The sequence below is a fragment of the Nerophis ophidion genome, unplaced genomic scaffold (genome assembly GCF_033978795.1).
Source record: "Nerophis ophidion isolate RoL-2023_Sa unplaced genomic scaffold, RoL_Noph_v1.0 HiC_scaffold_218, whole genome shotgun sequence".
NCBI classification, from domain to species: domain Eukaryota; kingdom Metazoa; phylum Chordata; class Actinopteri; order Syngnathiformes; family Syngnathidae; genus Nerophis; species Nerophis ophidion.
Genome location: NW_026907140.1, coordinates 1 through 121495, shown reverse-complemented (window position 1 = coordinate 121495; position 121495 = coordinate 1). Strand labels below are relative to the sequence as shown.

The window sequence follows — 121495 nt, the reverse complement described above, 5'->3', positions numbered from 1 at the left end:
ATGGGTAACTACACATGTGTGATGGTATGGGGGTGTATTAGTGGCCAAGACATGGGTAACTTACACATGTGTGATGGTATGGGGGTGTATTAGTACCCAAGGCATGGGTAACTTACGCATGTGTGATGGTATGGGGGTGTATTAGTGGCCAAAACATGGGTACCTTACACATGTGTGATGGTATGGGGGTGTATTAGTGCCCAAGGCATGGGTAACTTACACATGTGTGATGGTATGGGGGTGTATTAGTGGCCAAAACATGGGTACCTTACACATGTGTGATGGTATGGGGGTGTATTAGTGAACAAGGCATGGGTAACTTACACATGTGTGATGGTATGGGGGTGTATTAGTGCCCAAGACATGGGTAACTTACACATGTGTGATGGTATGGGGGTGTATTAGTGCCCAAGGCATCGGTAACTTACACATGTGTGATGGTATGGGGGTGTATTAGTGGCCAAACATGGGTACCTTACACATGTGTGATGGTATGGGGGTGTATTAGTGCCCAAGGCATGGGTAACTTACACATGTGTGATGGTATGGGGGTGTATTAGTGCCCAAGGCATGGGTAACTTACACATGTGTGATGGTATGGGGGTGTATTAGTGCCCAAGGCATGGGTAACTTACACATGTGTGATGGTATGGGGGTGTATTAGTGGCCAAAACATGGGTACCTTACACATGTGTGATGGTATGGGGGTGTATTAGTGCCCAAGGCATGGGTAACTTACACATGTGTGATGGTATGGGGGTGTATTAGTGCCAAGACATGGGTAACTTACACATGTGTGATGGTATGGGGGTGTATTAGTGGCCAAAACATGGGTACCTTACACATGTGTGATGGTATGGGGGTGTATTAGTGCCCAAGGCATGGGTAACTTACACATGTGTGATGTTATGGGGGTGTATTAGTGCCCAAGACATGGGTAACTTACACATGTGTGATGGTATGGGGGTGTATTAGTGGCCAAAACATGGGTACCTTACACATGTGTGATGGTATGGGGGTGTATTAGTGCCCAAGACATGGGTAACTTACACATGTGTGATGGTATGGGGGTGTATTAGTGAACAAGGCATGGGTAACTTACACATGTGTGATGGTATGGGGGTGTATTAGTGCCCAAGACATGGGTAACTTACACATGTGTGATGGTATGGGGGTGTATTAGTGCCCAAGGCATGGGTAACTTACACATGTGTGATGGTATGGGGGTGTATTAGTGGCCAAAACATGGGTACCTTACACATGTGTGATGGTATGGGGGTGTATTAGTGCCCAAGGCATGGGTAACTTACACATGTGTGATGGTTTGGGGGTGTATTAGTGCCCAAGGCATGGGTAACTTACACATGTGTGATGGTATGGGGGTGTATTAGTGGCCAAGACATGGGTAACTTACACATGTGTGATGGTATGGGGGTGTATTAGTACCCAAGGCATGGGTAACTTACACATGTGTGATGGTATGGGGGTGTATTAGTGCCAAAACATGGGTACCTTACACATGTGTGATGGTATGGGGGTGTATTAGTGCCCAAGGCATGGGTAACTTACACATGTGTGATGGTATGGGGGGTGTATTAGTGCCCAAGCATGGGTAACTTACACATGTGTGATGGTATGGGGGTGTATTAGTGGCCAAAACATGGGTAACTTACACATGTGTGATGGTATGGGGGTGTATTAGTGGCCAAAACATGGGTACCTTACACATGTGTGATGGTATGGGGGTGTATTAGTGCCCAAGGCATGGGTAACTTACACATGTGTGATGGTATGGGGTGTATTAGTGCCCAAGGCATGGGTAACTTACACATGTGTGATGGTATGGGGGTGAATTAGTGCCCAAGGCATGGGTAACTTACACATGTGTGATGGTATGGGGGTGTATTAGTGGCCAAAACATGGGTACCTTACACATGTGTGATGGTATGGGGGTGTATTAGTGCCCAAGGCATGGGTAACTTACACATGTGTGATGGTATGGGGGTGTATTAGTGGCCAAAACATGGGTACCTTACACATGTGTGATGGTATGGGGGTGTATTAGTGCCCAAGGCATGGGTAACTTACACATGTGTGATGGTATGGGGGTGTATTAGTGCCCAAGGCATGGGTAACTTACACATGTGTGATGGTATGGGGGTGTATTAGTGGCCAAGACATGGGTAACTTACACATGTGTGATGGTATGGGGGTGTATTAGTACCCAAGGCATGGGTAACGTACACATGTGTGATGGTATGGGGGTGTATTAGTGGCCAAAACATGGGTACCTTACACATGTGTGATGGTATGGGGGTGTATTAGTGCCCAAGGCATGGGTAACTTACACATGTGTGATGGTATGGGGGTGTATTAGTGCCCAAGGCATGGGTAACTTACACATGTGTGATGGTATGGGGGTGTATTAGTGGCCAAAACATGGGTAACTTACACATGTGTGATGGTATGGGGGTGTATTAGTGGCCAACACATGGGTACCTTACACATGTGTGATGGTATGGGGGTGTATTAGTGCCCAAGGCATGGGTAACTTACACATGTGTGATGGTATGGGGGTGTATTAGTGCCCAAGGCATGGGTAACTTACACATGTGTGATGGTATGGGGGTGTATTAGTGCCCAAGGCATGGGTAACTTACACATGTGTGATGGTATGGGGGTGTATTAGTGGCCAAAACATGGGTACCTTACACATGTGTGATGGTATGGGGGTGTATTAGTGCCCAAGGCATGGGTAACTTACACATGTGTGATGGTATGGGGGTGTATTAGTGCCCAAGGCATGGGTAACTTACATATGTGTGATGGTATGGGGGTGTATTAGTGCCCAAGGCATGGGTAACTTACACATGTGTGATGGTATGGGGGTGTATTAGTGAACAAGACATGGGTAACTTACACATGTGTGATGGTATGGGGGTGTATTAGTGCCCAAGACATGGGTAACTTACACATCTCTGATGGTATGGGGGTGTATTAGTGCCCAAGACATGGGTAACTTACACATGTGTGATGGTATGGGGGTGTATTAGTGCCCAAGGCATGGGTAATTTACACATGTGTGATGGTATGGGGGTGTATTAGTGCCCAAGACATGGGTAACTTACACATGTGTGATGGTATGGGGTGTATTAGTGCCCAAGGCATGGGTAACTTACACATGTGTGATGGTATGGGGGTGTATTAGTGCCCAAGACATGGGTAACTTACATATGTGTGATGGTATGGGGGTGTATTAGTGCCCAAGGCATGGGTAACTTACACATGTGTGATGGTATGGGGGTGTATTAGTGGCCAAAACATGGGTACCTTACACATGTGTGATGGTATGGGGGTGTATTAGTGCCCAAGGCATGGGTAACTTACACATGTGTGATGGTATGGGGGTGTATTAGTGCCCAAGGCATGGGTAACTTACACATGTGTGATGGTATGGGGTGTATTAGTGCCCAAGGCATGGGTAACTTACACATCTCTGATGGTATGGGGGTGTATTAGTGCCCAAGACATGGGTAACTTACACATGTGTGATGGTATGGGGGTGTATTAGTGCCCAAGGCATGGGTAATTTACACATGTGTGATGGTATGGGGGTGTATTAGTGCCCAAGACATGGGTAACTTACACATGTGTGATGGTATGGGGGTGTATTAGTGCCCAAGGCATGGGTAACTTACACATGTGTGATGGTATGGGGGTGTATTAGTGGCCAAAACATGGGTACCTTACACATGTGTGATGGTATGGGGGTGTATTAGTGCCCAAGGCATGGGTAACTTACACATGTGTGATGGTATGGGGGTGTATTAGTGCCCAAGGCATGGGTAACTTACACATGTGTGATGGTATGGGGGTGTATTAGTGCCCAAGGCATGGGTAACTTACACATGTGTGATGGTATGGGGGTGTATTAGTGCCCAAGGCATGGGTAACTTACACATGTGTGATGGTATGGGGGTGTATTAGTGCCCAAGGCATGGGTAACTTACACATGTGTGATGGTATGGGGGTGTATTAGTGCCCAAAACATGGGTAACTTACACATGTGTGATGGTATGGGGGTGTATTAGTGCCCAAGGCATGGGTAACTTACACATGTGTGATGGTATGGGGGTGTATTAGTGGCCAAAACATGGATACCTTACACATGTGTGATGGTATGGGGGTGTATTAGTGCCCAAGGCATGGGTAACTTACACATGTGTGATGGTATGGGGGTGTATTAGTGCCCAAGGCATGGGTAACTTACACATGTGTGATGGTATGGGGGTGTATTAGTGCCCAAGGCATGGGTAACTTACACATGTGTGATGGTATGGGGGTGTATTAGTGCCCAAGGCATGGGTAACTTACACATGTGTGATGGTATGGGGGTGTATTAGTGGCCAAAACATGGGTACCTTACACATGTGTGATGGTATGGGGGTGTATTAGTGCCCAAGGCATGGGTAACTTACACATGTGTGATGGTATGGGGGTGTATTAGTGGCCAAAACATGGGTACCTTACACATGTGTGATGGTATGGGGGTGTATTAGTGGCCAAAACATGGGTACCTTACACATGTGTGATGGTATGGGGGTGTATTAGTGCCCAAGACATGGGTAACTTACACATGTGTGATGGTATGGGGGTGTATTAGTGAACAAGGCATGGGTAACTTACACATGTGTGATGGTATGGGGGTGTATTAGTGCCCAAGACATGGGTAACTTACACATGTGTGATGGTATGGGGGTGTATTAGTGCCCAAGGCATGGGTAACTTACACATGTGTGATGGTATGGGGGTGTATTAGTGCCCAAGGCATGGTAACTTACACATGTGTGATGGTATGGGGGTGTATTAGTGCCCAAGGCATGGGTAACTTACACATGTGTGATGGTATGGGGGTGTATTAGTGGCCAAAACATGGGTACCTTACACATGTGTGATGGTATGGGGGTGTATTAGTGCCCAAGGCATGGGTAACTTACACATGTGTGATGGTATGGGGGTGTATTAGTGCCCAAGGCATGGGTAACTTACACATGTGTGATGGTATGGGGGTGTATTAGTGCCCAAGGCATGGGTAACTTACACATGTGTGATGGTATGGGGGGTGTATTAGTACCCAAGGCATGGGTAACTTACACATGTGTGATGGTATGGGGGTGTATTAGTGGCCAAAACATGGGTACCTTACACATGTGTGATGGTATGGGGGTGTATTAGTGCCCAAGGCATGGGTAACTTACACATGTGTGATGGTATGGGGGTGTATTAGTGCCCAAGGCATGGGTAACTTACACATGTGTGATGGTATGGGGGTGTATTAGTGGCCAAAACATGGGTACCTTACACATGTGTGATGGTATGGGGGTGTATTAGTGGCCAAAACATGGGTACCTTACACATGTGTGATGGTATGGGGGTGTATTAGTGCCCAAGACATGGGTAACTTACACATGTGTGATGGTATGGGGGTGTATTAGTGAACAAGGCATGGGTAACTTACACATGTGTGATGGTATGGGGGTGTATTAGTGCCCAAGACATGGGTAACTTACACATGTGTGATGGTATGGGGGTGTATTAGTGCCCAAGGCATGGGTAACTTACACATGTGTGATGGTATGGGGGTGTATTAGTGCCCAAGGCATGGGTAACTTACACATGTGTGATGGTATGGGGGTGTATTAGTGCCCAAGGCATGGGTAACTTACACATGTGTGATGGTATGGGGGTGTATTAGTGGCCAAAACATGGGTACCTTACACATGTGTGATGGTATGGGGGTGTATTAGTGCCCAAGGCATGGGTAACTTACACATGTGTGATGGTATGGGGGTGTATTAGTGCCCAAGGCATGGGTAACTTACACATGTGTGATGGTATGGGGGTGTATTAGTGCCCAAGGCATGGGTAACTTACACATGTGTGATGGTATGGGGGTGTATTAGTACCCAAGGCATGGGTAACTTACACATGTGTGATGGTATGGGGGTGTATTAGTGGCCAAAACATGGGTACCTTACACATGTGTGATGGTATGGGGGTGTATTAGTGCCCAAGGCATGGGTAACTTACACATGTGTGATGGTATGGGGGTGTATTAGTGCCCAAGGCATGGGTAACTTACACATGTGTGATGGTATGGGGGTGTATTAGTGGCCAAGACATGGGTAACTTACACATGTGTGATGGTATGGGGGTGTATTAGTACCAAGGCATGGGTAACTTACGCATGTGTGATGGTATGGGGGTGTATTAGTGGCCAAAACATGGGTACCTTACACATGTGTGATGGTATGGGGGTGTATTAGTGCCCAAGACATGGGTAACTTACACATGTGTGATGGTATGGGGGTGTATTAGTGAACAAGGCATGGGTAACTTACACATGTGTGATGGTATGGGGGTGTATTAGTGCCCAAGACATGGGTAACTTACACATGTGTGATGGTATGGGGGTGTATTAGTGCCCAAGGCATGGGTAACTTACACATGTGTGATGGTATGGGGGTGTATTAGTGCCCAAGGCATGGGTAACTTACACATGTGTGATGGTATGGGGGTGTATTAGTGCCCAAGGCATGGGTAACTTACACATGTGTGATGGTATGGGGGTGTATTAGTGGCCAAAACATGGGTACCTTACACATGTGTGATGGTATGGGGGTGTATTAGTGCCAAGGCATGGGTAACTTACACATGTGTGATGGTATGGGGTGTATTAGTGCCCAAGGCATGGGTAACTTACACATGTGTGATGGTATGGGGGTGTATTAGTGCCCAAGGCATGGGTAACTTACACATGTGTGATGGTATGGGGGTGTATTAGTACCCAAGGCATGGGTAACTTACACATGTGTGATGGTATGGGGGTGTATTAGTGGCCAAAACATGGGTACCTTACACATGTGTGATGGTATGGGGGTGTATTAGTGCCCAAGGCATGGGTAACTTACACATGTGTGATGGTATGGGGGTGTATTAGTGCCCAAGGCATGGGTAACTTACACATGTGTGATGGTATGGGGGTGTATTAGTGGCCAAGACATGGGTAACTTACACATGTGTGATGGTATGGGGGTGTATTAGTACCCAAGGCATGGGTAACTTACGCATGTGTGATGGTATGGGGGTGTATTAGTGGCCAAAACATGGGTACCTTACACATGTGTGATGGTATGGGGGTGTATTAGTGCCCAAGGCATGGGTAACTTACACATGTGTGATGGTATGGGGGTGTATTAGTGGCCAAAACATGGGTACCTTACACATGTGTGATGGTATGGGGGTGTATTAGTGAACAAGGCATGGGTAACTTACACATGTGTGATGGTATGGGGGTGTATTAGTGCCCAAGACATGGGTAACTTACACATGTGTGATGGTATGGGGGTGTATTAGTGGCCAAAACATGGGTACCTTACACATGTGTGATGGTATGGGGGTGTATTAGTGAACAAGGCATGGGTAACTTACACATGTGTGATGGTATGGGGGTGTATTAGTGCCCAAGACATGGGTAACTTACACATGTGTGATGGTATGGGGGTGTATTAGTGCCCAAGGCATGGGTAACTTACACATGTGTGATGGTATGGGGGTGTATTAGTGGCCAAAACATGGGTACCTTACACATGTGTGATGGTATGGGGGTGTATTAGTGCCCAAGGCATGGGTAACTTACACATGTGTGATGGTATGGGGGTGTATTAGTGCCCAAGGGCATGGGTAACTTACACATGTGTGATGGTATGGGGGTGTATTAGTGGCCAAGACATGGGTAACTTACACATGTGTGATGGTATGGGGGTGTATTAGTGGCCAAAACATGGGTACCTTACACATGTGTGATGGTATGGGGGTGTATTAGTGCCCAAGGCATGGGTAACTTACACATGTGTGATGTTATGGGGGGTGTATTAGTGCCCAAGACATGGGTAACTTACACATGTGTGATGGTATGGGGGTGTATTAGTGCCCAAGACATGGGTAACTTACACATGTGTGATGGTATGGGGGTGTATTAAGTGGCCAAGACATGGGTAACTTACACATGTGTGATGGTATGGGGGTGTATTAGTGGCCAAAACATGGGTACCTTACACATGTGTGATGGTATGGGGGTGTATTAGTGCCCAAGGCATGGGTAACTTACACATGTGTGATGTTATGGGGGTGTATTAGTGCCCAAGACATGGGTAACTTACACATGTGTGATGGTATGGGGGTGTATTAGTGCCCAAGGCATGGGTAACTTACACATGTGTGATGGTATGGGGGTGTATTAGTGGCCAAAACATGGGTACCTTACACATGTGTGATGGTATGGGGGTGTATTAGTGCCCAAGGCATGGGTAACTTACACATGTGTGATGGTATGGGGGTGTATTAGTGCCCAAGGCATGGGTAACTTACACATGTGTGATGGTATGGGGGTGTATTAGTGCCCAAGGCATGGGTAACTTACACATGTGTGATGGTATGGGGGTGTATTAGTGCCCAAGGCATGGGTAACTTACACATGTGTGATGGTATGGGGGTGTATTAGTGGCCAAAACATGGGTACCTTACACATGTGTGATGGTATGGGGGTGTATTAGTGCCCAAGGCATGGGTAACTTACACATGTGTGATGGTATGGGGGTGTATTAGTGCCCAAGGCATGGGTAACTTACACATGTGTGATGGTATGGGGGTGTATTAGTGCCCAAGGCATGGGTAACTTACACATGTGTGATGGTATGGGGGTGTATTAGTGGCCAAAACATGGGTACCTTACACATGTGTGATGGTATGGGGGTGTATTAGTGCCAAGGCATGGGTAACTTACACATGTGTGATGGTATGGGGGTGTATTAGTGCCCAAGGCATGGGTAACTTACACATGTGTGATGGTATGGGGGTGTATTAGTGGCCAAGACATGGGTAACTTACACATGTGTGATGGTATGGGGGTGTATTAGTACCCAAGGCATGGGTAACTTACGCATGTGTGATGGTATGGGGGTGTATTAGTGGCCAAAACATGGGTACCTTACACATGTGTGATGGTATGGGGGTGTATTAGTGCCCAAGGCATGGGTAACTTACACATGTGTGATGGTATGGGGGTGTATTAGTGGCCAAAACATGGGTACCTTACACATGTGTGATGGTATGGGGGTGTATTAGTGAACAAGGCATGGGTAACTTACACATGTGTGATGGTATGGGGGTGTATTAGTGCCCAAGACATGGGTAACTTACACATGTGTGATGGTATGGGGGTGTATTAGTGCCCAAGGCATGGGTAACTTACACATGTGTGATGGTATGGGGGTGTATTAGTGGCCAAAACATGGGTACCTTACACATGTGTGATGGTATGGGGGTGTATTAGTGCCCAAGGCATGGGTAACTTACACATGTGTGATGGTATGGGGGTGTATTAGTGCCCAAGGCATGGGTAACTTACACATGTGTGATGGTATGGGGGTGTATTAGTGCCCAAGGCATGGGTAACTTACACATGTGTGATGGTATGGGGGTGTATTAGTGGCCAAAACATGGGTACCTTACACATGTGTGATGGTATGGGGGTGTATTAGTGCCCAAGGCATGGGTAACTTACACATGTGTGATGGTATGGGGGTGTATTAGTGGCCAAGACATGGGTAACTTACACATGTGTGATGGTATGGGGGTGTATTAGTGCCAAAACATGGGTACCTTACACATGTGTGATGGTATGGGGGTGTATTAGTGCCCAGGCATGGGTAACTTACACATGTGTGATGTTATGGGGGTGTATTAGTGCCCAAGACATGGGTAACTTACACATGTGTGATGGTATGGGGGTGTATTAGTGGCCAAAACATGGGTACCTTACACATGTGTGATGGTATGGGGGTGTATTAGTGCCCAAGACATGGGTAACTTACACATGTGTGATGGTATGGGGGTGTATTAGTGAACAAGGCATGGGTAACTTACACATGTGTGATGGTATGGGGGTGTATTAGTGCCAAGACATGGGTAACTTACACATGTGTGATGGTATGGGGGTGTATTAGTGCCCAAGGCATGGGTAACTTACACATGTGTGATGGTATGGGGGTGTATTAGTGGCCAAAACATGGGTACCTTACACATGTGTGATGGTATGGGGGTGTATTAGTGCCCAAGGCATGGGTAACTTACACATGTGTGATGGTTTGGGGGTGTATTAGTGCCCAAGGCATGGGTAACTTACACATGTGTGATGGTATGGGGGTGTATTAGTGGCCAAGACATGGGTAACTTACACATGTGTGATGGTATGGGGGTGTATTAGTACCCAAGGCATGGTAACTTACACATGTGTGATGGTATGGGGGTGTATTAGTGGCCAAAACATGGGTACCTTACACATGTGTGATGGTATGGGGGTGTATTAGTGCCCAAGGCATGGGTAACTTACACATGTGTGATGGTATGGGGGTGTATTAGTGCCCAAGGCATGGGTAACTTACACATGTGTGATGGTATGGGGGTGTATTAGTGGCCAAACATGGGTAACTTACACATGTGTGATGGTATGGGGGTGTATTAGTGGCCAAAACATGGGTACCTTACACATGTGTGATGGTATGGGGGTGTATTAGTGCCCAAGGCATGGGTAACTTACACATGTGTGATGGTATGGGGGTGTATTAGTGCCCAAGGCATGGGTAACTTACACATGTGTGATGGTATGGGGGTGTATTAGTGCCCAAGGCATGGGTAACTTACACATGTGTGATGGTATGGGGGTGTATTAGTGGCCAAAACATGGGTACCTTACACATGTGTGATGGTATGGGGGTGTATTAGTGCCCAAGGCATGGGTAACTTACACATGTGTGATGGTATGGGGGTGTATTAGTGGCCAAAACATGGGTACCTTACACATGTGTGATGGTATGGGGGTGTATTAGTGCCCAAGGCATGGGTAACTTACACATGTGTGATGGTATGGGGGTGTATTAGTGCCCAAGGCATGGGTAACTTACACATGTGTGATGGTATGGGGGTGTATTAGTGGCCAAGACATGGGTAACTTACACATGTGTGATGGTATGGGGGTGTATTAGTACCCAAGGCATGGGTAACGTACACATGTGTGATGGTATGGGGGTGTATTAGTGGCCAAAACATGGGTACCTTACACATGTGTGATGGTATGGGGGTGTATTAGTGCCCAAGGCATGGGTAACTTACACATGTGTGATGGTATGGGGGTGTATTAGTGCCAAGGCATGGGTAACTTACACATGTGTGATGGTATGGGGGTGTATTAGTGGCCAAAACATGGGTAACTTACACATGTGTGATGGTATGGGGGTGTATTAGTGGCCAACACATGGGTACCTTACACATGTGTGATGGTATGGGGGTGTATTAGTGCCCAAGGCATGGGTAACTTACACATGTGTGATGGTATGGGGGTGTATTAGTGCCCAAGGCATGGGGTAACTTACACATGTGTGATGGTATGGGGGTGTATTAGTGCCCAAGGCATGGGTAACTTACACATGTGTGATGGTATGGGGGTGTATTAGTGGCCAAAACATGGGTACCTTACACATGTGTGATGGTATGGGGGTGTATTAGTGCCCAAGGCATGGGTAACTTACACATGTGTGATGGTATGGGGGTGTATTAGTGCCCAAGGCATGGGTAACTTACACATGTGTGATGGTATGGGGGTGTATTAGTGGCCAAGACATGGGTAACTTACACATGTGTGATGGTATGGGGGTGTATTAGTACCCAAGGCATGGGTAACTTACACATGTGTGATGGTATGGGGGTGTATTAGTGGCCAAAACATGGGTACCTTACACATGTGTGATGGTATGGGGGTGTATTAGTGCCCAAGGCATGGGTAACTTACACATGTGTGATGGTATGGGGGTGTATTAGTGCCCAAGGCATGGGTAACTTACACATGTGTGATGGTATGGGGGTGTATTAGTGGCCAAAACATGGGTACCTTACACATGTGTGATGGTATGGGGGTGTATTAGTGCCCAAGGCATGGGTAACTTACACATGTGTGATGGTATGGGGGTGTATTAGTGCCCAAGGCATGGGTAACTTACACATGTGTGATGGTATGGGGGTGTATTAGTGGCCAAAACATGGGTAACTTACACATGTGTGATGGTATGGGGGTGTATTAGTGGCCAAAACATGGGTACCTTACACATGTGTGATGGTATGGGGTGTATTAGTGCCCAAGGCATGGGTAACTTACACATGTGTGATGGTATGGGGGTGTATTAGTGCCCAAGACATGGGTAACTTACACATGTGTGATGGTATGGGGGTGTATTAGTGGCCAGAACATGGGTACCTTACACATGTGTGATGGTATGGGGGTGTATTAGTGCCCAAGGCATGGGTAACTTACACATGTGGGATGGTATGGGGGTGTATTAGTGCCCGAGGCATGGGTAACTTACACATGTGTGATGGTATGGGGGTGTATTAGTGGCCAGAACATGGGTACCTTACACATGTGTGATGGTATGGGGGTGTATTAGTGCCCAAGGCATGGGTAACTTACACATGTGTGATGGTATGGGGGTGTATTAGTGCCCAAGGCATGGGTAACTTACACATGTGTGATGGTATGGGGGTGTATTAGTGCCCGAGGCATGGGTAACTTACACATGTGTGATGGTATGGGGGTGTATTAGTGGCCAAAACATGGGTACCTTACACATGTGTGATGGTATGGGGGTGTATTAGTGCCCAAGACATGGGTAACTTACACATGTGTGATGGTATGGGGGTGTATTAGTGCCCAAGACATGGGTAACTTACACATGTGTGATGGTATGGGGGTGTATTAGTGCCCAAGACATGGGTAACTTACACATCTGTGAAGGCACCATTAATGCTTAAAGGTACATACAGGTTTTGGAACAACATATGTTGCCAACCAAGCAACATTTTCTTTCATGGATGCCCCTGCTTATTTCAGCAAGACAATGCCAAGCAACATTCTGCACGGTAACAGCGTGGCTTCTTAGTAAAAGAGTGCTGGTATCAATGATGTGCAGCAGGGAAGTGCACACTGAAAATGTGTGACGCATTATGAAGCCTAAACGCCCACAACAGAGACCCCGGACTGTTGAACAACTTAAGTTGTACATCAAGCAAGAAAGGGAAATAATTCCACCTGAAAAGCTTCCAAAATTGGTTTCCTCAGCTCCCAAACATTTACTGAGTGTTGTTAAAAGGAAAGGCCATGTAACACACTGGTAAAAATGCCCCTGTGCCAACTTTTTTGCAATGTGTTGCTCCCATTAAATTGTAATTTAATGATTATTCGGCAAAAAAAAAAAAAAAAAACGTTCCTCTTTCCAAACGTGAAATATCTTGTCTTTGCAGTCTATTCAATTAAATATAAGTTGAAAAGGATTTTCAAATCATTGTATTCTGTTTTTATTTACCATTTACACAAGGTGCCAACTTCACTGGTTTTGGATTTTATCGAAGATATCTTCTATAAAAGATGTATCAATATACCTTATCTATTAAAAAACTAGCACCATCATAAAAAAAAGCTAGCAAAGCTGCAATTCTGTTCAATTAGTTTTAATCAGCCCCTTAAGTCATCAAGCAGTTACAAAAGTATAACATGACATTGCTAATAATTGTATTTCTAAATATGTTGACACACAGACTGTTGTTGCAGCACCCCCCCCCGCCCCCCCCACACACCTTTCTCGCAGCCATTTGTGTGCAACTGTCCGAGTTTGCACATATTTTCTGTACGTGCAATATAAGGACGCAAAACAGTCTTAATAAATCCCACTGAAAAGCAGTACATGGTTTCTTTGCATGTCTTCCCTAGTACTGTAGACATTGTAGTCTTCATCATTCATACATTCTGCATAAACATGAACACGCTAAATGGATTGCACTCAGTATTTTGCACATCCAAAAAATGCAATCATCTGCACACAAGCTTAGTGGATCAGCTTTGGGGGAACTATCATGTTTGCAGGTGTTTAACCACATGCGAGACTTTAGTAGATAAGTCCCACAATGGTTTAAACACACTATGGCACTATAATCCATTTAAATGTAGACTTTATATCGGGGGTGTCCACTCTGTTCTCATTTTATAAACCCATAAAGTATGTACTTTAAAAAATTACTTTTTGATTTCAGATGATATTTTTGGGCTTGGGTGTTTCGGCCTTTTTTCCAGGTCCTGGTGATTTGACCCACCTGCCCTTGGTTGGGAATAAGGAAGCTTTATAATCAGGGACAGGATTTATTTAGTTTTACTTTGCTTTTTGTGCTTTATGCTCTCCTAGCCCCGCCTGCCCCGTGTGCACTTCCCTGCTGCACATCATTGATTTAGTTTTTTCCTGCCCTTTGCCTGCCGTCTCTAAATCCTGGGATCCAGTCAAACACCAGCCCCTTAAGATACATTCCACATGTTTTTTTTAAAATTATACTTTTAATGTTTTGTTTTAATAACAGTACCGTATTTTCTGAACCATAGGGCGCACCGAACTATAAGGTGCAGTGCCGAGGAGTGGGTTTAGTCAGGTCTATTTTCATACAAAAGGAGCATCAGATTATAGGGCGCATTTAAGGGGTCATATTTTATTTCATTTTTCTAAATGTAAAACATTTCCTTGTGGTCTACATAACGTGTAAAAGATGCGTCTTAAAGTCAAAAAATGCCGTAGTGAAGTGAATTATATTTATATAGCACTCTTCTCTAGCGACTCAACGCACTTTACATCTTGAAACCCAATGTCCAAGTTACATTTTTAAAGCAGTGTGGGTGGCACTGGGAGCAGGTGGGTAAAGTGTCTTGCCCAAGGACACAACTGCAGTCACTAGGATGGCAGAAGCGGGGATTGAACCTGGAACCCTCAAGTTGCTGGCATGGCCACTCTACCAAATAAGCTATACCCTAAACAAATGATTAGGGCCCACAAATGGCCTCCTAACTCGACTTTATACAACCCTGGTTAATATTTTCCACAACTAGCGACATTTTGTCGCTTTGGAGGGTTTCATTTGATGATTCAAGCCCTAATTGTTGGAGAGAAAATGTAGTGTAGGGTCACACAGAGCCCCCGGTATCACACAGTACAGGATCCTTCATTGAAGATCTCAAACTGGTAGCTGGGCCACACAGAGTCCTCGGTATCACACAGTACAGGATCCTTCATTGAAGATCTCAAACTGGTAGCTGGGCCACACAGAGTCCTCGGTATCACACAGTACAGGATCCTTTAGCTGGGCCACACAGAGTCGCCGGTATCACACAGTACAGGATCCTTCATTGAAGATCTCAAACTGGTAGCTGGGCCACACAGAGTCCTCGGTATCACACAGTACAGGATCCTTTAGCTGGGCCACACAGAGTCGCCGGTATCACACAGTACAGGATCCTTCATTGAGGATCTCAAACTGGTAGTTGGCACACCTGAGGGCGACCATGGAGCAAAGATTCATGCTGCGAGTCATCTGGCCTCGAGTCAGCTTGAGGCAGAACATGTGCTCCGTGGCTGGAGGACAATCCCGAGCTGCTCTGCATTCACATTTTGTGGAGGCTGAGGACACGGCACACAGGGCAGACATCTTTGTTTCAGTGCTTTCAGTAAAAAGAAGAGATGTTTCCCCACTTACACGAGCAGCTCTCCCATTCGTAACAAACATTGAGGTCGCACGGCTCCCGAACAGAACTCTTCAAGGCCCACGCGGCTCGGAACCTGGCCCACTCCAGTTCAGCCGGACCTACAGCGTCGCAAGCGCCGTCGCTCAGGAAGAGGAGGGGGTCGCCGTGGCAACGGGCAGCGTGGAAGGAGCAGAGGGACATCGGCACGGTGACGTTGACGTCGGTGTTCAGGACGCACAGACTCTCCGGTTCGGTTCTGGTTGTAGAAACACAGGCACAGTACGTTTAGTGTTCTCTTGAGACCAGTAGAAACGTCGACTCACACCGGAGTCAATGAAGAGAACGTCGTTGTAAGCTTGGCCATTTACTTTTGACATTTCTTCATAGACAAGATGGTGAAAAACTGAAAAGATCAAAGAGACACAAACACACTTAATACCTCTCTACATATTTGTCTACAATGACATATAAAATGTAACTGTAATGTCCCAAAATGTCCAGCAGAGGGAGACTCCCATCTGCCCGAATGACTTGAACACAGTGTATCTAATTCGACAATTTTACAATAAAACTAATAAAAATGTCAATCAATCAATCAATATTCAACTTATCAGCTTTTTTTTAAGGTGTCTGACATGTTGTGAACTTGCTAAAGACAACTTACGGCATTGCTTCTTCGCCGCTTTGTGTAGAATGGCAACAGAAATGACTACAGAAGACCGCAACATGTATGACTTGCTTTCGAACGAATACCGGAAGTCAACCGACATGAAGTCATTTAGCGGAAGTGACATCATCTAACTGCTGTTTACCGATTATTGCATACAATAAATATAAACAACTTTATCTCCAAATTAAAGCATTGCAGTCACTAATACAAAGTTTTATGTAAAGAATATTAACAATTGACTTCAGGACAACTCAGTAGGTACAAGTCAGTTGAATCTAATCCAGTTATTACGGTCACTTGTTGCAAATGTTTATCTTCAAATCAGAGGAAATTAATTGATTACCATGAATTGATTAACGTGGACCCCGACTTAAACAAGTTGAAAAACTTATTGGGGTGTTAGTAACACCCCAATGTTACCACTAAATGGTAACACTGTTACCATTTATGGAATATGTATTGAACTGTGCAATCTACAAGTAAAAGTTTCAATCAATCAATCAATCAATCAATCAATCAAAACACCAACGCGAGGAAAGGCTTTTGGAGGGGGAGGAGTCAGCGATGCATAAGGTGACGCCTTCACACTGCAGCCCAATTTAGGCTTAATTAATGTCAAAGTGTGTGCAGCAAGCTGTTGTAGATCTTTGATCAGTCTGTAGTGGTCAGTGCCCTGTACTTTGCAGTTCTTTGTTGGGCCAGCAGCACCAGCAACAAGGGACTCAAAGCAGATTGATAAAGTGATCTGAAAAGAAACACTGGCCATCACAGACAATCCTGCCCACCGACTCCAGCAGACAATTGAGGGACGGCGGAGCTCATACTCCAACAACCTCCTTCAGCTTTGTTCCCACACTGTTTGATTCGAGACCTTCTTCATTCTGGACTCCATCCAGCTGTATAATCACTCGCCATACAGCAATGTATATTCTGAGTTTTACAAGAAACATGTGCTTTTGTAAGGTTTGAAACACATTTTTTTTTACTCAATATGATAGTAATGTCTGCGATGAGGTGACGACTTGTCCAGGGTGTACGCTGCCTTCTGCCCGATTGTAGCTGATATAGGTACCAGAGCCCTCCGCTGTCCCAAAAGGGAATAAGCGGTAGAAAATGGATGATAGTAATGTTTTTAGAATCCTGAGAAAATGTGTTTGAAGCAATAAATGACAAATAAATAAATGGATGATACTTCTGTAGCACTTTTCTACCTTCACTCTACTCAAAGCACTTTGACACTATTTCCACATTCACCCATTCACACACACATTCACACACTGATGGCAGGAGTTACCATGCAAGGCCCTAACCATGACTCATCAGGGATTGAACCAGGAACCCTGAGGTTGCTGGCACAGTCACTCTCCCAACCACGCCATGCCGTTTGTTTCAAGCATAACTTCTAAATGAAACATTCAATATGTCTAATAATGTCTGAATTGATGTATCTTTGCGAGTTTTACTAGAAACCTGCTTTTGTAAGGTTTGCAAAGAAAAACTTTTTTTACAACTCAATATGACAATAAGTTCTTAGAATCCGGAGAAAATGCCTAACATGCAGTAAAAAATGGTTTAAGCATAACTCCCTAAATCAAACATGCAATATGTCTAATAATGTCTGTAATAATGTATCTTTGTGAGGTTTACTAGACACACGTGCTTTTGGAAGGTTTGCAAACACAAACATAATTTTTTGCTGAATATAAGAGTATGTTTTTGGAATACTGAGAAAATGCAGATGAAGCAATAAAAAATGGTTTCAAGCATAACTCCTAAACCAAACATGCAATATGTCTATTCATGACTTGATTAATGTATATTTGTGAGGTCTACTAGAAACATGTGTTTTTGTAAGGTTTGGTAAGACAAACTACTGATGAATAAAACCTTACAAGCAGATCTCCCGTGGAATGCAAGCACATTGAGAGCCTTGACGTTCTTCACCAGGACCACACTGACTGTCAGCTTCATACGCTTCCTCTGCAGCAGACAGGAAGAAACAAGACTTTACATTCAAAAACATCACAAGTACAATATCCTCAGCAAGCCAGACTGGGACTAGGGCCTACTTTACAACTGTGCAGTATAGTATGTACCATCAGTGCAGTGTAGTACCAGGCTGGGACTAGTGCCTACTTTACAGTACAACTGTGCAGTATAGTATGTACCATCAGTGCAGTGTAGTACCAGACTGGGACTAGTGCCTACTTTACAGTACAACTGTGCAGTATAGTATGTACCATCAGTGCAGTGTAGTACCAGACTGGGACTAGTGCCTACTTTACAGTACAACTGTGCAGTATAGTATGTACCATCAGTGCAGTGTAGTACCAGACTGGGACTAGTGCCTACTTTACAGTACAACTGTGCAGTATAGTATGTACCATCAGTGCAGTGTAGTACCAGACTGGGACTAGTACCTACTTTACAACTGTGCAGTATAGTATGTACCATCAGTGCAGTGTAGTACCAGAGTGGGACTAGTGCCTACTTTACAGTACAACTGTGCAGTATAGTATGTACCATCAGTGCAGTGTAGTACCAGACTGGGACTAGTACCTACTTTACAACTGTGCAGTATAGTATGTACCATCAGTGCAGTGTAGTACCAGAGTGGGACTAGTGCCTACTTTACAGTACAACTGTGCAGTATAGTATGTACCATCAGTGCAGTGTAGTGCCAGAGTGGGACTAGTGCCTACTTTACAGTACAACTGTGCAGTATAGTATGTACCATCAGTGCAGTGTAGTACCAGACTGGGACTAGTGCCTACTTTACAGTACAACTGTGCAGTATAGTATGTACCATCAGTGCAGTGTAGTACCAGACTGGGACTAGTGCCTACTTTACAGTACAACTGTGCAGTATAGTATGTACCATCAGTGCAGTGTAGTACCAGAGTGGGACTAGTACCTACTTTACAGTACAACTGTGCAGTATAGTATATACCATCAGTGCAGTGTAATACCAGACTGGGACTAGTGCCTACTTTACAGTACAACTGTGCAGTATAGTATGTACCATCAGTGCAGTGTAGTACCAGAGTGGGACTAGTGCCTACTTTACAGTACAACTGTGCAGTATAGTATGTACCATCAGGGCAGTGTAGTGCCAGAGTGGGACTAGTGCCTACTTTACAGTACAACTGTGCAGTATAGTATGTACCATCAGTGCAGTGTAGTACCAGAGTGGACTAGTGCCTACTTTACAGTACAACTGTGCAGTATAGTATGTACCATCAGTGCAGTGTAGTGCCAAAGTGGGGACTAGTGCCTACTTTACAACTGTGCAGTATAGTATGTACCATCAGTGCAGTGTAGTACCAGACTGGGACTAGTGCCTACTTTACAACTGTGCAGTATAGTATGTACCATCAGTGCAGTGTAGTACCAGACTGGGACTAGTGCCTACTTTACAGTACAACTGTGCAGTATAGTATGTACCATCAGTGCAGTGTAGTACCAGACTGGGACTAGTACCTACTTTACAACTGTGCAGTATAGTATGTACCACCAGTGCAGTGTAGTACCAGAGTGGGACTAGTGCCTACTTTACAGTACAACTGTGCAGTATAGTATGTACCATCAGTGCAGTGTAGTGCCAGAGTGGGACTAGTGCCTACTTTACAGTACAACTGTGCAGTATAGTATGTACCATCAGTGCAGTGTAGTACCAGACTGGGACTAGTGCCTACTTTACAGTACAACTGTGCAGTATAGTATGTACCATCAGTGCAGTGTAGTACCAGACTGGGACTAGTGCCTACTTTACAGTACAACTGTGCAGTATAGTATGTACCATCAGTGCAGTGTAGTACCAGACTGGGACTAGTGCCTACTTTACAGTACAACTGTGCAGTATAGTATGTACCATCAGTGCAGTGTAGTACCAGACTGGGACTAGTACCTACTTTACAACTGTGCAGTATAGTATGTACCATCAGTGCAGTGTAGTACCAGAGTGGGACTAGTGCCTACTTTACAGTACAACTGTGCAGTATTGTATGTACCATCAGTGCAGTGTAGTACCAGACTGGGACTAGTACCTACTTTACAACTGTGCAGTATAGTATGTACCATCAGTGCAGTGTAGTACCAGAGTGGGACTAGTGCCTACTTTACAGTACAACTGTGCAGTATAGTATGTACCATCAGTGCAGTGTAGTGCCAGAGTGGGACTAGTGCCTACTTTACAGTACAACTGTGCAGTATAGTATGTACCATCAGTGCAGTGTAGTGCCAGAGTGGGACTAGTGCCTACTTTACAACTGTGCAGTATAGTATGTACCATCAGTGCAGTGTAGTACCAGACTGGGACTAGTGCCTACTTTACAGTACAACTGTGCAGTATAGTATGTACCATCAGTGCAGTGTAGTACCAGACTGGGACTAGTGCCTACTTTACAGTACAACTGTGCAGTATAGTATGTACCATCAGTGCAGTGTAGTACCAGAGTGGGACTAGTACCTACTTTACAGTACAACTGTGCAGTATAGTATATACCATCAGTGCAGTGTAATACCAGACTGGGACTAGTGCCTACTTTACAGTACAACTGTGCAGTATAGTATGTACCATCAGTGCAGTGTAGTACCAGAGTGGGACTAGTGCCTACTTTACAGTACAACTGTGCAGTATAGTATGTACCATCAGGGCAGTGTAGTGCCAGAGTGGGACTAGTGCCTACTTTACAGTACAACTGTGCAGTATAGTATGTACCATCAGTGCAGTGTAGTGCCAAAGTGGGGACTAGTGCCTACTTTACAACTGTGCAGTATAGTATGTACCATCAGTGCAGTGTAGTACCAGACTGGGACTAGTGCCTACTTTACAACTGTGCAGTATAGTATGTACCATCAGTGCAGTGTAGTACCAGACTGGGACTAGTGCCTACTTTACAGTACAACTGTGCAGTATAGTATGTACCATCAGTGCAGTGTAGTACCAGACTGGGACTAGTACCTACTTTACAACTGTGCAGTATAGTATGTACCACCAGTGCAGTGTAGTACCAGAGTGGGACTAGTGCCTACTTTACAGTACAACTGTGCAGTATAGTATGTACCATCAGTGCAGTGTAGTGCCAGAATGGGACTAGTGCCTACTTTACAGTACAACTGTGCAGTATAGTATGTACCATCAGTGCAGTGTAGTACCAGACTGGGACTAGTGCCTACTTTACAGTACAACTGTGCAGTATAGTATGTACCATCAGTGCAGTGTAGTACCAGACTGGGACTAGTGCCTACTTTACAGTACAACTGTGCAGTATAGTATGTACCATCAGTGCAGTGTAGTACCAGACTGGGACTAGTGCCTACTTTACAGTACAACTGTGCAGTATAGTATGTACCATCAGTGCAGTGTAGTACCAGACTGGGACTAGTACCTACTTTACAACTGTGCAGTATAGTATGTACCATCAGTGCAGTGTAGTACCAGAGTGGGACTAGTGCCTACTTTACAGTACAACTGTGCAGTATAGTATGTACCATCAGTGCAGTGTAGTACAAGACTGGGACTAGTACCTACTTTACAACTGTGCGGTATAGTATGTACCATCAGTGCAGTGTAGTACCAGAGTGGGACTAGTGCCTACTTTACAGTACAACTGTGCAGTATAGTATGTACCATCAGTGCAGTGTAGTGCCAGAGTGGGACTAGTGCCTACTTTACAGTACAACTGTGCAGTATAGTATGTACCATCAGTGCAGTGTAGTGCCAGAGTGGGACTAGTGCCTACTTTACAACTGTGCAGTATAGTATGTACCATCAGTGCAGTGTAGTACCAGACTGGGACTAGTGCCTACTTTACAGTACAACTGTGCAGTATAGTATGTACCATCAGTGCAGTGTAGTACCAGACTGGGACTAGTGCCTACTTTACAGTACAACTGTGCAGTATAGTATGTACCATCAGTGCAGTGTAGTACCAGAGTGGGACTAGTACCTACTTTACAGTACAACTGTGCAGTATAGTATATACCATCAGTGCAGTGTAGTACCAGACTGGGACTAGTGCCTACTTTACAGTACAACTGTGCAGTATAGTATGTACCATCAGTGCAGTGTAGAACCAGAGTGGGACTAGTGCCTACTTTACAGTACAACTGTGCAGTATAGTATGTACCATCAGTGCAGTGTAGTGCCAGAGTGGGACTAGTGCCTACTTTACAGTACAACTGTGCAGTATAGTATGTACCATCAGTGCAGTGTAGTGCCAAAGTGGGGACTAGTGCCTACTTTACAACTGTGCAGTATAGTATGTACCATCAGTGCAGTGTAGTACCAGACTGGGACTAGTGCCTACTTTACAACTGTGCAGTATAGTATGTACCATCAGTGCAGTGTAGTACCAGACTGGGACTAGTGCCTACTTTACAGTACAACTGTGCAGTATAGTATGTACCATCAGTGCAGTGTAGTACCAGACTGGGACTAGTACCTACTTTACAACTGTGCAGTATAGTATGTACCACCAGTGCAGTGTAGTACCAGAAAGGGACTAGTGCCTACTTTACAGTACAACTGTGCAGTATAGTATGTACCATCAGTGCAGTGTAGTGCCAGAGTGGGACTAGTGCCTACTTTACAGTACAACTGTGCAGTATAGTATGTACCATCAGTGCAGTGTAGTGCCAGAGTGGGACTAGTGCCTACTTTACAACTGTGCAGTATAGTATGTACCATCAGTGCAGTGAAGTACCAGACTGGGACTAGTGCCTACTTTACAGTACAACTGTGCAGTATAGTATGTACCATCAGTGCAGTGTAGTACCAGACTGGGACTAGTACCTACTTTACGGTACAACTGTGCAGTATAGTATGTACCATCAGTGCAGTGTAGTACCAGAGTGGGACTAGTGCCTACTTTACAGTACAACTGTGCAGTATAGTATGTACCATCAGTGCAGTGTAGTACCAGACTGGGACTAGTACATACTTTACAACTGTGCAGTATAGTATGTACCATCAGTGCAGTGTAGTACCAGAGTGGGACTAGTGCCTACTTTACAGTACAACTGTGCAGTATAGTATGTACCATCAGTGCAGTGTAGTACCAGACTGGGACTAGTGCCTACTTTACAGTACAACTGTGCAGTATAGTATGTACCATCAGTGCAGTGTAGTGCCAGAGTGGGACTAGTGCCTACTTTACAACTGTGCAGTATAGTATGTACCATCAGTGCAGTGTAGTACCAGACTGGGACTAGTGCCTACTTTACAGTACAACTGTGCAGTATAGTATGTACCATCAGTACAGTGTAGTACCAGAGTGGGACTAGTGCCTACTTTACAACTGTGCAGTATAGTATGTACCATCAGTGCAGTGTAGTACCAGACTGGGACTAGTGCCTACTTTACAGTACAACTGTGCAGTATAGTATGTACCATCAGTGCAGTGTAGTACCAGACTGGGACTAGTGCCTACTTTACAACTGTGCAGTATAGTATGTACCATCAGTGCAGTGTAGTACCAGACTGGGACTAGTGCCTACTTTACAGTACAACTGTGCAGTATAGTATGTACCATCAGTGCAGTGTAGTACCAGACTGGGACTAGTACCTACTTTACAGTACAACTGTGCAGTATAGTATGTACCATAAGTGCAGTGTAGTACCAGACTGGGACTAGTACATACTTTACAACTGTGCAGTATAGTATGTACCATCAGTGCAGTGTAGTACCAGAGTGGGACTAGTGCCTACTTTACAGTACAACTGTGCAGTATAGTATGTACCATCAGTGCAGTGTAGTACCAGACTGGGACTAGTGCCTACTTTACAGTACAACTGTGCAGTATAGTATGTACCATCAGTGCAGTGTAGTGCCAGAGTGGGACTAGTGCCTACTTTACAACTGTGCAGTATAGTATGTACCATCAGTGCAGTGTAGTACCAGACTGGGACTAGTGCCTACTTTACAGTACAACTGTGCAGTATAGTATGTACCATCAGTACAGTGTAGTACCAGAGTGGGACTAGTGCCTACTTTACAACTGTGCAGTATAGTATGTACCATCAGTGCAGTGTAGTACCAGACTGGGACTAGTGCCTACTTTACAGTACAACTGTGCAGTATAGTATGTACCATCAGTGCAGTGTAGTACCAGACTGGGACTAGTGCCTACTTTACAACTGTGCAGTATAGTATGTACCATCAGTGCAGTGTAGTACCAGACTGGGACTAGTGCCTACTTTACAGTACAACTGTGCAGTATAGTATGTACCATCAGTGCAGTGTAGTACCAGACTGGGACTAGTACCTACTTTACAACTGTGCAGTATAGTATGTACCATCAGTGCAGTGTAGTACCAGAGTGGGACTAGTGCCTACTTTACAGTACAACTGTGCAGTATAGTATGTACCATCAGTGCAGTGTAGTGCCAGAGTGGGACTAGTGCCTACTTTACAGTACAACTGTGCAGTATAGTATGTACCATCAGTGCAGTGTAGTGCCAGAGTGGGACTAGTGCCTACTTTACAACTGTGCAGTATAGTATGTACCATCAGTGCAGTGTAGTACCAGACTGGGACTAGTGCCTACTTTACAGTACAACTGTGCAGTATAGTATGTACCATCAGTGCAGTGTAGTACCAGAGTGGGACTAGTGCCTACTTTACAGTACAACTGTGCAGCATAGTATGTACCATCAGTGCAGTGTAGTACCAGAGTGGGACTAGTGCCTACTTTACAGTACAACTGTGCAGTATAGTATGTACAATCAGTGCAGTGTAGTGCCAGAGTGGGACTAGTGCCTACTTTACAGTACAACTGTGCAGTATAGTATGTACCATCAGTGCAGTGTAGTGCCAGAGTGGGGACTAGTGCCTACTTTACAACTGTGCAGTATAGTATGTACCATCAGTGCAGTGTAGTACCAGACTGGGACTAGTGCCTACTTTACAGTACAACTATGCAGTATAGTATGTACCATCAGTGCAGTGTAGTACCAGACTGGGACTAGTGCCTACTTTACAGTACAACTGTGCAGTATAGTATGTACCATCAGTGCAGTGTAGTACCAGAGTGGGACTAGTGCCTACCTTAGAGTACAACTGTGCAGTATAGTATGTACCATCAGTGCAGTGTAGTGCCAGAGTGGGACTAGTGCCTACTTTACAGTACAACTGTGCAGTATAGTATGTACCATCAGTGCAGTGTAGTGCCAAAGTGGGGACTAGTGCCTACTTTACAACTGTGCAGTATAGTATGTACCATCTGTGCAGTGTAGTACCAGACTGGGACTAGTGCCTACTTTACAACTGTGCAGTATAGTATGTACCATCAGTGCAGTGTAGTACCAGACTGGGACTAGTGCCTACTTTACAGTACAACTGTGCAGTATAGTATGTACCATCAGTGCAGTGTAGTGCCAGAGTGGGACTAGTGCCTACTTTACAGTACAACTGTGCAGTATAGTATGTACCATCAGTGCAGTGTAGTACCAGACTGGGACTAGTACCTACTTTACAACTGTGCAGTATAGTATGTACCATCAGTGCAGTGTAGTACCAGAGTGGGACTAGTGCCTACTTTACAGTACAACTGTGCAGTATAGTATGTACCATCAGTGCAGTGTAGTGCCAGAGTGGGACTAGTGCCTACTTTACAGTACAACTGTGCAGTATAGTATGTACCATCAGTGCAGTGTAGTGCCAGAGTGGGACTAGTGCCTACTTTACAACTGTGCAGTATAGTATGTACCATCAGTGCAGTGTAGTACCAGACTGGGACTAGTGCCTACTTTACAGTACAACTGTGCAGTATAGTATGTACCATCAGTGCAGTGTAGTACCAGACTGGGACTAGTACCTACTTTACGGTACAACTGTGCAGTATAGTATGTACCATCAGTGCAGTGTAGTACCAGAGTGGGACTAGTGCCTACTTTACAGTACAACTGTGCAGTATAGTATGTACCATCAGTGCAGTTTAGTACCAGACTGGGACTAGTACCTACTTTACAACTGTGCAGTATAGTATGTACCATCAGTGCAGTGTAGTACCAGAAAGGGACTAGTGCCTACTTTACAGTACAACTGTGCAGTATAGTATGTACCATCAGTGCAGTGTAGTGCCAGAGTGGGACTAGTGCCTACTTTACAGTACAACTGTGCAGTATAGTATGTACCATCAGTGCAGTGTAGTGCCAGAGTGGGACTAGTGCCTACTTTACAACTGTGCAGTATAGTATGTACCATCAGTGCAGTGTAGTACCAGACTGGGACTAGTGCCTACTTTACAGTACAACTGTGCAGTATAGTATGTACCATCAGTACAGTGTAGTACCAGAGTGGGACTAGTGCCTACTTTACAACTGTGCAGTATAGTATGTACCATCAGTGCAGTGTAGTACCAGAGTGGGACTAGTGCCTACTTTACAGTACAACTGTGCAGTATAGTATGTACCATCAGTGCAGTGTAGTACCAGACTGGGACTAGTGCCTACTTTACAACTGTGCAGTATAGTATGTACCATCAGTGCAGTGTAGTACCAGACTGGGACGAGTACCTACTTTACAACTGTGCAGTATAGTATGTACCATCAGTGCAGTGTAGTACCAGAGTGGGACTAGTGCCTACTTTACAGTACAACTGTGCAGTATAGTATGTACCATCAGTGCAGTGTAGTACCAGACTGGGACTAGTGCCTACTTTACAGTACAACTGTGCAGTATAGTATGTACCATCAGTGCAGTGTAGTACCAGAGTGGGACTAGTGCCTACTTTACAGTACAACTGTGCAGTATAGTATGTACCATCAGTGCAGTGTAGTACCAGAGTGGGACTAGTGCCTACTTTACAGTACAACTGTGCAGTATAGTATGTACCATCAGTGCAGTGTAGTACCAGACTGGGACTAGTGCCTACTTTACAGTACAACTGTGCAGTATAGTATGTAACATCAGTGCAGTGTAGTGCCAGAGTGGGACTAGTGCCTACTTTACAACTGTGCAGTATAGTATGTAACATCAGTGCAGTGTAGTACCAGACTGGGACTAGTGCCTACTTTACAGTACAACTGTGCAGTATAGTATGTACCATCAGTGCAGTGTAGTACCAGAGTGGGACTAGTGCCTACTTTACAGTACAACCGTGCAGTATAGTATGTACCATCAGTGCAGTGTAGTGCCAGAGTGGGACTAGTGCCTACTTTACAGTACAACTGTGCAGTATAGTATGTACCATCAGTGCAGTGTAGTACCAGAGTGGGACTAGTGCCTACTTTACAACTGTGCAGTATAATATGTACCATCAGTGCAGTGTAGTACCAGACTGGGACTAGTACCTACTTTACAGTACAACTGTGCAGTATAGTATGTACCATCAGTGCAGTGTAGTACCAGAGTGGGACTAGTGCCTACTTTACAACTGTGCAGTATAGTATGTACCATCAGTGCAGTGTAGTACCAAACTGGGACTAGTACCTACTTTACATTACAACTGTGCAGTATAGTATGTACCATCAGTGCAGTGTAGTATCAGAGTGGGACTAGTGCCTACTTTACAGTACAACTGTGCAGTATAGTATGTACCATCAGTGCAGTGTAGTACCAGAGTGGGGCTAGTGCCTACTTTACAACTGTGCAGTATAGTATGTACCATCAGTGCAGTGTAGTACCAGAGTGGGACTAGTACCTACTTTACAGTACAACTGTGCAGTATAGTATGTACCATCAGTGCAGTGTAGTGCCAGAGTGGGACTAGTGCCTACTTTACAGTACAACTGTGCAGTATAGTATGTACCATCAGTGCAGTGTAGTGCCAGAGTGGGACTAGTGCCTACTTTACAGTACAACTGTGCAGTATAGTATGTACCATCAGTGCAGTGTAGTGCCAGAGTGGGACTAGTTCCTACTTTACAACTGTGCAGTATAGTATGTACCATCAGTGCAGTGTAGTGCCAGAGTGGGATTAGTGCCTACTTTACAACTGTGCAGTATAGTATGTACCATCAGTGCAGTGTAGTGCCAGACTGGGACTAGTGCCTACTTTACAGTACAACTGTGCAGTATAGTATGTACCATCAGTGCAGTGTAGTGCCAGAGTGGGACTAGTGCCTACTTTACAGTACAACTGTGCAGTATAGTATGTACCATCAGTGCAGTGTAGTGCCAGAGTGGGACTAGTTCCTACTTTACAACTGTGCAGTATAGTATGTACAATCAGTGCAGTGTAGTACCACACTGGGACTAGTACCTATTTTACAGTACAACTGTGCAGTATAGTATGTACCATCAGTGCAGTGTAGTACCAGAGTGGGACTAGTGCCTACTTTACAGTACAACTGTGCAGTATAGTATGTACCATCAGTGCAGTGTAGTACCAGAGTGGGACTAGTGCCTACTTTACAACTGTGCAGTATAGTATGTACCATCAGTGCAGTGTAGTACCAGAGTGGGACTAGTACCTACTTTACAGTCCAACTGTGCAGTATAGTATGTACCATCAGTGCAGTGTAGTGCCAGAGTGGGACTAGTGCCTACTTTACAGTACAACTGTGCAGTATAGTATGTACCATCAGTGCAGTGTAGTGCCAGAGTGGGACTAGTGCCTACTTTACAGTACAACTTTGCAGTATAGTATGTACCATCAGTGCAGTGTAGTGCCAGAGTGGGACTAGTGCCTACTTTACAACTGTGCAGTATAGTATGTACCATCAGTGCAGTGTAGTACCAGACTGGGACTAGTGCCTACTTTACAGTACAACTGTGCAGTATAGTATGTACCATCAGTGCAGTGTAGTACCAGACTGGGACTAGTGCCTACTTTACAACTGTGCGGTATAGTATGTACCATCAGTGCAGTGTAGTACCAGAGTGGGACTAGTGCCTACTTTACAGTACAACTGTGCAGTATAGTATGTACCATCAGTGCAGTGTAGTGCCAGAGTGGGACTAGTGCCTACTTTACAGTACAACTGTGCAGTATAGTATGTACCATCAGTGCAGTGTAGTGCCAGAGTGGGACTAGTGCCTACTTTACAACTGTGCAGTATAGTATGTACCATCAGTGCAGTGTAGTACCAGACTGGGACTAGTGCCTACTTTACAGTACAACTGTGCAGTATAGTATGTACCATCAGTGCAGTGTAGTACCAGACTGGGACTAGTGCCTACTTTACAGTACAACTGTGCAGTATAGTATGTACCATCAGTGCAGTGTAGTACCAGAGTGGGACTAGTACCTACTTTACAGTACAACTGTGCAGTATAGTATATACCATCAGTGCAGTGTAGTACCAGACTGGGACTAGTGTCTACTTTACAGTACAACTGTGCAGTATAGTATGTACCATCAGTGCAGTGTAGTACCAGAGTGGGACTAGTGCCTACTTTACAGTACAACTGTGCAGTATAGTATGTACCATCAGTGCAGTGTAGTGCCAGAGTGGGACTAGTGCCTACTTTACAGTACAACTGTGCAGTATAGTATGTACCATCAGTGCAGTGTAGTGCCAAAGTGGGGACTAGTGCCTACTTTACAACTGTGCAGTATAGTATGTACCATCAGTGCAGTGTAGTACCAGACTGGGACTAGTGCCTACTTTACAACTGTGCAGTATAGTATGTACCATCAGTGCAGTGTAGTACCAGACTGGGACTAGTGCCTACTTTACAGTACAACTGTGCAGTATAGTATGTACCATCAGTGCAGTGTAGTACCAGACTGGGACTAGTACCTACTTTACAACTGTGCAGTATAGTATGTACCACCAGTGCAGTGTAGTACCAGAGTGGGACTAGTGCCTACTTTACAGTACAACTGTGCAGTATAGTATGTACCATCAGTGCAGTGTAGTGCCAGAGTGGGACTAGTGCCTACTTTACAGTACAACTGTGCAGTATAGTATGTACCATCAGTGCAGTGTAGTGCCAGAGTGGGACTAGTGCCTACTTTACAACTGTGCAGTATAGTATGTACCATCAGTGCAGTGTAGTACCAGACTGGGACTAGTGCCTACTTTACAGTACAACTGTGCAGTATAGTATGTACCATCAGTGCAGTGTAGTACCAGACTGGGACTAGTACCTACTTTACGGTACAACTGTGCAGTATAGTATGTACCATCAGTGCAGTGTAGTACCAGAGTGGGACTAGTGCCTACTTTACAGTACAACTGTGCAGTATAGTATGTACCATCAGTGCAGTGTAATACCAGACTGGGATTAGTACATACTTTACAACTGTGCAGTATAGTATGTACCATCAGTGCAGTGTAGTACCAGAGTGGGACTAGTGCCTACTTTACAGTACAACTGTGCAGTATAGTATGTACCATCAGTGCAGTGTAGTACCAGACTGGGACTCGTGCCTACTTTACAGTACAACTGTGCAGTATAGTATGTACCATCAGTGCAGTGTAGTGCCAGAGTGGGACTAGTGCCTACTTTACAACTGTGCAGTATAGTATGTACCATCAGTGCAGTGTAGTACCAGACTGGGACTAGTGCCTACTTTACAGTACAACTGTGCAGTATAGTATGTACCATCAGTACAGTGTAGTACCAGAGTGGGACTAGTGCCTACTTTACAACTGTGCAGTATAGTATGTACCATCAGTGCAGTGTAGTACCAGACTGGGACTAGTGCCTACTTTACAGTACAACTGTGCAGTATAGTATGTACCATCAGTGCAGTGTAGTACCAGACTGGGACTAGTGCCTACTTTACAACTGTGCAGTATAGTATGTACCATCAGTGCAGTGTAGTACCAGACTGGGACTAGTGCCTACTTTACAGTACAACTGTGCAGTATAGTATGTACCATCAGTGCAGTGTAGTACCAGACTGGGACTAGTACCTACTTTACAACTGTGCAGTATAGTATGTACCATCAGTGCAGTGTAGTACCAGAGTGGGACTAGTGCCTACTTTACAGTACAACTGTGCAGTATAGTATGTACCATCAGTGCAGTGTAGTGCCAGAGTGGGACTAGTGCCTACTTTACAGTACAACTGTGCAGTATAGTATGTACCATCAGTGCAGTGTAGTGCCAGAGTGGGACTAGTGCCTACTTTACAACTGTGCAGTATAGTATGTACCATCAGTGCAGTGTAGTACCAGACTGGGACTAGTGCCTACTTTACAGTACAACTGTGCAGTATAGTATGTACCATCAGTGCAGTGTAGTACCAGCGTGGGACTAGTGCCTACTTTACAGTACAACTGTGCAGTATAGTATGTACCATCAGTGCAGTGTAGTACCAGAGTGGGACTAGTGCCTACTTTACAGTACAACTGTGCAGTATAGTATGTACAATCAGTGCAGTGTAGTGCCAGAGTGGGACTAGTGCCTACTTTACAGTACAACTGTGCAGTATAGTATGTACCATCAGTGCAGTGTAGTGCCAGAGTGGGGACTAGTGCCTACTTTACAACTGTGCAGTATAGTATGTACCATCAGTGCAGTGTAGTACCAGACTGGGACTAGTGCCTACTTTACAGTACAACTATGCAGTATAGTATGTACCATCAGTGCAGTGTAGTACCAGACTGGGACTAGTGCCTACTTTACAGTACAACTGTGCAGTATAGTATGTACCATCAGTGCAGTGTAGTACCAGAGTGGGACTAGTGCCTACTTTAGAGTACAACTGTGCAGTATAGTATGTACCATCAGTGCAGTGTAGTGCCAGAGTGGGACTAGTGCCTACTTTACAGTACAACTGTGCAGTATAGTATGTACCATCAGTGCAGTGTAGTGCCAAAGTGGGGACTAGTGCCTACTTTACAACAGTGCAGTATAGTATGTACCATCTGTGCAGTGTAGTACCAGACTGGGACTAGTGCCTACTTTACAACTGTGCAGTATAGTATGTACCATCAGTGCAGTGTAGTACCAGACTGGGACTAGTGCCTACTTTACAGTACAACTGTGCAGTATAGTATGTACCATCAGTGCAGTGTAGTACCAGACTGGGACTAGTACCTACTTTACAACTGTGCAGTATAGTATGTACCATCAGTGCAGTGTAGTACCAGACTGGGACTAGTGCCTACTTTACAGTACAACTGTGCAGTATAGTATGTACCATCAGTGCAGTGTAGTGCCAGAGTGGGACTAGTGCCTACTTTACAGTACAACTGTGCAGTATAGTATGTACCATCAGTGCAGTGTAGTGCCAGAGTGGGACTAGTGCCTACTTTACAACTGTGCAGTATAGTATGTACCATCAGTGCAGTGTAGTACCAGACTGGGACTAGTGCCTACTTTACAGTACAACTGTGCAGTATAGTATGTACCATCAGTGCAGTGTAGTACCAGACTGGGACTAGTACCTACTTTACGGTACAACTGTGCAGTATAGTATGTACCATCAGTGCAGTGTAGTACCAGAGTGGGACTAGTGCCTACTTTACAGTACAACTGTGCAGTATAGTATGTACCATCAGTGCAGTTTAGTACCAGACTGGGACTAGTACCTACTTTACAACTGTGCAGTATAGTATGTACCATCAGTGCAGTGTAGTACCAGAAAGGGACTAGTGCCTACTTTACAGTACAACTGTGCAGTATAGTATGTACCATCAGTGCAGTGTAGTGCCAGAGTGGGACTAGTGCCTACTTTACAGTACAACTGTGCAGTATAGTATGTACCATCAGTGCAGTGTAGTGCCAGAGTGGGACTAGTGCCTACTTTACAACTGCGCAGTATAGTATGTACCATCAGTGCAGTGTAGTACCAGAGTGGGACTAGTGCCTACTTTACAGTACAACTGTGCAGTATAGTATGTACCATCAGTGCAGTGTAGTACCAGACTGGGACTAGTGCCTACTTTACAACTGTGCAGTATAGTATGTACCATCAGTGCAGTGTAGTACCAGACTGGGACGAGTACCTACTTTACAACTGTGCAGTATAGTATGTACCATCAGTGCAGTGTAGTACCAGAGTGGGACTAGTGCCTACTTTACAGTACAACTGTGCAGTATAGTATGTACCATCAGTGCAGTGTAGTACCAGACTGGGACTAGTGCCTACTTTACAGTACAACTGTGCAGTATAGTATGTACCATCAGTGCAGTGTAGTACCAGAGTGGGACTAGTGCCTACTTTACAGTACAACTGTGCAGTATAGTATGTACCATCAGTGCAGTGTAGTACCAGAGTGGGACTAGTGCCTACTTTACAGTACAACTGTGCAGTATAGTATGTACCATCAGTGCAGTGTAGTACCAGACTGGGACTAGTGCCTACTTTACAGTACAACTGTGCAGTATAGTATGTAACATCAGTGCAGTGTAGTGCCAGAGTGGGACTAGTGCCTACTTTACAACTGTGCAGTATAGTATGTACCATCAGTGCAGTGTAGTACCAGACTGGGACTAGTGCCTACTTTACAGTACAACTGTGCAGTATAGTATGTACCATCAGTGCAGTGTAGTACCAGAGTGGGACTAGTGCCTACTTTACAGTACAACTGTGCAGTATAGTATGTACCATCAGTGCAGTGTAGTGCCAGAGTGGGACTAGTGCCTACTTTACAGTACAACTGTGCAGTATAGTATGTACCATCAGTGCAGTGTAGTACCAGAGTGGGACTAGTGCCTACTTTACAACTGTGCAGTATAATATGTACCATCAGTGCAGTGTAGTACCAGACTGGGACTAGTACCTACTTTACAGTACAACTGTGCAGTATAGTATGTACCATCAGTGCAGTGTAGTACCAGAGTGGGACTAGTGCCTACTTTACAACTGTGCAGTATAGTATGTACCATCAGTGCAGTGTAGTACCAGACTGGGACTAGTACCTACTATACATTACAACTGTGCAGTATAGTATGTACCATCAGTGCAGTGTAGTATCAGAGTGGGACTAGTGCCTACTTTACAGTACAACTGTGCAGTATAGTATGTACCATCAGTGCAGTGTAGTACCAGAGTGGGGCTAGTGCCTACTTTACAACTGTGCAGTATAGTATGTACCATCAGTGCAGTGTAGTACCAGAGTGGGACTAGTACCTACTTTACAGTACAACTGTGCAGTATAGTATGTACCATCAGTGCAGTGTAGTGCCAGAGTGGGACTAGTGCCTACTTTACAGTACAACTGTGCAGTATAGTATGTACCATCAGTGCAGTGTAGTGCCAGAGTGGGACTAGTGCCTACTTTACAGTACAACTGTGCAGTATAGTATGTACCATCAGTGCAGTGTAGTGCCAGAGTGGGACTAGTTCCTACTTTACAACTGTGCAGTATAGTATGTACCATCAGTGCAGTGTAGTGCCAGAGTGGGATTAGTGCCTACTTTACAACTGTGCAGTATAGTATGTAACATCAGTGCAGTGTAGTGCCAGACTGGGACTAGTGCCTACTTTACAGTACAACTGTGCAGTATAGTATGTACCATCAGTGCAGTGTAGTGCCAGAGTGGGACTAGTGCCTACTTTACAGTACAACTGTGCAGTATAGTATGTACCATCAGTGCAGTGTAGTGCCAGAGTGGGACTAGTTCCTACTTTACAACTGTGCAGTATAGTATGTACCATCAGTGCAGTGTAGTACCACACTGGGACTAGTACCTACTTTACAGTACAACTGTGCAGTATAGTATGTACCATCAGTGCAGTGTAGTGCCAGAGTGGGACTAGTGCCTACTTTACAGTACAACTTTGCAGTATAGTATGTACCATCAGTGCAGTGTAGTGCCAGAGTGGGACTAGTGCCTACTTTACAGTACAATTGTGCAGTATAGTATGTACCATCAGTGCAGTGTAGTACCAGACTGGGACTCGTGCCTACTTTACAGTACAACTGTGCAGTATAGTATGTACCATCAGTGCAGTGTAGTGCCAGAGTGGGACTAGTGCCTACTTTACAACTGTGCAGTATAGTATGTACCATCAGTGCAGTGTAGTACCAGACTGGGACTAGTGCCTACTTTACAGTACAACTGTGCAGTATAGTATGTACCATCAGTACAGTGTAGTACCAGAGTGGGACTAGTGCCTACTTTACAACTGTGCAGTATAGTATGTACCATCAGTGCAGTGTAGTACCAGACTGGGACTAGTGCCTACTTTACAGTACAACTGTGCAGTATAGTATGTACCATCAGTGCAGTGTAGTACCAGACTGGGACTAGTGCCTACTTTACAACTGTGCAGTATAGTATGTACCATCAGTGCAGTGTAGTACCAGACTGGGACTAGTGCCTACTTTACAGTACAACTGTGCAGTATAGTATGTACCATCAGTGCAGTGTAGTACCAGACTGGGACTAGTACCTACTTTACAACTGTGCAGTATAGTATGTACCATCAGTGCAGTGTAGTACCAGAGTGGGACTAGTGCCTACTTTACAGTACAACTGTGCAGTATAGTATGTACCATCAGTGCAGTGTAGTGCCAGAGTGGGACTAGTGCCTACTTTACAGTACAACTGTGCAGTATAGTATGTACCATCAGTGCAGTGTAGTGCCAGAGTGGGACTAGTGCCTACTTTACAACTGTGCAGTATAGTATGTACCATCAGTGCAGTGTAGTACCAGACTGGGACTAGTGCCTACTTTACAGTACAACTGTGCAGTATAGTATGTACCATCAGTGCAGTGTAGTACCAGCGTGGGACTAGTGCCTACTTTACAGTACAACTGTGCAGTATAGTATGTACCATCAGTGCAGTGTAGTACCAGAGTGGGACTAGTGCCTACTTTACAGTACAACTGTGCAGTATAGTATGTACAATCAGTGCAGTGTAGTGCCAGAGTGGGACTAGTGCCTACTTTACAGTACAACTGTGCAGTATAGTATGTACCATCAGTGCAGTGTAGTGCCAGAGTGGGGACTAGTGCCTACTTTACAACTGTGCAGTATAGTATGTACCATCAGTGCAGTGTAGTACCAGACTGGGACTAGTGCCTACTTTACAGTACAACTATGCAGTATAGTATGTACCATCAGTGCAGTGTAGTACCAGACTGGGACTAGTGCCTACTTTACAGTACAACTGTGCAGTATAGTATGTACCATCAGTGCAGTGTAGTACCAGAGTGGGACTAGTGCCTACTTTAGAGTACAACTGTGCAGTATAGTATGTACCATCAGTGCAGTGTAGTGCCAGAGTGGGACTAGTGCCTACTTTACAGTACAACTGTGCAGTATAGTATGTACCATCAGTGCAGTGTAGTGCCAAAGTGGGGACTAGTGCCTACTTTACAACAGTGCAGTATAGTATGTACCATCTGTGCAGTGTAGTACCAGACTGGGACTAGTGCCTACTTTACAACTGTGCAGTATAGTATGTACCATCAGTGCAGTGTAGTACCAGACTGGGACTAGTGCCTACTTTACAGTACAACTGTGCAGTATAGTATGTACCATCAGTGCAGTGTAGTACCAGACTGGGACTAGTACCTACTTTACAACTGTGCAGTATAGTATGTACCATCAGTGCAGTGTAGTACCAGACTGGGACTAGTGCCTACTTTACAGTACAACTGTGCAGTATAGTATGTACCATCAGTGCAGTGTAGTGCCAGAGTGGGACTAGTGCCTACTTTACAGTACAACTGTGCAGTATAGTATGTACCATCAGTGCAGTGTAGTGCCAGAGTGGGACTAGTGCCTACTTTACAACTGTGCAGTATAGTATGTACCATCAGTGCAGTGTAGTACCAGACTGGGACTAGTGCCTACTTTACAGTACAACTGTGCAGTATAGTATGTACCATCAGTGCAGTGTAGTACCAGACTGGGACTAGTACCTACTTTACGGTACAACTGTGCAGTATAGTATGTACCATCAGTGCAGTGTAGTACCAGAGTGGGACTAGTGCCTACTTTACAGTACAACTGTGCAGTATAGTATGTACCATCAGTGCAGTTTAGTACCAGACTGGGACTAGTACCTACTTTACAACTGTGCAGTATAGTATGTACCATCAGTGCAGTGTAGTACCAGAAAGGGACTAGTGCCTACTTTACAGTACAACTGTGCAGTATAGTATGTACCATCAGTGCAGTGTAGTGCCAGAGTGGGACTAGTGCCTACTTTACAGTACAACTGTGCAGTATAGTATGTACCATCAGTGCAGTGTAGTGCCAGAGTGGGACTAGTGCCTACTTTACAACTGCGCAGTATAGTATGTACCATCAGTGCAGTGTAGTACCAGAGTGGGACTAGTGCCTACTTTACAGTACAACTGTGCAGTATAGTATGTACCATCAGTGCAGTGTAGTACCAGACTGGGACTAGTGCCTACTTTACAACTGTGCAGTATAGTATGTACCATCAGTGCAGTGTAGTACCAGACTGGGACGAGTACCTACTTTACAACTGTGCAGTATAGTATGTACCATCAGTGCAGTGTAGTACCAGAGTGGGACTAGTGCCTACTTTACAGTACAACTGTGCAGTATAGTATGTACCATCAGTGCAGTGTAGTACCAGACTGGGACTAGTGCCTACTTTACAGTACAACTGTGCAGTATAGTATGTACCATCAGTGCAGTGTAGTACCAGAGTGGGACTAGTGCCTACTTTACAGTACAACTGTGCAGTATAGTATGTACCATCAGTGCAGTGTAGTACCAGAGTGGGACTAGTGCCTACTTTACAGTACAACTGTGCAGTATAGTATGTACCATCAGTGCAGTGTAGTACCAGACTGGGACTAGTGCCTACTTTACAGTACAACTGTGCAGTATAGTATGTAACATCAGTGCAGTGTAGTGCCAGAGTGGGACTAGTGCCTACTTTACAACTGTGCAGTATAGTATGTACCATCAGTGCAGTGTAGTACCAGACTGGGACTAGTGCCTACTTTACAGTACAACTGTGCAGTATAGTATGTACCATCAGTGCAGTGTAGTACCAGAGTGGGACTAGTGCCTACTTTACAGTACAACTGTGCAGTATAGTATGTACCATCAGTGCAGTGTAGTGCCAGAGTGGGACTAGTGCCTACTTTACAGTACAACTGTGCAGTATAGTATGTACCATCAGTGCAGTGTAGTACCAGAGTGGGACTAGTGCCTACTTTACAACTGTGCAGTATAATATGTACCATCAGTGCAGTGTAGTACCAGACTGGGACTAGTACCTACTTTACAGTACAACTGTGCAGTATAGTATGTACCATCAGTGCAGTGTAGTACCAGAGTGGGACTAGTGCCTACTTTACAACTGTGCAGTATAGTATGTACCATCAGTGCAGTGTAGTACCAGACTGGGACTAGTACCTACTATACATTACAACTGTGCAGTATAGTATGTACCATCAGTGCAGTGTAGTATCAGAGTGGGACTAGTGCCTACTTTACAGTACAACTGTGCAGTATAGTATGTACCATCAGTGCAGTGTAGTACCAGAGTGGGGCTAGTGCCTACTTTACAACTGTGCAGTATAGTATGTACCATCAGTGCAGTGTAGTACCAGAGTGGGACTAGTACCTACTTTACAGTACAACTGTGCAGTATAGTATGTACCATCAGTGCAGTGTAGTGCCAGAGTGGGACTAGTGCCTACTTTACAGTACAACTGTGCAGTATAGTATGTACCATCAGTGCAGTGTAGTGCCAGAGTGGGACTAGTGCCTACTTTACAGTACAACTGTGCAGTATAGTATGTACCATCAGTGCAGTGTAGTGCCAGAGTGGGACTAGTTCCTACTTTACAACTGTGCAGTATAGTATGTACCATCAGTGCAGTGTAGTGCCAGAGTGGGATTAGTGCCTACTTTACAACTGTGCAGTATAGTATGTAACATCAGTGCAGTGTAGTGCCAGACTGGGACTAGTGCCTACTTTACAGTACAACTGTGCAGTATAGTATGTACCATCAGTGCAGTGTAGTGCCAGAGTGGGACTAGTGCCTACTTTACAGTACAACTGTGCAGTATAGTATGTACCATCAGTGCAGTGTAGTGCCAGAGTGGGACTAGTTCCTACTTTACAACTGTGCAGTATAGTATGTACCATCAGTGCAGTGTAGTACCACACTGGGACTAGTACCTACTTTACAGTACAACTGTGCAGTATAGTATGTACCATCAGTGCAGTGTAGTGCCAGAGTGGGACTAGTGCCTACTTTACAGTACAACTTTGCAGTATAGTATGTACCATCAGTGCAGTGTAGTGCCAGAGTGGGACTAGTGCCTACTTTACAGTACAATTGTGCAGTATAGTATGTACCATCAGTGCAGTGTAGTACCAGACTGGGACTAGTACCTACTTTACAGTACAACTGTGCAGTATAGTATGTACCATCAGTGCAGTGTAGTGCCAGAGTGGGACTAGTGCCTACTTTACAGTACAACTGTGCAATATAGTATGTACCATCAGTGCAGTGTAGTACCAGAGTGGGATTAGTACCTACTTTACAGTACAACTGTGCAGTATAGTATGTACCATCAGTGCAGTGTAGTGCCAGAGTGGGACTAGTGCCTACTTTACAGTACAACTGTGCAATATAGTATGTACCATCAGTGCAGTGTAGTGCCAGAGTGGGACTAGTGCCTACTTTACAGTACAACTGTGCAGTATAGTATGTACCATCAGTGCAGTGTAGTACCAGAGTGGGATTAGTACCTACTTTACAGTACAACTGTGCAGTATAGTATGTACAATCAGTGCAGTGTAGTGCCAGAGTGGGACTAGTGCCTACTTTACAGTACAACTGTGCAGTATAGTATGTACCATCAGTGCAGTGTAGTGCCAGAGTGGGGACTAGTGCCTACTTTACAACTGTGCAGTATAGTATGTACCATCAGTGCAGTGTAGTACCAGACTGGGACTAGTGCCTACTTTACAGTACAACTATGCAGTATAGTATGTACCATCAGTGCAGTGTAGTACCAGACTGGGACTAGTGCCTACTTTACAGTACAACTGTGCAGTATAGTATGTACCATCAGTGCAGTGTAGTACCAGAGTGGGACTAGTGCCTACTTTAGAGTACAACTGTGCAGTATAGTATGTACCATCAGTGCAGTGTAGTGCCAGAGTGGGACTAGTGCCTACTTTACAGTACAACTGTGCAGTATAGTATGTACCATCAGTGCAGTGTAGTGCCAAAGTGGGGACTAGTGCCTACTTTACAACAGTGCAGTATAGTATGTACCATCTGTGCAGTGTAGTACCAGACTGGGACTAGTGCCTACTTTACAACTGTGCAGTATAGTATGTACCATCAGTGCAGTGTAGTACCAGACTGGGACTAGTGCCTACTTTACAGTACAACTGTGCAGTATAGTATGTACCATCAGTGCAGTGTAGTACCAGACTGGGACTAGTACCTACTTTACAACTGTGCAGTATAGTATGTACCATCAGTGCAGTGTAGTACCAGACTGGGACTAGTGCCTACTTTACAGTACAACTGTGCAGTATAGTATGTACCATCAGTGCAGTGTAGTGCCAGAGTGGGACTAGTGCCTACTTTACAGTACAACTGTGCAGTATAGTATGTACCATCAGTGCAGTGTAGTGCCAGAGTGGGACTAGTGCCTACTTTACAACTGTGCAGTATAGTATGTACCATCAGTGCAGTGTAGTACCAGACTGGGACTAGTGCCTACTTTACAGTACAACTGTGCAGTATAGTATGTACCATCAGTGCAGTGTAGTACCAGACTGGGACTAGTACCTACTTTACGGTACAACTGTGCAGTATAGTATGTACCATCAGTGCAGTGTAGTACCAGAGTGGGACTAGTGCCTACTTTACAGTACAACTGTGCAGTATAGTATGTACCATCAGTGCAGTTTAGTACCAGACTGGGACTAGTACCTACTTTACAACTGTGCAGTATAGTATGTACCATCAGTGCAGTGTAGTACCAGAAAGGGACTAGTGCCTACTTTACAGTACAACTGTGCAGTATAGTATGTACCATCAGTGCAGTGTAGTGCCAGAGTGGGACTAGTGCCTACTTTACAGTACAACTGTGCAGTATAGTATGTACCATCAGTGCAGTGTAGTGCCAGAGTGGGACTAGTGCCTACTTTACAACTGCGCAGTATAGTATGTACCATCAGTGCAGTGTAGTACCAGAGTGGGACTAGTGCCTACTTTACAGTACAACTGTGCAGTATAGTATGTACCATCAGTGCAGTGTAGTACCAGACTGGGACTAGTGCCTACTTTACAACTGTGCAGTATAGTATGTACCATCAGTGCAGTGTAGTACCAGACTGGGACGAGTACCTACTTTACAACTGTGCAGTATAGTATGTACCATCAGTGCAGTGTAGTACCAGAGTGGGACTAGTGCCTACTTTACAGTACAACTGTGCAGTATAGTATGTACCATCAGTGCAGTGTAGTACCAGACTGGGACTAGTGCCTACTTTACAGTACAACTGTGCAGTATAGTATGTACCATCAGTGCAGTGTAGTACCAGAGTGGGACTAGTGCCTACTTTACAGTACAACTGTGCAGTATAGTATGTACCATCAGTGCAGTGTAGTACCAGAGTGGGACTAGTGCCTACTTTACAGTACAACTGTGCAGTATAGTATGTACCATCAGTGCAGTGTAGTACCAGACTGGGACTAGTGCCTACTTTACAGTACAACTGTGCAGTATAGTATGTAACATCAGTGCAGTGTAGTGCCAGAGTGGGACTAGTGCCTACTTTACAACTGTGCAGTATAGTATGTACCATCAGTGCAGTGTAGTACCAGACTGGGACTAGTGCCTACTTTACAGTACAACTGTGCAGTATAGTATGTACCATCAGTGCAGTGTAGTACCAGAGTGGGACTAGTGCCTACTTTACAGTACAACTGTGCAGTATAGTATGTACCATCAGTGCAGTGTAGTGCCAGAGTGGGACTAGTGCCTACTTTACAGTACAACTGTGCAGTATAGTATGTACCATCAGTGCAGTGTAGTACCAGAGTGGGACTAGTGCCTACTTTACAACTGTGCAGTATAATATGTACCATCAGTGCAGTGTAGTACCAGACTGGGACTAGTACCTACTTTACAGTACAACTGTGCAGTATAGTATGTACCATCAGTGCAGTGTAGTACCAGAGTGGGACTAGTGCCTACTTTACAACTGTGCAGTATAGTATGTACCATCAGTGCAGTGTAGTACCAGACTGGGACTAGTACCTACTATACATTACAACTGTGCAGTATAGTATGTACCATCAGTGCAGTGTAGTATCAGAGTGGGACTAGTGCCTACTTTACAGTACAACTGTGCAGTATAGTATGTACCATCAGTGCAGTGTAGTACCAGAGTGGGGCTAGTGCCTACTTTACAACTGTGCAGTATAGTATGTACCATCAGTGCAGTGTAGTACCAGAGTGGGACTAGTACCTACTTTACAGTACAACTGTGCAGTATAGTATGTACCATCAGTGCAGTGTAATGCCAGAGTGGGACTAGTGCCTACTTTACAGTACAACTGTGCAGTATAGTATGTACCATCAGTGCAGTGTAGTGCCAGAGTGGGACTAGTGCCTACTTTACAGTACAACTGTGCAGTATAGTATGTACCATCAGTGCAGTGTAGTGCCAGAGTGGGACTAGTTCCTACTTTACAACTGTGCAGTATAGTATGTACCATCAGTGCAGTGTAGTGCCAGAGTGGGATTAGTGCCTACTTTACAACTGTGCAGTATAGTATGTAACATCAGTGCAGTGTAGTGCCAGACTGGGACTAGTGCCTACTTTACAGTACAACTGTGCAGTATAGTATGTACCATCAGTGCAGTGTAGTGCCAGAGTGGGACTAGTGCCTACTTTACAGTACAACTGTGCAGTATAGTATGTACCATCAGTGCAGTGTAGTGCCAGAGTGGGACTAGTTCCTACTTTACAACTGTGCAGTATAGTATGTACCATCAGTGCAGTGTAGTACCACACTGGGACTAGTACCTACTTTACAGTACAACTGTGCAGTATAGTATGTACCATCAGTGCAGTGTAGTGCCAGAGTGGGACTAGTGCCTACTTTACAGTACAACTTTGCAGTATAGTATGTACCATCAGTGCAGTGTAGTGCCAGAGTGGGACTAGTGCCTACTTTACAGTACAATTGTGCAGTATAGTATGTACCATCAGTGCAGTGTAGTACCAGACTGGGACTAGTACCTACTTTACAGTACAACTGTGCAGTATAGTATGTACCATCAGTGCAGTGTAGTGCCAGAGTGGGACTAGTGCCTACTTTACAGTACAACTGTGCAATATAGTATGTACCATCAGTGCAGTGTAGTACCAGAGTGGGATTAGTACCTACTTTACAGTACAACTGTGCAGTATAGTATGTACCATCAGTGCAGTGTAGTGCCAGAGTGGGACTAGTGCCTACTTTACAGTACAACTGTGCAGTATAGTATGTACCATCAGTACAGTGTAGTACCAGAGTGGGACTAGTGCCTACTTTACAGTACAACTGTGCAGTATAGTATGTACCATCAGTGCAGTGTAGTGCCAGAGTGGGACTAGTGCCTACTTTACAGTACAACTGTGCAGTATAGTATGTACCATCAGTGCAGTGTAGTGCCAGAGTGGGACTAGTGCCTACTTTACAGTACAACTGTGCAGTATAGTATGTACCATCAGTGCAGTGTAGTGCCAGAGTGGGACTAGTGCCTACTTTACAGTACAACTGTGCAGTATAGTATGTACCATCAGTGCAGTGTAGTACCAGAGTGGGACTAATGCCTACTTTACAGTACAACTGTGCAGTATAGTATGTACCATCAGTGCAGTGTAGGGCCAGAGTGGGACTAGTGCCTACTTTACAGTACAACTGTGCAGTATAGTATGTACCATCAGTGCAGTGTAGTGCCAGACTGGGACTAGTGCCTACTTTACAGTACAACTGTGCAGTATAGTATGTACCATCAGTGCAGTGTAGTGCCAGAGTGGGACTAGTGCCTACTTTACAGTACAACTGTGCAGTATAGTATGTACCATTAGTGCAGTGTAGTACCAGACTGGGACTAGTGCCTACTTTACAGTACAACTGTGCAGTATAGTATGTACCATCAGTGCAGTGTAGTGCCAGAGTGGGACTAGTGCCTACTTTACAGTACAACTGTGCAGTATAGTATGTACCATCAGTGCAGTGTAGTACCAGACTGGGACTAGTACCTACTTTACAGTACAACTGTGCAGTATAGTATGTACCATCAGTGCAGTGTAGTACCAGAGTGGGACTAGTGCCTACTTTACAACTGTGCAGTATAGTATGTACCATCAGTGCAGTGTAGTACCAGACTTGGACTAGTACCTACTTTACAACTGTGCAGTATAGTATGTACCATCAGTGCAGTGTAGTGCCAGAGTGGGATTAGTGCCTACTTTACAACTGTGCAGTATAGTATGTAACATCAGTGCAGTGTAGTGCCAGACTGGGACTAGTGCCTACTTTACAGTACAACTGTGCAGTATAGTATGTACCATCAGTGCAGTGTAGTGCCAGAGTGGGACTAGTGCCTACTTTACAGTACAACTGTGCAGTATAGTATGTACCATCAGTGCAGTGTAGTGCCAGAGTGGGACTAGTTCCTACTTTACAACTGTGCAGTATAGTATGTACCATCAGTGCAGTGTAGTACCACACTGGGACTAGTACCTACTTTACAGTACAACTGTGCAGTATAGTATGTACCATCAGTGCAGTGTAGTGCCAGAGTGGGACTAGTGCCTACTTTACAGTACAACTTTGCAGTATAGTATGTACCATCAGTGCAGTGTAGTGCCAGAGTGGGACTAGTGCCTACTTTACAGTACAATTGTGCAGTATAGTATGTACCATCAGTGCAGTGTAGTACCAGACTGGGACTAGTACCTACTTTACAGTACAACTGTGCAGTATAGTATGTACCATCAGTGCAGTGTAGTGCCAGAGTGGGACTAGTGCCTACTTTACAGTACAACTGTGCAATATAGTATGTACCATCAGTGCAGTGTAGTACCAGAGTGGGATTAGTACCTACTTTACAGTACAACTGTGCAGTATAGTATGTACCATCAGTGCAGTGTAGTGCCAGAGTGGGACTAGTGCCTACTTTACAGTACAACTGTGCAATATAGTATGTACCATCAGTGCAGTGTAGTGCCAGAGTGGGACTAGTGCCTACTTTACAGTACAACTGTGCAGTATAGTATGTACCATCAGTGCAGTGTAGTACCAGAGTGGGATTAGTACCTACTTTACAGTACAACTGTGCAGTATAGTATGTACAATCAGTGCAGTGTAGTGCCAGAGTGGGACTAGTGCCTACTTTACAGTACAACTGTGCAGTATAGTATGTACCATCAGTGCAGTGTAGTGCCAGAGTGGGGACTAGTGCCTACTTTACAACTGTGCAGTATAGTATGTACCATCAGTGCAGTGTAGTACCAGACTGGGACTAGTGCCTACTTTACAGTACAACTATGCAGTATAGTATGTACCATCAGTGCAGTGTAGTACCAGACTGGGACTAGTGCCTACTTTACAGTACAACTGTGCAGTATAGTATGTACCATCAGTGCAGTGTAGTACCAGAGTGGGACTAGTGCCTACTTTAGAGTACAACTGTGCAGTATAGTATGTACCATCAGTGCAGTGTAGTGCCAGAGTGGGACTAGTGCCTACTTTACAGTACAACTGTGCAGTATAGTATGTACCATCAGTGCAGTGTAGTGCCAAAGTGGGGACTAGTGCCTACTTTACAACAGTGCAGTATAGTATGTACCATCTGTGCAGTGTAGTACCAGACTGGGACTAGTGCCTACTTTACAACTGTGCAGTATAGTATGTACCATCAGTGCAGTGTAGTACCAGACTGGGACTAGTGCCTACTTTACAGTACAACTGTGCAGTATAGTATGTACCATCAGTGCAGTGTAGTACCAGACTGGGACTAGTACCTACTTTACAACTGTGCAGTATAGTATGTACCATCAGTGCAGTGTAGTACCAGACTGGGACTAGTGCCTACTTTACAGTACAACTGTGCAGTATAGTATGTACCATCAGTGCAGTGTAGTGCCAGAGTGGGACTAGTGCCTACTTTACAGTACAACTGTGCAGTATAGTATGTACCATCAGTGCAGTGTAGTGCCAGAGTGGGACTAGTGCCTACTTTACAACTGTGCAGTATAGTATGTACCATCAGTGCAGTGTAGTACCAGACTGGGACTAGTGCCTACTTTACAGTACAACTGTGCAGTATAGTATGTACCATCAGTGCAGTGTAGTACCAGACTGGGACTAGTACCTACTTTACGGTACAACTGTGCAGTATAGTATGTACCATCAGTGCAGTGTAGTACCAGAGTGGGACTAGTGCCTACTTTACAGTACAACTGTGCAGTATAGTATGTACCATCAGTGCAGTTTAGTACCAGACTGGGACTAGTACCTACTTTACAACTGTGCAGTATAGTATGTACCATCAGTGCAGTGTAGTACCAGAAAGGGACTAGTGCCTACTTTACAGTACAACTGTGCAGTATAGTATGTACCATCAGTGCAGTGTAGTGCCAGAGTGGGACTAGTGCCTACTTTACAGTACAACTGTGCAGTATAGTATGTACCATCAGTGCAGTGTAGTGCCAGAGTGGGACTAGTGCCTACTTTACAACTGCGCAGTATAGTATGTACCATCAGTGCAGTGTAGTACCAGAGTGGGACTAGTGCCTACTTTACAGTACAACTGTGCAGTATAGTATGTACCATCAGTGCAGTGTAGTACCAGACTGGGACTAGTGCCTACTTTACAACTGTGCAGTATAGTATGTACCATCAGTGCAGTGTAGTACCAGACTGGGACGAGTACCTACTTTACAACTGTGCAGTATAGTATGTACCATCAGTGCAGTGTAGTACCAGAGTGGGACTAGTGCCTACTTTACAGTACAACTGTGCAGTATAGTATGTACCATCAGTGCAGTGTAGTACCAGACTGGGACTAGTGCCTACTTTACAGTACAACTGTGCAGTATAGTATGTACCATCAGTGCAGTGTAGTACCAGAGTGGGACTAGTGCCTACTTTACAGTACAACTGTGCAGTATAGTATGTACCATCAGTGCAGTGTAGTACCAGAGTGGGACTAGTGCCTACTTTACAGTACAACTGTGCAGTATAGTATGTACCATCAGTGCAGTGTAGTACCAGACTGGGACTAGTGCCTACTTTACAGTACAACTGTGCAGTATAGTATGTAACATCAGTGCAGTGTAGTGCCAGAGTGGGACTAGTGCCTACTTTACAACTGTGCAGTATAGTATGTACCATCAGTGCAGTGTAGTACCAGACTGGGACTAGTGATCACTTTACAGTACAACTGTGCAGTATAGTATGTACCATCAGTGCAGTGTAGTACCAGAGTGGGACTAGTGCCTACTTTACAGTACAACTGTGCAGTATAGTATGTACCATCAGTGCAGTGTAGTGCCAGAGTGGGACTAGTGCCTACTTTACAGTACAACTGTGCAGTATAGTATGTACCATCAGTGCAGTGTAGTACCAGAGTGGGACTAGTGCCTACTTTACAACTGTGCAGTATAATATGTACCATCAGTGCAGTGTAGTACCAGACTGGGACTAGTACCTACTTTACAGTACAACTGTGCAGTATAGTATGTACCATCAGTGCAGTGTAGTACCAGAGTGGGACTAGTGCCTACTTTACAACTGTGCAGTATAGTATGTACCATCAGTGCAGTGTAGTACCAGACTGGGACTAGTACCTACTATACATTACAACTGTGCAGTATAGTATGTACCATCAGTGCAGTGTAGTATCAGAGTGGGACTAGTGCCTACTTTACAGTACAACTGTGCAGTATAGTATGTACCATCAGTGCAGTGTAGTACCAGAGTGGGGCTAGTGCCTACTTTACAACTGTGCAGTATAGTATGTACCATCAGTGCAGTGTAGTACCAGAGTGGGACTAGTACCTACTTTACAGTACAACTGTGCAGTATAGTATGTACCATCAGTGCAGTGTAATGCCAGAGTGGGACTAGTGCCTACTTTACAGTACAACTGTGCAGTATAGTATGTACCATCAGTGCAGTGTAGTGCCAGAGTGGGACTAGTGCCTACTTTACAGTACAACTGTGCAGTATAGTATGTACCATCAGTGCAGTGTAGTGCCAGAGTGGGACTAGTTCCTACTTTACAACTGTGCAGTATAGTATGTACCATCAGTGCAGTGTAGTGCCAGAGTGGGATTAGTGCCTACTTTACAACTGTGCAGTATAGTATGTAACATCAGTGCAGTGTAGTGCCAGACTGGGACTAGTGCCTACTTTACAGTACAACTGTGCAGTATAGTATGTACCATCAGTGCAGTGTAGTGCCAGAGTGGGACTAGTGCCTACTTTACAGTACAACTGTGCAGTATAGTATGTACCATCAGTGCAGTGTAGTGCCAGAGTGGGACTAGTTCCTACTTTACAACTGTGCAGTATAGTATGTACCATCAGTGCAGTGTAGTACCACACTGGGACTAGTACCTACTTTACAGTACAACTGTGCAGTATAGTATGTACCATCAGTGCAGTGTAGTGCCAGAGTGGGACTAGTGCCTACTTTACAGTACAACTTTGCAGTATAGTATGTACCATCAGTGCAGTGTAGTGCCAGAGTGGGACTAGTGCCTACTTTACAGTACAATTGTGCAGTATAGTATGTACCATCAGTGCAGTGTAGTACCAGACTGGGACTAGTACCTACTTTACAGTACAACTGTGCAGTATAGTATGTACCATCAGTGCAGTGTAGTGCCAGAGTGGGACTAGTGCCTACTTTACAGTACAACTGTGCAATATAGTATGTACCATCAGTGCAGTGTAGTACCAGAGTGGGATTAGTACCTACTTTACAGTACAACTGTGCAGTATAGTATGTACCATCAGTGCAGTGTAGTGCCAGAGTGGGACTAGTGCCTACTTTACAGTACAACTGTGCAGTATAGTATGTACCATCAGTACAGTGTAGTACCAGAGTGGGACTAGTGCCTACTTTACAGTACAACTGTGCAGTATAGTATGTACCATCAGTGCAGTGTAGTGCCAGAGTGGGACTAGTGCCTACTTTACAGTACAACTGTGCAGTATAGTATGTACCATCAGTGCAGTGTAGTGCCAGAGTGGGACTAGTGCCTACTTTACAGTACAACTGTGCAGTATAGTATGTACCATCAGTGCAGTGTAGTGCCAGAGTGGGACTAGTGCCTACTTTACAGTACAACTGTGCAGTATAGTATGTACCATCAGTGCAGTGTAGTACCAGAGTGGGACTAATGCCTACTTTACAGTACAACTGTGCAGTATAGTATGTACCATCAGTGCAGTGTAGGGCCAGAGTGGGACTAGTGCCTACTTTACAGTACAACTGTGCAGTATAGTATGTACCATCAGTGCAGTGTAGTGCCAGACTGGGACTAGTGCCTACTTTACAGTACAACTGTGCAGTATAGTATGTACCATCAGTGCAGTGTAGTGCCAGAGTGGGACTAGTGCCTACTTTACAGTACAACTGTGCAGTATAGTATGTACCATTAGTGCAGTGTAGTACCAGACTGGGACTAGTGCCTACTTTACAGTACAACTGTGCAGTATAGTATGTACCATCAGTGCAGTGTAGTGCCAGAGTGGGACTAGTGCCTACTTTACAGTACAACTGTGCAGTATAGTATGTACCATCAGTGCAGTGTAGTACCAGACTGGGACTAGTACCTACTTTACAGTACAACTGTGCAGTATAGTATGTACCATCAGTGCAGTGTAGTACCAGAGTGGGACTAGTGCCTACTTTACAACTGTGCAGTATAGTATGTACCATCAGTGCAGTGTAGTACCAGACTTGGACTAGTACCTACTTTACAACTGTGCAGTATAGTATGTACCATCAGTGCAGTGTAGTGCCAGAGTGGGATTAGTGCCTACTTTACAACTGTGCAGTATAGTATGTAACATCAGTGCAGTGTAGTGCCAGACTGGGACTAGTGCCTACTTTACAGTACAACTGTGCAGTATAGTATGTACCATCAGTGCAGTGTAGTGCCAGAGTGGGACTAGTTCCTACTTTACAACTGTGCAGTATAGTATGTACCATCAGTGCAGTGTAGTACCACACTGGGACTAGTACCTACTTTACAGTACAACTGTGCAGTATAGTATGTACCATCAGTGCAGTGTAGTGCCAGAGTGGGACTAGTGCCTACTTTACAGTACAACTTTGCAGTATAGTATGTACCATCAGTGCAGTGTAGTGCCAGAGTGGGACTAGTGCCTACTTTACAGTACAATTGTGCAGTATAGTATGTACCATCAGTGCAGTGTAGTACCAGACTGGGACTAGTACCTACTTTACAGTACAACTGTGCAGTATAGTATGTACCATCAGTGCAGTGTAGTGCCAGAGTGGGACTAGTGCCTACTTTACAGTACAACTGTGCAATATAGTATGTACCATCAGTGCAGTGTAGTACCAGAGTGGGATTAGTACCTACTTTACAGTACAACTGTGCAGTATAGTATGTACCATCAGTGCAGTGTAGTGCCAGAGTGGGACTAGTGCCTACTTTACAGTACAACTGTGCAATATAGTATGTACCATCAGTGCAGTGTAGTGCCAGAGTGGGACTAGTGCCTACTTTACAGTACAACTGTGCAGTATAGTATGTACCATCAGTGCAGTGTAGTACCAGAGTGGGACTTAGTACCTACTTTACAGTACAACTGTGCAGTATAGTATGTACAATCAGTGCAGTGTAGTGCCAGAGTGGGACTAGTGCCTACTTTACAGTACAACTGTGCAGTATAGTATGTACCATCAGTGCAGTGTAGTGCCAGAGTGGGGACTAGTGCCTACTTTACAACTGTGCAGTATAGTATGTACCATCAGTGCAGTGTAGTACCAGACTGGGACTAGTGCCTACTTTACAGTACAACTATGCAGTATAGTATGTACCATCAGTGCAGTGTAGTACCAGACTGGGACTAGTGCCTACTTTACAGTACAACTGTGCAGTATAGTATGTACCATCAGTGCAGTGTAGTACCAGAGTGGGACTAGTGCCTACTTTAGAGTACAACTGTGCAGTATAGTATGTACCATCAGTGCAGTGTAGTGCCAGAGTGGGACTAGTGCCTACTTTACAGTACAACTGTGCAGTATAGTATGTACCATCAGTGCAGTGTAGTGCCAAAGTGGGGACTAGTGCCTACTTTACAACAGTGCAGTATAGTATGTACCATCTGTGCAGTGTAGTACCAGACTGGGACTAGTGCCTACTTTACAACTGTGCAGTATAGTATGTACCATCAGTGCAGTGTAGTACCAGACTGGGACTAGTGCCTACTTTACAGTACAACTGTGCAGTATAGTATGTACCATCAGTGCAGTGTAGTACCAGACTGGGACTAGTACCTACTTTACAACTGTGCAGTATAGTATGTACCATCAGTGCAGTGTAGTACCAGACTGGGACTAGTGCCTACTTTACAGTACAACTGTGCAGTATAGTATGTACCATCAGTGCAGTGTAGTGCCAGAGTGGGACTAGTGCCTACTTTACAGTACAACTGTGCAGTATAGTATGTACCATCAGTGCAGTGTAGTGCCAGAGTGGGACTAGTGCCTACTTTACAAACTGTGCAGTATAGTATGTACCATCAGTGCAGTGTAGTACCAGACTGGGACTAGTGCCTACTTTACAGTACAACTGTGCAGTATAGTATGTACCATCAGTGCAGTGTAGTACCAGACTGGGACTAGTACCTACTTTACGGTACAACTGTGCAGTATAGTATGTACCATCAGTGCAGTGTAGTACCAGAGTGGGACTAGTGCCTACTTTACAGTACAACTGTGCAGTATAGTATGTACCATCAGTGCAGTTTAGTACCAGACTGGGACTAGTACCTACTTTACAACTGTGCAGTATAGTATGTACCATCAGTGCAGTGTAGTACCAGAAAGGGACTAGTGCCTACTTTACAGTACAACTGTGCAGTATAGTATGTACCATCAGTGCAGTGTAGTGCCAGAGTGGGACTAGTGCCTACTTTACAGTACAACTGTGCAGTATAGTATGTACCATCAGTGCAGTGTAGTGCCAGAGTGGGACTAGTGCCTACTTTACAACTGCGCAGTATAGTATGTACCATCAGTGCAGTGTAGTACCAGAGTGGGACTAGTGCCTACTTTACAGTACAACTGTGCAGTATAGTATGTACCATCAGTGCAGTGTAGTACCAGACTGGGACTAGTGCCTACTTTACAACTGTGCAGTATAGTATGTACCATCAGTGCAGTGTAGTACCAGACTGGGACGAGTACCTACTTTACAACTGTGCAGTATAGTATGTACCATCAGTGCAGTGTAGTACCAGAGTGGGACTAGTGCCTACTTTACAGTACAACTGTGCAGTATAGTATGTACCATCAGTGCAGTGTAGTACCAGACTGGGACTAGTGCCTACTTTACAGTACAACTGTGCAGTATAGTATGTACCATCAGTGCAGTGTAGTACCAGAGTGGGACTAGTGCCTACTTTACAGTACAACTGTGCAGTATAGTATGTACCATCAGTGCAGTGTAGTACCAGAGTGGGACTAGTGCCTACTTTACAGTACAACTGTGCAGTATAGTATGTACCATCAGTGCAGTGTAGTACCAGACTGGGACTAGTGCCTACTTTACAGTACAACTGTGCAGTATAGTATGTAACATCAGTGCAGTGTAGTGCCAGAGTGGGACTAGTGCCTACTTTACAACTGTGCAGTATAGTATGTACCATCAGTGCAGTGTAGTACCAGACTGGGACTAGTGCTCACTTTACAGTACAACTGTGCAGTATAGTATGTACCATCAGTGCAGTGTAGTACCAGAGTGGGACTAGTGCCTACTTTACAGTACAACTGTGCAGTATAGTATGTACCATCAGTGCAGTGTAGTGCCAGAGTGGGACTAGTGCCTACTTTACAGTACAACTGTGCAGTATAGTATGTACCATCAGTGCAGTGTAGTACCAGAGTGGGACTAGTGCCTACTTTACAACTGTGCAGTATAATATGTACCATCAGTGCAGTGTAGTACCAGACTGGGACTAGTACCTACTTTACAGTACAACTGTGCAGTATAGTATGTACCATCAGTGCAGTGTAGTACCAGAGTGGGACTAGTGCCTACTTTACAACTGTGCAGTATAGTATGTACCATCAGTGCAGTGTAGTACCAGACTGGGACTAGTACCTACTATACATTACAACTGTGCAGTATAGTATGTACCATCAGTGCAGTGTAGTATCAGAGTGGGACTAGTGCCTACTTTACAGTACAACTGTGCAGTATAGTATGTACCATCAGTGCAGTGTAGTACCAGAGTGGGGCTAGTGCCTACTTTACAACTGTGCAGTATAGTATGTACCATCAGTGCAGTGTAGTACCAGAGTGGGACTAGTACCTACTTTACAGTACAACTGTGCAGTATAGTATGTACCATCAGTGCAGTGTAGTGCCAGAGTGGGACTAGTGCCTACTTTACAGTACAACTGTGCAGTATAGTATGTACCATCAGTGCAGTGTAGTGCCAGAGTGGGACTAGTGCCTACTTTACAGTACAACTGTGCAGTATAGTATGTACCATCAGTGCAGTGTAGTGCCAGAGTGGGACTAGTTCCTACTTTACAACTGTGCAGTATAGTATGTACCATCAGTGCAGTGTAGTGCCAGAGTGGGATTAGTGCCTACTTTACAACTGTGCAGTATAGTATGTACCATCAGTGCAGTGTAGTGCCAGACTGGGACTAGTGCCTACTTTACAGTACAACTGTGCAGTATAGTATGTACCATCAGTGCAGTGTAGTGCCAGAGTGGGACTAGTGCCTACTTTACAGTACAACTGTGCAGTATAGTATGTACCATCAGTGCAGTGTAGTGCCAGAGTGGGACTAGTTCCTACTTTACAACTGTGCAGTATAGTATGTACCATCAGTGCAGTGTAGTACCACACTGGGACTAGTACCTACTTTACAGTACAACTGTGCAGTATAGTATGTACCATCAGTGCAGTGTAGTGCCAGAGTGGGACTAGTGCCTACTTTACAGTACAACTTTGCAGTATAGTATGTACCATCAGTGCAGTGTAGTGCCAGAGTGGGACTAGTGCCTACTTTACAGTACAATTGTGCAGTATAGTATGTACCATCAGTGCAGTGTAGTACCAGACTGGGACTAGTACCTACTTTACAGTACAACTGTGCAGTATAGTATGTACCATCAGTGCAGTGTAGTGCCAGAGTGGGACTAGTGCCTACTTTACAGTACAACTGTGCAATATAGTATGTACCATCAGTGCAGTGTAGTACCAGAGTGGGATTAGTACCTACTTTACAGTACAACTGTGCAGTATAGTATGTACCATCAGTGCAGTGTAGTGCCAGAGTGGGACTAGTGCCTACTTTACAGTACAACTGTGCAGTATAGTATGTACCATCAGTACAGTGTAGTACCAGAGTGGGACTAGTGCCTACTTTACAGTACAACTGTGCAGTATAGTATGTACCATCAGTGCAGTGTAGTGCCAGAGTGGGACTAGTGCCTACTTTACAGTACAACTGTGCAGTATAGTATGTACCATCAGTGCAGTGTAGTGCCAGAGTGGGACTAGTGCCTACTTTACAGTACAACTGTGCAGTATAGTATGTACCATCAGTGCAGTGTAGTGCCAGAGTGGGACTAGTGCCTACTTTACAGTACAACTGTGCAGTATAGTATGTACCATCAGTGCAGTGTAGTACCAGAGTGGGACTAGTGCCTACTTTACAGTACAACTGTGCAGTATAGTATGTACCATCAGTGCAGTGTAGGGCCAGAGTGGGACTAGTGCCTACTTTACAGTACAACTGTGCAGTATAGTATGTACCATCAGTGCAGTGTAGTGCCAGACTGGGACTAGTGCCTACTTTACAGTACAACTGTGCAGTATAGTATGTACCATCAGTGCAGTGTAGTGCCAGAGTGGGACTAGTGCCTACTTTACAGTACAACTGTGCAGTATAGTATGTACCATCTAGTGCAGTGTAGTACCAGACTGGGACTAGTGCCTACTTTACAGTACAACTGTGCAGTATAGTATGTACCATCAGTGCAGTGTAGTACCAGAGTGGGACTAGTGCCTACTTTACAGTACAACTGTGCAGTATAGTATGTACCATCAGTGCAGTGTAGTACCAGACTGGGTGTGCAGTATAGTATGTACCATCAGTGCAGTGTAGTGCCAGAGTGGGACTAGTTCCTACTTTACAACTGTGCAGTATAGTATGTACCATCAGTGCAGTGTAGTGCCAGAGTGGGATTAGTGCCTACTTTACAACTGTGCAGTATAGTATGTAACATCAGTGCAGTGTAGTGCCAGACTGGGACTAGTGCCTACTTTACAGTACAACTGTGCAGTATAGTATGTAACATCAGTGCAGTGTAGTGCCAGACTGGGACTAGTGCCTACTTTACAGTACAACTGTGCAGTATAGTATGTACCATCAGTGCAGTGTAGTGCCAGAGTGGGACTAGTTCCTACTTTACAACTGTGCAGTATAGTATGTACCATCAGTGCAGTGTAGTACCACACTGGGACTAGTACCTACTTTACAGTACAACTGTGCAGTATAGTATGTACCATCAGTGCAGTGTAGTGCCAGAGTGGGACTAGTGCCTACTTTACAGTACAACTTTGCAGTATAGTATGTACCATCAGTGCAGTGTAGTGCCAGAGTGGGACTAGTGCCTACTTTACAGTACAATTGTGCAGTATAGTATGTACCATCAGTGCAGTGTAGTACCAGACTGGGACTAGTACCTACTTTACAGTACAACTGTGCAGTATAGTATGTACCATCAGTGCAGTGTAGTGCCAGAGTGGGACTAGTGCCTACTTTACAGTACAACTGTGCAATATAGTATGTACCATCAGTGCAGTGTAGTACCAGAGTGGGATTAGTACCTACTTTACAGTACAACTGTGCAGTATAGTATGTACCATCAGTGCAGTGTAGTGCCAGAGTGGGACTAGTGCCTACTTTACAGTACAACTGTGCAGTATAGTATGTACCATCAGTACAGTGTAGTACCAGAGTGGGACTAGTGCCTACTTTACAGTACAACTGTGCAGTATAGTATGTACCATCAGTGCAGTGTAGTGCCAGAGTGGGACTAGTGCCTACTTTACAGTACAACTGTGCAGTATAGTATGTACCATCAGTGCAGTGTAGTGCCAGAGTGGGACTAGTGCCTACTTTACAGTACAACTGTGCAGTATAGTATGTACCATCAGTGCAGTGTAGTGCCAGAGTGGGACTAGTGCCTACTTTACAGTACAACTGTGCAGTATAGTATGTACCATCAGTGCAGTGTAGTACCAGAGTGGGACTAATGCCTACTTTACAGTACAACTGTGCAGTATAGTATGTACCATCAGTGCAGTGTAGGGCCAGAGTGGGACTAGTGCCTACTTTACAGTACAACTGTGCAGTATAGTATGTACCATCAGTGCAGTGTAGTGCCAGACTGGGACTAGTGCCTACTTTACAGTACAACTGTGCAGTATAGTATGTACCATCAGTGCAGTGTAGTGCCAGAGTGGGACTAGTGCCTACTTTACAGTACAACTGTGCAGTATAGTATGTACCATTAGTGCAGTGTAGTACCAGACTGGGACTAGTGCCTACTTTACAGTACAACTGTGCAGTATAGTATGTACCATCAGTGCAGTGTAGTGCCAGAGTGGGACTAGTGCCTACTTTACAGTACAACTGTGCAGTATAGTATGTACCATCAGTGCAGTGTAGTACCAGACTGGGACTAGTACCTACTTTACAGTACAACTGTGCAGTATAGTATGTACCATCAGTGCAGTGTAGTACCAGAGTGGGACTAGTGCCTACTTTACAACTGTGCAGTATAGTATGTACCATCAGTGCAGTGTAGTACCAGACTGGGACTAGTACCTACTTTACAGTACAACTGTGCAGTATAGTATGTACCATCAGTGCAGTGTAGTACCAGAGTGGGACTAGTGCCTACTTTACAGTACAACTGTGCAGTATAGTATGTACCATCAGTGCAGTGTAGTACCAGAGTGGGACTAGTGCCTACTTTACAACTGTGCAGTATAGTATGTACCATCAGTGCAGTGTAGTACCAGAGTGGGACTAGTACCTACTTTACAGTCCAACTGTGCAGTATAGTATATACCATCAGTGCAGTGTAGTGCCAGAGTGGGACTAGTGCCTACTTTACAGTACAACTGTGCAGTATAGTATGTACCATCAGTGCAGTGTAGTGCCAGAGTGGGACTAGTGCCTACTTTACAGTACAACTTTGCAGTATAGTATGTACCATCAGTGCAGTGTAGTGCCAGAGTGGGACTAGTGCCTACTTTACAGTACAACTGTGCAGTATAGTATGTACCATCAGTGCAGTGTAGTACCAGACTGGGACTAGTACCTACTTTACAGTACAACTGTGCAGTATAGTATGTACCATCAGTGCAGTGTAGTGCCAGAGTGGGACTAGTGCCTACTTTACAGTACAACTGTGCAATATAGTATGTACCATCAGTGCAGTGTAGTACCAGAGTGGGACTAGTACCTACTTTACAGTACAACTGTGCAGTATAGTATGTACCATCAGTGCAGTGTAGTGCCAGAGTGGGACTAGTGCCTACTTTACAGTACAACTGTGCAGTATAGTATGTGCCATCAGTGCAGTGTAGTGCCAGAGTGGGACTAGTGCCTACTTTACATTACAACTGTGCAGTATAGTATGTACCATCAGTGCAGTGTAGTACCAGAGTGGGACTAGTGCCTACTTTACAGTACAACTGTGCAGTATAGTATGTACCATCGGTGCAGTGTAGTGCCAGAGTGGGACTAGTGCCTACTTTACAGTACAACTGTGCAGTATAGTATGTACCATCAGTGCAGTGTAGTGCCAGAGTGGGACTAGTGCCTACTTTACAACTGTGCAGTATAGTATGTACCATCAGTGCAGTGTAGTACCAGACTGGGACTAGTACCTACTTTACAGTACAACTGTGCAGTATAGTATGTACCATCAGTGCAGTGTAGTGCCAGAGTGGGACTAGTGCCTACTTTACAGTACAACTGTGCAATATAGTATGTACCATCAGTGCAGTGTAGTACCAGAGTGGGATTAGTACCTACTTTACAGTACAACTGTGCAGTATAGTATGTACCATCAGTGCAGTGTAGTGCCAGAGTGGGACTAGTGCCTACTTTACAGTACAACTGTGCAGTATAGTATGTACCATCAGTACAGTGTAGTACCAGAGTGGGACTAGTGCCTACTTTACAGTACAACTGTGCAGTATAGTATGTACCATCAGTGCAGTGTAGTGCCAGAGTGGGACTAGTGCCTACTTTACAGTACAACTGTGCAGTATAGTATGTACCATCAGTGCAGTGTAGTGCCAGAGTGGGACTAGTGCCTACTTTACAGTACAACTGTGCAGTATAGTATGTACCATCAGTGCAGTGTAGTACCAGAGTGGGACTAGTGCCTACTTTACAGTACAACTGTGCAGTATAGTATGTACCATCAGTGCAGTGTAGTACCAGAGTGGGACTAGTGCCTACTTTACAACTGTGCAGTATAGTATGTACCATCAGTGCAGTGTAGTACCAGAGTGGGACTAGTACCTACTTTACAGTCCAACTCTGCAGTATAGTATGTACCATCAGTGCAGTGTAGTGCCAGAGTGGGACTAGTGCCTACTTTACAGTACAACTGTGCAGTATAGTATGTACCATCAGTGCAGTATAGTGCCAGAGTGGGACTAGTGCCTACTTTACAGTACAACTTTGCAGTATAGTATGTACCATCAGTGCAGTGTAGTGCCAGAGTGGGACTAGTGCCTACTTTACAGTACAATTGTGCAGTATAGTATGTACCATCAGTGCAGTGTAGTGCCAGAGTGTGACTAGTGCCTACTTTACAGTACAACTGTGCAGTATAGTATGTACCATCAGTGAAGTATAGTGCCAGAGTGGGACTAGTGCCTACTTTACAGTACAACTTTGCAGTATAGTATGTACCATCAGTGCAGTGTAGTGCCAGAGTGGGACTAGTGCCTACTTTACAGTACAATTGTGCAGTATAGTATGTACCATCAGTGCAGTGTAGTACCAGACTGGGACTAGTACCTACTTTACAGTACAACTGTGCAGTATAGTATGTACCATCAGTGCAGTGTAGTGCCAAAGTGGGACTAGTGCCTACTTTACAGTACAACTGTGCAATATAGTATGTACCATCAGTGCAGTGTAGTACCAGAGTGGGATTAGTACCTACTTTACAGTACAACTGTGCAGTATAGTATGTACCATCAGTGCAGTGTAGTGCCAGAGTGGGACTAGTGCCTACTTTACAGTACAACTGTGCAGTATAGTATGTACCATCAGTACAGTGTAGTACCAGAGTGGGACTAGTGCCTACTTTATAGTACAACTGTGCAGTATAGTATGTACCATCAGTGCAGTGTAGTGCCAGAGTGGGACTAGTGCCTACTTTACAGTACAACTGTGCAGTATAGTATGTACCATCAGTGCAGTGTAGTGCCAGAGTGGGACTAGTGCCTACTTTACAGTACAACTGTGCAGTATAGTATGTACCATCAGTGCAGTGTAGTACCAGAGTGGGACTAGTGCCTACTTTACAGTACAACTGTGCAGTATAGTATGTACCATCAGTGCAGTGTAGTACCAGAGTGGGACTAGTGCCTACTTTACAACTGTGCAGTATAGTATGTACCATCAGTGCAGTGTAGTACCAGAGTGGGACTAGTACCTACTTTACAGTCCAACTCTGCAGTATAGTATGTACCATCAGTGCAGTGTAGTGCCAGAGTGGGACTAGTGCCTACTTTACAGTACAATTGTGCAGTATAGTATGTACCATCAGTGCAGTATAGTGCCAGAGTGGGACTAGTGCCTACTTTACAGTACAACTTTGCAGTATAGTATGTACCATCAGTGCAGTGTAGTGCCAGAGTGGGACTAGTGCCTACTTTACAGTACAATTGTGCAGTATAGTATGTACCATCAGTGCAGTGTAGTACCAGACTGGGACTAGTACCTACTTTACAGTACAACTGTGCAGTATAGTATGTACCATCAGTGCAGTGTAGTGCCAGAGTGGGACTAGTGCCTACTTTACAGTACAACTGTGCAATATAGTATGTACCATCAGTGCAGTGTAGTGCCAGAGTGGGACTAGTGCCTACTTTACAGTACAACTGTGCTGTATAGTATGTACCATCAGTGCAGTGTAGTACCAGAGTGGGATTAGTACCTACTTTACAGTACAACTGTGCAGTATAGTATGTACCAGCAGTGCAGTGTAGTGCCAGAGTGGGACTAGTGCCTACTTTACAGTACAACTGTGCAGTATAGTATGTACCATCAGTACAGTGTAGTACCAGAGTGGGACTAGTGCCTACTTTACAGTACAACTGTGCAGTATAGTATGTACCATCAGTGCAGTGTAGTGCCAGAGTGGGACTAGTGCCTACTTTACAGTACAACTGTGCAGTATAGTATGTACCATCAGTGCAGTGTAGTGCCAGAGTGGGACTAGTGCCTACTTTACAGTACAACTGTGCAGTATAGTATGTACCATCAGTGCAGTGTAGTACCAGAGTGGGACTAGTGCCTACTTTACAGTACAACTGTGCAGTATAGTATGTACCATCAGTGCAGTGTAGTACCAGAGTGGGACTAATGCCTACTTTACAGTACAACTGTGCAGTATAGTATGTACCATCAGTGCAGTGTAGGGCCAGAGTGGGACTAGTGCCTACTTTACAGTACAACTGTGCAGTATAGTATGTACCATCAGTGCAGTGTAGTGCCAGACTGGGACTAGTGCCTACTTTACAGTACAACTGTGCAGTATAGTATGTACCATCAGTGCAGTGTAGTGCCAGAGTGGGACTAGTGCCTACTTTACAGTACAACTGTGCAGTATAGTATGTACCATTAGTGCAGTGTAGTACCAGACTGGGACTAGTGCCTACTTTACAGTACAACTGTGCAGTATAGTATGTACCATCAGTGCAGTGTAGTGCCAGAGTGGGACTAGTGCCTACTTTACAGTACAACTGTGCAGTATAGTATGTACCATCAGTGCAGTGTAGTACCAGACTGGGACTAGTACCTACTTTACAGTACAACTGTGCAGTATAGTATGTACCATCAGTGCAGTGTAGTACCAGAGTGGGACTAGTGCCTACTTTACAACTGTGCAGTATAGTATGTACCATCAGTGCAGTGTAGTACCAGACTGGGACTAGTACCTACTTTACAGTACAACTGTGCAGTATAGTATGTACCATCAGTGCAGTGTAGTACCAGAGTGGGACTAGTGCCTACTTTACAGTACAACTGTGCAGTATAGTATGTACCATCAGTGCAGTGTAGTACCAGAGTGGGACTAGTGCCTACTTTACAACTGTGCAGTATAGTATGTACCATCAGTGCAGTGTAGTACCAGAGTGGGACTAGTACCTACTTTACAGTCCAACTGTGCAGTATAGTATGTACCATCAGTGCAGTGTAGTGCCAGAGTGGGACTAGTGCCTACTTTACAGTACAACTGTGCAGTATAGTATGTACCATCAGTGCAGTGTAGTGCCAGAGTGGGACTAGTGCCTACTTTACAGTACAACTTTGCAGTATAGTATGTACCATCAGTGCAGTGTAGTGCCAGAGTGGGACTAGTGCCTACTTTACAGTACAACTGTGCAGTATAGTATGTACCATCAGTGCAGTGTAGTACCAGACTGGGACTAGTACCTACTTTACAGTACAACTGTGCAGTATAGTATGTACCATCAGTGCAGTGTAGTGCCAGAGTGGGACTAGTGCCTACTTTACAGTACAACTGTGCAATATAGTATGTACCATCAGTGCAGTGTAGTACCAGAGTGGGACTAGTACCTACTTTACAGTACAACTGTGCAGTATAGTATGTACCATCAGTGCAGTGTAGTGCCAGAGTGGGACTAGTGCCTACTTTACAGTACAACTGTGCAGTATAGTATGTACCATCAGTGCAGTGTAGTGCCAGAGTGGGACTAGTGCCTACTTTACATTACAACTGTGCAGTATAGTATGTACCATCAGTGCAGTGTAGTACCAGAGTGGGACTAGTGCCTACTTTACAGTACAACTGTGCAGTATAGTATGTACCATCGGTGCAGTGTAGTGCCAGAGTGGGACTAGTGCCTACTTTACAGTACAACTGTGCAGTATAGTATGTACCATCAGTGCAGTGTAGTGCCAGAGTGGGACTAGTGCCTACTTAACAACTGTGCAGTATAGTATGTACCATCAGTGCAGTGTAGTACCAGACTGGGACTAGTACCTACTTTACAGTACAACTGTGCAGTATAGTATGTACCATCAGTGCAGTGTAGTGCCAGAGTGGGACTAGTGCCTACTTTACAGTACAACTGTGCAATATAGTATGTACCATCAGTGCAGTGTAGTACCAGAGTGGGATTAGTACCTACTTTACAGTACAACTGTGCAGTATAGTATGTACCATCAGTGCAGTGTAGTGCCAGAGTGGGACTAGTGCCTACTTTACAGTACAACTGTGCAGTATAGTATGTACCATCAGTACAGTGTAGTACCAGAGTGGGACTAGTGCCTACTTTACAGTACAACTGTGCAGTATAGTATGTACCATCAGTGCAGTGTAGTGCCAGAGTGGGACTAGTGCCTACTTTACAGTACAACTGTGCAGTATAGTATGTACCATCAGTGCAGTGTAGTGCCAGAGTGGGACTAGTGCCTACTTTACAGTACAACTGTGCAGTATAGTATGTACCATCAGTGCAGTGTAGTACCAGAGTGGGACTAGTGCCTACTTTACAGTACAACTGTGCAGTATAGTATGTACCATCAGTGCAGTGTAGTACCAGAGTGGGACTAGTGCCTACTTTACAACTGTGCAGTATAGTATGTACCATCAGTGCAGTGTAGTACCAGAGTGGGACTAGTACCTACTTTACAGTCCAACTCTGCAGTATAGTATGTACCATCAGTGCAGTGTAGTGCCAGAGTGGGACTAGTGCCTACTTTACAGTACAACTGTGCAGTATAGTATGTACCATCAGTGCAGTATAGTGCCAGAGTGGGACTAGTGCCTACTTTACAGTACAACTTTGCAGTATAGTATGTACCATCAGTGCAGTGTAGTGCCAGAGTGGGACTAGTGCCTACTTTACAGTACAATTGTGCAGTATAGTATGTACCATCAGTGCAGTGTAGTACCAGACTGGGACTAGTACCTACTTTACAGTACAACTGTGCAGTATAGTATGTACCATCAGTGCAGTGTAGTGCCAGAGTGGGACTAATGCCTACTTTACAGTACAACTGTGCAATATAGTATGTACCATCAGTGCAGTGTAGTACCAGAGTGGGATTAGTACCTACTTTACAGTACAACTGTGCAGTATAGTATGTACCATCAGTGCAGTGTAGTGCCAGAGTGGGACTAGTGCCTACTTTACAGTACAACTGTGCAGTATAGTATGTACCATCAGTACAGTGTAGTAGCAGAGTGGGACTAGTGCCTACTTTACAGTACAACTGTGCAGTATAGTATGTACCATCAGTGCAGTGTAGTGCCAGAGTGGGACTAGTGCCTACTTTACAGTACAACTGTGCAGTATAGTATGTACCATCAGTGCAGTGTAGTGCCAGAGTGGGACTAGTGCCTACTTTACAGTACAACTGTGCAGTATAGTATGTACCATCAGTGCAGTGTAGTACCAGAGTGGGACTAGTGCCTACTTTACAGTACAACTGTGCAGTATAGTATGTACCATCAGTGCAGTGTAGTACCAGAGTGGGACTAGTGCCTACTTTACAGTACAACTGTGCAGTATAGTATGTACCATCAGTGCAGTGTAGTGCCAGAGTGGGACTAGTGCCTACTTTACAGTACAACTGTGCAGTATAGTATGTACCATCAGTGCAGTGTAGTACCAGAGTGGGACTAGTGCCTACTTTACAACTGTGCAGTATAATATGTACCATCAGTGCAGTGTAGTACCAGACTGGGACTAGTACCTACTTTACAGTACAACTGTGCAGTATAGTATGTACCATCAGTGCAGTGTAGTACCAGAGTGGGACTAGTGCCTACTTTACAACTGTGCAGTATAGTATGTACCATCAGTGCAGTGTAGTACCAGACTGGGACTAGTACCTACTATACATTACAACTGTGCAGTATAGTATGTACCATCAGTGCAGTGTAGTATCAGAGTGGGACTAGTGCCTACTTTACAGTACAACTGTGCAGTATAGTATGTACCATCAGTGCAGTGTAGTACCAGAGTGGGGCTAGTGCCTACTTTACAACTGTGCAGTATAGTATGTACCATCAGTGCAGTGTAGTACCAGAGTGGGACTAGTACCTACTTTACAGTACAACTGTGCAGTATAGTATGTACCATCAGTGCAGTGTAGTGCCAGAGTGGGACTAGTGCCTACTTTACAGTACAACTGTGCAGTATAGTATGTACCATCAGTGCAGTGTAGTGCCAGAGAGGGACTAGTGCCTACTTTACAGTACAACTGTGCAGTATAGTATGTACCATCAGTGCAGTGTAGTGCCAGAGTGGGACTAGTTCCTACTTTACAACTGTGCAGTATAGTATGTACCATCAGTGCAGTGTAGTGCCAGAGTGGGATTAGTGCCTACTTTACAACTGTGCAGTATAGTATGTAACATCAGTGCAGTGTAGTGCCAGACTGGGACTAGTGCCTACTTTACAGTACAACTGTGCAGTATAGTATGTACCATCAGTGCAGTGTAGTGCCAGAGTGGGACTAGTGCCTACTTTACAGTACAACTGTGCAGTATAGTATGTACCATCAGTGCAGTGTAGTGCCAGAGTGGGACTAGTTCCTACTTTACAACTGTGCAGTATAGTATGTACCATCAGTGCAGTGTAGTACCACACTGGGACTAGTACCTACTTTACAGTACAACTGTGCAGTATAGTATGTACCATCAGTGCAGTGTAGTACCAGAGTGGGACTAGTGCCTACTTTACAGTACAACTGTGCAGTATAGTATGTACCATCAGTGCAGTGTAGTACCAGAGTGGGACTAGTGCCTACTTTACAACTGTGCAGTATAGTATGTACCATCAGTGCAGTGTAGTACCAGAGTGGGACTAGTACCTACTTTACAGTCCAACTGTGCAGTATAGTATGTACCATCAGTGCAGTGTAGTGCCAGAGTGGGACTAGTGCCTACTTTACAGTACAACTGTGCAGTATAGTATGTACCATCAGTGCAGTGTAGTGCCAGAGTGGGACTAGTGCCTACTTTACAGTACAACTTTGCAGTATAGTATGTACCATCAGTGCAGTGTAGTGCCAGAGTGGGACTAGTGCCTACTTTACAGTACAACTGTGCAGTATAGTATGTACCATCAGTGCAGTGTAGTACCAGACTGGGACTAGTACCTACTTTACAGTACAACTGTGCAGTATAGTATGTACCATCAGTGCAGTGTAGTGCCAGAGTGGGACTAGTGCCTACTTTACAGTACAACTGTGCAATATAGTATGTACCATCAGTGCAGTGTAGTACCAGAGTGGGACTAGTACCTACTTTACAGTACAACTGTGCAGTATAGTATGTACCATCAGTGCAATGTAGTGCCAGAGTGGGACTAGTGCCTACTTTACAGTACAACTGTGCAGTATAGTATGTACCATCAGTGCAGTGTAGTGCCAGAGTGGGACTAGTGCCTACTTCACATTACAACTGTGCAGTATAGTATGTACCATCAGTGCAGTGTAGTACCAGAGTGGGACTAGTGCCTACTTTACAGTACAACTGTGCAGTATAGTATGTACCATCGGTGCAGTGTAGTGCCAGAGTGGGACTAGTGCCTACTTTACAGTACAACTGTGCAGTATAGTATGTACCATCAGTGCAGTGTAGTGCCAGAGTGGGACTAGTGCCTACTTTACAACTGTGCAGTATAGTATGTACCATCAGTGCAGTGTAGTACCAGACTGGGACTAGTACCTACTTTACAGTACAACTGTGCAGTATAGTATGTACCATCAGTGCAGTGTAGTGCCAGAGTGGGACTAGTGCCTACTTTACAGTACAACTGTGCAATATAGTAAGTACCATCAGTGCAGTGTAGTACCAGAGTGGGATTAGTACCTACTTTACAGTACAACTGTGCAGTATAGTATGTACCATCAGTGCAGTGTAGTGCCAGAGTGGGACTAGTGCCTACTTTACAGTACAACTGTGCAGTATAGTATGTACCATCAGTACAGTGTAGTACCAGAGTGGGACTAGTGCCTACTTTACAGTACAACTGTGCAGTATAGTATGTACCATCAGTGCAGTGTAGTGCCAGAGTGGGACTAGTGCCTACTTTACAGTACAACTGTGCAGTATAGTATGTACCATCAGTGCAGTGTAGTGCCAGAGTGGGACTAGAGCCTACTTTACAGTACAACTGTGCAGTATAGTATGTACCATCAGTGCAGTGTAGTACCAGAGTGGGACTAGTGCCTACTTTACAGTACAACTGTGCAGTATAGTATGTACCATCAGTGCAGTGTAGTACCAGAGTGGGACTAGTGCCTACTTTACAACTGTGCAGTATAGTATGTACCATCAGTGCAGTATAGTACCAGAGTGGGACTAGTACCTACTTTACAGTCCAACTCTGCAGTATAGTATGTACCATCAGTGCAGTGTAGTGCCAGAGTGGGACTAGTGCCTACTTTACAGTACAACTGTGCAGTATAGTATGTACCATCAGTGCAGTATAGTGCCAGAGTGGGACTAGTGCCTACTTTACAGTACAACTTTGCAGTATAGTATGTACCATCAGTGCAGTGTAGTGCCAGAGTGGGACTAGTGCCTACTTTACAGTACAATTGTGCAGTATAGTATGTACCATCAGTGCAGTGTAGTACCAGACTGGGACTAGTACCTACTTTACAGTACAACTGTGCAGTATAGTATGTACCATCAGTGCAGTGTAGTGCCAGAGTGGGACTAGTGCCTACTTTACAGTACAACTGTGCAATATAGTATGTACCATCAGTGCAGTGTAGTACCAGAGTGGGATTAGTACCTACTTTACAGTACAACTGTGCAGTATAGTATGTACCATCAGTGCAGTGTAGTGCCAGAGTGGGACTAGTGCCTACTTTACAGTACAACTGTGCAGTATAGTATGTACCATCAGTACAGTGTAGTACCAGAGTGGGACTAGTGCCTACTTTACAGTACAACTGTGCAGTATAGTATGTACCATCAGTGCAGTGTAGTGCCAGAGTGGGACTAGTGCCTACTTTACAGTACAACTGTGCAGTATAGTATGTACCATCAGTGCAGTGTAGTGCCAGAGTGGGACTAGTGCCTACTTTACAGTACAACTGTGCAGTATAGTATGTACCATCAGTGCAGTGTAGTACCAGAGTGGGACTAGTGCCTACTTTACAGTACAACTGTGCAGTATAGTATGTACCATCAGTGCAGTGTAGTACCAGAGTGGGACTAATGCCTACTTTACAGTACAACTGTGCAGTATAGTATGTACCATCAGTGCAGTGTAGGGCCAGAGTGGGACTAGTGCCTACTTTACAGTACAACTGTGCAGTATAGTATGTACCATCAGTGCAGTGTAGTGCCAGACTGGGACTAGTGCCTACTTTACAGTACAACTGTGCAGTATAGTATGTACCATCAGTGCAGTGTAGTGCCAGAGTGGGACTAGTGCCTACTTTACAGTACAACTGTGCAGTATAGTATGTACCATTAGTGCAGTGTAGTACCAGACTGGGACTAGTGCCTACTTTACAGTACAACTGTGCAGTATAGTATGTACCATCAGTGCAGTGTAGTGCCAGAGTGGGACTAGTGCCTACTTTACAGTACAACTGTGCAGTATAGTATGTACCATCAGTGCAGTGTAGTACCAGACTGGGACTAGTACCTACTTTACAGTACAACTGTGCAGTATAGTATGTACCATCAGTGCAGTGTAGTACCAGAGTGGGACTAGTGCCTACTTTACAACTGTGCAGTATAGTATGTACCATCAGTGCAGTGTAGTACCAGACTGGGACTAGTACCTACTTTACAGTACAACTGTGCAGTATAGTATGTACCATCAGTGCAGTGTAGTACCAGAGTGGGACTAGTGCCTACTTTACAGTACAACTGTGCAGTATAGTATGTACCATCAGTGCAGTGTAGTACCAGAGTGGGACTAGTGCCTACTTTACAACTGTGCAGTATAGTATGTACCATCAGTGCAGTGTAGTACCAGAGTGGGACTAGTACCTACTTTACAGTCCAACTGTGCAGTATAGTATGTACCATCAGTGCAGTGTAGTGCCAGAGTGGGACTAGTGCCTACTTTACAGTACAACTGTGCAGTATAGTATGTACCATCAGTGTGGTGTAGTGCCAGAGTGGGACTAGTGCCTACTTTACAGTACAACTTTGCAGTATAGTATGTACCATCAGTGCAGTGTAGTGCCAGAGTGGGACTAGTGCCTACTTTACAGTACAACTGTGCAGTATAGTATGTACCATCAGTGCAGTGTAGTACCAGACTGGGACTAGTACCTACTTTACAGTACAACTGTGCAGTATAGTATGTACCATCAGTGCAGTGTAGTGCCAGAGTGGGACTAGTGCCTACTTTACAGTACAACTGTGCAATATAGTATGTACCATCAGTGCAGTGTAGTACCAGAGTGGGACTAGTACCTACTTTACAGTACAACTGTGCAGTATAGTATGTACCATCAGTGCAGTGTAGTGCCAGAGTGGGACTAGTGCCTACTTTACAGTACAACTGTGCAGTATAGTATGTACCATCAGTGCAGTGTAGTGCCAGAGTGGGACTAGTGCCTACTTTACATTACAACTGTGCAGTATAGTATGTACCATCGGTGCAGTGTAGTACCAGAGTGGGACTAGTGCCTACTTTACAGTACAACTGTGCAGTATAGTATGTACCATCGGTGCAGTGTAGTGCCAGAGTGGGACTAGTGCCTACTTTACAGTACAACTGTGCAGTATAGTATGTACCATCAGTGCAGTGTAGTGCCAGAGTGGGACTAGTGCCTACTTTACAACTGTGCAGTATAGTATGTACCATCAGTGCAGTGTAGTACCAGACTGGGACTAGTACCTACTTTACAGTACAACTGTGCAGTATAGTATGTACCATCAGTGCAGTGTAGTGCCAGAGTGGGACTAGTGCCTACTTTACAGTACAACTGTGCAATATAGTATGTACCATCAGTGCAGTGTAGTACCAGAGTGGGATTAGTACCTACTTTACAGTACAACTGTGCAGTATAGTATGTACCATCAGTGCAGTGTAGTGCCAGAGTGGGACTAGTGCCTACTTTACAGTACAACTGTGCAGTATAGTATGTACCATCAGTACAGTGTAGTACCAGAGTGGGACTAGTGCCTACTTTACAGTACAACTGTGCAGTATAGTATGTACCATCAGTGCAGTGTAGTGCCAGAGTGGGACTAGTGCCTACTTTACAGTACAACTGTGCAGTATAGTATGTACCATCAGTGCAGTGTAGTACCAGAGTGGGACTAGTGCCTACTTTACAGTACAACTGTGCAGTATAGTATGTACCATCAGTGCAGTGTAGTATCAGAGTGGGACTAGTGCCTACTTTACAACTGTGCAGTATAGTATGTACCATCAGTGCAGTGTAGTACCAGAGTGGGACTAGTACCTACTTTACAGTCCAACTCTGCAGTATAGTATGTACCATCAGTGCAGTGTAGTGCCAGAGTGGGACTAGTGCCTACTTTACAGTACAACTGTGCAGTATAGTATGTACCATCAGTGCAGTATAGTGCCAGAGTGGGACTAGTGCCTACTTTACAGTACAACTTTGCAGTATAGTATGTACCATCAGTGCAGTGTAGTGCCAGAGTGGGACTAGTGCCTACTTTACAGTACAATTGTGCAGTATAGTATGTACCATCAGTGCAGTGTAGTGCCAGAGTGTGACTAGTGCCTACTTTACAGTACAACTGTGCAGTATAGTATGTACCATCAGTGAAGTATAGTGCCAGAGTGGGACTAGTGCCTACTTTACAGTACAACTTTGCAGTATAGTATGTACCATCAGTGCAGTGTAGTGCCAGAGTGGGACTAGTGCCTACTTTACAGTACAATTGTGCAGTATAGTATGTCCCATCAGTGCAGTGTAGTACCAGACTGGGACTAGTACCTACTTTACAGTACAACTGTGCAGTATAGTATGTACCATCAGTGCAGTGTAGTGCCAAAGTGGGACTAGTGCCTACTTTACAGTACAACTGTGCAATATAGTATGTACCATCAGTGCAGTGTAGTACCAGAGTGGGATTAGTACCTACTTTACAGTACAACTGTGCAGTATAGTATGTACCATCAGTGCAGTGTAGTGCCAGAGTGGGACTAGTGCCTACTTTACAGTACAACTGTGCAGTATAGTATGTACCATCAGTGCAGTGTAGTGCCAGAGTGGGACTAGTGCCTACTTTACAGTACAACTGTGCAGTATAGTATGTACCATCAGTGCAGTGTAGTGCCAGAGTGGGACTAGTGCCTACTTTACAGTACAACTGTGCAGTATAGTATGTACCATCAGTGCAGTGTAGTACCAGAGTGGGACTAGTGCCTACTTTACAGTACAACTGTGCAGTATAGTATGTACCATCAGTGCAGTGTAGTACCAGAGTGGGACTAGTGCCTACTTTACAACTGTGCAGTATAGTATGTACCATCAGTGCAGTGTAGTACCAGAGTGGGACTAGTACCTACTTTACAGTCCAACTCTGCAGTATAGTATGTACCATCAGTGCAGTGTAGTGCCAGAGTGGGACTAGTGCCTACTTTACAGTACAATTGTGCAGTATAGTATGTACCATCAGTGCAGTATAGTGCCAGAGTGGGACTAGTGCCTACTTTACAGTACAACTTTGCAGTATAGTATGTACCATCAGTGCAGTGTAGTGCCAGAGTGGGACTAGTGCCTACTTTACAGTACAATTGTGCAGTATAGTATGTACCATCAGTGCAGTGTAGTACCAGACTGGGACTAGTACCTACTTTACAGTACAACTGTGCAGTATAGTATGTACCATCAGTGCAGTGTAGTGCCAGAGTGGGACTAGTGCCTACTTTACAGTACAACTGTGCAATATAGTATGTACCATCAGTGCAGTGTAGTACCAGAGTGGGATTAGTACCTACTTTACAGTACAACTGTGCAGTATAGTATGTACCATCAGTGCAGTGTAGTGCCAGAGTGGGACTAGTGCCTACTTTACAGTACAACTTTGCAGTATAGTATGTACCATCAGTGCAGTGTAGTGCCAGAGTGGGACTAGTGCCTACTTTACAGTACAATTGTGCAGTATAGTATGTCCCATCAGTGCAGTGTAGTACCAGACTGGGACTAGTACCTACTTTACAGTACAACTGTGCAGTATAGTATGTACCATCAGTGCAGTGTAGTGCCAAAGTGGGACTAGTGCCTACTTTACAGTACAACTGTGCAATATAGTATGTACCATCAGTGCAGTGTAGTACCAGAGTGGGATTAGTACCTACTTTACAGTACAACTGTGCAGTATAGTATGTACCATCAGTGCAGTGTAGTGCCAGAGTGGGACTAGTGCCTACTTTACAGTACAACTGTGCAGTATAGTATGTACCATCAGTGCAGTGTAGTGCCAGAGTGGGACTAGTGCCTACTTTACAGTACAACTGTGCAGTATAGTATGTACCATCAGTGCAGTGTAGTGCCAGAGTGGGACTAGTGCCTACTTTACAGTACAACTGTGCAGTATAGTATGTACCATCAGTGCAGTGTAGTACCAGAGTGGGACTAGTGCCTACTTTACAGTACAACTGTGCAGTATAGTATGTACCATCAGTGCAGTGTAGTACCAGAGTGGGACTAGTGCCTACTTTACAACTGTGCAGTATAGTATGTACCATCAGTGCAGTGTAGTACCAGAGTGGGACTAGTACCTACTTTACAGTCCAACTCTGCAGTATAGTATGTACCATCAGTGCAGTGTAGTGCCAGAGTGGGACTAGTGCCTACTTTACAGTACAATTGTGCAGTATAGTATGTACCATCAGTGCAGTATAGTGCCAGAGTGGGACTAGTGCCTACTTTACAGTACAACTTTGCAGTATAGTATGTACCATCAGTGCAGTGTAGTGCCAGAGTGGGACTAGTGCCTACTTTACAGTACAATTGTGCAGTATAGTATGTACCATCAGTGCAGTGTAGTACCAGACTGGGACTAGTACCTACTTTACAGTACAACTGTGCAGTATAGTATGTACCATCAGTGCAGTGTAGTGCCAGAGTGGGACTAGTGCCTACTTTACAGTACAACTGTGCAATATAGTATGTACCATCAGTGCAGTGTAGTACCAGAGTGGGATTAGTACCTACTTTACAGTACAACTGTGCAGTATAGTATGTACCATCAGTGCAGTGTAGTGCCAGAGTGGGACTAGTGCCTACTTTACAGTACAACTGTGCAGTATAGTATGTACCATCAGTACAGTGTAGTACCAGAGTGGGACTAGTGCCTACTTTACAGTACAACTGTGCAGTATAGTATGTACCATCAGTGCAGTGTAGTGCCAGAGTGGGACTAGTGCCTACTTTACAGTACAACTGTGCAGTATAGTATGTACCATCAGTGCAGTGTAGTGCCAGAGTGGGACTAGTGCCTACTTTACAGTACAACTGTGCAGTATAGTATGTACCATCAGTGCAGTGTAGTACCAGAGTGGGACTAGTGCCTACTTTACAGTACAACTGTGCAGTATAGTATGTACCATCAGTGCAGTGTAGTACCAGAGTGGGACTAATGCCTACTTTACAGTACAACTGTGCAGTATAGTATGTACCATCAGTGCAGTGTAGGGCCAGAGTGGGACTAGTGCCTACTTTACAGTACAACTGTGCAGTATAGTATGTACCATCAGTGCAGTGTAGTGCCAGACTGGGACTAGTGCCTACTTTACAGTACAACTGTGCAGTATAGTATGTACCATCAGTGCAGTGTAGTGCCAGAGTGGGACTAGTGCCTACTTTACAGTACAACTGTGCAGTATAGTATGTACCATTAGTGCAGTGTAGTACCAGACTGGGACTAGTGCCTACTTTACAGTACAACTGTGCAGTATAGTATGTACCATCAGTGCAGTGTAGTGCCAGAGTGGGACTAGTGCCTACTTTACAGTACAACTGTGCAGTATAGTATGTACCATCAGTGCAGTGTAGTACCAGACTGGGACTAGTACCTACTTTACAGTACAACTGTGCAGTATAGTATGTACCATCAGTGCAGTGTAGTACCAGAGTGGGACTAGTGCCTACTTTACAACTGTGCAGTATAGTATGTACCATCAGTGCAGTGTAGTACCAGACTGGGACTAGTACCTACTTTACAGTACAACTGTGCAGTATAGTATGTACCATCAGTGCAGTGTAGTACCAGGGTGGGACTAGTGCCTACTTTACAGTACAACTGTGCAGTATAGTATGTACCATCAGTGCAGTGTAGTACCAGAGTGGGACTAGTGCCTACTTTACAACTGTGCAGTATAGTATGTACCATCAGTGCAGTGTAGTACCAGAGTGGGACTAGTACCTACTTTACAGTCCAACTGTGCAGTATAGTATGTACCATCAGTGCAGTGTAGTGCCAGAGTGGGACTAGTGCCTACTTTACAGTACAACTGTGCAGTATAGTATGTACCATCAGTGCAGTGTAGTGCCAGAGTGGGACTAGTGCCTACTTTACAGTACAACTTTGCAGTATAGTATGTACCATCAGTGCAGTGTAGTGCCAGAGTGGGACTAGTGCCTACTTTACAGTACAACTGTGCAGTATAGTATGTACCATCAGTGCAGTGTAGTACCAGACTGGGACTAGTACCTACTTTACAGTACAACTGTGCAGTATAGTATGTAGCATCAGTGCAGTGTAGTGCCAGAGTGGGACTAGTGCCTACTTTACAGTACAACTGTGCAATATAGTATGTACCATCAGTGCAGTGTAGTACCAGAGTGGGACTAGTACCTACTTTACAGTACAACTGTGCAGTATAGTATGTACCATCAGTGCAGTGTAGTGCCAGAGTGGGACTAGTGCCTACTTTACAGTACAACTGTGCAGTATAGTATGTACCATCAGTGCAGTGTAGTGCCAGAGTGGGACTAGTGCCTACTTTACATTACAACTGTTCAGTATAGTATGTACCATCAGTGCAGTGTAGTACCAGAGTGGGACTAGTGCCTACTATACAGTACAACTGTGCAGTATAGTATGTACCATCGGTGCAGTGTAGTGCCAGAGTGGGACTAGTGCCTACTTTACAGTACAACTGTGCAGTATAGTATGTACCATCAGTGCAGTGTAGTGCCAGAGTGGGACTAGTGCCTACTTAACAACTGTGCAGTATAGTATGTACCATCAGTGCAGTGTAGTACCAGACTGGGACTAGTACCTACTTTACAGTACAACTGTGCAGTATAGTATGTACCATCAGTGCAGTGTAGTGCCAGAGTGGGACTAGTGCCTACTTTACAGTACAACTGTGCAATATAGTATGTACCATCAGTGCAGTGTAGTACCAGAGTGGGATTAGTACCTACTTTACAGTACAACTGTGCAGTATAGTATGTACCATCAGTGCAGTGTAGTGCCAGAGTGGGACTAGTGCCTACTTTACAGTACAACTGTGCAGTATAGTATGTACCATCAGTACAGTGTAGTACCAGAGTGGGACTAGTGCCTACTTTACAGTACAACTGTGCAGTATAGTATGTACCATCAGTGCAGTGTAGTGCCAGAGTGGGACTAGTGCCTACTTTACAGTACAACTGTGCAGTATAGTATGTACCATCAGTGCAGTGTAGTGCCAGAGTGGGACTAGTGCCTACTTTACAGTACAACTGTGCAGTATAGTATGTACCATCAGTGCAGTGTAGTACCAGAGTGGGACTAGTGCCTACTTTACAGTACAACTGTGCAGTATAGTATGTACCATCAGTGCAGTGTAGTACCAGAGTGGGACTAGTGCCTACTTTACAACTGTGCAGTATAGTATGTACCATCAGTGCAGTGTAGTACCAGAGTGGGACTAGTACCTACTTTACAGTCCAACTCTGCAGTATAGTATGTACCATCAGTGCAGTGTAGTGCCAGAGTGGGACTAGTGCCTACTTTACAGTACAACTGTGCAGTATAGTATGTACCATCAGTGCAGTATAGTGCCAGAGTGGGACTAGTGCCTACTTTACAGTACAACTTTGCAGTATAGTATGTACCATCAGTGCAGTGTAGTGCCAGAGTGGGACTAGTGCCTACTTTACAGTACAATTGTGCAGTATAGTATGTACCATCAGTGCAGTGTAGTACCAGACTGGGACTAGTACCTACTTTACAGTACAACTGTGCAGTATAGTATGTACCATCAGTGCAGTGTAGTGCCAGAGTGGGACTAATGCCTACTTTACAGTACAACTGTGCAATATAGTATGTACCATCAGTGCAGTGTAGTACCAGAGTGGGATTAGTACCTACTTTACAGTACAACTGTGCAGTATAGTATGTACCATCAGTGCAGTGTAGTGCCAGAGTGGGACTAGTGCCTACTTTACAGTACAACTGTGCAGTATAGTATGTACCATCAGTACAGTGTAGTACCAGAGTGGGACTAGTGCCTACTTTACAGTACAACTGTGCAGTATAGTATGTACCATCAGTGCAGTGTAGTGCCAGAGTGGGACTAGTGCCTACTTTACAGTACAACTGTGCAGTATAGTATGTACCATCAGTGCAGTGTAGTGCCAGAGTGGGACTAGTGCCTACTTTACAGTACAACTGTGCAGTATAGTATGTACCATCAGTGCAGTGTAGTACCAGAGTGGGACTAGTGCCTACTTTACAGTACAACTGTGCAGTATAGTATGTACCATCAGTGCAGTGTAGTACCAGAGTGGGACTAATGCCTACTTTACAGTACAACTGTGCAGTATAGTATGTACCATCAGTGCAGTGTAGGGCCAGAGTGGGACTAGTGCCTACTTTACAGTACAACTGTGCAGTATAGTATGTACCATCAGTGCAGTGTAGTGCCAGACTGGGACTAGTGCCTACTTTACAGTACAACTGTGCAGTATAGTATGTACCATCAGTGCAGTGTAGTGCCAGAGTGGGACTAGTGCCTACTTTACAGTACAACTGTGCAGTATAGTATGTACCATTAGTGCAGTGTAGTACCAGACTGGGACTAGTGCCTACTTTACAGTACAACTGTGCAGTATAGTATGTACCATCAGTGCAGTATAGTGCCAGAGTGGGACTAGTGCCTACTTTACAGTACAACTGTGCAGTATAGTATGTACCATCAGTGCAGTGTAGTACCAGACTGGGACTAGTACCTACTTTACAGTACAACTGTGCAGTATAGTATGTACCATCAGTGCAGTGTAGTACCAGAGTGGGACTAGTGCCTACTTTACAACTGTGCAGTATAGTATGTACCATCAGTGCAGTGTAGTACCAGAGTGGGACTAGTACCTACTTTACAGTACAACTGTGCAGTATAGTATGTACCATCAGTGCAGTGTAGTGCCAGAGTGGGACTAGTGCCTACTTTACAGTACAACTGTGCAATATATTATGTACCGTCAGTGCAGTGTAGTGCCAGAGTGGGATTAGTGCCTACTTTACAGTACAACTGTGCAGTATAGTATGTACCATCAGTGCAGTGTAGTGCCAGAGTGGGACTAGTTCCTACTTTACAACTGTGCAGTATAGTATGTACCATCAGTGCAGTGTAGTACCAGACTGGGACTAGTACCTACTTTACAGTACAACTGTGCAGTATAGTATGTACCATCAGTGCAGGGTAGTACCAGAGTGGGACTAGTGCCTACTTTACAGTACAACTGTGCAGTATACTATGTACCATCAGTGCAGTGTAGTACCAGAGTGGGACTAGTGCCTACTTTACAACTGTGCAGTATAGTATGTACCATCAGTGCAGTGTAGTACCAGAGTGGGACTAGTACCTACTTTACAGTCCAACTGTGCAGTATAGAATGTACCATCAGTGCAGTGTAGTGCCAGAGTGGGACTAGTGCCTACTTTACAGTACAACTGTGCAGTATAGTATGTACCATCAGTGCAGTGTAGTGCCAGAGTGGGACTAGTGCCTACTTTACAGTACAACTTTGCAGTATAGTATGTACCATCAGTGCAGTGTAGTGCCAGAGTGGGACTAGTGCCTACTTTACAGTACAACTGTGCAATATAGTATGTACCATCAGTGCAGTGTAGTACCAGAGTGGGACTAGTGCCTACTTTACAGTACAACTGTGCAGTATAGTATGTACCATCAGTGCAGTGTAGTACCAGAGTGGGACTAGTGCCTACTTTACAGTACAACTGTGCAGTATAGTATGTACCATCAGTGCAGTGTAGTGCCAGAGTGGGACTAGTGCCTACTTTACATTACAACTGTGCAGTATAGTATGTACCATCAGTGCAGTGTAGTACCAGAGTGGGACTAGTGCCTACTTTACAGTACAACTGTGCAGTATAGTATGTACCATCAGTGCAGTGTAGTGCCAGAGTGGGACTAGTGCCTACTTTACAGTACAACTGTGCAGTATAGTATGTACCATCAGTGCAGTGTAGTGCCAGAGTGGGACTAGTGCCTACTTTACAACTGTGCAGTATAGTATGTACCATCAGTGCAGTGTAGTACCAGACTGGGACTAGTACCTACTTTACAGTACAACTGTGCAGTATAGTATGTACCATCAGTGCAGTGTAGTACCAGAGTGGGACTAGTGCCTACTTTACAGTACAACTGTGCAGTATAGTATGTACCATCAGTGCAGTGTAGTACCAGAGTGGGACTAGTGCCTACTTTACAACTGTGCAGTATAGTATGTACCATCAGTGCAGTGTAGTACCAGAGTGGGACTAGTACCTACTTTACAGTCCAACTGTGCAGTATAGTATGTACCATCAGTGCAGTGTAGTGCCAGAGTGGGACTAGTGCCTACTTTACAGTACAACTGTGCAGTATAGTATGTACCATCAGTGCAGTGTAGTGCCAGAGTGGGACTTGTGCCTACTTTACAGTACAACTTTGCAGTATAGTATGTACCATCAGTGCAGTGTAGTGCCAGAGTGGGACTAGTGCCTACTTTACAGTACAATTGTGCAGTATAGTATGTACCATCAGTGCAGTGTAGTACCAGACTGGGACTAGTACCTACTTTACAGTACAACTGTGCAGTATAGTATGTACCATCAGTGCAGTGTAGTGCCAGAGTGGGACTAGTGCCTACTTTACAGTACAACTGTGCAATATAGTATGTACCATCAGTGCAGTGTAGTACCAGAGTGGGACTAGTACCTACTTTACGTTACAACTGTGCAGTATAGTATGTACCATCAGTGCAGTGTAGTGCCAGAGTGGGACTAGTGCCTACTTTACAGTACAACTGTGCAGTATAGTATGTACCATCAGTGCAGTGTAGTGCCAGAGTGGGACTAGTTCCTACTTTACAACTGTGCAGTATAGTATGTACCATCAGTGCAGTGTAGTACCAGACTGGGACTAGTACCTACTTTACAGTACAACTGTGCAGTATAGTATGTACCATCAGTGCAGTGTAGTACCAGAGTGGGACTAGTGCCTACTTTACAGTACAACTGTGCAGTATAGTATGTACCATCAGTGCAGTGTAGTACCAGAGTGGGACTAGTGCCTACTTTACAACTGTGCAGTATAGTATGTACCATCAGTGCAGTGTAGTACCAGAGTGGGACTAGTACCTACTTTACAGTCCAACTGTGCAGTATAGTATGTACCATCAGTGCAGTGTAGTGCCAGAGTGGGACTAGTGCCTACTTTACAGTACAACTGTGCAGTATAGTATGTACCATCAGTGCAGTGTAGTGCCAGAGTGGGACTAGTGCCTACTTTACAGTACAACTTTGCAGTATAGTATGTACCATCAGTGCAGTGTAGTGCCAGAGTGGGACTAGTGCCTACTTTACAGTACAACTGTGCAGTATAGTATGTACCATCAGTGCAGTGTAGTACCAGACTGGGACTAGTACCTACCTTACAGTACAACTGTGCAGTATAGTATGTACCATCAGTGCAGTGTAGTGCCAGAGTGGGACTAGTGCCTACTTTACAGTACAACTGTGCAATATAGTATGTACCATCAGTGCAGTGTAGTACCAGAGTGGGACTAGTACCTACTTTACAGTACAACTGTGCAGTATAGTATGTACCATCAGTGCAGTGTAGTGCCAGAGTGGGACTAGTGCCTACTTTACAGTACAACTGTGCAGTATAGTATGTACCATCAGTGCAGTGTAGTGCCAGAGTGGGACTAGTGCCTACTTTACAGTACAACTGTGCAGTATAGTATGTACCATCAGTGCAGTGTAGTGCCAGAGTGGGACTAGTGCCTACTTTACAGTACAACTGTGCAGTATAGTATGTACCATCAGTGCAGTGTAGTGCCAGAGTGGGACTAGTGCTTACTTTACAACTGTGCAGTATAGTATGTACCATCAGTGCAGTGTAGTACCAGACTGGGACTAGTACCTACTTTACAGTACAACTGTGCAGTATAGTATGTACCATCAGTGCAGTGTAGTACCAGAGTGGGACTAGTGCCTACTTTACAGTACAACTGTGCAGTATAGTATGTACCATCAGTGCAGTGTAGTACCAGAGTGGGACTAGTGCCTACTTTACAACTGTGCAGTATAGTATGTACCATCAGTGCAGTGTAGTACCAGAGTGGGACTAGTACCTACTTTACAGTCCAACTGTGCAGTATAGTATGTACCATCAGTGCAGTGTAGTGCCAGAGTGGGACTAGTGCCTACTTTACAGTACAACTGTGCAGTATAGTATGTACCATCAGTGCAGTGTAGTGCCAGAGTGGGACTAGTGCCTACTTTACAGTACAACTTTGCAGTATAGTATGTACCATCAGTGCAGTGTAGTGCCAGAGTGGGACTAGTGCCTACTTTACAGTACAATTGTGCAGTATAGTATGTACCATCAGTGCAGTGTAGTACCAGACTGGGACTAGTACCTACTTTACAGTACAACTGTGCAGTATAGTATGTACCATCAGTGCAGTGTAGTGCCAGAGTGGGACTAGTGCCTACTTTACAGTACAACTGTGCAATATAGTAAGTACCATCAGTGCAGTGTAGTACCAGAGTGGGACTAGTACCTACTTTACGTTACAACTGTGCAGTATAGTATGTACCATCAGTGCAGTGTAGTGCCAGAGTGGGACTAGTGCCTACTTTACAGTACAACTGTGCAGTATAGTATGTACCATCAGTACAGTGTAGTACCAGAGTGGGACTAGTGCCTACTTTACAGTACAACTGTGCAGTATAGTATGTACCATCAGTGCAGTGTAGTGCCAGAGTGGGACTAGTGCCTACTTTACAGTACAACTGTGCAGTATAGTATGTACCATCAGTGCAGTGTAGTGCCAGAGTGGGACTAGTGCCTACTTTACAGTACAACTGTGCAGTATAGTATGTACCATCAGTGCAGTGTAGTACCAGAGTGGGACTAGTGCCTACTTTACAGTACAACTGTGCAGTATAGTATGTACCATCAGTGCAGTGTAGTACCAGAGTGGGACTAATGCCTACTTTACAGTACAACTGTGCAGTATAGTATGTACCATCAGTGCAGTGTAGGGCCAGAGTGGGACTAGTGCCTACTTTACAGTACAACTGTGCAGTATAGTATGTACCATCAGTGCAGTGTAGTGCCAGACTGGGACTAGTGCCTACTTTACAGTACAACTGTGCAGTATAGTATGTACCATCAGTGCAGTGTAGTGCCAGAGTGGGACTAGTGCCTACTTTACAGTACAACTGTGCAGTATAGTATGTACCATTAGTGCAGTGTAGTACCAGACTGGGACTAGTGCCTACTTTACAGTACAACTGTGCAGTATAGTATGTACCATCAGTGCAGTGTAGTGCCAGAGTGGGACTAGTGCCTACTTTACAGTACAACTGTGCAGTATAGTATGTACCATCAGTGCAGTGTAGTACCAGACTGGGACTAGTACCTACTTTACAGTACAACTGTGCAGTATAGTATGTACCATCAGTGCAGTGTAGTACCAGAGTGGGACTAGTGCCTACTTTACAACTGTGCAGTATAGTATGTACCATCAGTGCAGTGTAGTACCAGAGTGGGACTAGTACCTACTTTACAGTACAACTGTGCAGTATAGTATGTACCATCAGTGCAGTGTAGTGCCAGAGTGGGACTAGTGCCTACTTTACAGTACAACTGTGCAATATATTATGTACCGTCAGTGCAGTGTAGTGCCAGGGTGGGATTAGTGCCTACTTTACAGTACAACTGTGCAGTATAGTATGTACCATCAGTGCAGTGTAGTGCCAGAGTGGGACTAGTTCCTACTTTACAACTGTGCAGTATAGTATGTACCATCAGTGCAGTGTAGTACCAGACTGGGACTAGTACCTACTTTACAGTACAACTGTGCAGTATAGTATGTACCATCAGTGCAGGGTAGTACCAGAGTGGGACTAGTGCCTACTTTACAGTACAACTGTGCAGTATACTATGTACCATCAGTGCAGTGTAGTACCAGAGTGGGACTAGTGCCTACTTTACAACTGTGCAGTATAGTATGTACCATCAGTGCAGTGTAGTACCAGAGTGGGACTAGTACCTACTTTACAGTCCAACTGTGCAGTATAGAATGTACCATCAGTGCAGTGTAGTGCCAGAGTGGGACTAGTGCCTACTTTACAGTACAACTGTGCAGTATAGTATGTACCATCAGTGCAGTGTAGTGCCAGAGTGGGACTAGTGCCTACTTTACAGTACAACTTTGCAGTATAGTATGTACCATCAGTGCAGTGTAGTGCCAGAGTGGGACTAGTGCCTACTTTACAGTACAACTGTGCAATATAGTATGTACCATCAGTGCAGTGTAGTACCAGAGTGGGACTAGTGCCTACTTTACAGTACAACTGTGCAGTATAGTATGTACCATCAGTGCAGTGTAGTACCAGAGTGGGACTAGTGCCTACTTTACAGTACAACTGTGCAGTATAGTATGTACCATCAGTGCAGTGTAGTGCCAGAGTGGGACTAGTGCCTACTTTACATTACAACTGTGCAGTATAGTATGTACCATCAGTGCAGTGTAGTACCAGAGTGGGACTAGTGCCTACTTTACAGTACAACTGTGCAGTATAGTATGTACCATCAGTGCAGTGTAGTGCCAGAGTGGGACTAGTGCCTACTTTACAGTACAACTGTGCAGTATAGTATGTACCATCAGTGCAGTGTAGTGCCAGAGTGGGACTAGTGCCTACTTTACAACTGTGCAGTATAGTATGTACCATCAGTGCAGTGTAGTACCAGACTGGGACTAGTACCTACTTTACAGTACAACTGTGCAGTATAGTATGTACCATCAGTGCAGTGTAGTACCAGAGTGGGACTAGTGCCTACTTTACAGTACAACTGTGCAGTATAGTATGTACCATCAGTGCAGTGTAGTACCAGAGTGGGACTAGTGCCTACTTTACAACTGTGCAGTATAGTATGTACCATCAGTGCAGTGTAGTACCAGAGTGGGACTAGTACCTACTTTACAGTCCAACTGTGCAGTATAGTATGTACCATCAGTGCAGTGTAGTGCCAGAGTGGGACTAGTGCCTACTTTACAGTACAACTGTGCAGTATAGTATGTACCATCAGTGCAGTGTAGTGCCAGAGTGGGACTTGTGCCTACTTTACAGTACAACTTTGCAGTATAGTATGTACCATCAGTGCAGTGTAGTGCCAGAGTGGGACTAGTGCCTACTTTACAGTACAATTGTGCAGTATAGTATGTACCATCAGTGCAGTGTAGTACCAGACTGGGACTAGTACCTACTTTACAGTACAACTGTGCAGTATAGTATGTACCATCAGTGCAGTGTAGTGCCAGAGTGGGACTAGTGCCTACTTTACAGTACAACTGTGCAATATAGTATGTACCATCAGTGCAGTGTAGTACCAGAGTGGGACTAGTACCTACTTTACGTTACAACTGTGCAGTATAGTATGTACCATCAGTGCAGTGTAGTGCCAGAGTGGGACTAGTGCCTACTTTACAGTACAACTGTGCAGTATAGTATGTACCATCAGTGCAGTGTAGTGCCAGAGTGGGACTAGTTCCTACTTTACAACTGTGCAGTATAGTATGTACCATCAGTGCAGTGTAGTACCAGACTGGGACTAGTACCTACTTTACAGTACAACTGTGCAGTATAGTATGTACCATCAGTGCAGTGTAGTACCAGAGTGGGACTAGTGCCTACTTTACAGTACAACTGTGCAGTATAGTATGTACCATCAGTGCAGTGTAGTACCAGAGTGGGACTAGTGCCTACTTTACAACTGTGCAGTATAGTATGTACCATCAGTGCAGTGTAGTACCAGAGTGGGACTAGTACCTACTTTACAGTCCAACTGTGCAGTATAGTATGTACCATCAGTGCAGTGTAGTGCCAGAGTGGGACTAGTGCCTACTTTACAGTACAACTGTGCAGTATAGTATGTACCATCAGTGCAGTGTAGTGCCAGAGTGGGACTAGTGCCTACTTTACAGTACAACTTTGCAGTATAGTATGTACCATCAGTGCAGTGTAGTGCCAGAGTGGGACTAGTGCCTACTTTACAGTACAACTGTGCAGTATAGTATGTACCATCAGTGCAGTGTAGTACCAGACTGGGACTAGTACCTACCTTACAGTACAACTGTGCAGTATAGTATGTACCATCAGTGCAGTGTAGTGCCAGAGTGGGACTAGTGCCTACTTTACAGTACAACTGTGCAATATAGTATGTACCATCAGTGCAGTGTAGTACCAGAGTGGGACTAGTACCTACTTTACAGTACAACTGTGCAGTATAGTATGTACCATCAGTGCAGTGTAGTGCCAGAGTGGGACTAGTGCCTACTTTACAGTACAACTGTGCAGTATAGTATGTACCATCAGTGCAGTGTAGTGCCAGAGTGGGACTAGTGCCTACTTTACAGTACAACTGTGCAGTATAGTATGTACCATCAGTGCAGTGTAGTGCCAGAGTGGGACTAGTGCCTACTTTACAGTACAACTGTGCAGTATAGTATGTACCATCAGTGCAGTGTAGTGCCAGAGTGGGACTAGTGCTTACTTTACAACTGTGCAGTATAGTATGTACCATCAGTGCAGTGTAGTACCAGACTGGGACTAGTACCTACTTTACAGTACAACTGTGCAGTATAGTATGTACCATCAGTGCAGTGTAGTACCAGAGTGGGACTAGTGCCTACTTTACAGTACAACTGTGCAGTATAGTATGTACCATCAGTGCAGTGTAGTACCAGAGTGGGACTAGTGCCTACTTTACAACTGTGCAGTATAGTATGTACCATCAGTGCAGTGTAGTACCAGAGTGGGACTAGTACCTACTTTACAGTCCAACTGTGCAGTATAGTATGTACCATCAGTGCAGTGTAGTGCCAGAGTGGGACTAGTGCCTACTTTACAGTACAACTGTGCAGTATAGTATGTACCATCAGTGCAGTGTAGTGCCAGAGTGGGACTAGTGCCTACTTTACAGTACAACTTTGCAGTATAGTATGTACCATCAGTGCAGTGTAGTGCCAGAGTGGGACTAGTGCCTACTTTACAGTACAATTGTGCAGTATAGTATGTACCATCAGTGCAGTGTAGTACCAGACTGGGACTAGTACCTACTTTACAGTACAACTGTGCAGTATAGTATGTACCATCAGTGCAGTGTAGTGCCAGAGTGGGACTAGTGCCTACTTTACAGTACAACTGTGCAATATAGTAAGTACCATCAGTGCAGTGTAGTACCAGAGTGGGACTAGTACCTACTTTACGTTACAACTGTGCAGTATAGTATGTACCATCAGTGCAGTGTAGTGCCAGAGTGGGACTAGTGCCTACTTTACAGTACAACTGTGCAGTATAGTATGTACCATCAGTACAGTGTAGTACCAGAGTGGGACTAGTGCCTACTTTACAGTACAACTGTGCAGTATAGTATGTACCATCAGTGCAGTGTAGTGCCAGAGTGGGACTAGTGCCTACTTTACAGTACAACTGTGCAGTATAGTATGTACCATCAGTGCAGTGTAGTGCCAGAGTGGGACTAGTGCCTACTTTACAGTACAACTGTGCAGTATAGTATGTACCATCAGTGCAGTGTAGTACCAGAGTGGGACTAGTGCCTACTTTACAGTACAACTGTGCAGTATAGTATGTACCATCAGTGCAGTGTAGTACCAGAGTGGGACTAATGCCTACTTTACAGTACAACTGTGCAGTATAGTATGTACCATCAGTGCAGTGTAGGGCCAGAGTGGGACTAGTGCCTACTTTACAGTACAATTGTGCAGTATAGTATGTACCATCAGTGCAGTGTAGTACCAGACTGGGACTAGTACCTACTTTACAGTACAACTGTGCAGTATAGTATGTACCATTAGTGCCAGAGTGGGACTAGTGCCTACTTTACAGTACAACTGTGCAATATAGTATGTACCATCAGTGCAGTGTAGTACCAGAGTGGGACTAGTACCTACTTTACGTTACAACTGTGCAGTATAGTATGTACCATCAGTGCAGTGTAGTGCCAGAGTGGGACTAGTGCCTACTTTACAGTACAACTGTGCAGTATAGTATGTACCCTCAGTGCAGTGTAGTGCCAGAGTGGGACTAGTTCCTACTTTACAACTGTGCAGTATAGTATGTACCATCAGTGCAGTGTAGTACCAGACTGGGACTAGTACCTACTTTACAGTACAACTGTGCAGTATAGTATGTACCATCAGTGCAGTGTAGTGCCAGAGTGGGACTAGTGCCTACTTTACAGTACAACTGTGCAGTATAGTATGTACCATCAGTGCAGTGTAGTACCAGAGTGGGACTAGTGCCTACTTTACAGTACAACTGTGCAGTATAGTATGTACCATCAGTGCAGTGTAGTACCAGAGTGGGACTAATGCCTACTTTACAGTACAACTGTGTAGTATAGTATGTACCATCAGTGCAGTGTAGTGCCAGACTGGGACTAGTGCGTACTTTACAGTACAACTGTGCAGTATAGTATGTACCATCAGTGCAGTGTAGTGCCAGAGTGGGACTAGTGCCTACTTTACAGTACAACTGTGCAGTATAGTATGTACCATTAGTGCAGTGTAGTACCAGACTGGGACTAGTGCCTACTTTACAGTACAACTGTGCAGTATAGTATGTACCATCAGTGCAGTGTAGTGCCAGAGTGGGACTAGTGCCTACTTTACAGTACAACTGTGCAGTATAGTATGTACCATCAGTGCAGTGTAGTACCAGACTGGGACTAGTACCTACTTTACAGTACAACTGTGCAGTATAGTATGTACCATCAGTGCAGTGTAGTACCAGAGTGGGACTAGTGCCTATTTTACAACTGTGCAGTATAGTATGTACCATCAGTGCAGTGTAGTACCAGAGTGGGACTAGTACCTACTTTATAGTACAACTGTGCAGTATAGTATGTACCATCAGTGCAGTGTAGTGCCAGAGTGGGACTAGTGCCTACTTTACAGTACAACTGTGCAGTATATTATGTACCATCAGTGCAGTGTAGTGCCAGAGTGGGATTAGTGCCTACTTTACAGTACAACTGTGCAGTATAGTATGTACCATCAGTGCAGTGTAGTGCCAGAGTGGGACTAGTTCCTACTTTACAACTGTGCAGTATAGAATGTACCATCAGTGCAGTGTAGTACCAGACTGGGACTAGTACCTACTTTACAGTACAACTGTGCAGTATAGTATGTACCATCAGTGCAGTGTAGTACCAGACTGGGACTAGTACCTACTTTACAGTACAACTGTGCAGTATAGTATGTACCATCAGTGCAGTGTAGTACCAGAGTGGGACTAGTGCCTACTTTACAGTACAACTGTGCAGTATAGTATGTACCATCAGTGCAGTGTAGTGCCAGAGTGGGACTAGTGCCTACTTTACAGTACAACTGTGCAGTATAGTATGTACCATCAGTGCAGTGTAGTGCCAGAGTGGGACTAGTGCCTACTTTACATTACAACTGTGCAGTATAGTATGTACCATCAGTGCAGTGTAGTACCAGAGTGGGACTAGTGCCTACTTTACAGTACAACTGTGCAGTATAGTATGTACCATCAGTGCAGTGTAGTGCCAGAGTGGGACTAGTGCCTACTTTGCAGTACAACTGTGCAGTATAGTATGTACCATCAGTGCAGTGTAGTGCCAGAGTGGGACTAGTGCCTACTTTACAACTGTGCAGTATAGTATGTACCATCAGTGCAGTGTAGTACCAGACTGGGACTAGTACCTACTTTACAGTACAACTGTGCAGTATAGTATGTACCATCAGTGCAGTGTAGTACCAGAGTGGGACTAGTGCCTACTTTACAGTACAACTGTGCAGTATAGTATGTACCATCAGTGCAGTGTAGTACCAGAGTGGGACTAGTGCCTACTTTACAACTGTGCAGTATAGTATGTACCATCAGTGCAGTGTAGTACCAGAGTGGGGCTAGTACCTACTTTACAGTCCAACTGTGCAGTATAGTATGTACCATCAGTGCAGTGTAGTGCCAGAGTGGGACTAGTGCCTACTTTACAGTACAACTGTGCAGTATAGTATGTACCATCAGTGCAGTGTAGTGCCAGAGTGGGACTAGTGCCTACTTTACAGTACAACTTTGCAGTATAGTAAGTACCATCAGTGCAGTGTAGTGCCAGAGTGGGACTAGTGCCTACTTTACAGTACAATTGTGCAGTATAGTATGTACCATCAGTGCAGTGTAGTACCAGACTGGGACTAGTACCTACTTTACAGTACAACTGTGCAGTATAGTATGTACCATCAGTGCAGTGTAGTACCAGAGTGGGACTAGTGCCTACTTTACAGTACAACTGTGCAATATAGTATGTACCATCAGTGCAGTGTAGTACCAGAGTGGGACTAGTACCTACTTTACAGTACAACTGTGCAGTATAGTATGTACCATCAGTGCAGTGTAGTGACAGATGGACTAGTGCCTACTTTACAGTACAACTGTGCAGTATAGTATGTACCATCAGTACAGTGTAGTACCAGAGTGGGACTAGTGCCTACTTTACAGTACAACTGTGCAGTATAGTATGTACCATCAGTGCAGTGTAGTGCCAGAGTGGGACTAGTGCCTACTTTACAGTACAACTGTGCAGTATAGTATGTACCATCAGTGCAGTGTAGTGCCAGAGTGGGACTAGTGCCTACTTTACAGTACAACTGTGCAGTATAGTATGTACCATCAGTGCAGTGTAGTACCAGAGTGGGACTAGTGCCTACTTTACAGTACAACTGTGCAGTATAGTATGTACCATCAGTGCAGTGTAGTACCAGAGTGGGACTAATGCCTACTTTACAGTACAACTGTGCAGTATAGTATGTACCATCAGTGCAGTGTAGGGCCAGAGTGGGACTAGTGCCTACTTTACAGTACAACTGTGCAGTATAGTATGTACCATCAGTGCAGTGTAGTACCAGACTGGGACTAGTGCCTACTTTACAGTACAACTGTGCAGTATAGTATGTACCATCAGTGCAGTGTAGTGCCAGAGTGGGACTAGTGCCTACTTTACAGTACAACTGTGCAGTATAGTATGTACCATTAGTGCAGTGTAGTACCAGACTGGGACTAGTGCCTACTTTACAGTACAACTGTGCAGTATAGTATGTACCATCAGTGCAGTGTAGTGCCAGAGTGGGACTAGTGCCTACTTTACAGTACAACTGTGCAGTATAGTATGTACCATCAGTGCAGTGTAGTACCTGACTGGGACTAGTACCTACTTTACAGTACAACTGTGCAGTATATAATGTACCATCAGTGCAGTGTAGTACCAGAGTGGGACTAGTGCCTACTTTACAACTGTGCAGTATAGTATGTACCATCAGTGCAGTGTAGTACCAGAGTGGGACTAGTACCTACTTTACAGTACAACTGTGCAGTATAGTATGTACCATCAGTGCAGTGTAGTGCCAGAGTGGGACTAGTGCCTACTTTACAGTACAACTGTGCAGTATATTATGTACCATCAGTGCAGTGTAGTACCAGATTGGGACTAGTGCCTACTTTACAACTGTGCAGTATAGTATGTACCATCAGTGCAGTGTAGTACCAGAGTGGGACTAGTACCTACTTTACAGTACAACTGTGCAGTATAGTATGTACCATCAGTGCAGTGTAGTGCCAGAGTGGGACTAGTTCCTACTTTACAACTGTGCAGTATAGTATGTACCATCAGTGCAGTGTAGTACCAGACTGGGACTAGTACCTACTTTACAGTACAACTGTGCAGTATAGTATGTACCATCAGTGCAGTGTAGTACCAGGGTGGGACTAGTGCCTACTTTACAGTACAACTGTGCAGTATAGTATGTACCATCAGTGCAGTGTAGTACCAGAGTGGGACTAGTGCCTACTTTACAACTGTGCAGTATAGTATGTACCATCAGTGCAGTGTAGTACCAGAGTGGGACTAGTGCCTACTTTACAGTCCAACTGTGCAGTATAGTATGTACCATCAGTGCAGTGTAGTGCCAGAGTGGGACTAGTGCCTACTTTACAGTACAACTGTGCAGTATAGTATGTACCATCAGTGCAGTGTAGTGCCAGAGTGGGACTAGTGCCTACTTTACAGTACAACTTTGCAGTATAGTATGTACCATCAGTGCACTGTAGTGCCAGAGTGGGACTAGTGCCTACTTTACAGTACAACTGTGCAGTATAGTATGTACCATCAGTGCAGTGTAGTACCAGACTGGGACTAGTACCTACTTTACGGTACAACTGTGCAGTATAGTATGTACCATCAGTGCAGTGTAGTGCCAGAGTGGGACTAGTGCCTACTTTACAGTACAACTGTGCAATATAGTATGTACCATCAGTGCAGTGTAGTACCAGAGTGGGACTAGTACCTACTTTACAGTACAACTGTGCAGTATAGTATGTACCATCAGTGCAGTGTAGTGCCAGAGTGGGACTAGTGCCTACTTTACAGTACAACTGTGCAGTATAGTATGTACCATCAGTGCAGTGTAGTGCCAGAGTGGGACTAGTGCCTACTTTACAACTGTGCAGTATAGTATGTACCATCAGTGCAGTGTAGTACCAGACTGGGACTAGTACCTACTTTACAGTACAACTGTGCAGTATAGTATGTACCATCAGTGCAGTGTAGTACCAGAGTGGGACTAGTGCCTACTTTACAGTACAACTGTGCAGTATAGTATGTACCATCAGTGCAGTGTAGTACCAGAGTGGGACTAGTGCCTACTTTACAACTGTGCAGTATAGTATGTACCATATGTGCAGTGTAGTACCAGAGTGGGACTAGTACCTACTTTACAGTCCAACTGTGCAGTATAGTATGTACCATCAGTGCAGTGTAGTGCCAGAGTGGGACTAGTGCCTACTTTACAGTACAACTGTGCAGTATAGTATGTACCATCAGTGCAGTGTAGTGCCAGAGTGGGACTAGTGCCTACTTTACAGTACAACTTTGCAGTATAGTAAGTACCATCAGTGCAGTGTAGTGCCAGAGTGGGACTAGTGCCTACTTTACAGTACAATTGTGCAGTATAGTATGTACCATCAGTGCAGTGTAGTACCAGACTGGGACTAGTACCTACTTTACAGTACAACTGTGCAGTATAGTATGTACCATCAGTGCAGTGTAGTGCCAGAGTGGGACTAGTACCTACTTTACAGTACAACTGTGCAGTATAGTATGTACCATCAGTGCAGTGTAGTGCCAGAGTGGGACTAGTGCCTACTTTACAGTACAACTGTGCAGTATAGTATGTACCATCAGTACAGTGTAGTACCAGAGTGGGACTAGTGCCTACTTTACAGTACAACTGTGCAGTATAGTATGTACCATCAGTGCAGTGTAGTGCCAGAGTGGGACTAGTGCCTACTTTACAGTACAACTGTGCAGTATAGTATGTACCATCAGTGCAGTGTAGTGCCAGAGTGGGACTAGTGCCTACTTTACAGTACAACTGTGCAGTATAGTATGTACCATCAGTGCAGTGTAGTACCAGAGTGGGACTAGTGCCTACTTTACAGTACAACTGTGCAGTATAGTATGTACCATCAGTGCAGTGTAGTACCAGAGTGGGACTAATGCCTACTTTACAGTACAACTGTGCAGTATAGTATGTACCATCAGTGCAGTGTAGGGCCAGAGTGGGACTAGTGCCTACTTTACAGTACAACTGTGCAGTATAGTATGTACCATCAGTGCAGTGTAGTGCCAGACTGGGACTAGTGCCTACTTTACAGTACAACTGTGCAGTATAGTATGTACCATCAGTGCAGTGTAGTGCCAGAGTGGGACTAGTGCCTACTTTACAGTACAACTGTGCAGTATAGTATGTACCATTAGTGCAGTGTAGTACCAGACTGGGACTAGTGCCTACTTTACAGTACAACTGTGCAGTATAGTATGTACCATCAGTGCAGTGTAGTGCCAGAGTGGGACTAGTGCCTACTTTACAGTACAACTGTGCAGTATAGTATGTACCATCAGTGCAGTGTAGTACCAGACTGGGACTAGTACCTACTTTACAGTACAACTGTGCAGTATAGTATGTACCATCAGTGCAGTGTAGTACCAGAGTGGGACTAGTGCCTACTTTACAACTGTGCAGTATAGTATGTACCATCAGTGCAGTGTAGTACCAGAGTGGGACTAGTACCTACTTTAGAGTACAACTGTGCAGTATAGTATGTACCATCAGTGCAGTGTAGTGCCAGAGTGGGACTAGTGCCTACTTTACAGTACAACTGTGCAGTATATTATGTACCATCAGTGCAGTGTAGTACCAGAGTGGGACTAGTGCCTACTTTACAACTGTGCAGTATAGTATGTACCATCAGTGCAGTGTAGTACCAGAGTGGGACTAGTACCTACTTTACAGTACAACTGTGCAGTATAGTATGTACCATCAGTGCAGTGTAGTGCCAGAGTGGGACTAGTTCCTACTTTACAACTGTGCAGTATAGTATGTACCATCAGTGCAGTGTAGTACCAGACTGGGACTAGTACCTACTTTACAGTACAACTGTGCAGTATAGTATGTACCATCAGTGCAGTGTAGTACCAGAGTGGGACTAGTGCCTACTTTACAGTACAACTGTGCAGTATAGTATGTACCATCAGTGCAGTGTAGTACCAGAGTGGGACTGGTGCCTACTTTACAACTGTGCAGTATAGTATGTACCATCAGTGCAGTGTAGTACCAGAGTGGGACTAGTACCTACTTTACAGTCCAACTGTGCAGTATAGTATGTACCATCAGTGCAGTGTAGTGCCAGAGTGGGACTAGTGCCTACTTTACAGTACAACTGTGCAGTATAGTATGTACCATCAGTGCAGTGTAGTGCCAGAGTGGGACTAGTGCCTACTTTACAGTACAACTTTGCAGTATAGTATGTACCATCAGTGCAGTGTAGTGCCAGAGTGGGACTAGTGCCTACTTTACAGTACAACTGTGCAGTATAGTATGTACCATCAGTGCAGTGTAGTACCAGACTGGGACTAGTACCTACTTTACAGTACAACTGTGCAGTATAGTATGTACCATCCGTGCAGTGTAGTGCCAGAGTGGGACTAGTGCCTACTTTACAGTACAACTGTGCAATATAGTATGTACCATCAGTGCAGTGTAGTACCAGAGTGGGACTAGTACCTACTTTACAGTACAACTGTGCAGTATAGTATGTACCATCAGTGCAGTGTAGTGCCAGAGTGGGACTAGTGCCTACTTTACAGTACAACTGTGCAGTATAGTATGTACCATCAGTGCAGTGTAGTGCCAGAGTGGGACTAGTGCCTACTTTACATTACAACTGTGCAGTATAGTATGTACCATCAGTGCAGTGTAGTACCAGAGTGGGACTAGTGCCTACTTTACAGTACAACTGTGCAGTATAGTATGTACCATCAGTGCAGTGTAGTGCCAGAGTGGGACTAGTGCCTACTTTACAGTACAACTGTGCAGTATAGTATGTACCATCAGTGCAGTGTAGTGCCAGAGTGGGACCAGTGCCTACTTTACATTACAACTGTGCAGTATAGTATGTACCATCAGTGCAGTGTAGTACCAGAGTGGGACTAGTGCCTACTTTACAGTACAACTGTGCAGTATAGTATGTACCATCAGTGCAGTGTAGTGCCAGAGTGGGACTAGTGCCTACTTTACAGTACAACTGTGCAGTATAGTATGTACCATCAGTGCAGTGTAGTGCCAGAGTGGGACTAGTGCCTACTTTACAGTACAACTGTGCAGTATAGTATGTACCATCAGTGCAGTGTAGTGCCAGAGTGGGACTAGTGCCTACTTTACAGTACAACTGTGCAATATAGTATGTACCATCAGTGCAGTGTAGTACCAGAGTGGGACTAGTACCTACTTTACAGTACAACTGTGCAGTATAGTATGTACCATCAGTGCAGTGTAGTGCCAGAGTGGGACTAGTGCCTACTTTACAGTACAACTGTGCAGTATAGTATGTACCATCAGTGCAGTGTAGTACCAGACTGGGACTAGTACCTACTTTACAGTACAACTGTGCAGTATAGTATGTACCATCAGTGCAGTGTAGTGCCAGAGTGGGACTAGTGCCTACTTTACAGTACAACTGTGCAATATAGTATGTACCATCAGTGCAGTGTAGTACCAGAGTGGGACTAGTACCTACTTTACAGTACAACTGTGCAGTATAGTATGTACCATCAGTGCAGTGTAGTGCCAGAGTGGGACTAGTGCCTACTTTACAGTACAACTGTGCAGTATAGTATGTACCATCAGTGCAGTGTAGTGCCAGAGTGGGACTAGTGCCTACTTTACATTACAACTGTGCAGTATAGTATGTACCATCAGTGCAGTGTAGTACCAGAGTGGGACTAGTGCCTACTTTACAGTACAACTGTGCAGTATAGTATGTACCATCAGTGCAGTGTAGTGCCAGAGTGGGACTAGTGCCTACTTTACAGTACAACTGTGCAGTATAGTATGTACCATCAGTGCAGTGTAGTGCCAGGGTGGGACTAGTGCCTACTTTACAGTACAACTGTGCAGTATAGTATGTACCATCAGTGCAGTGTAGTACCAGGGTGGGACTAGTGCCTACTTTACAGTACAACTGTGCAGTATAGTATGTACCATCAGTGCAGTGTAGTACCAGAGTGGGACTAGTGCCTACTTTACAACTGTGCAGTATAGTATGTACCATCAGTGCAGTGTAGTACCAGAGTGGGACTAGTGCCTACTTTACAGTCCAACTGTGCAGTATAGTATGTACCATCAGTGCAGTGTAGTGCCAGAGTGGGACTAGTGCCTACTTTACAGTACAACTGTGCAGTATAGTATGTACCATCAGTGCAGTGTAGTACCAGACTGGGACTAGTACCTACTTTACGGTACAACTGTGCAGTATAGTATGTACCATCAGTGCAGTGTAGTACCAGAGTGGGACTAGTGCCTACTTTACAGTACAACTTTGCAGTATAGTAAGTACCATCAGTGCAGTGTAGTGCCAGAGTGGGACTAGTGCCTACTTTACAGTACAATTGTGCAGTATAGTATGTACCATCAGTGCAGTGTAGTACCAGACTGGGACTAGTACCTACTTTACAGTACAACTGTGCAGTATAGTATGTACCATCAGTGCAGTGTAGTGCCAGAGTGGGACTAGTACCTACTTTACAGTACAACTGTGCAGTATAGTATGTACCATCAGTGCAGTGTAGTGCCAGAGTGGGACTAGTGCCTACTTTACAGTACAACTGTGCAGTATAGTATGTACCATCAGTACAGTGTAGTACCAGAGTGGGACTAGTGCCTACTTTACAGTACAACTGTGCAGTATAGTATGTACCATCAGTGCAGTGTAGTGCCAGAGTGGGACTAGTGCCTACTTTACAGTACAACTGTGCAGTATAGTATGTACCATCAGTGCAGTGTAGTGCCAGAGTGGGACTAGTGCCTACTTTACAGTACAACTGTGCAGTATAGTATGTACCATCAGTGCAGTGTAGTACCAGAGTGGGACTAGTGCCTACTTTACAGTACAACTGTGCAGTATAGTATGTACCATCAGTGCAGTGTAGTGCCAGAGTGGGACTAGTGCCTACTTTACAGTACAACTGTGCAGTATAGTATGTACCATCAGTGCAGTGTAGTGCCAGAGTGGGACTAGTGCCTACTTTACAGTACAACTTTGCAGTATAGTATGTACCATCAGTGCACTGTAGTGCCAGAGTGGGACTAGTGCCTACTTTACAGTACAACTGTGCAGTATAGTATGTACCATCAGTGCAGTGTAGTACCAGACTGGGACTAGTACCTACTTTACGGTACAACTGTGCAGTATAGTATGTACCATCAGTGCAGTGTAGTGCCAGAGTGGGACTAGTGCCTACTTTACAGTACAACTGTGCAGTATAGTATGTACCATCAGTGCAGTGTAGTACCAGACTGGGACTAGTACCTACTTTACAGTACAACTGTGCAGTATAGTATGTACCATCCGTGCAGTGTAGTGCCAGAGTGGGACTAGTGCCTACTTTACAGTACAACTGTGCAGTATAGTATGTACCATCAGTGCAGTGTAGTACCAGAGTGGGACTAGTGCCTACTTTACAGTACAACTGTGCAGTATAGTATGTACCATCAGTGCAGTGTAGTACCAGAGTGGGACTAATGCCTACTTTACAGTACAACTGTGCAGTATAGTATGTACCATCAGTGCAGTGTAGGGCCAGAGTGGGACTAGTGCCTACTTTACAGTACAACTGTGCAGTATAGTATGTACCATCAGTGCAGTGTAGTGCCAGACTGGGACTAGTGCCTACTTTACAGTACAACTGTGCAGTATAGTATGTACCATCAGTGCAGTGTAGTGCCAGAGTGGGACTAGTGCCTACTTTACAGTACAACTGTGCAGTATAGTATGTACCATTAGTGCAGTGTAGTACCAGACTGGGACTAGTGCCTACTTTACAGTACAACTGTGCAGTATAGTATGTACCATCAGTGCAGTGTAGTGCCAGAGTGGGACTAGTGCCTACTTTACAGTACAACTGTGCAGTATAGTATGTACCATCAGTGCAGTGTAGTACCAGACTGGGACTAGTACCTACTTTACAGTACAACTGTGCAGTATAGTATGTACCATCAGTGCAGTGTAGTACCAGAGTGGGACTAGTGCCTACTTTACAACTGTGCAGTATAGTATGTACCATCAGTGCAGTGTAGTACCAGAGTGGGACTAGTACCTACTTTAGAGTACAACTGTGCAGTATAGTATGTACCATCAGTGCAGTGTAGTGCCAGAGTGGGACTAGTGCCTACTTTACAGTACAACTGTGCAGTATATTATGTACCATCAGTGCAGTGTAGTACCAGAGTGGGACTAGTGCCTACTTTACAACTGTGCAGTATAGTATGTACCATCAGTGCAGTGTAGTACCAGAGTGGGACTAGTACCTACTTTACAGTACAACTGTGCAGTATAGTATGTACCATCAGTGCAGTGTAGTGCCAGAGTGGGACTAGTTCCTACTTTACAACTGTGCAGTATAGTATGTACCATCAGTGCAGTGTAGTACCAGACTGGGACTAGTACCTACTTTACAGTACAACTGTGCAGTATAGTATGTACCATCAGTGCAGTGTAGTACCAGAGTGGGACTAGTGCCTACTTTACAGTACAACTGTGCAGTATAGTATGTACCATCAGTGCAGTGTAGTACCAGAGTGGGACTGGTGCCTACTTTACAACTGTGCAGTATAGTATGTACCATCAGTGCAGTGTAGTACCAGAGTGGGACTAGTACCTACTTTACAGTCCAACTGTGCAGTATAGTATGTACCATCAGTGCAGTGTAGTGCCAGAGTGGGACTAGTGCCTACTTTACAGTACAACTGTGCAGTATAGTATGTACCATCAGTGCAGTGTAGTGCCAGAGTGGGACTAGTGCCTACTTTACAGTACAACTTTGCAGTATAGTATGTACCATCAGTGCAGTGTAGTGCCAGAGTGGGACTAGTGCCTACTTTACAGTACAACTGTGCAGTATAGTATGTACCATCAGTGCAGTGTAGTACCAGACTGGGACTAGTACCTACTTTACAGTACAACTGTGCAGTATAGTATGTACCATCCGTGCAGTGTAGTGCCAGAGTGGGACTAGTGCCTACTTTACAGTACAACTGTGCAATATAGTATGTACCATCAGTGCAGTGTAGTACCAGAGTGGGACTAGTACCTACTTTACAGTACAACTGTGCAGTATAGTATGTACCATCAGTGCAGTGTAGTGCCAGAGTGGGACTAGTGCCTACTTTACAGTACAACTGTGCAGTATAGTATGTACCATCAGTGCAGTGTAGTGCCAGAGTGGGACTAGTGCCTACTTTACATTACAACTGTGCAGTATAGTATGTACCATCAGTGCAGTGTAGTACCAGAGTGGGACTAGTGCCTACTTTACAGTACAACTGTGCAGTATAGTATGTACCATCAGTGCAGTGTAGTGCCAGAGTGGGACTAGTGCCTACTTTACAGTACAACTGTGCAGTATAGTATGTACCATCAGTGCAGTGTAGTGCCAGAGTGGGACCAGTGCCTACTTTACATTACAACTGTGCAGTATAGTATGTACCATCAGTGCAGTGTAGTACCAGAGTGGGACTAGTGCCTACTTTACAGTACAACTGTGCAGTATAGTATGTACCATCAGTGCAGTGTAGTGCCAGAGTGGGACTAGTGCCTACTTTACAGTACAACTGTGCAGTATAGTATGTACCATCAGTGCAGTGTAGTGCCAGAGTGGGACTAGTGCCTACTTTACAGTACAACTGTGCAGTATAGTATGTACCATCAGTGCAGTGTAGTGCCAGAGTGGGACTAGTGCCTACTTTACAGTACAACTGTGCAATATAGTATGTACCATCAGTGCAGTGTAGTACCAGAGTGGGACTAGTACCTACTTTACAGTACAACTGTGCAGTATAGTATGTACCATCAGTGCAGTGTAGTGCCAGAGTGGGACTAGTGCCTACTTTACAGTACAACTGTGCAGTATAGTATGTACCATCAGTGCAGTGTAGTACCAGACTGGGACTAGTACCTACTTTACAGTACAACTGTGCAGTATAGTATGTACCATCAGTGCAGTGTAGTGCCAGAGTGGGACTAGTGCCTACTTTACAGTACAACTGTGCAATATAGTATGTACCATCAGTGCAGTGTAGTACCAGAGTGGGACTAGTACCTACTTTACAGTACAACTGTGCAGTATAGTATGTACCATCAGTGCAGTGTAGTGCCAGAGTGGGACTAGTGCCTACTTTACAGTACAACTGTGCAGTATAGTATGTACCATCAGTGCAGTGTAGTGCCAGAGTGGGACTAGTGCCTACTTTACATTACAACTGTGCAGTATAGTATGTACCATCAGTGCAGTGTAGTACCAGAGTGGGACTAGTGCCTACTTTACAGTACAACTGTGCAGTATAGTATGTACCATCAGTGCAGTGTAGTGCCAGAGTGGGACTAGTGCCTACTTTACAGTACAACTGTGCAGTATAGTATGTACCATCAGTGCAGTGTAGTGCCAGGGTGGGACTAGTGCCTACTTTACAGTACAACTGTGCAGTATAGTATGTACCATCAGTGCAGTGTAGTACCAGACTGGGACTAGTACCTACTTTACAGTACAACTGTGCAGTATAGTATGTACCATCAGTGCAGTGTAGTACCAGAGTGGGACTAGTGCCTACTTTACAGTACAATTGTGCAGTATAGTATGTACCATCAGTGCAGTGTAGTACCAGAGTGGGACTAGTGCCTACTTTACAACTGTGCAGTATAGTATGTACCATCAGTGCCGTGTAGTACCAGAGTGGGACTAGTACCTACTTTACAGTCCAACTGTGCAGTATAGTATGTACCATCAGTGCAGTGTAGTGCCAGATTGGGACTAGTGCCTACTTTACAGTACAACTGTGCAGTATAGTATGTACCATCAGTGCAGTGTAGTGCCAGAGTGGGACTAGTGCCTACTTTACAGTACAACTTTGCAGTATAGTATGTACCATCAGTGCAGTGTAGTGCCAGAGTGGGACTAGTGCCTACTTTACAGTACAATTGTGCAGTATAGTATGTACCATCAGTGCAGTGTAGTACCAGACTGGGACTAGTACCTACTTTACAGTACAACTGTGCAGTATAGTATGTACCATCAGTGCAGTGTAGTGCCAGAGTGGGACTAGTGCCTACTTTACAGTACAACTGTGCAATATAGTATGTACCATCAGTGCAGTGTAGTACCAGAGTGGGACTAGTACCTACTTTACAGTACAACTGTGCAGTATAGTATGTACCATCAGTGCAGTGTAGTGCCAGAGTGGGACTAGTGCCTACTTTACAGTACAACTGTGCAGTATAGTATGTACCATCAGTACAGTGTAGTACCAGAGTGGGACTAGTGCCTACTTTACAGTACAACTGTGCAGTATAGTATGTACCATCAGTGCAGTGTAGTGCCAGAGTGGGACTAGTGCCTACTTTACAGTACAACTGTGCAGTATAGTATGTACCATCAGTGCAGTGTAGTGCCAGTGTGGGACTAGTGCCTACTTTACAGTACAACTGTGCAGTATAGTATGTACCATCAGTTTAGTGTAGTACCAGAGTGGGACTAGTACCTACTTTACAGTACAACTGTGCAGTATAGTATGTACCATCAGTGCAGTGTAGTACCAGAGTGGGACTAGTGCCTACTTTACAGTACAACTGTGCAGTATAGTATGTACCATCAGTGCAGTGTAGTGCCAGAGTGGGACTAGTGCCTACTTTACAGTACAACTGTGCAGTATAGTATGTACCATCAGTACAGTGTAGTACCAGAGTGGGACTAGTGCCTACTTTACAGTACAACTGTGCAGTATAGTATGTACCATCAGTGCAGTGTAGTGCCAGAGTGGGACTAGTGCCTACTTTACAGTACAACTGTGCAGTATAGTATGTACCATCAGTGCAGTGTAGTGCCAGTGTGGGACTAGTGCCTACTTTACAGTACAACTGTGCAGTATAGTATGTACCATCAGTGCAGTGTAGTACCAGAGTGGGACTAGTACCTACTTTACAGTACAACTGTGCAGTATAGTATGTACCATCAGTGCAGTGTAGTACCAGAGTGGGACTAGTGCCTACTTTACAGTACAACTGTGCAGTATAGTATGTACCATCAGTGCAGTGTAGTGCCAGACTGGGACTAGTGCCTACTTTACAGTACAACTGTGCAGTATAGTATGTACCATCAGTGCAGTGTAGTGCCAGAGTGGGACTAGTGCCTACTTTACAGTACAAGTGTGCAGTATAGTATGTACCATCAGTGCAGTGTAGTACCAGAGTGGGACTAGTGCCTACTTTACAGTACAACTGTGCAGTATAGTATGTACCATCAGTGCAGTGTAGTGCTGCAGGTAACGGGGGCTCCCAGGTGAGGCTGGTGCCACACCTGTGCAGACCTCGAGGCAGTGGAGACAGGCCCGCCTCAAGGCAGTTGAAACCCACTACATCACCCACTTTGTATTCCTCTTTGTTGGGGGACAAAGTCATGCTGTCAGGGATGTTGGGAGGAAGGCAGATCTTCCCTAAAGGTGCAGAAAGGACATTCCTTGAGAGCAGACACACAGATTTGGACTTCTATTATTTCAACGAGCCATCAACTTACTGAGGCACCTCGCTTTTGGTGGACTCCACGTCCCATCGGGAAGACAGTTGATGAACTGGAAACCTTCCATGTCGAACCCGGTGTAGCACTTGACCTCCTCATCCTCACCAAAGTCATAGTACTGCTTTGCTTTCTAAAAAGGACAAAAGTACTTTTAAAAAATAAATGTCCCCTTGGCATTTTTGTTTTGCTGTCTGTAGATTTGACTCGTCTCCGTTACAAAACTGGAAAGTTGTGAAAATAGATGCGCACAATGAATCCCATCAGACAATTTTAGCCTTTGTGCCATTTTTTTAAAAGGGTCATATTATGATTTTCAATCTACAAAACCCAAAACCAGTGAAGTTAGCTCAATCAAAACAGAATGCAATGATTGGGAACTGCTTTTTTTGAACTTACATTCACTTGAATAGACAGCAAAGACAAGATATTTAACTGGTAAACTTTGTTATTTTTTGCAAACATTAGCTCATTTGGAATTTGATGCCTGCAACATGTTTTAAAAAAGCTGGCAAAAGTGGCAAAAAAGACAGAAAGTTGAGGAGTGCTCATCAAACACTTATTTGGAACATCCCACAGGTGTGCAGGCTAATTGGAAACAGATGGGTGCCATGATTGGCTATAAAAGCAGCTTCCATGAAATGCTCAGTCATTCACAAACAAGGACGGGGCGAGGGTCACCACTTTGTCAACAAATGCGTGAGAAAAAAAGCAGTTTAAGAACAACATTTCTCAACCAGCTATAAGAAGGAATTTAGGGATTTCACCATCTGGAGAAATCACTGCACGTAAGCGATGATATTACAGTCCTTCAATCCCTAAGGCGGTACTACATCAAAAAGCGACATCAGTGTGTAAAGGATATCACCACATGGGACCAGGAACACTTCAGAAAACCACTGTCAGTAACTACAGTTTGTCGCTACATCTATAAGTGCAAATTAAAACGCTACTATGCAAAGCCAAAACCATTTATCAACAACACCCAGAAACACTGCCATCTTGGATGGACTGATGCAAAGTGGAAAAGTGTTCTGTGGTCTGACAGGTCCACATTTCAAATTGTTTTTGGAAACTGTGGACGTGGTGTCCTATGGAACAAAGAGGAAAATAACCATCTGGAGTGTTCTAGGCGCAAAGTTCAAAAGCCAGCATCTGTCTTGGTATGGGGGTGTATTAGTAAAACTTTACTATGCAAAGCCAAAGCCATTTATCACCAAACAGTTCCCCTTTTAACCCATACGGCACAATTCTGGTTGTGCTTACTGGCCTAGAAGTAATTTTATTTGGTACATGGTGTAATGATAAGTGTGACCAGTAGATGGCAGTCACACGACAAAAGAGATACGTGAAGACTGCAATATGATGGCAGTAAAAAACACCAACAGTTGACATGTTCCATTGAGGATGTAGAACATTACACACGGCGCTCAAACATCTATCAACATTTTTTTAGTACGACTTGGGTTAGCTAGGAAGCCGCACCGACTGCTGGATTGTGGGTGCATTGAACACACCAGTATTATTATGGTGTGTGTGTATAAAGAATGCAAAATGGCACCGATTAGCTGGCGTTTTGTGTCACAATATCATGCAAAACCAACTTTTCTTACCTTCTAGTACCTGCTGATTGTCTTGATCCGTGGTCTGGATCATGTTTTTGTTATGTTCTGTTAGTTTTAGACTTCATTAGTTCCTGTTTTTGCTTCTTGTCTGTTTTGTCTCCATGGCGACTCATTAGTTTCACCTGCCTCTGTTACGGTTCAGACTCCTGCCAGCGCCGCTCGTCCGTCTGTGTGCACCTCAGGACACGCACCTCAGGACACGGCCACGGGCGCGCACAGCCAGGACGAGCCGTGCACGTCTCCGCCCTGCAGTAGCCGTCAGCTGCAATCTTCACACCTGACGGTAATGACGGAGCTGCCTTCATAAACCTGGACAACCTGCCATCACTCGCCGGATTATAGTCTTTTGTACCTGTGTAAGCATTCCGTATCTGGCTTCCATCCTGCGTACTCGATCTTCCCCTGCGACTTCCGTGTTCTGTTGGTTCTGATGTTTCCTGTTGTCTTCCCGCCGCATTCCCCGTGTTCTCCTGGATCCCCTGCTGTTCCCCTTGCCTCCCGGACTACCTTTTGGATTCTCGACCTCCCGCTTGGACAGGTTTTCCCACGGACTTCCGCGTTTCTTCGCTCTCGTCAACATTTTGGTAAGACACACCTCAGCTAATCTACACACATAGCCTTACACCATACACATTTGAGTTTTTGTCACACTTCATTTCCTTGGTTTATTCATTAGTATTGTTTATATTCTTATTATATATATATTTACTTCGTATGAAAATAAATCTTTTGACAGTACTGCCACCTGGTGTTAGTCTGCCGTCATCTCCTCTTAGTAAAACATAACAGCCTCATTTGTTCGGATCACACCTGAGATTATTATTTAAGCCTGTCTTTTTCAGTTAGTCTACCTGGCAACATTGCCCTGTTTTGATCATGCTGTTCGATTTATGCCATGTCCAGTAAGTCTTTCTGTTTCATGTCCATAGTTTTTAGTATTTGTCTAGTGATTTTATTTTCATGTGTTTAGTTTCATGTTTCATGTCCATAGTTTAAGCTAAGTCTTAGCTTTTGTTTGCTGCGTTAAGCTGTGCCTTCACCTTGACGCTTTTTGTAGTACTTTGAGTTTGGAATAATTAGATAATGTTCCTACCTTCAAGCCGTGTTCAGTATAGTCCGATTGCATCCTGGGAGAACAATCCTCGCATCGAGCTGCAACCCCCCCCCCCCTCGTCACGACACTGATGTGTATTTGGGATCTGCATAAGTCCTGAAAATGTGCATGAGTCTGCCATTGTAGTCCGTGCCGACACCGTAGTCATAAGCTTCTTCTTTTTCTCTACCTTCTTATGTGACAGTCATTTTCCGCCGTTGCCTTTTGTAATATAAAGTAGTGTAAAGTTCTTACTTATATCTGTCAGTCATCGGCGGCGATCACTCGGAACAAGTATGATTGTCCTCCTGTTGGTGGGACTGCCTTCAGGAGAACGCCTGTGCGTGGAATCTTTAAAAGTGGGGAGACTGGTGCACAGACAGCCACCACAATGTCCTTGGCAAAGAGAAGGCCAGGGTCCAAGGGCATGGAGACCAAGACAATTAGGGGCCCATCTTTGCTGCAGCCTTCTTTCGCCTTTGTGACCGTTGTGGACCTTCGCCCACTCGGCCATCGAGGTCTTTTTCGACGAGGGAGACATGCAGACTCCAACGTCACTTCTTCGCTGTGGGGAACTATATCCGATGGCAAGGGAAACCCAGGACGACCGGCACCTCCTTGCAGTCGCAGGAGGATGCCGGAGCTCGGATCTGTCGGAGGACCGCCTTTGGTGCGCCTACCAGCATTTGCGTTTATCTCAGGATGGGCTCTCCTAGTCTTTTGTCTTCCCAGACTAACCCACAAGGCAGCGGGGCAAATCTGTCAGTAGACCAGCTATCAAAGCGCTAAAAACTGCAGTTTGTTTATCTAATTCACCCACGGAACTTTAGTTATTAGAGGGTTCTGGTCGGACGGTTTTTCACGGGACACATTTCTGGAGTTGATGTTGAATTATTAAGCCACGGATGAGAAGAGAGAATAATGCACCTTTTGTATGAAAGGAGACCTCAATAGACCCGCTTATCGGCAGTGCGCCTTATACTCCGGTGCGCCCTGTGGTCCGACAAACATGGTAATTCCATCTCCAAAAAGGAACGGCCTTCCCACATTTGTCAATATTAACTGATTATTACCCTGAGGTAGCTATTGTTGGGTGGCGGTGGTCTGGGACAGCCCTTCACACCAGGAGGCAGCTCTTCCCTCCATCCCGTAGAGAAGTCATCATCATTGTCACACGTTTCCTGTCTGGAAGAGAAAAGTGAACTCTTAGTATAACCACAGGGGAAATGAGGACCGAAGAGGAAGCTCTGAAAAGGTGTATTAGAAAGACATTGGAAAGCTTCTACCCTTTAAAGAGGGAGATGTGACAGAGCTCCTCGTCCGTCTCAGGACCCGTGCAAGGTTGGCCTCCTCTCAAGGGGGCGGGGTTATTGCACCTCCTCCTGCGGTGTCTTTTCATGAAGGCTCCACAGCGACTCCATGGCTCCCAGCAGCTCCAGGACCCGTCTACTTCCTCTGTGCGGGTGTGCCCAACCATCAGTCTCGTGACACAAGTTGTGGAATTGTACAAAAACACAAAACAAGTGAAGTTGGCACGTTGTGCAAATGCTAAATAAAAACAGAATACAATGATTTGCAGATACTTTTCCAACTTATATTCAATTGAAAAGACTGCAAAGACAACATAACTAATGAGAAACACATTTTTTTTTGTGCAAATAATCATTAATTTGGAATTTATTGCCACATTCCCAAAAAATTGGCACAGGGGCATTTTTACCAGTGTGTTACATGGCCTTTCCTTTTAACAACACTCAGTAAACATTTGGGAACTGAGAAGACACATTTTTGAAACTTTTCGGGTGGAATTCTTTCACATTCTTGCTTGATGTTCAGCTTAAGTTGTTCATCATAAGTCGTTTTTTTACATTGCATAATGCACCACACATTTCCAATGGGCGACAGATTTTGACTACAGGCAGGCCAGTCTAGTACCCGCACTCTTTTACTATGAAGCCATGCTGTTGTAAATCGTGGCTTGGCATTGTCTTGCTGAAATAAGCAGGGGCGTCCATGATAACGTTGCTTGAATCGCAACATATGTTGCTCCAAAACCTGTATGTACCTTTCAGCATTAATGGTGCCTTCACAGATGTGTAAGTTACCCATGTCTTGGGCACTAATACACCCCCATACCATCACACATGTGTAAGTTACCCATGCCTTGGGCACTAATACACCCCCATACCATCACACATGTGTAAGTTACCCATGTCTTGGGCACTAATACACCCCCATACCATCACACATGTGTAAGTTACCCATGCCTTGGGCACTAATACACCCCCATACCATCACACATGTGTAAGTTACCCATGCCTTGGGCACTAATCCACCCCCATACCATCACACATGTGTAAGTTACCCATGCCTTGGGCACTAATACACCCTCATACCATCACACATGTGTAAGTTACCCATGCTTTGGGCACTAATACACCCCCATACCATCACACATGTGTAAGTTACCCATGCCTTGGGCACTAATACACCCCCATACCATCACACATGTGTAAGTTACCCATGCTTTGGGCACTAATACACCCCCATACCATCACACATGTGTAAGTTACCCATGCCTTGGGCACTAATACACCCCCATACCATCACACATGTGTAAGTTACCCATGCCTTGGGCACTCATACACCCCCATACCATCACACATGTGTAAGTTACCCATGCTTTGGGCACTAATACACCCCCATACCATCACACATGTGTAAGTTACCCATGCCTTGGGCACTAATACACCCCCATACCATCACACATGTGTAAGTTACCCATGCCTTGGGCACTAATACACCCCCATACCATCACACATGTGTAAGTTACCCATGCTTTGGGCACTAATACACCCCCATACCATCACACATGTGTAAGTTACCCATGCCTTGGGCACTAATACACCCCCATACCATCACACATGTGTAAGTTACCCATGTCTTGGGCACTAATACACCCCCATACCATCACACATGTGTAAGTTACCCATGCCTTGGGCACTAATACACCCCCATACCATCACACATGTGTAAGTTACCCATGTCTTGGGGCACTTATACACCCCCATACCGTCACACATGTGTAAGTTACCCATGTCTTGGGCACTAATACACCCCCATACCATCACACATGTGTAAGTTACCCATGTCTTGGGCACTAATACACCCCCATACCATCACACATGTGTAAGTTACCCATGCCTTGGGGCACTTATACACCCCCATACCATCACACATGTGTAAATTACCCATGCCTTGGGCACTAATACACCCCCATACCATCACACATGTGTAAGTTACCCATGCCTTGGGCACTAATACACCCCCATACCATCACACATGTGTAAGTTACCCATGCCTTGGGCACTAATACACCCCCATACCATCACACATGTGTAAGTTACCCATGTCTTGGGGCACTTATACACCCCCATACCATCACACATGTGTAAGTTACCCATGTCTTGGGCACTAATACACCCCCATACCATCACACATGTGTAAGTTACCCATGCCTTGGGCACTAATACACCCCCATATCATCACACATGTGTAAGTTACCCATGTCTTGGGCACTAATACACCCCCATACCATCACACATGTGTAAGTTACCCATGCCTTGGGCACTAATACACCCCCATACCATCACACATGTCTAAGTTACCCATGCCTTGGGCACTAATACACCCCCATACCATCACACATGTGTAAGTTACCCATGCCTTGTTCACTAATACACCCCCATACCATCACACATGTGTAAGTTACCCATGCCTTGGGCACTAATACACCCCCATACCATCACACATGCTGGCTTTTGAACTTTGTGCCTAGAACAATCCAGAGGTTTTTTTTCCTCTTTGGTCTGGAGTACAAGAGATCCACAGTTTCAAAAAACAATTCTAAATGTGGACTCATCAGACCACAGAACACTTTCACACTTTGCATCAGTCCGTCTTAGAGGAGCTTGGGCCCAGCGAAGCCGGCGGCGTTTCTGGGTGTTGTTGATAAATGGCTTTGGCTTTGCACAGTAAAGTTTTAACTTGCATTTACAGATGTAGCGAAGAACTGTAGTTACTAACAATGGTTCTCTGAGGTGTTCCTGAGCCTATGTGGTGATATCCTTTACACACAGATTTTGCTTTTTGATACAGTACCACCTGAGGGATTGAAGGTCCGTAATATCATCGCTGACATGCAGTGATTTCTCCAGATTCTCTGAACCTTTTGATGATTATACAGACCGTAGAAGGGGAAATCCATTAATTCCTTGCAATAGCTTGTTGAGACATGTTCTTTTAAAACAGGGGTAGGGAACCTATGGCTCGCGAGCCGGATGTGGCCCCTTTGATGACTGCATCTGGCTCTCGGATAAATCTGAGCTGACATTGCTTAACACGATAAGTAATGAATAATCCCACTTGTAATCAAAGTGTTAAAAATAACGTTCAAAATATAAAACATGCTTATGGATTTGAATCCATCCATCCTTTTTCTACCGCACTTGTTCAAGAAGTTGCATTAAGGGTGAGAAGTGATTTATTTATTATTGGTTGGTTTAGGGCTTGCCCTCCCGGCGGTTCTTCAGACCACCAAGATACGACATGAAAGCCTGTTTCAGGGTTGCAATATTTTTTATTTTTCAATAAGTCTCTCCGTTGCTTTCCAGCAATTGTCTTTTTCTTTTTCGTTTTCGCTCGCACTCTGGCTCCAGCCCCAACCCTGTCTCTCCTCCTGGCTGCTGCTTATAACAGGGCGACAGGTGATTAGATAACAAGGCCCAGGTGGGCCATCTACGCAACTATCGCTGATTTCGAGGCCGGTCCTGATACATCCTGCTTCGCTGCAGGCCCGCATACCACGCCCCCTCCACAGTTAGCTTCAGAATAACAATGTTATTGCAAAGAATAAGAGACTTATTATACTGTAGAAATTGGTCTCACTTAAAAATGCGTTCAGTGTCGAAAAAAATATTATATGGCTCTTACGGAAATATATTTTAAAATATTTGGATTCTTGGCTCTCTCAGCCAAAAAGGTTCCCGACCCCTGTTTTAAACTGTTCCTCAATTTGTTTACAAATTTGTTGACGAAGTGGTGACCCTCGCCCCATCCTTGTTTGTGAATGACTGAGCATTTCATGGAAGCTGCTTTTATAGCCAATCATGGCACCCACCTGTTCCCAATTAGCCTGGTCACCTGTGGAATGTTCCAAATAAGTGTTTGATGAGCATTCCTCAACTTTCTCAGTCTTTTATTTCCACTTGTGCCAGCTTTTTTCAAACATGTTGCAGGCGTCAAATTCCAAATAAGCTAATATTTGCAAAAAATAACAAAGTTTTCCAGTTTGAACGTTAAAGGGGAACATTATCAGCAGACTTATAGAAGCCTCAATAAATTCCTTGATGTTGTAGAAGAAAGACCATTGTTTTTTTAACCGATTTCCGAACTCTAAAAGGGTGAATTTGGCGATCTAAACGCCTTTCAATTGTTCGATGACCTTTCACCCGTGACGTCACAATGGGAAGCAATCCACCATTTTCTCAAACACATTACACACACAAGTCTAATCAGCTCTGTTATTTTCCGTTTTGGAACCTTGGAGACGTCATGCCTCGTCGGTGTGTTGTCGGAGGTGTAACAACACCATCAGGGACGGATTCAAGTTGACTTACGTTGAGTGTGCATCGATTAGCACGGCATGCTAATCGATGCTAACATGCTATTTCGGCTAGCTGTATGTACATTTTGCATCGTTATGCCTCATTTGCATCCAGCCTTTCCCTCTACCCACATTTAATGCCAAACAAACACACACCAATCGACTGATTTAAGTTGCACGAGTGTCAAAAGATGCAATTGATGGTTAGAAGGCGATCGCTGAATAGCTTCAATAGCTATTCGCTCAAAAGCTTCAGTTTCTTCTTCAATTTTGATTTTGCTATCTGCCTCCACATTCCAGCCTTCCGCTTCAAAACATGCGTAATCTGTTGAATCGCTTAAGCCGCTGAAATCAGAGTCTGAATCCCAGCTAATGTCGCTATATCTTGCTGTGCTATCCGCCATGTTTCTTTGTATTGGCGTCACTATGTGACGTCACAGGAAAATGGACGGTGGATTTACATAGAGCGAAAATCAGGCACTTTAAAGCCTTTTTTCGGGATATTCCATGATGGGTAAAATTTTGAAAAAAAACTTCAAAAAAATAAAATAAGCCACTGGGAACTGATTTTTATTGGTTTTAACCCTTCTGAAATTGTGATAATGTTCCCCTTTAAGTATCTTGTCTTTGCAGTCCATTCAATTGAATATAAGTTGAAAAGGATTTGCAAATCATTGTATTCTGTTTTTATTTACACTTTACACAAGGTGCCAACTTCACTGGTTTGAGGGTTTTGTACTTTGAGAGGTCAACAATACCTGAGGTGTAGTCAGGAGCTCTTTGTTCACAATTGGGGCCAAATGTGCCAGTCTGGCAGGCACACTTGCACTCCGTACCGGAGAGATATGCTTTGGCGTTGTTGAGGCACGGCGCACACTTGCATGTGTCAAACTCCTCCAAATACTGGAGCAGGGCCTTCTTCAGGTGCCTCCTCTTTGTGGCTGCACAGGGGATACCCCGTACCAGATCTACCATGGGCAACACCTTGGAAAACACGCAGGTCAGTGTCAGAATAATTGTATATAAGTTATCACACAACTTGTTTGCTTGCAGTCCAGGTTGCTCTGCATGAAGACCGGTGGCCCTGGTTACTATCTACTTGTGCTCACAAAGCTGTCCTTGTTCTTATCAAGCAAAGGCGGACAGCTTGTAAATCTCCACTGTGTGCCAAGGAATGCTCCTGTGTCTGTTTGTCATATCTGGACAGCCATGAGACGGGCCGTATCAGGATTCGACGTCTCCAAGAAGATAAGGCGGACGAGCAGAGAGTGGGTGAACCCGACACCACTCCAAGCACATTTTGTTTTGACTATTTATGACCCAGCGCCAGGCTGCTGCATAATGTGACCCCACCGCTTAGAAGCAGGTTCTGCTATGTAATCAGGGAATGCCCAAATAAATGGGGAGGCGCTGGAACTTTTTCTTCAGGTCCACGTGCTCTCCTCATGAGCTAAATTGAATCCTGTCTGTTTGATTCCTGGCTTCTTGTCCCATTTAATAGATAGTTCGGCGTTTGAACCTGACAAGCCAGCCTCCTGTGAATTTGACCAATGAACGTGTTCAAGAGTTCCAAAAATGCAAACCTTGTAATCGACCACGGCAGGATTTTCAAGGACGGACTTGGCCCAGTTCTTGTAGGAGGTCCGATCAGGAGCCGGACCCTGCTTGTCCCAGGCCAGAGCTGCCGCCTCTCTGGCTCGACCGCCTCTCACCGCAGAGAACGACTTCTCTGCTGCACGAATGTACGAGCCTGGGGGCAGACAACCAAAACGTTTTACGAGAAAATATGCTAAGAAATGCTCACCAGTAAAAAACTAACAATTTAGTGAGTAAACCTTGATATTTTTGAGTCATCTTGTTGTCGGAGCACATGGGTCCATTCCCGTGTTGACTGTACAGGACCGCGGTCCATCCTGTTTCTCGTCCCAAACAACCTTTGACATGCTCCTCGGTTTCACCTATGCCACAAAAAACGTGTTTACTTCTATTTGACGAAAGGAGACAAAATAACTTTCCAGTTGCAGGAACTTTTGTGAGGCATTTCTGTGCTAAAGATCGCTGATCAGTGAAACCAGTTTGCAGTATTGTAGTCTTTGAAGTAGTTTGCAGTTTAATGTTTGTGTATTTATTTGTATAAGCTTTATTTTAATGGACAAAGCTACAAAAAGCCTCTTTTTAACCACATTTACAGAGGAATATACAGTATTTAGACTGACTTTGAAGCTCTTAGGGATATTTCCTTTGATTGCGTGGAGCAGGAGGTCAGCAACCTGCGGCTCTTTAGCGGCGCCCTAGTGGCTCCCTGGACCTCTTTCAGTGATGTGTGAAAATGAAGAGATTAAAAAAATATATATATTTATACATATACATATATGTATATATCTATATATACTGTGTGTATATATATATATACATACATACAACATATATAAATATATACATATATGTATATATATATATACACACACATATATATATATATATATATTTTTTTTTTTTTTTTGTGGACACACTTGGTCAAAAGACTCACTTTTTATGTACAATTAGGTGTACTCCGCTTCTAAAATCATACTGTTTTATATATTATCGCTTTGTATTTTATTTATTTAGGCTTTGATAAAATAAATCCAAACTAATATTGTGTATTTATTTACATGGCATCAAAGTAGAAATAAACTTTACCCCTCATCCATACGCATACTTGCCAACCTTGAGACCTCCGATTTCGGGAGGTGGGGGGTGTGGTTTGGGCGGGGGCGTGGTTAAGAGGGGAGGGGTATAATTCACCAACTCGAGTATTTCATATTATATATATATATATATATATATAAAATACTTGACATTCAGTGACTTTTAGCTATATATATTTATTGTATTATATATATAACTAAAATAAATAGTTGAATTTCCGACGGCACCTATCAAATACACAGTGATAAAAACACAGTTGTTCTACTAACTGTACTGTACTTGCTGGTTACTAAAAAAAAACAACAACACTTACTTTTCTCTATTTGAGCCACCTTTGTTCTGCCATTTGTGTATTGGTGAGCGATCTCCGAATCCGGAACGGATGTTGCTTCCAGCTATCAGCATAGCCATCTTTGTCTCAGCATAAGTTACACCATCGGGTCTCCATTTTGCGAGGTGGCCCATAATACTGGGTTGTGAACGATGCTGCGCTGCGGACGTTTTGTGCTTCGCTGACCGTTCATGACTGAGTGGATCTGTTCACCGTGGTCAATGGAGAAGTCTGTTGTACAAAATTTACAGGCAACATACGCCTTCCCCTTCCAACTCTCCTGGATAAACTGAAATTCTTCTTTCCAATCGTTCTGGAACTTGCAAGCGTATTTCTTCATTTTGCTCGTCAACGGTGTAATATATTGTGTTGGAGTCAATAACCAGGCGACGTGATGAAGTTACGTCTCTATACTGTGGGCTTCAGAACAGACTCCCTAATGCATGTTCCTTGACTGCACTTAAATGTAGAATATATTTAAATTATATTCCATTCTATGTACAGTAGATGGCAGTACTGTCCTTTTTAAGAGGGTCACAACATTGCTGAGTCAGGTTCTCATGGAACTGGAGGGGGTGTGGCCTCCAGCTCCGCCTGAATTCCGGGAGATTTTCAGGAGAAAATTTGTCCCGGGAGGTTTTCGGGAGAGGCGCTGAATTTCGGGAGTCTCCTGGAAAATCCGGGAGGGTTGGCAAGTATGTCCATACGTCTTCAGCTTTGTGAGTATAAACTTTCCTGAACTGGGATATGCGGTGGAAACACAAACCACACAACAGGAACTTTTAACTCTATGAACAAGGGTTGCAGGAACCTAAAGTTCCCGAATTTAGGTTAGAAAATGGCTTATTTTTCATAAATAAAAAAGTTTAATAAAATAGAATAATCCAAACTCCTTGCGTTAGCCTTGTCTAAGGTCTATGTTCTTTTAGCCCAGGCCTGGGCAATTATTTTGACTCAGGGGCCAAATTTAGACAAAAAAATGTGTCTGGGGGCCGGTATATCTGTTTTTAGGAAAACTTCTACAAAACCTCACAATAAAAAGTATAATTGAATGCTAAAAACTTTATAACGTTCATATGTTGTCAATATTCAGGGTTTTATCGTTCATAGAAAACATTTACTCAATAACATTTTGTTATAATCAAGCCAAATGTGACAAAAATGCAACAAACTCAGCGAAATATGAACGTCACGGGTAAAACATAAACCAACCTACAATCTGATATATGTGATACATCACTAAGGTTTAGAACTTTCTTGAAAAAATGTCCTTCCGCGTCTGTCCCTGACACCCACATTTCAGGCGGACACTCTGTGGAAACACTGCTTGGTGCCTTGTCTGAGCTGCTGTCACCTAGATCACCATATAACTCGTAGGATTGTACGGTATACAGGTATTATTATTGTACCGCGATACTAATGAATCATATTCGGTACCAGACCGCCTCTGAAAAGTACTGGTCCGCCACACCCTAAGATTTTTTGCTAAAATAAAGCCAATAATGCAATTTTTTCTGGTTCCCTTTAATTAGGAAAGTATCATAATAATATTGGTATCAGGACAACACTAGTCACTAAAATATCATACAAAAGCGCAAATTTCAAGCATTGAAATACTTAGTATGGTTAAAGACTTACAGTCATTTAAAAACATGAGTGCACATTACAATGGCAGCTACAGTTTACTTCTTAACGATCTAAAAATATTATTTGGGAATGTCCGGCGGGCCAGATTGAAAAGCTCAACGGGCCGCATGTGGCCCCCGGGCCTTACTTTGCCCAGGTCTGTTTTAGCCCAATTGTGTCCTGGGCTAAAGTTAAAGTTAAAGTTAAAGTAGCAATGATTGTCACACACACACACTAGATGAGGCAAAATTATTCTCTGCATTTGACCCATCACCCTTGATCACTCCCTGGGAGGTGAGGGGAGCAGTGAGCAGTAGTGGTGGCCACGCCCGGGAATCATTTTGGTGATTTAACCCCCAATTCCAACCCTTAATGCTGAGTGTCAAGCAGGGAGATAATGGCTCCCATTTTTATAGTCTTTGGTATGACTCGGCCAGGGTTTGAACTCACGACATATCAATCTCAGGGCGGACACTCTAACCACTAAGCCACTGAGTAGGTGGCATGGCGTTAAAGTGCATCCGGCAGTGGAGGCTCCTCTATGGGGTCTTGGGGCACCAGGAAGTTAAGCCCTTTCCTACTGTTACCCCAAGTGGTCCTTGGCAAAGGCCTAGTACCTGACTGCCCCCTAGCCAGGGATACGGCGGATGACGGTAGATTTAAGAACTACCACAGCGGCTGCAATGGCGGAAGAAGGCTGCAGCAAAAAAAGGGTCCCCAGTCGTCTTGGACTCCATGCCAATGGACCTGTTTCTGTCAAGGGTTGTGTGGTGACTGTCTGTGCAGCAGTCTAGCAGTCTCCCCACGTTAAACTAGTCACGCACAGGCATCCTCCAGAAAGGGTTACACCCCTACCAGGAGGATCATCATACTCCTTCCAGTGACCACCGATGTTCTTTTAGCACAGCATTAAATGCTTGTTGTTAAACTGAGTGAAATATCAACTGAGAACAAATGTTTACCTGAACTGCTGAGCTCTTCTCGGTTGTACTGGTAGAGCAAGTCGTAGAGACCCCCCAGCGTCCCAGAACTGTAGTAGTGTGTTCCGAAGCGCTGAAAGATGTCCCTGTAGAGGGCGAAGTTGTATTCCAGTGGAAGAGCGTGGAGGAACTGGAGAAAAGGTCCGGACAAGACCAAATCGCTCGGGTCTCGCACCTTAAAAGTGGACACAGGGAGTATCTGGTGCACCCGCAAAAATAAGGAGTCCTAGAGAGGAATATATCAAACATAATTATAACACAAATATTTTTCCATCATTATTTCATGCAATAGCCACTGTGGAAATCCTTGTACCGCAATACCTCAACTTACCAGTAAAATGAGATATGAGCAGTCTGAACTTAGGTTCTTCTTTAAAAACAACTGAACATTTATCATCACGTTTTCTCAATGTACTTTTTCTCCCCTAGAAATAAATCTGTCAGTCGTTTCCCATAACATCAGTTAGAAATCCATGGATTATTGACGTCACTAAATGGCCCCCTCTTGGTGTGACGTCAACAACACCACTGGAGCCTTTACCCGCATCTACAAAACCCAAAACCAGTGAAGTTGCATAATGTGTAAATCATAAATAAAAACAGAATACAATAATTTGCTGATACTTATATTCATTTGAATGAACTGTAAAGGCAAGATATTTAATGTTCTAACTGAGAAACTTATTTTTTTTGGCAAATAATCATTAACTTAGAATTTAATGGCAGCAACACATTGCAAAAAAGTTGGCAAAGGGGAATTTTTACCAGTGTGTTACATGGCCTTTCCTTTTAACAACACTCAGTAAACGTTTGGGAACTCAGCAGACACCTTTTTAAAGCTTTTCAGGTGGAATTATTTCCCTTTCTTGCTTGATGTACAGCTCAAGTTCTTCAACAGTCCGGGGTCGCTAGTACCCGCACTCTTTTACTACGAAGCCACGCTGTTGTAACATGTGGCTTGGCATTGTCTTGCTGAAATAAGCAGGGGCGTCCATGATAACGTTGCTTAGATGACAACATATGTTGCTCCAAAATCTGTATGTACCTTTCAGCATTAATGGTGCCTTCACAGATGTGTAAGTTACCCATGTCTTGGGCACTAATACACCCCCATACCATCACACATGTGTAAGTTACCCATGTCTTGGGCACTAATACACCCCCATACCATCACACATGTGTAAGTTACCCATGCCTTGGGCACTAATACACCCCCATACCATCACACATGTGTAAGTTACCCATGCCTTGGGCACTAATACACCCCCATACCATCACACATGTGTAAGTTACCCATGTCTTGGGCACTAATACACCCCCATACCATCACACATGTGTAAGTTACCCATGCCTTGGGCACTAATACACCCCCATACCATCACACATGTGTAAGTTACCCATGCCTTGGGCACTAATACACCCCCATACCATCACACATGTGTAAGTTACCCATGTCTTGGGCACTAATACACCCCCATACCATCACACATGTGTAAGTTACCCATGTCTTGGGCACTAATACACCCCCATACCATCACAGATGTGTAAGTTACCCATGTCTTGGGCACTAATGCACCCCCATACCATCACACATGTGTAAGTTACCCATGTCTTGGCCACTAATACACCCCCATACCATCACACATGTGTAAGTTACCCATGTCTTGGGCACTAATACACCCCCATACCATCACACATGTGTAAGTTACCCATGCCTTGGGCACTAATACACCCCCATACCATCACACATGTGTAAGTTACCCATGTCTTGGCCACTAATACACCCCCATACCATCACAGATGTGTAAGTTACCCATGTCTTGGGCACTAATACACCCCCATACCATCACACATGTGTAAGTTACCCATGTCTTGGCCACTAATACACCCCCATACCATCACAGATGTGTAAGTTACCCATGTCTTGGGCACTAATACACCCCCATACCATCACACATGTGTAAGTTACCCATGTCTTGGCCACTAATACACCCCCATACCATCACAGATGTGTAAGTTACCCATGTCTTGGGCACTAATACACCCCCATACGATCACACATGTGTAAGTTACCCATGCCTTGGGCACTAATACACCCCCATACCATCACAGATGTGTAAGTTACCCATGTCTTGGGCACTAATACACCCCCATACGATCACACATGTGTAAGTTACCCATGTCTTGGCCACTAATACACCCCCATACCATCACAGATGTGTAAGTTACCCATGTCTTGGGCACTAATACACCCCCATACCATCACACATGTATAAGTTACCCATGCCTTGGGCACTAATACACCCCCATACCATCACACATGTGTAAGTTACCCATGCCTTGGGCACTAATACACCCCCATACCATCACACATGTGTAAGTTACCCATGCCTTGGGCACTAATACACCCCCATACCATCACACATGTGTAAGTTACCCATGCCTTGGGCACTAATACACCCCCATACCATCACACATGTGTAAGTTACCCATGCCTTGGGCACTAATACACCCCCATACCATCACACATGTGTAAGTTACCCATGTCTTGGGCACTAATACACCCCCATACCATCACACATGTGTAAGTTACCCATGCCTTGTTCACTAATACACCCCCATACCATCACACATGTGTAAGTTACCCATGTCTTGGGCACTAATACACCCCCATACCATCACACATGTATAAGTTACCCATGCCTTGGGCACTAATACACCCCCATACCATCACACATGTGTAAGTTACCCATGCCTTGTTCACTAATACACCCCCATACCATCACAGATGTGTAAGTTACCCATGTCTTGGGCACTAATACACCCCCATACCATCACACATGTATAAGTTACCCATGCCTTGGGCACTAATACACCCCCATACCATCACACATGTGTAAGTTACCCATGCCTTGGGCACTAATACACCCCCATACCATCACACATGTGTAAGTTACCCATGCCTTGGGCACTAATACACCCCCATACCATCACACATGTGTAAGTTACCCATGCCTTGGGCACTAATACACCCCCATACCATCACACATGTGTAAGTTACCCATGTCTTGGGCACTAATACACCCCCATACCATCACACATGTGTAAGTTACCCATGCCTTGTTCACTAATACACCCCCATACCATCACACATGTGTAAGTTACCCATGTCTTGGGCACTAATACACCCCCATACCATCACACATGTGTAAGTTACCCATGCCTTGGGCACTAATACACCCCCATACCATCACACATGTGTAAGTTACCCATGCCTTGGGCACTAATACACCCCCATACCATCACACATGTGTAAGTTACCCATGCCTTGGGCACTAATACACCTCCATACCATCACACATGTGTAAGTTACCCATGTCTTGGGCACTAATACACCCCCATACCATCACACATGTGTAAGTTACCCATGTCTTGGGCACTAATACACCCCCATACCATCACACATGTGTAAGTTACCCATGCCTTGGGCACTAATACACCCCCATACCATCACACATGTGTAAGTTACCCATGCCTTGGGCACTAATACACCTCCATACCATCACAGATGCTGGCTTTTGAACTTTGTGCCTAGAAAAATCCAGATGGTTGAAAATAATTTGCAAATGATTGTATTCTGTTTTTATTTACGAATTACACAACATGCCAACTTCGCTGGTTTTGGGCTTTGTATAGCACGGGTGCTAAAAATGTACAATCCAAGGGCCATTTTTGTCCCCCAGTAACACTAACTTGCTTCGTCACCAATAATACAAAGCGGAGATGTTGATGTTTCGTTGAGATAGCATGTATTGAACCACGCAGCATCTTTGGTGCACAAAAGGTATCAATATGACCTGGTTAACTTCTTTATTTAGGAGAAAGTTTAGGCACCCCTGATCTATAGGACTTTTATGAGGGATTAAGGATCGTTAATTCTACGCACTGAAAAGTACAAGTGAGAGCAAACTTGATGATGACCAGATAACTAACTTTGAGTTTGTCATCATTTTATTATTTGTATATGTTGCAATGAAAAGTGGTTAAGTATTTGTTCAAGACGGGGGTCAGCAACCCACAGCTTAAGAGTCATATGCGGCTCTCTAGCGCCACCCTAGTGGCTCCCTGGACCTCTTTCAGATATGTGTGAAAATGGAAAAAGATTAAGAAAAAAAACATTTATTGTTTGAATATATTTTCTGTAGGAGAACAAACATGACACAAATCTTCCTAATTGTTAGAAATCCCACTGTTTGTGTTATACATGCTTCAGAGGACTTGGCCAGCGCTGTTTTGTCCTAATCATTTCAGCGATAATTGAACACATCGTAGTTGAGAACGATGTGTTTTATTTGTCGAATTTTGTCCACCAAATGTTTTATGCTGTGCGTGAATGCACAAAGGTGAGTGTGGAGATTCAACTGTAGACACGGCACCAGAGCCAATTGGGCAGTTTTTAATAAAGGTTTTAATCTACATAGGTTTTATCAAAGGTATTTCTCCCCCAGAACGTGACTTTTCAGTCACGTCCGTATCCTTTCTCTCCTCCTTCTCCCAGCCGCTTCCCGTCGAAGACAACAGATAATTAGATTAACATGTACCACCCGTGAAATGTAATCACCTGCCAGCTGTCAGCACTGCCACGTCCCCGTCTGATGGTGCTCTGTCCTCAGCACCATGGACAGAGGCGGTGACATTTGCTCCAGCAAGCAGCGCTGGACACATCTTCCTCCACAGTGAGCTTTATTGATTTTATTGATTTGCTGGAGTGCTTATCAGGCATATTTGGTCAATCCATGACTGCAAGCTAATCGATGCTATCACGCTATTTAGGCTAGCTGTATAAAATATTGTATTATTATGCCTCGTTTGTAGGTATATTTGAGCTCGTTTAGTATCCTTTACTTTGATCCTCTTGGTATATAATTTAGTTTTGCATGTCTCATGACACATTATCTGTATGTACTATTAGCTGCATTTCTCATAGGTGTGTGCCATGTTGTTCCAGACCACAGCAAACCTTACCCAGCTGGCAAAGATTGTTATAAATCCATTAAAAGAAGACAGCCTGCCGTTTCCTTAAACTTGGACTCACACATCTATACTTTTGATCATTGTGAGCCAGTCATTTCCAGAAGTTACTTCATCCTGTTAGAAGCCTCCATTTTACAAATGATTTCCGATGTTGCAAAAATGTGTAGAATAAGTAATAAAATACAACATTTTTGTCCACGAAGATTTGCTTCAGCCTTTGATAGTAGGCTAATATAGCTAATATGGACATCATGTGTTGCCTTCATCCATCTTTCCATCCATCCATTTTCTACCGCTTATTCCCTTTTAAGGTCGAGGGGGGCGCTAGTGCCTATCTCAGCTACAATCGGGTGGAAGGCGGGGTACACCCTGGACAAGTCGCCACCTCACCACAAGTGTTGCCTTCATTATAACAGTTCTATTAAGGCTTTTAATATTTTGTGGCTCTAGACAGATTATTTTTGTTATTTTAGGTCCAATATGGATCTTTCAACATTTTGGGTTGCTGACCCCTGGTTGAAGATAAGGTCCAGTTGGGCAGGTCAATAGTGCGTTACCATACCTTTTCTTTTTTTTTTGTTAACTCACCATTTTCTTTGAGGCTTCAAACGCAGCCTTGTATGATGTCATCTTTGGCAGAAATTGCCAGAAGAAGCCATGTCTCTTGGGGTCTTCATTGTCTTGGTGGGAAGTAGAGGTCTTCACTTGAATGGACTCAGTGTGGAGTGGCTTAGGATCTGTGCTGAAATCTTCCAGCATGCCAACCTTTGCAACCACAACAGAAACTAACATATAATGTATACTCACCTGAAACATTTCTTGTGTGATTAGCAAAGATATCATTAAGTGTTTATGTAACAACGCAGCGCTGAAACAATCTGATAGTCAATGACTACAATCATGTACATTAATAAGTGACCAACCAAATAGTTCGAAAACATACTAAAAAATAGTAATAGGTATTAAAAACGACCAATCATCTTGTCTAAAACTGTTTGACTCCCCTTCCAGACTTCAGTGTGCAAAATAAAATACATATTGGAGAATGATTTAATGTCAA

At 44.4% G+C, this 121495-nt stretch overlaps 1 protein-coding gene across 1 annotated transcript; it reads right to left on the bottom strand.

Moving 5' to 3' along the window:
* Positions 1–13604: 13604 nt before the first annotated feature.
* Positions 13605–121242, bottom strand: LOC133547868 (complement component C6-like). Its single transcript, XM_061893342.1, has 12 exons — positions 121024–121242; positions 115384–115627; positions 111609–111731; positions 111357–111523; positions 110532–110757; positions 105395–105563; positions 105182–105293; positions 101391–101523; positions 101116–101310; positions 18233–18320; positions 15682–15926; positions 13605–15605 (listed from the first exon to the last, which is right to left on the bottom strand). The coding sequence occupies exons 1-12, from the start codon at positions 121225–121227 to the stop codon at positions 15427–15429; spliced, it is 2085 nt and encodes a 694-aa protein (XP_061749326.1). The 5' UTR covers positions 121228–121242; the 3' UTR covers positions 13605–15426.
* Positions 121243–121495: the final 253 nt, after the last annotated feature.

What these genes read in the sequence shown, in the direction of transcription:
- LOC133547868 (XM_061893342.1), bottom strand. Translation starts at nt 121,227, where the DNA reads ATGTTAGTTTCTGTTGTGGTTGCAAAGGTTGGCATGCTGGAAGATTTC. An exon ending in CACATCTCCCTCTTTAAAGG is followed by an intron (nt 105,294 to 105,394) that starts GTAGAAGCTTTC and finishes TTTCTCTTCCAG; the next exon opens with ACAGGAAACGTGTGACAATG. An exon ending in CCAACAATAGCTACCTCAGG is followed by an intron (nt 101,524 to 105,181) that starts GTAATAATCAGT and finishes TGTCCTTTTTAG; the next exon opens with AAAGCAAAGCAGTACTATGA.